A 144,179-nucleotide genomic window follows, 5' to 3' on the forward strand; every position below is an offset into this window, starting at 1 on the left:
AGGAACTGAGAGTTTTATTCCTTTTTAGTGTGTCTATCCTCAATTTTATTCCTTCTTTCATTTATGATCAGAGTGAACCTGTCGTTTTGTTAAAAAGCAAATTGCTTTCCTCCATTTTTTTCTATTCTGTATGTTTTAATATTTTAAGTCACCAAAATCAAGAGATTCTTGGGATTACCATCTCAACAATAAAATAATCACAATATGAAGAATGTTACATGGGTTAAATAATAATTGGCTAAAATAACAAAACAACCAATTAATGGAATAAAAATAGCTACCTTTATTGTATGGTCTCTTAAAATTACCATGGTTGATATATTTTCTTTGCTGTCTTTTTAAATATTCCAGCATTAATTGTACTAACTACAATTTTCTTTCACTCACTTGCTTTTTCTCTTAAGGCTGATCCACACAACCAGTGTGTGCTAGCATATGTATCTATCTGTACTGGGAAGACAATTGTCTTTCTGATTTGGGTGGGTTTGGTTCACTGTTCAGACAGTGCTGCAAAATTGTCTTGCTGTACTTCATTTCATTTTAGGCAAAGGCCTCTGTTCTAAATGTTTGGCGTACTTTAGCAGGAGTACCCCCATCCCTTTGGTCACTCATTGCTGCCCTCATGGACTTTTCATCCAGGGGTGCTGATCTGGGGATCGGCTGGACTTTCTTATTTTAATAGATTCACTGATGGACCAGTGAAAGGCTATGGTTTTTTTACCAGTGCATTTTTATTTAGTAAACCACATAAAGTAGATAGGAATGCCAGATTTCTGATTTGCCAGTGAAAGGAATAATAGTAAAACTATGGCATTTTCTTTTCTTTTCTTTTTTCTTTTTGCTGTTTGCTTTCATGGCATGGATGGCATGAGTAAAGAAGCAGGGGAATCTTTCAATCTTTGCACAGTCTAAAAAGAACTCCAGGCTATCACAATGGCCAGTTTAAGTATAGGTAGAAACTCGGCAAGGAATTTATTTATTTTCACCAGGTTTCTGCCCTGGAGACAAACAACTTGACAATCTGCAGCCCGGAGCTACCCTTCCCTGCCCTGAATCAGAAATATGTGACATGTTGTTAAGTGAATCACTGCTGTTGTTAACTTAGTAACCCAGTTGCTAATGAATCTGGCTTCCCCTTTGACTTTGATTGTTAGAAGGTTGCAAAAGGGGATCATATGACCTGGGACATTGCAACCATCGTAAATATGAGTCGGTTGCCAAGTGTCTGAATTTTGATGACATGACCATGGGAATGCTGTAATGGCCGTAAGTGTGAAAAGTGGTCTTAAGTCCCTTTTTTCAATGCTATTGTAAATTTGAATTGTCACTAAATGAACTGTTGTAAGTTGTGGACTACCTGTAATTATAAATATAAGCTTTAAAAGGGAACAATAACAACCAGAGAACTGCAGGAAATGAATTATGTAATATTTGAAACAATATCTTGTATATTATTATGCATACTTATACAATATTATGTATAAAACAATATTATGGATAATGTTATTATCCAGACTATGTGGCTGGAATTACAAAGTGGCTATTTTTCAGTTTGATCTCTCTAAACCTTTTGTCAAAGGAGTGCAGTCACAGCAAGAATTACACAATTACATTTTTTCACCCTAAAATAACTTTTCCACAATAGACTATGAAGTGGAACATAATCTGGGAAAGAAGTCAATTAGGAAATTAATAATAGACAAAAATTTGTAAAAGCATTACTACATCATCTTTACCTTCACTGCAAGGAGCATTATATTCAACAACAGTATTGTCACCTGAATAATAAAAAAAGGATAGAGAGTAAGGTCTTTATGTCATTTCTCAAATGAAGAAAGCACCCCTCTCAAAAAACACACGAGAAGTAAATTTTAAATAAACCATATCATTTATAAGAACATCTTTTTTTTCTAAAAGCAAAACACGCTCCCTCTCATATTACATGGTGCAAAAGTTTACTCAACTTGAGAGGGAGCTGCTGTTTTAATCAGCCAGTCCCCAAGACCAGTACCTGTTATAGCATAGTGGAGAGAATCAGGAACTTTCACTCCGATCAGGGATGTCAAACCCAATTTCATTGAGGGCCACATCAGGGCTGTGGTTGGCCTTGGGAGGGCTGGCAGATGTGGCCATCTGGGTGAGTGTGGCCAACTGGGTGGGCGTGGCCAGCTTGACTCCATTCCCCAAACTGCTGGCATGTTCAGGAACCAGGTATCCCCTTCTTGATTTCGGAATCCTGGAGGGCTTCTCACATAGATCTCTTCATCTAGGTCTGCATGTAGATAAGCTGTGTCCACATCAAATTGGAAAACTTCTAAACCAAGAATAGTTGCAGTGCTTAAAACAATTTTTACACTTTCAGTTCTGACTGTTGGTGAGTAAGTGTTTGTGTAGTCCTCAGGATAACGTTGAACGAAACCCTGAGCTACAAGTCTGGCTTTGTACAAAGACTCACCATTCGGTTTCTTCTTGATTCTGTAGACCCGTCGAGTGCCAATGACTTTCTTGTTTGCTGGAGGTTTTGCAGGTGTAAATACATTAAGTTTCTTTAAACTGTCCATTTCATCCTGCATTGCATCATACCATTTGTCTTGCTCTGAATCAGGAAGCTGTTTGATTTGTGTGAATGTCTCAGGAGGAAGAGTAACATTGCAAATCAAAGGCAATGGTGTTTTTCTCAGTTGCCACGAATATTGTTGTGGAGGGATTCCTTTTGTAACCCTCTTGGAACGTCTCGGAACAACAGTCCAGTCTTCTTCTTCTTCTTTGTCCTCGTCCTCACGTTCGTCGCTAGCATCAGCATCCGCAGCTTGCGAAGACGGAACATCAGGTTGTGAAGAACTGGTAGAAGGAATATCTGCCTGTAAATTGTCATCAGGCTGCGTGGCATCTGGAACATCATCTCTAGGAAAATAAACTCCAGGATCATTGGAATGAATCCTGGACCAGTCAATATCTTCCTCAAAATTAGCAGATTGTGAAATGACAATCACATGTTTAGGATCAATAAATTTGCACCATTTTGAGTTATCATCAATACCCATAAATCTCAGTCTCTTTGCTACTGGACCTCCCTTTCTTCTTTGAACTAAGGGAGTGTTTACCATAGTGTATGAACCAAAAATGTGGAGGTTCTTGAGATCAGGCTTGTAGCCATACAGCATGTAGAAAGGAGTTTGATTGATTACACTGCTCCAAGTACGGTTGACAATGTAATTTGCATATTTGATTGCTTCACCCCAGTATATACTACCAAGATTGGCATCTTCTAGGAGACAATGCATCATGGTTTGTAGAACCCCTTGTCTTCTTTCTACGACTCCGTTATGAGCTGGTGTATATGGAGCGGATGTCTGATGAAGAATTCCATTCTTACGCATCCAGTCCTGGAAACGCTGAGACATGAATTCTGCACCACGGTCACTCTGAATTCTGGTGATGCGAACTTGGTATTGTGTAGAAACAAAAGCTGCAAAGTCTTTAAAGATCTGAAAGGTCTCAGATTTCTCTCTCACAGGATATACAAATCCATATCTAGAATGATTATCTACAATAGTTAGAAAATACTTTCTACCACCAAATGATGGTGGGAAAGGACCCACTATGTCAGTGTGTACCAAATCAAAATGTATGTTGACAGGCGTGTAGCATGTTTGGGAATTGCAGCTGCCTTGGATTTAGCTTTCCTGAAAATTGCACAATCCAAAAACACCTTACACCCCTTTAGATCCAAACCTTTTGCGAACTCCAGCATCTTTCTAAGAACATGGAAACTGGCGTGCCTCAATCTTCTATGCCACTTGTGGATACACCTGGAATGCAAAGGTTTACCAGTTAGTGAATTTTCAACATTACCAGTTTCATGAGGAACGTCAGGTTTGCTCTGAGCAACCTGCTTCTGTTTTCTCTGTTTGTTGGCTTTAGGAGCCTTTGGCATAGCAACGGGTTCTCTCTCTGAACCAACTCTCTCTGGGCCCGTGCTGTCCCTTTTTGGAGCTTGCATACTTGCCTGTGCTTGCCCTTTAGGTTTTGGCTTTAAGTAATAAACACCACCAATCAGCATGGTTTCAGCAACAATATCTCCATCTTTAACTATGTAACTTGCTTTTTTGAGGTGGTGAACCTGGAACTTTAACTCTCTAGACAAGTGACTTTGACTAAGCAAATTACTGGTTGTTGAAGGTATGTAATAAACATCAGGGATGACTGTATCGAGCTCTTCAATGTAAACAGTTCCTTTTCCCATGACCTTGCAAGTGTGGTTGGAAAAGGTGTACAGTTCTCGATATTCGGGCGCTGGTTCGCCCATCTCTGTGAAAAGTTCCTTTCTGTGGGTAACGTGTACAGCTGCTCCACTATCTAAAGTCCATAAAAGACGTCTGTCGTACTTTGGATCAGGTTGTGGAACGTTGGTTATGGCCAATGTTGCGAGTGGAGCTTGTGGATCACGCCTTGGACCACGACGGCCTTGTCTTCCGCCTCTACCTCTGCCTCTGGAGTCTGTTCCTCTGGGCTGGTATGTGACGGGAGCTGGAACTCATTGGGGACAATCCCGGGTGTCATGTCCCATACGGTTACAGATGTAACATTTTGGCACCCTTGGAGCGTAGCCTCTTCCTCGGAAGGGACGTCTAGCTGGAGCTTTTGATGCTGGGGGTCGTTGCAGATGTGGCGTAGCTAATTTGATAGCTTCCTCCTCATCTAAAAGTCTGCAAATGTGGTTAACTGTGTGTTGGGCAATAGGCACGTAGTTAATCTTTGCAATGGCATCTTTCCATTCATAATTCAGTGAGTTAATGATGATGCTGATCATTTGGATATCATCAATTACATGGCCACTTTCTCTCAATTCACTTCTCATTCTTTTCAGTTTGGTCAAATGTCCACCAATTTGTTCACCAGGTTTCAACTTCAAACCATGGAACTCAGACATGAGCAAACATGAAGATTCAATTGAAATGGGCCTGTAGCAATCTTCCAAAATAGCCCAAATTTGTTGGGCTGTTGCATCAGGTGGAAAAATAACCTGCAGTTCAGTGTCCATGGACATCAGCAAAGTTGTGCAGGCCCTAGTCTCTAGGTCTCTTATTGCAGGAGTCCATGGTTGTGCAGGAGGATTAAAAACCATGCAGTGGGTACCTTCTCTGCGAAGCAAGAGTGCAGTCTCACTGACTCAGGCTTTATAATTCTCTCCTGACTCCTTTAATTTTGACTCACAAGTCAAAGGAGTGACAGAAAATGCCTGTTGAGGGATATGCATTTGAACAACTTGCTGTGCAGGTTGAAAAATTGGTTGTTGAGCCAGGGGGTGCTGTAATTGCACCATTGGTCTTTGTGTGGCAACATTAAATTGGTTTGCTTGAGGAGGTGGCATTTAGGGAAAATCCAACACCACCAGGGGGAGTTGAAGATTTAACCTTTGGAGGCATTGCAGCTTGGACATCTGGACGACTTATAGATAGGTCTGTCCAGGTTTGTTGCAATTTATTTAATTGTTGCTCTAATAAATGTTCGCCATGAGATGGCAGTGCAGCTTCACTCCTTGGCTGCAACAGACCTGCGTACGTGGCAGAATCTGAAGAACAAAGAAGATCACGTGACCTCGGTGACGTGTACATATCTCTCTGTTCTGATTTGCTTGACACTTTTTCCACCAGGGGGTGTGTCTTAGGTTGTGGAAGAGAAGGCAAGATGGCGTCCTCAGACATTTTGGAAGTGGGGAAACCCCTCCTACTTGCCTCTAGCCTTTCATAGTGTTTTTTAGCTTCTAAGACGTGTTTTTCAAAAAAGTCTATCTGGTCACGATAGCTTTTCATATCTTCCCCAGGGCCTGAGATGGATTCATAAGTTTCACTTTCTGCGTGGGGGTGTTTTTCCTCTGCCGGCAGTTGCTGCAAGGGCTTTGGCCAGACATCAATTGTTTCATAATCTCCAAAGGTTTGGGAGTGAGTTTGCTCTGGCAACGTGGAACGTTTTGGTTTTGCCCCGAGCATGCCATAATCTCTTGGAGATATTTGGGAACGTGCATAATCAGAAGTAAAAAGGACTGACCTCTGTCTTGGAGCAGTTTCCTCTTGTTGAAAAGTTGCCCCCACAGTTGGCCCGGCTGCTGAAGAAATCTGGTGCTTTGGAAGCAAGCTTGAAAAATCTTGCATCTCTGTGTCTGAGGGAATGGATCCCTCCGAGCACGCCTCATGTCTGTCTTTTTTCTTTTTCTTCCTTGGCATGGTTAATTAGCCTGGTCGCTTATCTCTTGAAGATAGCTTGGAAGGAACAGCCATAAATTATAACCATCCTCTGCTACCATTGTCAGGGGAAGATTTCACCCTGAACTAATGAGGTCTGGAATCGACGACTTTTCCAAACAGCATATCATCAAGAAGCGAAAAATAAAACCCAAGAACATGTTCTAATGAAAACAAACTTTAATACAAAAATAACAAAATAAGAAAATAAACAAATCTATCTAATTGTTACATTTTGGCAAGAACAAATGTTGTCCACCTTCTTGAAGACGAACAAAGATCAAAAGGGAAGAAGTCTCTGGAATGTGTGATGTATTAGAAAGCATGCACAGTAAATCATTGCTGATAAGGGCCTATGACCTGCGCAATAAGTCTTCAGCTCGGCTAGCAAACAATTTAACGCAGTGATACCCCTTCCCAGCAGATGGCGCCATCCCAGATGCACACTGGATAGCGGAGCTCCATGAAGAAGCAGCTCCTGAGTTAGATGATGTAACAGGGTTCATCCAACTGATATGTGCCCGATTTTACGATGTGGCCCAACATGTGGATGCTGAAGACCAGATCCAGGAATTACGACAGGGTGGTCGTCCCGTGAAAGAACTGGTTTGGGAGTTCCGGAGAATAGCTGGGAAACTATGATACTGGCCAGAAAGACTCTTGGTCTATACATTCAAAAAGGCCTTAGATCCCAAACTGAAAGAAGCTTGTGCCGTAAGGGGGACCCCAGATTGTCTCCAAGATTGGTACACCACTGCAATCATACTGGACCACGAAATTAACATCAGAACCCCTGCCAAAAAAAACTTGGGCCCATCGAACGCAGAGGCAGCAACCTGAAGAAACCCCACCAACCCCTCGTTTTGGGGACTCCAAAATAAAGTGCTACCGATGTGGTCAGCTTGGCCACTGGGCATCAAAATGCCGGGCTCCAGCCCCGGTTCCCCAACCGTGCCAACCACCTGCCAGAGCTATGAAAAAAAACTCCAGAAAACCACCAGAAAACAGTCATCTGGTACAACAGCCAATGGAGGTGGAGAGCAATGCCAATGAAAACGCCCCTGCCACCTTGGAAGAGGAGGAGGGAGGAAATCCCAAAGACAACCCAATGGTGAGTGCACCTATCCGCCCCTTCCAGATAAAAGCCAAACTCCTAATACCAAAAATGGGGGTAGAAGGGGAAGGTGGGGTGATTATAGATACCGGCTGCACTCGATGCTTAATCAGCATGTCAATAGTGGAGCAACTAGGTATACGCACAAAAACCCTAAAACATCCATTCCATTTGAGCAAGTAGATGGAACCCTAATTGGGGGAGCTCCAGCTACAAAGATCATTGAGTTAGTAAAACTGGTGATAGGCCACCACTATGAGTTCCTCAGATTCATCGTGGCCCCTGGAATGCAGGAGTCAATTATCCTGAGATTTGCATGGTTGGACAAGTGGGCACCTACTATAAAGTGGGAGGACGGCGTTAGAAAGTTGATTATTGGGTTTGGGCCGTTACCACCGGTGGAACCAAAAGGCTACCCAGGAACGATTGAACCCAACAGCCCAACCCATCCAGAACCTGCAGCAACCACAGCAAACACTAAACCTCCAGGAATCCAACGAGTCCCAAAGATCTATTGGGATCTGGCGGAGGTGTTCAGTGAGGAAGACGGAAACTACCTTCCACCTCATTGCCCCACAGACTGTGCAATAGACTTCAAACATGGGGCACCCTTACCAAAGCCTATAGGTACTCTATGACTCCCAAGGAGATGATAGAATTGAGGAACTACATCGACACCAATTTAAAAAGAGGTTTTATTGAACCAGCAAAATCGAAAGTAGCGGCCCCAGAGCTCTTCAGAGAAAAGAAAGATGGCCTTCCCCAACTAAGCCAAAAGCAAACCAACCATTAAACTGGACAATGGACTGTCAAAAGTCCTTTGAGAAATTAAAACGGCTCTTTGCCCAAGAACCCATATTGCAACACCCTGATCCAGAGCGACCATTCATAATCCAAACAGATGCCAGCAATGTCACGATAGCCGCTGTGCTACTGCAAAAGAGTAAAGAAGGCCACCTCTTGCCATGCGTTGACATCTCCAAGAAACTCACTGCTATGGAAAGAAGGTGGGCCATTTGGGAGAAAGAGGCATTTGCGATCAGGTGGAGCATGCTTACCTGGAGACATCTCCTGAAAGGGGGGGGGAATATACGGTTCGAGGTATGGACTGATCATAAAAACCTCGAAGCTCCCCTTGCCCATTGGAAGTTATCCCCCAAACAAGTTCGTTGGGCCCAATATTTCCAAAGGTTCAAATTTGAAATTAAACACATCCACGCAGGAAAGAATTTGTTAGCAGATGCGCTGTTGAGAAAACCCCAGTTTGACAGTAAGAAGGAAGAAGTTGTCCACCCCATCATATCTCCTTCTCACCAAAAGGCAGCTCAAGTCACCACTCAAAGCCAAGATAAGCTGAAAACCGAACTGAAAGCGGCCCTCCGGACAGACCCATGGTTCAACAACAACAAGGATATCCTAACAATGAATGATGGCGTAGCCTGGAAGGGATCCAAACTGCATGTCCCTGCAGAGATGAGACTGCAAGTGCTACCGCGGAGTCATGATGCTAGGAGGTCATTTCAGATTCCTGAAAACTCTCCACCTTGCCAGGCGTCAATTTTGGTGGCCAAAGATGAGATTGGAGGTGGAAGATTATGTAAAAATCTGTGCTACTTGTGCCACGATGAAAACCCAGCCGGTAAAGCCCCCTGGACTACTACAACAAGTGGCCAGCCCTAGCCGACCATGGGAAGAGATAGCAATGGATTTCATCGTCGAGCTTCCAGACAGCAGCGGTAATAGAGTAATCTGGACAGTTATTGATTTGTTTTCCAAGCAAGCGCATTTTATCGCTTGTTCAGGCCTGCCATCCACAAAGAAATTAGCGAACATGTTTGTAAAACACATTATCACCTGCATGGGGTGCCAAAAAGGATCATTTCAGATCGTAGAGTTCAGTTCACCGCCAAGTTCTGGAGAGAATTCCTTAAATCGATCGGGTCCACACAGGGACTCAGCTCAGCATTTCATCCCAGCACAAATGGGGCAGCAGAGAGGGCCAATGCAATGGTGGAACAATACATTCGGTGTTATGTGGACTATCAGCAAGACAACTGGTCGGACTTGCTACCATTCGCCGAAGTAGCATATAATAATGCGGTCCACAGCAGTACTGGATTAACTCCTTTCCAGATTACCAGTGGCATGGAATTTGTTCCCATGCCTGAACTACCTAAAGAACCCCCCTCCTCCATGTCTCTGAATGAATGCTGGAGACACTAAAGAAGGGATGGGAAAATACGAAAAAGGCCCTAGCAGATGCGGCAGAAGCCTACAAGAAGCAAGCTCATAAACATCGCTCCCTCCAACCCCCCTTTCGAGTGGGGGACAAAGTTTTTGTGTCTACTAAATACATAAGATTAAGGATGCCTACTAAGAAATTAGGTCCAAAATTTCTAGGTCTTTTCCCAATAGAAAAGATAATTAACCCAGTTACAGTTTGACTCAGTCTACCCAGACTCCTAGGGAAAATTTACCCGGTATTCCATTGTAGCTTATTGAAGCTAGTAATGGGGTCTACCATAAGGCCATCCACCCAAGCTCCCCCTCCTCCTGTAGTGGTAGAAGGGGAAACACATTATGAGGTGAAAAAATCTTAGATTCCAGGCTGTATAGAGGTCGCTTACAATATTTAGTGCATTGGAAGGGGTACCCTTTGTCTGAAGCTACGTGGGTGAAAAGTTGGGATCTGAAAGCGGATAACTTAGTGAAACAATTCCCTGATAAGCCAAAGGGTCCCCCTGGGGGAGGCAGAGGTGGTTAATTGTGTATAGTAATTTCTACTTTTACTTCTTTTGCAGAAAACGTGTTTTTTTTAAGAGAGGCCGCCTGCAGAGGTTCCTTTAAGAATTTTTGGCCTGCCACACTTTCTTATTATTTTCCTATGCTGTTTCATTAGTATAGTAGTTGGGAGGGGGGAATAGAAAGGAGTAGATTTGTGAATGTTTTGTTGTCATTCTTTCTAGAAGCCCAAGGTCATCTTTTGTCTCTGCACCTCGACACCTGACCGGAAGCAGAGGGGTGGAGTTGTCAGAGTGGAAGAAGAAGATTGGACCATGTGATGGATTTATAGGTGTGGGCATAAGATCATGAACTTTCAACTGGGTAGAATTCCAGGAAGCAAATCAGAGTTGGAATTCTACAGATGTGCCAACAAACCTCTATTATTAAATTGGAACTTTAAGGATGATTCTGCCTTGGACTTTGATTTATTCATGCATGGTATTTGGAACGCTGAAATTTCCGACAGCAAGAAGGGGATACCTGGTTTCTAAACAAAAGTCTTTATGGTCTGAAACAGTCAGGTTTAATGTGGTACTTATGTCTTACTGACAAACTAAATTCAATGGGCTTTATTAAGTCTGAAACTGATGAGTGCGTGTTCACAAAAAGATCCAACAATGCATATGAGATAATTTTTGTTTATGTTGATGATATTATTTATATTGGTCCAAATAAGAAAATGAGTGAGATTTTTGCTAAAGGTTTGCAGAGATACTTCACATTGAAATCTTTAGGTCATATTAGCACTTACTTAGGTGTTCAGATTGACAAAACACAGAAGAGGTTTAGTCTTTCACAAGAGGAGAAAATTGACCACATTTTGCATTATTGCAACATGAAGGATGCTAACACAACAAAGACACCCATGCAAACAGATTTCCACAACTTGACACATGAATCAAGTCCTGAATTCGAGGATCAAACACTTTATCGTTCAGTCATTGGGTCACTGTTGTACATTAGTAGTTGGACCAGACCCGACATTGCACTTAGTGTTAATCTTTTATCACGACACGTAGGTAAGGCAAAACAATTTCATTGGGCATGCATTAAGAAGTTGTTGAAATACCTGAAGCACACTAAACACATGAAGTTATTGCTAGAAGCAACACACACTGATCATGCAAGGTTATGTTGCTATGCAGATTCTGTTTGGGCAAGTGATAAGAAGTCACGCAAAAGCACTTCTGGTTACATGATGTTCCTAAATGGTTGTCCTGTTTACTGGCAAGTGAGAAAACAGAATTTTGTTTCTTGTTCATCTACTGAAGTTGAATATGCTTGTGTTTCAGATGCATGTAATTCTCTAACATGGTTTGATGCTTTGATCACAGATATTTGGACACGTCCGATTCGACCAATCACCGTGATGGAAGATAATGAATCGGTGGTTTATATTTCTGAGTCACATTTCACAGGTTCTAGGTCCAGATGCATTGACATTCGTTATCAAAACACAAAGCAATTAGTTAAACAAGGTTTTGTTAAATTGCAATATGTATCTACACATGATCAAATTGCTGATATGCTCAACAAACCGCTTCCAGCAGCTCAACATGAGTATCTGCGGAAGAAGATGTGCCTTATTTGAAGTCATTCACCCAACTGGCAAAAGAAGGGGTGTCACTGCGTTTATTTGGTTTGCCAGCTTTGCCTACATTCTGTGCAGCAATGAACTGTCTTCTTATCAGCAATGATTTACTGTGCAGGTCATTACACATTACTTTTCCTTCCTTCCTTTTGTCTGTATGCAGGCAGACAAAGGAGCTCTGCCAAGATGTGATTAATTTAGTTAGTAAGTTTGTATTTTTACTTTATTTTCATTAAAAAAAAATTAGATTATCCCTCGGGTTTATTTTCGCTTACTTCAAAGTTATGTTTTCAAGGAATGCCAAGATTCACACCTAGTTAATTCAGGACGGAATTCACACCCTGACATGTCCATATATTTGGTTCTATTCCTATTTCTTGTATATTAGTACTTAGTTCTGGTGTCATCAATGCCATGTCTATCCTTGACCAGGATTGATGGCTATTTGAGTAGTATGTATATTGGTTTTTCTCCGGAATTCTTTCTCGCCATGTTGAGAATGAATGAATGTTCATTTCCTCCACCAGTTTAAAAAAAGACTTTGGTAAGGTTTTCCTTGCCTTTTTGTTTGTTTTACTGCTTCTGTAGTCTAGCTTTACATCTGTGATTGCATTAAAGTCTCCCATTAGACAAATGTTTTCATAGTCCAATTCTGCAATTTTCTCCTGGAGTTTCCCATAAAAGTCTACTTGCTTATTGTTTGGTGCATATATTACTGTCAAGTGTATCTGTTTGTGGTTTATTGTTACTTCCATCATTAATATTCTCCTTTCTTCATCTGTATAGATAAGTTTAACTTTTATTGTTTCTTTGATGTATAAGACCATCACCCCTTTTCTTTCGTTGTGGCAGTGAAAAATATAGTTTCCCAATTTTGGGGTACTCTAAGAGTTTATTATACTGTCTTTTGACGTGTACTTCTTGTAAGCAAATTATGTCTAAGTCCTTTTTTTTTGCAGTTTCATAAAGAATCTTCTCTTCATGGGAGAATTTAATCCTTTTATGTTAATCAATAGTAAGTTTGTTTCTTCTTTCATTATGTCACTTGTAAGTGGACTTTGCTGTTCTATGTGCTCTTGTTTCTCTCTGCTCCTTTGTTTTTACTCCTTCTCATTCTGCTCCTCTCTTTTGTTCAACTTCACTTCCTTCTTGTTGCTTAGTTGTAGTTTCATCTGTCATTAATTCCTCTTGTCTTCTATTTTCAATGTTCCTCATTTCTTGTTTGTTGCTCCTGTGGCTTAAAGTAATAGTAGTAGAATTCACATGCACTATCTAGAGCAGTGATGGCGAACCTTTTTTGGCTCGCGTGCCACAAGTGGGGGGAGTGCAGGGGGGTTGTGTGCGTGCGTGCTGCACCCATAATGCAATGCGCGACCCCCCCCATTGCGCATGCGTGCACAAAAGGCGTGACCCCCCATTTTTACATGCTTTTTTCGCCCTCCCCAGGCTCCAGAGGCTTTATAGGAGCCTGGGGAGGGCGAAAAGAGCCCCCCGCCCCCCCGGAGGCCCTCCGGAGGCTTCATAGACCATCTGGAGGCTTCCCCAAAGCCTTCTGAATGCTTAAAACAACCATCCGAGCAAACCGGAAGTCACTTCCGGTTTGCTCGGAGGGTCGTTTTGAGTGCTCCGAAGGCGTCAGGGAAGCCTCCGGACGGTCCCTGAAGCCTTTGGAGCGCTTAAAACGACCCTCTGGGGAGGGTGAAAAATGGCTTTTAAAAATGGTGAACTCAGCTGGCCAGCGCCTCGCGTGCCCTGACAAATGGCTCCGTGTGCCACCTGTGGCACGTGTGCCATAGGTTCGCCATCACTGATCTAGAGAGTCCAGTCTATGTCTTCTTTCGTTCCAGGTAACCAAAATTCTCTCTGGTATCAGCCATCTAAAGTTTACTTGGTATTTGATTAACCAGTAATGCTCTTTCTCCCACAATTTCCCCCTCCCTTTCAATCCTCAATTAATTTCACTGTCTTTTAACTTTAATTTTAACTCTAAATTCCACACAATTGTATCTAAAATGTCTAAGTAGTCTCTTCAACATCCCTATTAATTCACTTATTCTTCTTCTAAGAAATGATATTTCTAATTTGCAAGGCCCACAAAAAAAACAATAGTTGCACATTACCTCTATTCAGCAGTTCAAAAAATTACCACTTGCTGGAAGTTTCAAGTTAAATTCAAATTTCATGCTGTCCAACGTATTTATAATCTACAAAGAGTCAAATGCTCTCAAGGACAAGCCTCTATGTCTTCCCCATCTATTTCTAAGTATCCAGTTTAAGCAGTTTGCAAGTGTTAATTTCACAGGACAGCACTCAATTAAGTTTATCAGCTCAGTTCAGTTCCAAGGAACCCAAGCCTTTTTGTATTGCATCAGACTGTTCAATTGTTCAAGGTTTTCTCCCTTTGCTTGACAGTTCCACCAGCAGGTGGCGTCCTTACTCCATTTCTCCACTTTCACCTAAATCCACTTCAAACTTTCACTTCTGCAAAATTCATTTTCCAGGATTACAATGTATACTATATATCAAAGAGTATCTTAAGTATCCATGAAGCTGGCAAAATATCCACAAGCAAGCCACCTGGAACTCCAACTCGTTAAAGGTCTATTTTTACCAAGCACTTTCTTCTCCTTTGCTTGGATCTTTCAGCAGTTCATGTATTTAGTTGCCACTGTTCTAGAGGCCTGAATAAAGACCATAAATCTTGTTTTCAGAAATGTTAATTTATGGGGTAAATTCCTCAACAGGAGTTGGAAATTAAGAATAGTTCACCCAGATCACACACACTGTTTACCGCGCATCTCCTTTATTGCTCTTTCCTTGGAGCTGTCCCAACTTCGGTCCGGCCAGCTTAATGGCCATCTTCACCCCGGGTCAGGATTTGGATTTTTCTGGGATCAAACCGTGAGTTTGCAGGCTCCCTGTGATCGCCAAAACTGCCCCTCTGCCTCTGCCACCACTCCAAGGAGGCTTGGGTCCAATTGAATCTAATTGGACCTCCTGTCAGGTAGAATATGGCGTCTTAACACGGAGCTCTGTGAAAGTTCGCCATTCTTGCCATGATGTTAACTCCACCCCTCTCAATGCTTAAACTTTCTGACCCCACCCTTGAACAGTACAATCACATCATCAACACAATTTTTGACAAAATGTACAAGACGTAAATGTGGCTTCTGATGAGATCATGGTCTCCTTTGATATAGTATTCCTATTTACATCCATTTTCCCCCGTGCCCTCTAATTGGCATATGAAGAAATAGATCAAAAACTTGGAGAAGACTATAATTCAGATCAGAACAACCTAACCGGGACCCAAATCATGAAGGTACTCCAATACTTCCAACATACCTTCTTCACATACAAAAGGGAAATGTATGAGCAAATAAAAGGGAAACCCATGAGATCAGCAGTATCAAGAACCATTGCAGCACGAACTAGAACACCATGCATTTCAAAACTACACACTTAACTTTTGGTGCTGCTAAGTGGATAACATGTTTGTCATCATCAGAAAAAAAATAGACTGAAATACTTTCATATGCTACTGAACTCCATCTTTCCATGCATACAATTCACAATTGAGGAAGAAGCAGATAAACAATTACCATTTTTAGATGTACTCGTCAACAGGCAGAAAATGAAAGCCTAGAAACCATAGCTTGTCATAAGGCCACCAACACTCCATGCACTCTTAGTTTCAACAGTAACCATCCACTGTCACACAAAATGGGCTGCATCAGAACACTATATGGCAGAGTGAGAACCCACCGTAGTACCTAACAAGCTAAAAAACTGGAGAGAAGGTACCTAGATGAACAATTCAAGCATAATGGGTATCCACAAGCATTTATTACTAGATGCCTGCACTACATGCAAAGGAGAGAAAGGAAGAAAGAAGAAACAAAACCAACTATATGGCACACTCTGCCATATATCAAAAACATTTGAAAAGCAGCAGAACACAGTTTCTGAGATCTGTAAGTGGGCACTGGACACTACCCAGAGGCTACCATATTATGCATTGTAAAGATCATTTGGAGGTGGGAGATACTTCCAATGTAATCTACCAGCCCCCCTGCATGAATTATTCCTGTGACTATGTAGGACAAATGGGAAGGAAGTTAAACACCAGATTGCAAGCACACAAACAAGTGGTCAGATGAGATGCCCAGAACACATTGGTAGCCTCACACTGCAATAAACAAGGAGACACGTTTAATTTCCCTACTACTAAGATCGTTGGCCATGCAGGTACAAAGATAGCCAGGGAAATGATTGAAGGCTGGGAAATGGGCCCCTTGTCAGTTATCTGGAGTGCTGATTTACCACCAGCTTATCAAATACTTAGGAGCCAAAGGCATCAACACACCAATCATCCAAAAGGAAGGCACCATATAAATACGACTCACAGAAAAGGCAGAGCACATATTCCAGTAGAGAGAAGTTCCCTGAAGATGGGTTCCAGCATGAATACAAAAGTTGGAAAGAGTAAATCTCTGGTCCCAGTGACTGACCGAAATTCGATCTCACAAGAAAGGAACCTTCAATGGAATGTTTTAATATCATTTCACACTGTAGATTATAAGATGACAGAGGTTTGAAAAAAACATTTCTACATATATTTAAAATGCATACAAGAGAGGATGAATGTGTGTGTGTGTGTGTGGAAGTTTGGCTTAGCATGTTAAATGCTATTTTGCAAAAATGGACATTGACTTCTTTGATTAGAGAAAGATATTATCTACATTTATTGGTCATTGGAAGCCTCTTACGGACATTTTGCATAAAAATAAAAAATGTGATTTATGATTTTGATAATTAGACAGGCTAGCTTATAGAGGAAGAAAAGTAATTGATGAAACTTTAGAGAAAGGTTAAATATATGTTTGCAAAATATAAAAATATAAAATATATTTGCAATCTGCCCAGTGTCAATGGAATTCAGGGGAAGAGTTTGGGTTTGCTGAGAGAAGCATTCCAATATTAGGCCATTGCTTGAAAATATCAGCAATGTGCGGAAAACACCAAACTACTTTCTGAATGAAGAGGGCATGATTTTGGACAACTGCAGTAATAACATGATTGTGGATTTTAACTTGGTTCCCTGGTGGCTTCTGAACCATATGCAATATTTATTGTCTTTATCAATTCTCATCTTTGATTTCTGTATGACAGAAAAAGTATTGCCCTTTTCCACTTAACAGACAGGCTCATATACGGACACAGGAGGAGACAGGATCATGAGCTCTCACGTAAGCATACTCAGCTGCACACACCCCTGCGAGAAATTCCAAAGCTCATCAACTGAAAAATCCCCGTATTTGCTCTGTTTCCCTCTGCAGGGCCTCTCCTTTAGCCTGGTGTTCCTGTTCTCCTTCTCTGCCTGATGTCATGTGGCTGAGGGAGGCAGGAGGTTTCTGAAAACCCTTCAATGTGCATATACAACAGCTCTCTAGTTGAATTGTTGATTCCTTGTTATTTTTACTATGGTTGTTCTCAGTTCTTATTTTTTATGTATTTTTCAGTAAAGGGTTTTGAAATTGTGCTTGAAGAGAACATTCAAATAGAAAGTGGTAATATTTGCTTCTTTGCAAATCCCACTCAATGAGAGAGAATTAAGAGAAAAGAGTGTTAAAGCTGTAATTTACTAATTGGCAGGTTCTCACAGCATATAAATGACTTTTTTAAATAAGAGATGAGGATGAGGATGATTGTATCATTTATCCCCACATTATAGAGGAAAAGGGAATAATAATCTTTGGTTTAATTATTTTACTAACCCTCTCTATCTTTAATTTTTGTTCCTGGGAGACAGCATACCTCTCTAGATATATTGTCCAGTCTACAAATTGCTGATTTCATTCCTCTGAATAGTGAGTCTCCTATCACCAAAACACAGTTTTTTTTCCTTGAGGAAGTCCTTTTTCTCCCTGTCACTGGCATACTTGACAATGTCTCTTCGCCAGGTGTCTGGAATTGAAAACAATTGCAAACTGTCCTCAAAGGATAGAAATGGTAACATTAGAGAAGTGCCCTGAGATGAGCTATTATGTTAAGGCTTGAATTGTTTACCCACTTTTCTATTGCTTTTCCAACTTGGTGTAGAAGTATGAGAAAATTTGTCTTATAATTAGCATGTTTGTCCAGGAGATGGATTTAATAAACATAAACATATTTCTGTGCCATGGCTTTAACCTTATATAGCCAACCTTTTGGGACATGGCAACCATTGAACATAAATAGAAGTAATGCTCACAAGTGTAGCGGATAAGCACAGCCCAAATGGTCTTCTCTCCCCTTCACTGTTTTGTTTGTGTTTGTTGTCATTTGGTTCTCTTCAGACAGTATGACTAGAAGCATCTGGTCCTGGTAGCTAATCACTGGGACAGCAGAACCTGCTTCCAAAGAGGTGGGGCGGGGGGGGGGGGACTCACCCATCACATCAAGCCCTATCCTAGCTGACTTAGTGGACTGGATCCACAATATATAAGATGTGCTAGTTTTACAGTGCTATAAAATTCTTTTGAAAATACTTAAAATGTTATGAGAACAAATAAATGTTATCTTAAGATCAGCAGCATAAGTATTTCATTGAGAAGTGAATTCCAGATATGAGGCACTGCTGCAGACATCCAATTCCTGCCCAATAAGCTTCCCAGAGGCGAACAGAAAGTATCCTGGACTTGGAATTCAGAATGCAGGAAGGGAGCATGTTACCTAGGCAACCATTTAATGGTTATTATAGATTGTACTATTGGGAGGTTGGTATGAGGAAGGAGGAGCACAATGGAATTTGCATTATCCCTGTTGGGAAGAAATATGTTGTATTGCTTATTGCCACAGTCTCTCAGCCTCATGTCTCTCTTTATATATAGTACATATTGTAAATCTTCTCACATATGTGTACAAGAATTAGGAAAACAACACTGTTTTGCTGCATATTAGATTTTGGAGAAAATCTAAGTATACTGAAAAGTATTGTTGGGTCCAAATGATGTATTCAAAAAAAGTGTTGGTGTGCGTTGTATTGTATTTCACAGCAATTCATGGAAGCTTTCCCTGATTTTTTTTTCCATTTACAACTGGCTTCAGTTCTTGTAATTCACAGCCACCATGCCCAAAAGAAGGTTGATATAGTGAACCGAGATCACAAAAGCTGGCATTCAAATTTAATTGAACATTACTCTTACATTTCTGTTTGCTGTTCCATGCATTGTTAAACTTTGTAGGTCACGCAAAGTTTATATACTTATTTTTTACAAGTGTGGATAAGAAAAAAAATATTTGCCTAATAACTGAACTGAAACTTCTGAAACTTCACACTTCTGTAATACATGACTAGACCTTGAGAGTTATGTGCATTTTTCAGTGCAATGTGTACCCAAGGGACTATACTTTTCACACAATGTCATTCTGGTGCCAACTTTCCCAATACCTTTCAAATTCCAGCAATGTCACTGGCTAGACATCTTACCAAGCTATTCTACTTTATTTTGCTATGTTTCATTTTGCTGGCTTTCAGAGCTTCCCTACTAATCAATGTGCAACGTGCTTCTTTATCAACCCGAAACTTAGCCAAAGTTATCTACATGAAAGTGATGATGTATCACACATCATACAGTACATATCACATCTGTCATGTAGAACAGAAGTAGATTGGCCAAGTGGGAAAGATCAAAGTGACTTTCTCTGGGTTGCAGTGGTCAATCACATACACTTTAACAGTCAAGAACAAAACAATGGAGAACAAATGATTTGCAAGCAGCTTGACATCAAAGGGTCTTTAGCCACTCTTAAACATTGACTAATAGACCATTTTCTAGAATTCTCACAAAACTCATTGTTTCTACTAGGATGGTTTGTAGAACAACAGCTCCTTTTGAAATTCTCATGGTGTATATGAAATCATAATGATCCCAACAGACTTATTTGCTTCATACATTTTCTCCTCTTCTGTTGCAAGTATGATCAGGGTAATATTTTTAATGGATTTACAGCAGCTTTTCCCTATGGAGATTACACTATTGTAGAAAGTTATATAAGTAATCGTGAATTACTGCCTTGTCATGGTGAATGGGCTTGCGTAGCTCAATAAAGCTATGAGCTATGCTGTGCAGGGCCACCCAAGATAGACCCAAAAGCTTTGTCAGAGCTCTCATAGCAGAGAGCTCTGACAAAACGTGATCCACTGGAGAAGGAAATGGCAACCCACTCCAGGATCTTTACCATGAAAACCCCATGGACAGTACCAAAAGGCAAAAAGATATGACACTGGAAGATGAGCCCCTCAAGTTGGAAGGTGTCCAATATGCTACTAGGGAAGAGCAGAGGGCTAGTACTAGTAGTGCCAGAAAGAGTGAAGCGGCTGGGCCAAAGCTGAAAGGACGCTCAGCTGTGGATGTATCTGGTGGTGAAAGGAAAGTCCGGTGCTGTAAAGATCTATACTTCATAGGAATCTGGAATGTAAGATCCATCAATCAAAGCAATCTGGATGTGGTCAAACATGAGATGACAAGACTGAACATCGACATTTTAGGAATAAGTGAACTAAAATGGACAGGAATGGCTGAATTTAATTCAGATGACCATCAGGTATATTACTGAGGCAAGAATCCCCCAGAAGAAAAGAGTAGGAAAAGCAATACTGGGATACAATCCCCAAAATGACAGAATGATCTCACTTTGAATCCAAGGCAAACCATTCAACATCACAGTAATTCAAGTCTATGTCCCAACCACTGGAGCTGAAGAGGATGAAATTGACTGCTTCTATGAAGCCCTACAGCACCTTATAGAATTAACACCAAAAATGATGTCCTTTTGTGTTGGAAGACCTGAAAGATCAGGTTAGGGACAGATTGTCATGAATAAAATGTATTTATGTAGTGGCTAATATCAACAGCAACATAATAAACTCATTCATCACTAAGTAGGGATTTTTGATGTATAAAGGGATAGACCTATCTTGTAGTTCGGCTACAATAAGCTCACATACTTGTCTTTCACCACTCCAAATGTATTTATTATATACTTGTGTCATCACATAAGAGGGCACTCACACTGGTATGCTTAGATAGACTGCACTTAGTGATAATGATAAGGTTTTATAATAACTCCTATAAAGTTTATGTATCTGCTCAGAAGTTGAAAATGAGATAATTGCACTAATACTTGTGAAATACTCTAATCTAAACCATTTGTTTAGTGACCATTCAAAGTTAGAATGACATTGAAAAAAAATGATTTGCAACCAGTCCTCACATTTCTGGCCCTTCAGCACCAGTCATATGATTAAAATTCAGACACTTGGCAACTAACATATATCTATTTGTAACAGTTGTAGCATTTGGTCACGTGATCACCATTTGTAACAGTTCCAGTTGGCTTCTGACAAGCAAAGTCAATGAGGGAAGTCAGATTCACTTAATGATGATGATTCATCTTAACAACTGCTGTGATTCGTTTAACAAACATGGCAAATAAGGTCATAACATTTTATTCTCAATTGTGGTTGTAAATTGAGGACTACCTACATTTACCATCTTTGGAGGATGAATTTTATTTATTTACTAAACTTGTAAATTGCCTGATTCTGTTAATAACTTCTATAATCACAAACTATCCAGACCAATGTCACAGGCAATTGTGTGCTTCTTATTAAATAATAAAGACCACAAAATTTCTAGGTAAAGGTAATGGTTTCCCTCGCACATATGTAGGGGAGGTGCTCATCTCCATTTCAAAGCCAAAGAGCCAGCACTGTCCCAAGATGTCTCCATGGTCATGTGCTGTGGCCCAGCAGGAGCCGTTGAAGTTGCCACCAGACTCCGACAGCAAGGGTCCCTCTGAATCAGCTCAGGAGGATGTGGAGGACCCTGGACAGGGTTCCGACTCTGAGCAGGGCGCAGAGGGGCTGGTTGGCCACCAGGGGGCGCCTGAGGCATGGAGCAGTGGTGAAAGCCAAAGGAAGGGGGCTCCTGATGTCATGCCTTGGAGCAGTGGGGAGGAGTCACAGGACAGTGTGTCAGACATCAGCAGTGAGCTATTAGATGCTCGTTACCGGCATGCTACCCGGCGTAAGGAGCAATTGAGCAGGAGGTAATTGCTCTCAGCTGCTGATCATTAGACTCCTCTCCAGACTATAAAGGGACTGCTTGTGGATACACCCTTTGCAGGAATCAACTGATCATTGGAGTTGGAGAAGCTCAGATCTGTGTCGTACTTTGGCAGGCTGGATTGCTGCCAAAGGGTTTTACCTGGATTGCTGCCAATCTGTTCCCTGGACCTTGGCAGGCAGGAGTGCTGCTAAGGTGATTATCTGGAGCTTGGTAGCTGGATTGCTGCCAAGGGGTGTTGCTGTAGCTGGATTGCTGCCCAGAGTGCTATCTTGACCTTGGCAGGCTGAATTGCTGCCAAGGTGGAAACTGTATGTCAATAAACATCTGGAAGAGACTTTGTGTCGGAGTGACTTGGTATACCAGAGCGAGGGGGGGTCAGAACAGTCATGTGGCTAGCATGACTAAGCGCACGGAAAGCTGTTACCTTCCCACCAAAGGTGGTTCCTAGTTTTCTACTTGCATTTTTATATGCTTTTGAACTGCTAGGTTGGTGGAAGGTAGGACAAGTAATGGGAGCTCATTCTGTTACACAATTCTAGAGATTTGAACCACCAAACTCCCTACCTTTCTGATTGACAAGCTCAGCATCTTAACCACTGAGCCACCACATCCCATAAAATATTTAGAAAAGTATCCAAATTATCACTTGAAGCAGATAGCGGACCCTGCGAGACTATAGCCTGGAGGACACTGCCAGCCCCCCAACTGGTACAAGACCTAATAGGCAATGGCATGGCTATGCTTGCTTTTGTGACAGCATCAGCTCCAGCACCATAGCCAGTATCTACCCCAGCAGCCCAAGCACCAACACTGGCTTTGGCTGCACCGCCTAGGACAGGGGTCTGCAACCTTAAACACTCAAAGAACCATTTGGACCTGTTTCCCACAGAAAACACCTGGAGCTACAAAACCTGGGTGGGCATGGCCAACTCGTCACTCCCACCTAGTCACATGACCCCACAGCCATGCCTACCCAGGTTTTGTGATTCCCATTGTTTCTGTGGGAAATGGCTCTCTCTCTCCTATCCCATTTCTGCTTTTCTTTCTTTTTCCTCTCCTCTCCCTTTCTTTCTTCCTCTCCCCCTTCTCTCTCTCATTTGTTTCCCTCTTTCTCTCCCTCGATCATTTTCTCATTTCTTTTTCTCCTTTTCTCTCATTTCTCTCTTTCTCTCCCTCTCATTTCTGTTTTTCTTTTTCCTCTCCCTCTTTCATTCTTTCTCTCCCCTTTTCTCTCATTTGTTTCCCTCTCTCATTCTCTCCCTCCAGCCCTCTCATTTCTCTCTCCCTCTTCCTTTCTCTCCTCCTTCTCTCTCTCATTTGTTTCTCTCTTTCCTCTCTCTCATTCTCTCCCTCCACTATCTGTTTCAAGTGCAGGAAAGAAGGGCTCTGAGCCGCTGACTGCAGAGCCATGGATCACATCCCAAAGGCCACCCCAGGGACCACCAAGAAACCAGCGAAACCAACACTGAGAGCTAGGAAAACAGCCCCGGAGGGAGTGGAACTCATTGAGTGACCACCCCATCATTCCACAATGGTGTGAGAACTCCGACTACATCAGTCTGGGGCCCGGTGGGTAGTGCCATTGACATGGATGATGACCCCTTGGTAAGTCACTCTGATCCCAGTGATTATCCCCTTAGAACTGGTGGGGCATTTCTCCAGCTGTAATGGGAGCCTGGCTGCCCTCCACGACTTGGGCTTTACTAGATGTCTGGTCAGCCCCAGCTTAGTCAAAAAGTGCCAGTGGCTTTCTGCCAATTTTATGAGTCAATAGCAGCTCCTGATGATGTTCATCACCAAACCAGTCAATATGAGGATAGGGGCCCAGATAGAGATGCTAAGCTTTATCATAGCACCAGGCATGGAATGACCCAATGTGCTGGTTTTTGATATGGAACCCTTACGAAATCTGGAGGAGGCGGTTAAAAATTTGGCAAAAAGCACTCAGGGAGAACTGAAAAGAAGGCTGCCTGCACCACGGTGATGAGATGAAGTGGGAATGGGAGCAATTCAGGAATGCCTCAAAACTGGTCCCAAATGCCAAAGGAATACTGGGACATGGGATGTTTTTAGCGAGAAGAGCTCAGACACACTTTCCCCTCACTACCCGACAGACTGTTCCATAGAAATACTGTTGGGGACCAAACTACCTAAACCCAAGTTATACTCTATGTCCCCGAGGGAGCTTGAGGACTTCCGGACATTCATAAACAAAAAACTGAAGCAGGGTTCATACAGCCAGCTAGATCCCGGGTGACGACCCTGGTGCTTTTCAGAGAAAAGATGGTTGGACATTTTCCCCTGGGTGGTGATTACCAGGAGCTTAATACAATCTGCATCAAAAATGTTTATCCGCTACTTCTGATGAACTTGCTGGCCCACCTGGCCAAAGATGTGCACTAAACTAGTCCTGCAAGATGCTTATACCAGGTTAAAAGAAAGGAGGGGGATGACTGAAAATTGCCAGTATTTAACTGCCACTTGGGTTGCTTCCAATTTTGGGTACTCTCTTTTGGACTACAGGATGTCCCTGCCGTCTTCATGCAACCAATTAATGAGTGCTGCATGAATACCTCTATAAAGAAGTTCTAGTTTACATAGATATTTTAATTTACACCCAAACCAGGGCTGAACACATGAAACTGATGAGAGCCATATTAAAAAACTCACTCAGCTATATGCTAAACTGTCCAAGTGTTAATTCCACCATAGTAAAATTGACTTTTTGAGGTACCACATTTCCCTTGAGGGGATAGAGATGGACCCTGAAAAGATATGGGCAGTGCTGGAATGGGCTCCGCCCTGCATGAGGAACAACTTGGAGCTTTCTGCGGTTTGTCAAATTTTACCACCAATTCATCATATCATTTGCAGAGATAGCATTGCCAATAACTAACCTATTAAAGACCAAAGTGGAAGGGAAGTCCAAGCTTAGCCAACCACCCCTAAAATGGTCCATGGAGTGCCAAGCAGCATTTGAAAAACTTAAGCACCTATTTGTGGCTGAATCAGTATTAAAGCACTCCAATCCAAATGCCCCTTTTATTATTCAAGCAGATGCCATGGGGGCTGTATTGTTCTTACATATAGGTGAAGATCTGAGCAGGGAAAACCCCCAATTTCTGGGAATCTCTGTCACATTTTACCCCCAGGGGCATTTACCCCTGGAGAGCTTTCCTCTCCAGCCATGGGCCCCTGGGTTGGCTGGGAAACATCGCCTGGGCTGGACTGGCAGGAGGCTGGATCCCTGGCACGGCTGCTGCTCCCCCGGCTTGGTCAGCTGCTTGGTCAGTCATGGCTGGATCAGAGGTGACTACTCGGGATCCTTCAGCTGCTGGATCACCCACTCTTCTCCATTGGCATCTTAGTTCACCTCGGGCATTGAGGTTTTGCAGGGCTTCCATCACGAGGCGGTTGTTGTGCTGCTTCAAACGATCATCCATTAGTGGTTCCCCAATCAGTTCCTCCTGATTGGAAAGGGCTTCGAGTTTCTTTTTTCACCTGTGTTTGCAGCTGCCGGAGGTGAGGGTCACCCCACTGGTTCTTCCATCCCACCTGTCCCTTTTTCCTACGCCGACAGACCATCAAGGGTTCGTGGAACTTTCAGACAGCTTTGATGTGTTCTATGGGACATATGGAGCCAGTGTCGGGTTGGGTAGTTGTTGTGGTTTCTCCCCATCACTCGGCTTCCCCTTGTTCGCTGCTGTTTGGACACTGTTGCAGGGTCCCCTCAGTAGAGTATATATGGAAGAGAGAGAAAATTCCACTCCGGGTTGACCATTATTGCAGAGCCTGCTTTATGAAAGGACCTGCCTCACACACACCCCTTTCAAAAAAGTACACTCTTGAAAACCTGGTATTTCAAATGGAATCTTTTATTGAAAAGAAATGAAAGCAAATCAATATTGTAAGTAGGCTCTGGGGCCCTCAGACTATATAGTTTATGACAAAGGGACTTAGGAAGCCCTCCCAATGTGGATTCCCACCAATCCACAGATGTAAAGATGCCTCTCTGAGACAGAAATAAGCAGGAATAATCAAGGATCATGTTCTTGAGTTTCAAACCACATGCCCCCCCCCTCCCACTTTGCATCTTCCAGGGGGTGATGATTTTCTGGACTTCTGAGGTGCCAGGCAATGGTTATAAATCGGGTGAGAGGTTATATAAACATGCAAGGCAAGACATACAAAGGAGAAAGAACAAAATGCATCAACTCCAACTCCCCCATCTTCGTCCACCAAATAATGGCAGATACACGAATCTGACATCACCTCCTGTTTTCCAGGCACTAAATGTGGCAGCCCTCAAGCTCCAACAAAAAAGATGGCCATTTAATGGTGAGGACTGGTCAAGGGGAGGGCCAGGAAAATGGAAAAAATGTATCATTTTGGGTGGGAATCTTCAGATCTAGCCTTTCTTTCACTGCAATCACTTAACCTTAATCAAATAGTTAAAGGTTTTTCTTTCCTAAGCTCCTGAGCTGGGCTTGTCTGACACTAATTTTTAACAGGGTTCAATCATTCTTGCTTCATTTTACATTCTATTTTTTTAATTTTAGTTTATTATTTTTATATGCTATTTTCATATTTTATTGTATACCACCAGGAGTCCCTCTCTGAGGGAGATGGGGGATTCAAAAATGTGAAAAATAAATAAGGAACCAAATGTTGAATATTTATAAAGTGTTCTGATTAGTAATGACCCAGGAAAGATCAGAAGATAAGCTACTGGAAGTGAGAGTGAAGTAAAACCTCTGCTGGTCTAATAATTGGAAAATCAACTTTCCTCAAAGCAAGCCAATATAATGTTTTAGTTTTTTTCAAGACTCAAAAGTATAGGTGAATGATAACTATAGAAACACATTTTCCTCATGATAATCTGGGCAAACTGTATAACAGGAGTACAAAAAGTGAAGCCTGATCTCACATAACCCTGTTTGAGGTTCCAGTGAGATGGCTTCCCAAGTTTTGTTATTTTTAATTTGCAAACATGGATCCATTAAGATACCCATTTACCCTCATACATTTCTATACCACCAAGCCTCTTCCCCGGTTCACTTTGGATCATGTTCCCATCAGTTTAGGTTTTAATTTTAATTGTAAGCCACCCAGAGTTGCTTTGCTGAGATGGGCAGCATATAGATTTAATAAACTATGGAAATTTAGCATGCCTGTGATCAAGTTTTTTATTTAGCATGGCTGAGCTAAAAAATTTTTGAACCCGATATACAGAAATGGCTGTGCCCTTTAAATCCAGAGTTCATCAGACAGTGGGCCCTATGTAACTTATTTAATTAATTTTCATAGAGATGGAGGGGAAAAAGATCATTCAATATTTTTAACAAAACAGTTCCATTATTCCTAATATTGCACTAAGAAATGAGAAAGGATCCAACCTATAAACCACCAACGTATCTAAACTACATCAAATGAACTTTCCACATCATGACCACATGCCTGTGTTGAACTTCAGAGTGAACAATGGTAGTTTTGGATTGCTCATGAAGCGTATAACTAAAAGCTCCATTATCATTCCTTATTTTCATCCTTCCCCCTTGAGCTCATCAGTCCTGGCCTTCTAACTTATGTATCTGAATGATAACATGGAGCAGTCTGACTCTAATAATGCACAGAGGAAGCATACTGACTCTATATAAATCAGAGATACTTCCAAGCTAGAAAAGCCCATGAATGTGAATTGGTGTAAGAAAAGTCCATCTTATTAGAATAAGGTTTTGCACAATTGCTTGGATTCCAGATAAAATAGGAGTAAAATGTTTAACATTAAGAAGACCTGACAGTTACTTTACTGCATGCATAGTAACACAAACATGCAGAAGTGATGAAACCATAGCAGGATCAGCCAATTCACTGATCTGAACAATTACACTATTTTTTAAAAGAGAATATACTTCTTGTCACAATATAAATTATATAACAATATAGATTTAAATGGTCTTTCCAACAAAGTTTTGGAAATAATACTGTGTTTCCCCGAAAATAAGACATCCCCTGCTAATAAGCCCAATTGGGCTTTTCAGAGCATGCGCCATAATAAGCCCTCCCCTGAAAATAAGCTCACCCCAACTATTTAAGCACATGCGCAACCGGTCCCCACCATTACCACTGTACCACCTACTGATACAGCTTGCGGGGCAAAAAGAGGGTCCGCCGCAAAAACAATGGCAGGCAAAGCAAAGTGCTTCCACCCCCACCCTTCCTTCCCGTGCAAAAAGAGCCCGCCGCAAAAAGAGCGGCAGGCCAGCAATGCAATCACCCCCTCCCACCGGTTCCTTTTCACACAATAAAACACCGCCCACCCCACTCCAATGGTAAAGGCAGCCTGCCTGGTTCCTTTCCCTGCTGCCCCTTTAGCGAGGGACGGGCAGGTGGGGAGGGAGAAGCGAGGCACACCTCTTACCTTTCCAGGTCCGTTGCGTTCCTTGCCCTTTTGTCCAGTGAATCCCCTTGTAAAAAAAAAAAACCTCATGAGTTCAACTCACAAGGTTTTTTTACAAGGGGCTTCACTGGATGAAAGGGCGAGGAATGCAACGGACTCGGAAAGGTAAGAGGCACGCCTCGCAGCCCAACACTGCCCACCGCCCCAATGATAAAGGCAACCTGCCTGGTTCCCTTCCCTGCCGTCCCTTTAGCGAGGGGTGGCAGGTGGCGGGGGGGCGGAGAAGCGAGACGTGTCCTAGCGCTACCAGAGACTGACAGCTCTGCTGTGTTCCTTGCCCTTTCGTCCATTGAAGTCCCTTGTAAAAAAAACCTCACGAGTTGAACTCATGAGATTCTTTTTACAAGGGGATTCACTGGACAAAAGGGCAAGGAACGCAACGGACCTGGAAAGGTAAGAGGCGTGCCTCGCTTCTCCCCCCCCCCCACCTGCCACCCCTCGCTAAAGGGACGGCGGGGAAGGGAACCAGGCAGGCTGCCTTTACCATTGGGGCGAAGTGGGTGGTGTTGGGCCGCGGGGTGCACCTCTTACCTTTCCAGGTCCGTAACGGTCCTCGCCATTGTGTCCAGGGAAGCCCCTGGTTAAAAAAAAAACACTTCTCGCCACTTCAAGAAGTTTGATTGAACTCATGAGAAAGGTTTTTTTTTTTAACCAGCGGCTTCCCTGAACACAATGGCGAGGAACATGACGGACCTGGAAAGGTAAAAGGCGGACCTCGCTTCTCACCTGCCCCAGAAAATAATAAGCCCCTCCCTATAATAAGCCCAAGGCTATATTTCGTGGGGCAAAAGAAACACGGTATTATTCTAAATAATATCAGGCAAACAGAAAATCAAGGTTTACACTGACATTCTGTTGTTTCATTAGATGATGTTATCAGTTCTGTTTATCAGTTGCATTATAAAGCTCACAGGAGAGGCACACTGCACACTCAAATTAAAAATTATTTTTTTATTGAATAACTTCCATTTTATCTATACATTAACACTGCTGTCATTTTTCCAGTTCCGGACATTGTGCCATCGCGATTCATTACTTTTAGAACTGAAGAAACAAAATGTCAAGGAACACAATTCTTAAAAGGGGAGGAAGGAATGATGCTTGATTCTTCATAAAGCCTATAGAAATAAGTCAGAAAGAGAAATGGTCAGGACAATATAACAGATAACTAAGGGAAAACTTAAAAGGGAAATGAAAATATAAACATCACTAAAACCATCCAAGAAGTTGGCTTCTTCATTGGTGGCCAATAGAGACTCATCAATTAGTCTTGAAGATTATTCTTTAATATTGGGGGGAAAGGCACGAGATTATGAGCAAAAACTGATGTAAGAGCATGCTGCTGCCACTGCTTCCTAGTCCTGCATTACCTGGGCCTCAGTACAAAAACTGCAGTCTCTGGCCTGCTGACTATAGCATCAAAGAGTCCTGTGAAAATATTTAATAGAAAAGAAAAATGTGCATAAGTGATTTCAGAACAAATTAATATTATGTGTTTCCCTGACATTCCCATAGTTCTTCTCAGAAATTGACAACTGAAGCAAAATAGAATTCCAAGAGAAGCAGTTTGCTTGCAAGACCTTCGGAAGCACATGGCAAATATGCTCATCTCTTTAATACTGTGTTTCCCTGAAAATAAGACCCACCCCAAAAATAAGAACTAGCCTGATTTTTGGGGTGGGCCTAATATGAGCCCGACCCCAAAAATAAGCCCGGGGATGGGCAAGGCCCAGTGGTGGGTTTCTACTTGTTACGACTGGTTTGGCTGAACTGGTAGTGGTCTAGCGGCCTGGGTCACTGGAACCGACAATGACCAACACCTGCCACGCCCCTGAACCGGTTCCCCAGTCGCCGCCACCTTGTTTTTTAGTTCTGCACATGCATAGAATAATTTTAATTGAACTGTGTATGTGCGCGCAGCGAGCGCAAACCAGGAATAAAACCGGGCAGAACCCATCCTTGGCGTGGCCAGCACTTGTGTTGTGGCCACGGGCAAGCAGATGGTGGGAGGGAGCGGGCAGGCAGCCGTAATATAATGCACCCCAGAAAAGAAGCCAAAGTGCTTATTTTGGGGCCCAAAAGAAAATAAGTCCATGTCTTATTTTTGGGGAAACATGGTAATATCAAAATACACTCAGCACAGTGCTAACTTCTGCTGCCCATGTGTGGGATAAATGCTTCTATGTGAAATCTTTTCTTGAAGATTTTCCTTGAAATGAAACAGATAAAAATGAATTCATCTTAGAAAACATTCTCATTTCTTTAAATAATGACTTCCAAATTGATGATACGATCAGGAATCTAACATTTCAAGAATGTATTACATGTGAATGAATACTTTTATTATACATGAAATTATCTTGCTATGTAGATTAAGGAAAATATGATTGAAATGCATTGAATTTAAGATGTAAATGAAGCATGTCAGCAAACCTAACCACTTATGCATTATTTCCTGAACTGAGATCATTTCTGTAACCATAGCTGAATTAAAAAACCTGTTTGAAGTAATAGAATGCAGATTAAAAAAACACTCCATTCCACTGGTACATATTTTAAAAATCCAGCAGTTTTCACCCTTCTGTTTAATATGTGAAGTTAGATAAATATATATGTCTATTCACTTCAAGAGAAAGGAAGAGTAAAAAATTAGATAAGAACTTAGAAAAAAGCTCAAGAAATAAGGGCATGAAAATAAAAAGACAGGATGATTGAAAAAAAGAAATGTTTGATCATTTATTTAATTATACTGATAAACCATTTTTCTTCAACAATGGATCTGAATATAATATACATAATATATCTGGGTGATCCTCTAGCAGCTAGCCAAATACCAATCAGCCACTGACATTCTCTCTGAATGACTATTACATTTTTTTACATGTAGGTTTTAAAAAAATTAATAAAGGAAACTTGATGGACAGAAAACATGGATCTAATACCAAAGGAAAGAGAGAGCAAACATGATAGAAAAATGTAAGAGCAATGAGAAAGATCTACCTATATTATATATGTCGAGAACATCATCAAGTATTCAACTACATATCTATGACACTCACTTTACATATTTATATACAGATAGAGGGGTGTGTGTGTGTGTGTGTATATGTTACGGTGAAAGACCGAAATCTGGTGAATGTCGACATTCACCGGTGAAAGACCGAATATTTCATTACATTGTTTTACATTCGGACCTTCACCGGTGAATGTCGACATTCACATAGTCGCTTGGTGTATGTCTGAAAATACCCTTATCCTTATCCTCTCGATACCCTTACCCTAATCCCCTTACCCTAATACCTCGGCTCCTCGCTTCCTTTTAAGCGTCTTCTTAAGGATCGCAGGTTTTTTTTTAAAAAAACTCTGCGAATAGAAGACGCTTAAAAGGAAGCGAGGAGCCGAGGTATTAGGGTAAGGGGATTAGGGTAAGGGTGTCGAGAGGATAAGGGTAATCCTCTCGACACCCTTACCCTAATCCCCTTACCCTAATACCTCGGCTCCTCGCTTCCTTTTAAGCGTCTTCTTAAGGATCGCAGGTTTTAAAAAAAAAAACTCCGCGAATAGAAGACGCTTAAAAGGAAGCGAGGAGCCGAGGTATTAGGGTAAGGGGATTAGGGTAAGGGTGTCGAGAGGATAAGGGTAATCCTCTCGACACCCTTACCCTAATCCCCTTACCCTAATACCTCGGCTCCTCACTTCCTTTTAAGCATCTTCTTAAGGATCGCAGGTTTAAAAAAAAAAACTCTGCGATTTTCGGACATACACCAAGCGACTATGTGAATGTCGACATTCACCGGTGAAGGTCCGAATGTAAAACAATGTAATGAAATATTCGGTCTTTCACCGGTGAACGTCGACATTCACCAGATTTCGGTCTTTCACCGTAACATATACACACACACACGTACACAGACAGACACATTCTCTCTCTCACACACACCCACATACCAATGACTTCATCTCTAAGGATCCTTCTGTCAAAGTACTTCGAAGATATACGTAACAGTCATTGGTCTCATTTGAGACAGTGATGAGTCTGCATATAGACAGAAGGTTGAACAATTGGCCCTGTGGTGCAGCAGGAACAACCTGGAGCTGAACTTGATTAAAAATTTAAGAGATGCAAGTGGATTTTAGGAAGAGCCCTTCTATTGTATCACTCTTACTATATTTGACAACACAGTATCATCAGTAGAATGCTTCAAGTTTCTGTTTTCTATAATGTTCCAAGCTTTGAAATGGACATCTAACATTAGAACCATCATTAAAAAGACACAACAAAGCATGTTCTTCCTGTGTCAACTTAGGAAGTTCAAATTGCCCCAGGAGCTGTTGATACAATTCTACAGAGGAATATTGAGTCTGTCATTTGTACTTCTATAACTGTCTCGTTTGGTACAGCAAATAAATAGGACAGGTACAGAGTCTAATGGATAGTTAGGACTGCAGAAAAAACAATTGCAACCAGCCTACCTTCCATAGATAATCTGTATACTGTGAGGGTCAGAAAGTCTGAGAAAATAACTACAGACCTCTCACATCCTGGGCATAAACTGTATTAACACCTTCCCTTGGGACACCACTATAGGGCATTACATGCCAAAACCATAGACACAGGGACATTTTTCCCTCGTGCCATCATTGTTCTGAATATCTAATCCTCATAGTAGTATAATGTCTAAATATATTTATCCATGTTGTATGGCTGAAATATTATTATTATCCTTCTCTTCTAGTACTCCTTCTTATTGATATCATTATTATGACTATTATTACTCTGTTGCTTTACATGTATACTGAGAGCTTCTGCACCAGAGATAAATTCCTTGTGTGACTAATCACACTTGGCCAAATAAAGTAGCCCATTCTATTTCCTATTGCTGTTTTAGATATAATTTCAAATATAAAGATGAGTCAAAAGATGTAATGTCCTTGGGTATCTTTATTCATTCTTCCCTTTAAAATAAAGATATGGAATGGCACACATTATTTTTGCTTGCAAAGTCATCCAGAGGTGAATACATTACTTTACAACAGAACTATAAATTTGATAGACCTGTGTCCTTCTCGAAAAGCTCCATAGCAAGGTCAGGAAGTTGTTTTTTGCGGTGGAGATCTGATGCTTATCTTCTTCTACTTCCTTTTCTACAGACCTGCAGGGGAAAATCTGTATTGGGAAACATCAAGGTAACTGATCATTTTACATATCACCTGCCACATACTCCACCTGGGACCCTTATTATGAAGCTTCTTCTTCTTCTTCGCTTTTAGACAGAAAAAAGGATATACCTGGATTTCAGAATTTACTTTTTAAAATGCTGCAAAGGCAACTGTTTTAAGTAATTATACATTTGTTCTTTTATGGCCAAAGGGCTATATAAAAATAAACAAATTGCATTATAAATTACCACAAATCTTCCTTTAAACTGCTTATGAAAAACAACATAATTCTTCGACCCAGATGAGGCTCATTCCAAAATGAATTTGGTAACTCAAGATAGATTCCTCTTGCATAATGCAGAAATGGTGGTACAAATATGTCATGCTTTGTATTCACCCACTTTTTGCTTCCTAATCATTCTTCTACTTACTATGCTGCAAATCATGCACTATGGCAACCAAGCTTAAATAAATTTTCAAGTTTTTAAATCAAATGCCATACTACAGAGCCAAAAGAGCAAGATTGGATTCAGTTTTGGACAAATCCATCCTCAAACTCAGATCATAATAATATACCAATTCAGAATAGCTGTTTGTTGTTCTACTTCTGGATCTTGAATGGGCAGATCAGAACACCCAACCTCTAGAGAGCTAAGGATATAAGCTTGTGTGGTTTGACATGAATAATACAGACAATCCTGCCCTCTGTTGAGAATGTCTAAGAAGGAGCTGTGTTCAGAAGCCTTAAAGAGAGGGAGGGTCTTTTTATTTCTTTTTCAAAAGGGCTAAGATATGCTGTCATTCTTTCTACTATATACACGTAACTTTTCACCTTATGACCACAATTAAGGCTAAAATTTCTGTTGTTAAGTGAGACATTTGTTAAAAGAGTTTTGCCCCATTTTACGAACCTTCTTGCCACACTTGTTAAGTAAATCTGTCTTCCCCACTGATTTTGCTTGTCAAAAGATTGCGAAAGGTGATCATATAACCTTGGGACACAGCAACAGTCATAAGTATGAACCAGTTGCCAAGCATGAGGATGCTACAAAGATTGTAAGTGTGAAAAATAGTCATGTCACTTTTTTTAGTGCTGTTGTAACTTTGAACATTCATTAAATGAACTGTTGTAAATCAAGGACTACCTGTTTACAGATTCCAACTATTCCCTCATGTAGGCATTTTTAATGCCACAAAAAGAATATTCCCACTAAAAAGATAAGTTAGTTTTTTGATACACAATAGAATTAGAAAATAAACTGAAACTACTCCAGGACAATTAACTACTACTACAATCTTGGGTCCAGTTCTCAGCCTCAGTCCAACATTGTTATTTTCCATGTCTTCTGTGATTTAAACTTTCCTTATGTTTGAAGCTAGAAAGTGCATTTCCGCTACTACAAAAGATGCAGATGCTTGTAATTATAGGAAGTGTAAGCTGAATTTCAGAAACTGTAAATCAGAATCACAGATCTTTTTGCTATTCGACATAATAAAAAAAATGTCCTGCTAATCTAATTCATTTCAGAATACTACCCAAATTTGCACAGGCTGAATGCTATCTTTCTGGTTAGCTTAAATTTGCCCCAAAGCACTTCATTTTAATTGAGCTTTTTTCCTCACCCATGACATTATTAGATTCTACATAATTCACGGTTTAATCTAAACTGAAAAAAAAATATCCCATCCATACATTTCCACTGCCAGTCTGCTCTATCATATATATGCCAGTTGGAACGGGCCCATGGACGCGTGCAGTGCACACATGCGTCATACCTGCCTGCAATGCCTCCGCAAGCCTCCCTGACACTCCAGCTGCTCAGCGGAACATCTCGCAGGTGCCGTATGCGCCATGTGCATGTGCATAATCGCCAAAGGATTAAAGGACAGGTAAAGAGCTCGTGTGGGTGGGCGGTGCCGTATGCACCATGTGCATGCGCATAATCGCCAAAGGATTAAAGAACAGGTAAAGAGCTCGTGTGGGTGGGCGGGCCGTACCAGGGTATACCGCCTGCAGCCCACCACTGATATATATGCGTGTGTATGTATCTATGTATGTATGCATGTGTATACATACACATACACACACACACACACACACTATATATAAATATAAATACGATACTTTAAAAGGTGGGAAATGAGATTGCTGGAACAAACACCCAATTAGCGAAAAAGTTTTGAGTGGACTTTATGCTGGCAAAAAGGTGTAGCTCTAGTTTATGTCTGGTTGAACCTAACCTATTATCTTCTTTCACTTAGATTAACAGTTGTTTTGCCATTCCATCACCAGCTGTGATGCTTTATTTATTATTAACCAATTAGTCTTATTTATTTGCTTTTATTCTCAAAGAAACACCATATATTTTGGGGTGTATTTTGTAAAAAGTAGAAAGAGAAAATGGGATTTTTCACAGAGTAAAAGAGAATGACAAATATTTGAAAATACCACACTTGCCAAATATAAAATTATCTTTAAACATAATTCTAATTCTACCTTTACCCAAACAATGACAGACTTGGGCCCCAAGCGAAAAACAATACTGTATATATCTAAATGTACAAACATAAGTTAAGAAAGTAAGGGAATTGAATTAAAAATTGAATCTAAATCAGCTAATCTTCTCCTATACGTATACTTATCCACTGCATTTCTTTATTTGCTACTTAACTATAACATTCAGGCTTTCCTTGTTTGTTAAACAGGTTTGGCAAAGGGCAATAATGTAAAATGATTACTACGTGAAGTTTATCTTTTACAAGAATATTTACAATTTATATATAATTTTTTCCTTAAAATGAAGCAGACTAGTGTTAGAATTAAAAATCATAGCACACTTTTCAGAGATACAGTAGGAATTCTAGCCAAATACAAATCAGATATGCAAAGAACATTAACAGAATAACAAAGTTGGGAGGGAGGTCTTCTAGTCCAAGCCCCTGTTCAAGCAGGAAACCCTATACCATTTCAGACAAATGGCTGTCCAGTCTCCTTTTAAAATCCTCCAGTGATGGAGCACCCACAACTCCTGAAGGCAAGCCATACCATTGATTGATTGTTCTTCCTGTCAGGAAATTTCTCCTTAGTTCCAGATTGCTTCTCTCCTTGGTTAGTTTCCAACCATTGCTTCTTGTCTTGCCTTCTGGTATTATAAAAAATAGGTGGACCTCCTCTTCTTTGTAGCAGCATCTCAACTATTGGAACATTGCTATAATGTCACCCTAGTCCCTTCTTTTCACTAAACTAGTTATACCCAGTTTCTGCAACTGTTCTTCACAGAATTGAACAACTCGCTCTAGCCAATTCGCCATGATCAACTTGCCATGGCCAATTCACGTGGCCAACTCACCATGGCCAATTCATGGTGGGACAACTCACCACAACAAATTCGCTGTGAGTCAACTCACTGTGGGACAATTCAACTATTCAATTATTTAAAATAATTTAAAAATCATTTTAATGTTTGTCATTCACATTTAGTTCCTCCTTTAGCATCCTTTCTCTAATGAATCTGTTTCACTATTTCTTTGATATTAATGTAACTCTTCTTCTGTGATGAATTGCCCCATAGCGAGTTGGCCATGGCGAGTTGACCACAGCGATTTGGCTGTGGCAAGTTGTCACAGACCCCATTCTTCATATGTTTTAGCTTCAGCCCCCAATCATCTTTGTTGCTCATCTCTGCACTCTTTCCAGAGCCTCAACATCTTTTTTATAGTGCGATAAGCAAAACTGGATGCAGCACTTCAGCGGTCTTACCAAAGCTTTATAAGTGGTACTAACACTTCACGTAATCTTGATTCTATCCCTCTGTTAATGCAGCCTAGGATTGCACACTGCTGACTCATATTTAAGTGATTGTCCACTAAGACTCCAAGATCCCTCTTGCAGTTACTGCTACTGAGCCAAGTTTCACCTAATCTGTACCTATACATTTGGTTTTTCTTGCCAAAGTGTAAAACCTTACTTTTTCTATATTGAATTTCATTTTGTTAGACAGGGCCTAGTGTTCAAGTCTGTTGAGATCCTTCTGGATCCTATCTTCTGGGGTGTTGGCTATTTCTGCCAGTTTAGTGTTGTCTGCAAATTTGATGAATTCCCCTTGTATTCCCTCATCTAAATATTTTATGAAGATATTGAAGAATACTGGGCAGGGATGATATTCACTTACTTTGCCTACTGATTCGCAAATGTGAGTGCTCTCATGTGCGCTTTGTTCACATGCGTCCCGTACACACATGCACTTGGCCTGTCACACATGCGCTTTGATCACGCGCAGCTTGCACACAAGCACACGGCTTAAAAACATGCCCAAATAGGACGGCATAGAGCCAGGGCGGGTGGACAGGCCCACCTGTGATTTCCACCTGTGAAATGGCTTAATATAACCTCTGCTACTGGGCCTAAGACATTTTAAAAAGGAAACTTCTACATTAGTAGCATTTAATACAATACAAATCTTTTATATTCGTTTGTGAGTCTTTCTTTCCTTCTTTCTTTCCATTTCCTATCCTCCATTTCTTTCCTTTACATTCCTCTTTTGCATATAATAAAATTCCGGAGATACTTTGTCAAACTGTATACCACATTCACATATATGGCACTACAAATAAATTGCTTCTCCTATGACATCTTTCCTACAAATGGAAGTACTGCTTAGATTCCAGTAATTCCTACAATTATCACAGTAATTCACCTGTGAGGAAATTATTGTTAATGTCACAGAAAGTTCTTCCAATTATGAGATACTGAATGATTTACATTGTGCTTAATAGACAACTCTGAAATTAAGCATGATATTCCTCTTACACTATTAACGACAGGTAAAATATTCACAATTTTGCAGTGCTACAACTAATTTCTAATAAGCCTCAAAAATTGGGAGGTTCAAAGCATGATTTTAAAAAGGCCAAAAAGAAAGTATTAGAGCCAAAGAAAATTAATTTTGATTTTTTTAGAGAACACATTTTTGTTTGACATTTATTTAGATGCTGAAATTTTCTTCTTAATTAAAACTATTCTTAGTTTTCTGTTTTACACAGTATATTACCTCTGGGCAAATAAGTGGAGATAAGTGTTCCTAAGAAATTGCTTCATTTTCTATTCTATTCACACTGTAAACATATTTCCCATCCTTAGTGACAGCGTCATCTCTATGTGCATGAACAGAATCAATGCAGGATAGAAGAAAGTGATAATTAATCTACAACATCACTTTTGTATATTTAACATAAGGATGTAGTTGTTAAAAGAAAAAAACTTGAGAATAATGGCCTTCAACTTGTTTTTAAGGAAGTGATAATGAAATTAAGAGAAATACCTAAACCTGTCAGCTCCCTTAGTCAGCATTCCAGATTAAACAGAAATGTGGACTTAAAATATCCGTTATGGTGAATAAGAACTGATCAAGGGTCAGACTCACCATGCAGAGTAACAAGTCAAGGAAGCTGTCTCTCATCTTTGCACGTTACATCAGCTAATATTTTGGAATCCATCTCTCCCCACATGGCAGCATTCTCTGTTCTCGGGTGCCATCTGTATAATCTCCTTCTTCTGCTGCCACCTATACCAGTTTTATTATTCTGTTGCAGCACAAGGGCATATAGAAGAAGTTCTTGTTCAGCTCACAGAAAAACCACACAATGGGGATCCTTTAAAGGCATGAAGTTCACTACAATCTTTCCTCCCATACCTCCCATCTCCTTCAGAACAATATTGGACAGAAGACCAAAATAATAAACTTTGCAGGTATCCTTACATATGGATACTACATGGCAGATTTAAAATACATCTGCCATCAGATGCTTCTGTTATGTTACCATCACATTTCAACACACAAGATTTTATGTTGCATTAAGCATACCTAGTTATTACCTTCCTCTTTCATAGTACCCTGTTTTTTCCCCAAGTATATTTCTAATCAAACTCTGCAATTCATAAACTTAATTGACATAGAACATTAAAAAGTAAAACAGCATTTCCTGAAAGCTGGAACTCTGGACAGTGCCAAATGTCTGTCTTATTGGATTGCCCTTTTAGTGCAAGCAAAGTGAAAATTTAATTTTGTTAAATAGCATACAAGGGTCCTATTGTTTTAATATCACTTTGCTTCTTCTCCCCAATTCCAGCAACTGCTAATTTGCATGAGCATTGACAATTATAAGGAACAATTTGCAGTATGATCCTTTCTCTTGTTTAGCTTTTTCAAGTCACAAGAGTTGCAGTAGGAATCGATTGTGTCAAAAAGCCTAAAATTGGCAAGAGAGAATGTTTTTCTCTCTATGCAATGCCTCTGGGTCAAAAATAACAGGGAAGACAATTTTATAAGACTTTTGCAGAGCAGCCATTTTTTGTTTCAAATAAATTTGCAAAAAAGTAAGCTACGTCTGAGAGAGATTAAGTATTCATGAAAAATAGAAGTTATAGAAATAGTAGTATAACAGTAAATCTTCCACATAAAAATACTGTTTTTAATCTATCTTAATCTATTTTAGCAAAATATCTTGGCACTTTTAAATTTCAAAGCAATATATTTAAGGTTAACCTGACAAAAGAAAACACTTTTCTTGTAATACGATATGTACACACTCTCATGCAAAATATTTGGGGGATGTCCATCTGGAACATTTTGTTCTTTCATATTAGCCATCATTTCTACCACTGGCTGTGTCACTGCTGTCATATGTTATGCAGATATTTGAATATTAAACCAAAAATAAAATATTAAGAAGTTATTCAGATTGTTCATTATTACCAATAAATAGCAGTATACTGAGCAACCCATATAGAAAATTCCTGAAATAAAATCCCCCTCTGAATTTTCGCAAGTAAGCAATGCCCCCCACCCAAGCCCTGATATAAGAAATAGAAAATTATATAAACTTTTTACTCCTATTTTCCGTACCTGTTAATTGATGCCGATTAGTTTTGTGCTGACTGTGACCCTGGAAAGCATCAAAGCCCTGTAAAACTTAAGCCAAGAACGTATATTGGGGGAAGGGGCAGCAAGAAGGGGTAGGTACATGGGAAGATCGAGATGGCAGAATCTGTGAAGTTACATACCACACCATCCCTTCTTTCTGTTACTGCACACTGCTTAAATTTTCTCTTGCTGTGATCGTACTTGAACACATGGATCACAATAAGCTTTAAAGTCTAATTCTGCTAAATATACACAAAATGAAGAACAAGAAAAGAAATACCATTTGCTTCCTAAAACTCATTCTTTTACAGCAATAATCATATTATGACTCAGGAAGAGAAAAAAGGAAAGCAGTGTTAGCTAATATGGGATGATCAAGAGCTGAAAGTTACCTGCCAAGGGGTTGGTATTGGATGCCACCGGGCTGCTGCGTTTATTGTTTTACCACAGGGGGGGGAAGTTTAGGGAGGAACATTCTCAAGGATTTTCACAAGCGCTCTCTCTCTCTCTCTCTCTTGTCACCAGAAAGGGGAGAAGGGAAGTTTTTCTCTGGATTGTTTGACTTTTTTTGGCTCCTGAAAAGTTTTGCAAAGAACAGTAAGAAAGTGTGAATTGTTAGAACATTCAAAAAAAAAAAAGTAGTATGAACTACACAGTGGTTCCTTAAGTGTTACAAATTCCCACCCAAAACATCAAGTAATTGACAATGCGCTAAACAAATAAAAGTCATCCAACTGAAAACTGTAACATGAGGGATACAGAAATTGTCAATGATGGTCCAAGCCATCATCAGAACATCCCAAAATTCTCCCTCCAATATCAAGACACTCAAATATATATTAAAAAGAAAAAGAAAAAGAAAGCAAAAAGATAACCTTTTGTCATAAATTCTATAATACTTTATAAATTCCTAGAACAGTGAAAAATTAAAAATGAAAGAGACAGTAGCAGCAGAGGTTACCTGTCTGAGCACCTACAATTCCATAGAGAGAACAGGAGTGGGTCGTGAGTCTCACACCAGCCAAATAGCTCATAAACCTTCTCAAAAAGAGTGAGCCATGAGAAAGAATTGTACATGTTGATACATCTTACATAGTTTAAACCCTTATACATTTAACCAACTTGAGCTCTGCTTTTATTAAATGGGAGGATTTGAAATTTAAAACAGCATTCATCAAGTCTGGTACATGTCCAATGCAGCACTTCTGAAACTGTCTTTTATTTTCCCCCCAAAATTTCACAGGTTCAAAACATTTTTCTTGGCATATCTTCTATGGTAAATTGTTGAACAAAGTCAGTGTAGTTAGATCCAACACGTTGAAAGTTTGGTCGAACACAACAACAACAAAAATAGTCCACAAAATATGCTGTCCTCCCAACATCTGTTATTAATGCTCTAACAAAGTGTTCCAGAATGAGAAGTTTTATCAACAATATAAAATCTGAGAAGATACAAAGCTACAAATACAACCTGTAATTCTATACAGTAGAAAAAGTATAAACATAGCATCTGTAAAATAAAAGCGCAAACAAAATATACAGTACTCATTAAACGCCATCATTATCACACAACCCCCAAACTTGGTTCCATTTGAATACTGACATTCGCTACAGCTTCTATTTTCCCAATTGTTCAATTCTGCTTTGCTAGTTGTTCATTTCAAATTATGATAAGTAATATTGGTAATCTTAATATACTTGTTAGTATTTTTTCCAGCAAAGTGTGATGTGTAGCACTACTCTCTACAGAACTTAAACTCTAGTTATTAGAAACTAAATTCATTTTCTTTACCAACAGTAATGTTTTTAAAGCTTCTTTTACAACATTTTTTTTAAAATGACATTATGTGAGGGAATTTTTTTCAAGCATAGAATTTCCTATGTGATTTTAAGATGTAATGCCAGTTTCTACTTCAACAATGTGTGAGACTTTTCTTTGCCCAAACGTTATTCAGTCTCTTTTCCATCTTTCCAATACAACCACAACACACACATGGCTATCACATGGCAAACACATAAACCGAAGTATAAAATCCCTTAATGTGCTCATTGTGTATGATTCAGAACAAAATGTATGTCATTCCATTGCATTTATAGTGGTGAAAATTGGGTCTATACATTTTGAAAAAAAAAATCATTATGAAAAACATTTGTCACAAACTGTTTTTCTCAAACAGTGGAGAAACTCAAATAGCCCAAATATAAGTATTAAAGCGTTGTCAAACTTCTTCTGGCATCAACTTTGTTTCCTGTGAATGTTGCAATATTTTTCTGCTAGTTTACAAAGGTTAATTCTTTGCTCATGTTTCTGAAAGTTGTGCAATCTTTTAAAGAAACCTGTATTTTAGAAGGCACATGTCTAGTTAACAAAGAGGTGAAGGGCCACAAGCAGAAGGAAAGAAAGCTACTTCGTGTTTTTCTTTTTCTGAGTTTTTTTAAATAGAAACCTTTGTATTTTTTTCAACCTACACACGCTAAAATATTGTTTCTGCTTCATCAGCTAATGTCAACAATCATCCTTCTTTTTTGCTTTTAACAATAACAATTAATTCTACAAAAATGTCATTATTGTATTTTAAAAATCTGTACAAGTAGGCATGATCAACCTTCATGAAAGCAAGCTAATACTTTTCTATTTATTCCTAGTATCTCTGTAAAGTGTTCACAAGTGGTGTTTGATACCGAAGTGAAAGTTAAAACAGCTGAGTGGTGAAATTGGCCAGTAGAATGAAGCTCAGAGCCCTGGAGGGTAAATTGTTGTTCTGAAGCACTGAGACAAAACAACCCTGCACACAGAAGCTGCCCATCCTCCAAAACCCTTTCATAAGCCAACTTGCTGTTACAAATATTCTACTGTGTCATGTTGTGGATGGCTGCTTTTAAAGTAACAGTATTTTATTTACATTTTTCTATAATTTCAATATGGTATATACCCAAAGTAAATAAATGAGTGAGAAATGGGTGAGGAGGAGGAAGATGAGGCCATTAAAACAGACCCAAAGCTGTTGTTTTGGTTATTTTATCAAATTTAATAAGAAAATGCACAGCCAGAAGTATCAGGGATGGACTGGGAGAGGAGATCATCAGGCATTCTGGAAAAAAGACTGACGAACTGGACAGACAAAAATTAATGACAAAAACAAAGCAAAATACAGACACATACAAAGGGGCCTGAGATCCACACGCTGGCGGCCTTAAATCATATTCCCATTCTGGCTGGGCCTTACTGGCAGTTTCCCAAAACCAAAACCTGCTAGTTTCTTTCAGAATTTATCCTTTGTAAATCGGGCCACTTTAGATTTTAATGCCTTCTATCAATAATAGTGACATATTAAATTTACAAAATGTAATTTTGAAATTTGCAACCATTTCAACCCTCCTCCACACCCCTCCCATATTTTCTACGCATCAGATTTTTTTTGTATAAGTTTGTTACTATTAGTGGTGATGTTGAGTAGTACAGAAATTTTTCAAATTGGGCCCCTGTTAAAGATGTAGGCATGGAGAAGGAAGTGTTGGACGAGCATGTATTAAAAATGAAACATTAACACAGCATATATCTTGCAAAAAGGACTAAAACACTAACAAATACAAGTCAATGCACATTTGTTTTAAACTAGTGTTATTCTTTTTCACATTGGATTAAACATTATTTTGTACACCAAAAGTTAACAGTGCTGTTTATCTCAGTTCTTGTGCAAAAGAAAACATGCCACTTCTGCCATCAATGGCCCAAACTGAATTTTACACACAACTTCTTCCCATCCTGACCTAAAGCAAGGTTTTAAAATTATTTTTTTTAAATCCAGATACATAGCAATTTTTTTCTCCCAAGGAAAATGAATTTGATTTTAAATCTAAGCATGTGGACACCTGTCAATACAGAAATGGCAGAAGTTGCAGGTTTATTTCAAAAGCTCATGCTGAAGTAATCAATGTTGCACCCTGTAAAACTGCTTAAAGGCTAGAATTTCATTGTGGACTGTTGTCAGGGATACAATTTTACAGATCTTATTGATAATAGATAGAAATGCTGATATTTAGAACCTTTGAATGAAATAAAAAAATGGCTGTTCTAATTTATCTCCACTCCTATAGGACATAAAGCAAAAGGTATATAATAACTAATAGGAATGAGCTCCAATGAGGTGAGGTGAGGGTTGGCAAATTATTAGTTCACAGGTGCTTCTGGGGCATTAACTTTTCAAATTACAAATAGCATAAATGAAGATGAATATTTTAATATGAGTTCAAATATAATGGCATCCCTATCAAAAACAGTTCTTATCCAGTTCTTTTCCTCCATTTCCCAATGCGGAGTATTAAACAAAGTATTATCAAATGAAAAATAGTTGTTAAAAATAACTAAACATATGTTCTGTAAGATTAATAGGAAAGCAGCATTCACAGAACATGCATGTTTTGATTCTGAGCCCCAAGTTAAAACCCTCACCTCACCTTTATAAGCTGCTTCCAATAAACAGCACTACAAGTTGGTTGTATTTTAAAAATTTTTACAAGAAAATTGGTCATAGTTATTTACATGTGGCATCACTCCACTAGGAGCTTAATCTCATTGGCTATTAGCTGGTTCATATTGAATATCCCCCCCGGGAGCTTGGTGAGCAACTCTCTCTCTGTGGTTTCAGGGTCGCTGTCGACAGAGCTGGAGCTAGCACTCATATTGTCGACAGTGGCACTAGCTGGAGGTCCCAGCTCTGGCTCGCTAGTCTCGCTAGCCGTGGATACCACAGAGAGCAAGGACATGCGTCGTGTCAAGCGACCGGGAGGAAGCAGTGAAGCGGCATAGTCCGCTATGATACCAGCTACATCTAGATTGCAAGCCTTGTCAAAGGCAATGAAACCTACATTTGCATTGGCCTCACAGACGCAGAACGAGCCATCATCCTTCATTAGGAGGTCGATGCCACAGATATCCATCCCCAAGATGTTAGAAACTTGGATTGCCAGTTGTTTCCCTTGTTCACTGAGTGAGCACATCATACCTATACCACCTAGTAACAGGAAGAAAGCTAAATCAGGGTACAATAGTATTCCAACTCAAATTCTCAATCAATAAACATATATGAGCCAGAGAGTGCTATGAGAGTTTAATGCTTATTATGGTATTGAGCTAGCATTTAAAAAATTTTGTGAGGATTTTCTATTTTAAATAAAAAAGGGATCTAGTTGCTTGTGTTAAAAATAAATGCGTTCTAGAAAAACTTTGTTGGGTAAATAAGAAGGTAACCAATACAGGCTGATATGTCTTCTTTATTTATCTTTATTTTCAATCATACCATTTATTTAACTAATTCACAATTACAGTTAGTCTTACCTGTGTTTGACCATGCATTTGTTCCCCATTCTCATCTCAAAGAGATGATATAAAGATTGAATGAAATAAAATAGGAATATAGAACGCTTATGAAAGCCGATGAAATAGTATTAACCTTGGAAACAACGTTCACAAAGAGGAGAATTGATTCAGAATATGGGCCATTTCAGAGTGTTACTTTCCAGATAGAAGAAATTACTAACCATTACTAGTACAAAGATAGTGTGGCATCCCCAGATACTAAGGGACTTGCACTACCCATATAAACCAATTTTTTAAAAAAACAGTTTTTAAAATTACTAATAGTAGAACTCTCATGAGGTTTCAATATGCCGTATTTCCCTGAAAATAAGACCAGGTCTTATTTTCTTTTGGGGTGAAAAATAAGCACTAGAGCTAATTTTCAGGGGGTATCTTATTTTTTCCCCCATGTATGGGAGGCCCACTTCTTCTGATTGTTCACAGTGACACAGGAGGCTGTGTGGTGCGCTAGTGCCACCACCGCAAAGCAGGGGGGTGCTGTCCCATAACCCCCCCACCGGTTTATCTCAGAGCCCCCACAGCCAGGCCACCCACACCCTTACATTTGCTTCAGCTCACGGCAGCAGCTCCAGCATGACCCTGCGTTGCTATCGGCCCACTTCTTCTGCTTGCTCACAGGCGCAACAGAGCAGGAGGTCGAGTGATTTGCCTGTGCCACATTCAAGAGGCAAGGTAGGAGAGTGTTGCTGTTCCATGTGCCCCACACTAGCCTACCTCAGGGCCACCACAGCCAGGCCATCCATACCCCAACACTTGCCTTGCCTTGAGGCAGCAACACCAACACACCACTTGGCCTCCTACTCTGTTGCGCCTGTGAGCAAGCAGAAATGGGCCAGTGGCCACGTGGGCTCCTGCTGCACATGGCTGCAAGGCAGGTTTCAGGGCGTGGATGACCTGGCTGGTTCTTAAACAAAATCTCATGATCGGGATAGAGAAAGTTAAATTTTTTGTAAGACCTTAAGGTGAGATTAATTTAATATTGTGGGATGTTGGGTATTAAAAAAGATTCTGGTGATTATACCATGTGAAATTGCATGATGTTGGCTCGGCACATAAAATGGCCTATCTATTCCTGCTACTTCTTAGCTGTAGTAAATGATTGGGAGAATGATCTAAAAGGAAACTGCAGAAGTAATGTAAATGTAAAGGAAATCTATACAAATACAAATATTATACAGCAATTACTTAATTTAGTGGATTTAAAATTTAATGGATAAATGGCTGCTCGATCTGAGTTTTGATCAACTTTCAGGACTTTGCCCCAAATAACAAATACAAATGTGTTGTTTGGTGAGACAGTTCATATAATAACCAATGGTTCTCATCAAAAGGTGTTTGATGTTATTAGTTTTATATGTAGAAGAAAATTTGCTATTTAGTGTATATGCAAGCTTAGGGTTAGATAGTGATTTCCCTTTTAGTCCATTAAATCGAAGTTTATTGTATTTGTTTCTTTAAAATAATCTCTACATTTAGGATAGCACTGTCTATGAAAAATGTATGCCTTAAAATTAGAATTTAAAAATTCAACACATATTGTAAATTCAAACACATCTTCATTCTTACCAAGTGAGCAATTGCTCTGCATTCTACCATCTGTTGAGCAACGCAGCATAGTGCCCACGACACGGCCTCCCACCACGATAACACGCACATCTTTGCCATGAGACTCCTCGACATATTTCTGGAATAGATATGGGGCTTCATGACGAATTAGATGGCTCAGGTCTGCCAGATGGTGTTTGTCTCTGGCTAGAAACACAGCTTTTCCTGCATCAAAAAAACACAGAAGATGAAAACTAGTCAGTGATTTTCCTGCCTGTATTTTAAAGAGCTGGAAAGGCATTGTGTCTATACATTCTCAACTTCTGTACTGGAAACATTATCCTGATAACTGGTGAATGAATATAAATAAAAATGGCAAAGCACTTATAAATTTGGTGCTACTAAAACAGCAAAATTTGGAAAATATTACCTTGAAGTACACTCACAATTTCCAGGGCTTATTCCAGTTCTCACTCCCTCAGTATAGCTCTCTCAGTATCCTTCAATCTTGGCCTGTACCATTCCGTGCTAGTCTAGTAGAACTAGGTTGCAAGAGTGTTTTGCAACAGGTTTGGGATTCTCTAGACACATAAAACAGAGGGCTGCACCAATCACAGTCTAAAGATGGCAGAGATTCCAAGGTGCTGTTCATGATTAATTGATGAATCAAAGCAAACCAGTTCTAATTAAATTGCAGTTGCCAATTAAAATAATTAGTATAGCAATGGAATATAAAACCTAGTTAAAATTCTTGCCAAATCATAATTCACCTTAAATATATTGATTCAAATGTTAAATTTATTGATAAATATCCTTTAGTTGAATACAACCATATTTAGGATAATATCATTAATAAATAAAACATATTTCATGCTATCTTAAGGAGGATTTTATAAATAATCATTTTTTTCAGTAACTAATATGAAAGATGTTGATTCTATTTAAAATTTCTTCATTAAAGAATCTAATTTACTCATGTGTATTCAAATCTACTTAAGTTTTGGGTTGTGAGCCTGTCATAGAATACAAAGCATATTCTAAAATAAACAACTAAACTAAATAAATACTAGCAATGAGAGAATACAAAACAAAATCCAGAAACTGAACTCTGTAAATAAGCGTAGGTTCCAATGCTTCGATGAAGCTCTAAGCAAAATAGTAGCAAATACACATTATTTACAAAAGTAGGTAAACTGCATACACTTCTGCTTTCATTCTCAAATAAAAGAATTTTAAAAAGTAATTCAGAGTAACATGAATTCACTCGCCATCTTCAGGCTGGGTTTTGGGCTTAAAGCGTGGTCAGAGCTGCCGTCTTTCTATAAATCTTGGTGGGGGTGTGTGGAGTGCTGGCTTTGTTTCAGTAAGTGGAATGATTGGTCATGTGGTTGTATCATGATTGGTAGATTGGTGCTTATTGATGCTGGCTGTGTGTCCGTTGTTGTTTCATGTTGTAACGACCTGGGTGGTGGGTGGGGTTCGTTTGTTGACTAGGGCTGGTGTCCAGATGTCTGGTAGGCAGGAGTTATCGTCACATTTATTCATGTTGTGGGGTGTTTCTCTATTTTGATAGCTTCCATAATTATTTTCTTGGTGAAGTGGTCAGATTTGGAGATTAACCTGGTTCCTTCAAAATTAATTTCATGTCCTGAGCTTTAAGGTGCTGGAAAAGGGAGGAAGTTTTTTATTTTTTTCTTATTGCATTCTTGTGTTCTGCGATGTGTGCATTTATTCTCCTGTTTGTTTGTCCTATGTATGTTGCAGGGCAGATTTTGCATGGTATTTCGTAGACTCCTTGGTTTCCTAGCTGGATTTTGTCTTCGGGGTTTCTTAAGATGTTGGCTATTTTTTGGTCAGTGTTGAAGGCATTTAAATGACATATGCCCTTCGGTTGCTTACTGGGAATGTAAACTGAGGCAAAACCTAGAGCGAAATCTGGCTATTACTCCTCTGAAGGATAGCTGCTGGGAGATTATTAGGCTTTCTTGTACAATTGGTTGGGTACTATGAGATCATTGATTAGATGGGGTACAGTCTGGCAGGGCACTGGTTGCATTTTTATGTTCCACTATGGATGACCATATTGCAGAGATATCATCAATTATTGCTATAGGTTGGACCTACTGCTGTAGCTAATGTAGCAATTTATTCCATTACCGCTGGGTTTGGAATTTTCTTTTCTTGTACTCTGCAAAATTTTGTCTCCTCATGCAGAAGTACTGCAGGGAATCTGTAGGTTTTCTATAATTCTACATTCTACTGAGCTGGGAAGATTTGAGGGTGATACAATAATACTTTCCTTTCCTTTCAGTGCCTGCATTTTCCTTTTCAAAGTGTGCTTTTAACAGACTTGGTTGAAGCTGAAATACACTCAAGTCCCTATCTGGGAATCTCTAAGATATAAGAGTTAAAGATTAATGCTGACTCATTCACGATGCTAATGGATCAGTGGTGTTCTTGCTTCTGCTAGGGTCGATTTTTGGTGAGACAACAGCAGTCCACCTTAATTTATACAACCCAGTGACATGATATGAGAACAAAATCATACAATAGGTCCATATGAATGATACAATTATTTTAGAATTGTATGTTAGTTTTTTATTTAGCTACTATTGCATTATTTATAACTTAAATTTCAAAATGTTCATATTACCTATTTTTTATGAAAAAGAATGGTTCCCCAAATGCAGTAATTTCATTTTGAAGTCATCCTCAAAAGCAACATTATATCTGAAACTGTACTGAAGAACACCAGGCACTTGAAGAACAGCAGAATTAAATTGAAGCCTCCTTCTGTAGACTTCTGCAATACCTGCAATATAATCATCTTACATTGCTCTTCCAGGAGTTCTCACTTAGTTATTCTCTTCAACTATTGTATTTTATGTGGATTTAAATAGAACCTTATCATTTGTTTGGGGGTGGGGAAATCAGATATAATTTCAAATTAACTTAAAGTAATTGTAATGTCACAAGATTGGATAGAATAAACTGTATCAGCAAACTGTATGAAAACAAAAAATACCACTGTAAGGCAAAAAATACCCCTCGGCCACAGCCCACTACCAGGCTATAGCCTATTCAAAACTGGGCCATGCAAGCAATGGGCCTCCATGCAGGGCTTAACTTATTCAAGCAGCAGGCCAGTGTGCACATATGCACAGCTCAACTCACACAAACAGTGGGCCGACATGCACACATGTGCATGCACTGGCCCTGGCTTGCTAAATTGAGTTGTGTGTGCATGTGTGTGCGCGTCAGCCCACCACTTGCACAGCCCAGTTCCCCCCCCCTTACTGGTCCCCCGAACTGGGCCGCCAAACTGCAATGGTTGGAGACCACTGCTGTAAGGAGTTACTTGTGAATAAAATGAAACAAATAACAAGTAGCATTTTTTTTTCAAAAACTCTCAGAGAAAGTGGAAGTACTGTATATTAAATAGTTATTTTCTTACAAGAAATATAGGCATTATAATATGTTGCTACATTTATCTAAACAGATGCAAATCATTAATCCTCAACAAAGTTTAATTAACGTAGGACTTTTAAATCCTCATGACTATCAAAATTTTAAAAGAAAGATTTTTATCCTATGATATTATCATGATAGTGGAGACATTCAAAGTGACTGTTTACTATGGTTTACTATAGTCAGCCAAATGTTTAGACTGGATTTGACATTTTTATCCGCTTAACCTAATGATGGTGGTGGCATGACGATGATAATACAGAACTGAGGTAGAATTGTGCCCAGATTTTATCTGCAGAAACTTAATTCTACTAACAGAAATATGACAGGGGATTCCACTACATTCCTGCAGCATTCAAAATATATGAAGCCAACCCAATAGCACACCTTCTCTATGATGCCAGACAATGCCCATTTCCAAATTTGCACCACTAGAGCTTGTTCTGAACAGATTCCTAAGATTGACCCTTCAAGTCCTAAAATGTCTCTCTAATACCACCTTGAGTCTAGAGACAGGCCTGGTGAAAGTGGAGGCTAGAATGTAGGCAACCATAATCAATTACTGGCCTAGATTATTCTTTTTCCTTTTTGGCTTCCACCCACTTACTATAGGAATGATTTTCAGTTTACAAAGAATTAAAATCTAAAATATAGTGACAACTAAAATTTCATCCTTGGGGTCCTTGGGATCTTCTCCAGCATAAGATATGATTAGGCTGAAGTTCTCATTCAACCCTGTAACAGACACAGAGCACCAACCTGACCTATCCAGGTTCTCATCTTCTTTCTCCAGTTAACCGAACAGGTTCTCTGCTTCCCTTAGGGCCATGATGGCGAACCTAACACACGTAAACCAGAGCCTCTCAACGGGCATGCGAGCTGTCATCCCAGCTCAGCTCCACCGTGCATGCGTGCGTGTGTGCCTCCTGCCGGCCAGTTGACTTTCGGGTCTCTATTGCATACACGGGAGATATGCGTGCATGGCGGGAGGTGGGTCACACACGTATATGCATGGGGGGTGCAGTGTGGCGGGTGCATCCCCCTGCACCCTGTTTTGGTTGCAGGTGGCTTCAGGGAGGCCTGTTAGGCCCAAAACAGGGGGGGTGCACTGGGGGGTTGCACATGTATGCGCAGGGGAGCACAGGGGGTCACACGTGCATGTGCAGGGGCGGGGCACACAGGAGTGGTGTCGTGCATACATTGCATTATGGGTGTGGGCATGGGCCTGCGTGATGTCACATGCGCGTAGTTTCAGCATGCAGTGACAAAAAGGTTAACCATCACTGCCTTGGGCATAATTAACAAATCTTGATATACTGATCCAAATGGCCTTTACTTTGGCACAATGTCACACCCTCCCCTCAGCTATCCTTGAAGACTGATACAGGAAGACTCCTTACCCAGAGAGACCTTGTGACTCTAGACCAGGGGTCTGCAACCTTAAACACTCTAAGAGCCATTTGGACCCATTTCCCACAGAAAACATCGGGAGTCACAAAACCTGGGTGGGATGGCCAACTCAACGTCACTCCTTCCCAGTCACATGACAACCCCCACCAGCCATGCCTACCCAGGTTTTGTGGCTCCCGGTGTCTTCTGTGGGAAATGTTCTGTCTGTCTGTCTGTCTCTCCCTCCCTCCCATTTGTTTTTCTCTTTTTTCTTCTTTCTTTCTTTCTCTCTCCCCCTTCTCTCACTTCTCTTTTCCCTCTCTCATTCTCTCCCTCCGTCATTTTCTCATTTCTCTCTCCCCCTCTCATTTGTTTTTCTCTTTTCCTCTCCCTCTTTCTCTCCCCCTTCTTTCTCATTTCTCTCTCCCTCTTTTCCCTCTTCTCTCTCTCTCTCTTTTGTTTCTCTCTTTCTCCCTCCATCATTTTTTCATTTCTCTCTCTCTGTTTTTGTCCCCTTCCCTCCCTCTCTCTCTCCATGTCTGTCTGTCAGTGTGTCTCTTCTCTCTCTCTCAAAAGCCAAAGCCGGCGAGCTCTCCTTGGGGATCCTTCCTACTCCTTTTCTTTCTTCTTGGCAACTTTTCGGAAATCCCGGCTGGCTGAGGAGTGAGCACGATCCACCACGGCAGCTTCACCAAAGACAACCCTCCTCCTCTTCCCACGCTGTTAGCAAGGTTGGTGTCGGCCACAGATGGTTTGGGCCAGTGTCTCAGGGTGGAGAACAAGTCATGCAATTGGGTTGGCAGGGAGCCACAGGAGAGGGGTGAAAGAGCTGCATGTGGTTTGGGAAGTTGCTGACACCCGCTCTACACATATTTTTATTTATTTATTTTATTTATTGGAATTTGTCAAACAAAAACGAGAACAAGAATAAGAGAATAAAAATACAAAGACAGGGACGATAGGCACATTAGGGCACTTATGCATGTCCCCTCTACTATATAAAAACAATGAAATATGTACTTCTCCAGTTCCTACACTACAGACACATTTGTACTATCCTCAACTAAGCATTACTATATGAATACCCAAGGGCGCACAAGACAATTTTATACTTCCCTGCTGCTTTCAGATACCATCCCTGCTACAACACAGTGTTGCAAGTTTTTGCACATTTTTGCACAGCAGCACTTTGAATAACCTGTGCCACAAATCAGCTTTAATGAAACACCTTGGTGATAATTATAGTGTTTTGTAATAGATTTAGTTTAGATTTTTAATGCTCATTTATTGCTTTTTCTTTTTAGGCTTTTTAGATTTTAATGTAATTGTTATTTTTGTATTTTCTAAGTTTTTAGTTTATATCATACCCTCCTTATGATGTTCTTTGACCATAAAATAGCTTGTTTGATTCCTATCTGTTAATAAGTTCCGTTTTATTTTGGAGAAGAGCCATCTTTTACTCATTTTATAAAATGACATTTTAAAATACAATATATTACTAATACAGTAGGGCAGAGTGAGGAGTTGAAAAATATGTGAGAAGGCGGCAATTATAAACCACTTCTGTGCTTTTTCACGAAAAACCCTACATGAATACCTCCATGAAGTTACCAAAAGTTATGTTCAACTCATGGGCATTTTCAAGAAGAATGCTTCACTAATTTATATGCAGAATCAAACAGCCCCAAAAGTTTCTCAAACTTAACAATATTTTTTTTTTAAAAAAAATTGAACTGTTGGGCCAAGTTTATCAATGAATTATGTTTTGTGGTAGTTGAAAGAAAAAAATATAATTTTTTATTATTATATCATTAAAGATGCAATATAGTAGTGTAGCTATATGACTTGTATAATTAGACAAAAATGTACCTAATGTTGATAAATGAATACAAATAAGTTAGGAAATGTAGATACAGTATATTCAATGTATTCTGAAAGCAGGTTGTTAATATTATGTCATTTTAACAACCTTTGTATTTATGATTAAGAGCACTTTGTACTATTTTGCAGCTAAACATTTTCGACAAAACAGCTCTCACTTAACACTATGACAATCATATAAGACTCTCACACCCACCTCTATGACCTCGTGTGTTCTTCACGACCATGGGGAACTCCAACACTTCTGCTTCATCAATCATTTTGGCAAAGTTTTCATGACCCCCTAGAAAAAAAATAGTCAAAGCTGTAAAAAGGGATACACACAAATGTGAGTTTTGGATATTTTCTTGTGGTTACAATGCAAAATTCTGTGATTCTAGACCAATGGTGTCAAACTGGCGGCCTGAATATTCTCAGGGTACTTTCTAATATTTTCAAAAGTTTATATTAAGGGGTAAACAGGGGTGAAATCTACACATGAATTATGGCATAGTTTTAATTGTGTCCTGGATAAAAATAATTTCCTATAAGTATAAAATTAGTAAAGGTAAAGGTCCCCCTCGCACATAGGTTCTGGTCGGTCCCAACTCTAGGGGACAGTGGTCATCTCTGTTTCAAAGCCAAAGAGCCAGTTACTAGTCGTCTCCATGGTCATGTGGCGACATGAATAAATGCTGAATGCACACGGAACGCTGTTACCTTCCCACCAAAGTTGGTTCCTATTTTTCTACTTGCATTTTTACGTGTTTTCAAAATGCTAGGTTGGCAGAAGCTGGGACAAGTAACGGGAGCTCACTCCGTTACATGGTACTAGGAATTCAAACCACCAAACTGCCAACCTTTCTGATCGACAAGCTCAGCATCTTAGCCACTGAGATGTCCCTGTAAATATAAAATTAGCTTACATTGTATTGGTACAAGTTATAGCTTTTCTACTTGCAAATTAGCTCTGCCTAAGAACAGAGCTAAAATGAGTGTAGGACCATTAGAAGATGATCCCGTAGTTATTATAGAGAGGATATATTTACATCTGAATGAATTTGGGAAATATAGTGGATTACAAATAAATTAGGAAAAATCAGGAGTGATGTTTATATAACCATAGTAAAGAAGAAGTGGATGTATTGAAAGGAAAATATAAATTAAAATTAGTAGATAGTATTAAATATTTAGGTATTGACATTCAAAAAAATATTCAAGAGTTTAAAAAATAAATTATGAAAAGTTAAAGAAAGATATAAAAGATAAAATAGATAAATATAAGAAAGTAAAATTATCATGGTTTGGAAGAATTGCAATGATAAAAATTACTAAATTTACTAAAAATTAACTTTTTGTTTTGGATGATCCCAATTAAATTTTCGGATCAAGAATTAAAGCAAATGCAGAGGTTGCTGGAGATGTATTGTAATGGAGGTAAGAGAGCTAGAATAAGTAAAGCATTATCGTATGAACCCTTAAAAAAGGGTCGGCTGGGTCTTCCAAATGTTATAAATTATTGGGTAGTTAATCAATTAAAGGTAGTCCTAGATATTATAGCACCACCTAGAGATTTAATATGGAGGAATATAGAATTGAAAGAATTAAGAAGAATATGTGATCCAATAGAAACATATTGATTTAAAAATGATATTTAAAAAATTGCTAAGAGGATTCAAAATCCCTTTTTAAACTTTTTGATAGAACTATAGAATAAATGGAGATACTGGTTAATGCCAGGAATTTCTCCTTTAACACTGGTGGTGGAAATAGAGAAATTCCCTAATTGAATTGAAAGAATTGATTAGCAAATTAAAAGAAAATCAGATATATAAATGGGAAGACTGGAAGAACAAGAGAAAGAATATAATACAACTAAAGAATGTTTTGTTGAGAGTATACTCCTAGTGTTGGGTAGGCAACATATATCTATATACAATAACAAATGGCTGTTGTTGCTTTAAATGGGTGAATGTACTTATCAGCTGTAATTAACTCTACAATAAGAGGGAGTCAGGAGAGCTCACTCTCTCTCTCTTCTTGTCCTAGGCTTGATAACTACTTGCTTGCTTGATGACTGGAGTGGGAACTTCGACTATAAGTAATTGTTTGTTCTTTGAATTGTGTTTGGACATATATCTACTATCACTGCTTGTGAAGCAATTATTGGTAGTAAAGCTACTTGCTTTTTACTAGCAGAGTCTGAAACTCTATTCATGTGTTTTTTCTACTAGCAACGTTCTTTCTCTCTAGCTGTACATTCCACTGTGCTATTTTCTGTCTCCCAATGGAGATACCCCTAACACTGGTTATGGGCCCAGTATACCCAGTGTACCCATTGTATCCATAGTGCCAGCTGCAGCGTTAAGAGAGTGGAGTTGCTACACACGTTATAGTTTTGCATATATCTGGTTAGTCAGATATATCTGGGAAGATGGCACAAGGCCAAACTCTGAATTTATCGTTGGTCACCCGGCTGGATGGCACAAACTACATATCCTGGTCTGCAAAATATAGTTTGCTATTGCGTAGTGAAGGGCTATGGGATGTAGTACAGACCCCACCGGATATCACTGTCTAGGATGCAAATGATGATGATGATGCAAAGAAGATTGCAGAGTTCCAGAGGAGGAATGATCGGGTGTTATGCATTATCGGTCTCACACTGGCTGACCAACAACTGAGTCATATACGAGGTGAAAATTCTGCTGCTAAATGTTGGGACAATTGAAAAAAACTGTATGTTCGAGACTGTGGGTGCCCATATTAATATTACAAGAAAACTCTTTAGAACACAACTCACCAAGGGTGGTAACATGTTGGCACATCTGAACTACATGAAACAGATGTTTCATGTAGTTCAGAGCTACATGAAAAAGAGTTAATTTTTTCAGAGCAGCACCAAGTTTATATTATTCTCTCATCACTTGATGAAAGCTACGATTTTGTAACATCTTTTGAAGTTCTATCTCAACAGGACATTACATTGAGCTCCACTACCTCAAGACTGCTAGAAGAGTCTAGAAGAAGAGAAGATAGAAAACAGTTAAGAGAGAGGATGCCAGAGAGCAGTGATTTACCTAGTTATGTATATACTGTAAAATGTTGTTATAATTGTGGTAAGAAGGGTCACATTGCCAGGTTTTGCAAAAAACCAAAACCACATAAACCTCTACAATCTAGAAAACATGAGATTAATGTGACTATAGCTAATAATGCATCATTTAACCACAATTTGTGGATTATCGACAGTGGGGCATCGGTGTGCATTACTAAAGATAGAAAAAACTTTGTAAAGTTGGTCACAAGTAAACAACACGTTTCTTTAGCGAATGGGTGGAGGCTAGAGCAGTGATGGCGAACCTTTTTTGGCTCACGTGCCACAAGTGGGGGGAGCGCAGGGGGGTCGAGTGCCGGCGTGCCGCACCCATAATGCAACGCGTGACCCCCCCCAGTGCGCATGCGCGCACAACACGCGACCCCCCCATTTTTACATGCTTTTTTCACCCTCCCCAGGCTCCAGGGGCTTTATAGGAGCCTGGGGAGGGCGAAAAGAGCCTCCCCCGCCCCCCCCGGAGGCCCTCCGGAGGCTTCCCTGAAGCCTTCGGAGCGCTTAAAACCACCCTCCGAGCAAACTGGAAGTGACTTCCGGATTGCTCGGAGGGTCGTTTTAAGCGCTCCGAAGGCATCAGGGAAGGCTCTGGACGGTCTCTGAAGCCTTCGGAACACTTAAAACGACTCTCCGAGCAACCCGGAAGTCACTTCCGGTTTGCTCGGAGGGTGGTTTTAAGCATTCCGAAGGCTTCAGGGACAGTCCCTGAAGCCTCCGCGGGGGCAGGGGAGGCTCTTTTCGCCCTCCCCAGGCTCCTATAAAGCCTCTGGAGCCTGGGGAAGGCAAAAAATAGCTTTTAAAAAGGTGAACTCAGCTGGCCAGCACGCGCATGCGCGCTGGCCAGCTGACAGGGCAGTGCCTCGCGTGCCCTGACAAATGGCTCTGCGTGCCACTTGTGGCACACGTGCCATAGGTTCGCCATCACTGGGCTAGAGGTATCGGCTGAAGGTATTGCTAAATGTCCATGTATTGCTGAAACATTGCCTATGTTATATGTACCAGAAATTAGGTTTAATTTGCTTTCAGTTAGAGTTTTGGTTAATCATGGCTACATTGTAACATTTAAAGGGGATAATTGTTTTATTGAAAAAGGGGTATTAGGGTTACTGCTAAGCTACAAGATGGGTTATACGTAATGTCTGATTCCTATGTTGTTAATTCTCTGTGTTCGAATGTTAAATCCCACAATGAGTGTATTCACTTAATGCATAGGCGAATGGGACATATCAGTTTCAAAATGTTGCAAGAAACAGTGAAGTTAGTTGATGGAGTGAAGATAAAGCCATTTAGCCAGTATATAAATGGTAATGTTTGTAATGAACAGAAGAGTAGAGCTACTCCAGCTAATAGGTTAAACGGGTTTAAGACCAAGAAACCATTAGAAGTGGTATTTGCAGACTTAATAGGGCTAATGAAACCTAGTTTGGGGGTGCCTGTTATGTATTAAGCATTTTAGACCACTATTCAAGATATGGTTTTTGTTTTTTGTTTTAAAAAGTCCGGTAATAAGTCCTGAGTTACCAAGGCGTTCTACATGAGGAACTAAGCCACCTGATAGGTATCAGGCAACTATGGCTTATCAGATTAACAAAGTTCCTGCAACATACCATGAATTGACCACATTTCCTCTAGAAGATCAAAAGGAATGGAGAACTGCAATGACTAAAGAACTTAAGTCTTTGGAGAATATGAAAGTATTTGAAAACACTGATTTACCTCCAGGTAAAAGAACTGTTGGTAGTAAGTGGATATATAAAATAAAAACTGGAGTAGACGGAGCCATAACATATAAGGCTATACTAGTGGCTCAGGGTTTTGACCAGCCACAGATTACGATGAAGTGTTCGCACCTAGTCTAAAATCCACTACACTTAGAACCGTTTTAGTTTGGGCTGCAAAAAAAAAGTATTTGATTAAACACTTAGATGTAGAAACAGCTTATCTACATCCACCATTACAACACACAGTCTATATGAAAAAACCAGCAGGAATCAAAGACAATGACACGTCTGAATGTTGGCTTCTGAAGAAGAGTCTTTATGGCTTAAAACAGTCTGGTTATGAGTGGAACCAGTGTGTAGTCAACGCTTTAACTAGCATCGGATTTAAAGCTGGTTTAGCTGTTCCATGTCTGTTTAGGATGGAAAGGGATGGAGAAGTTTCATTACTTCTTTTATTTACCGATGATATAGCATTGTTAACTAAGACAGAACAAGAGGCTATTCACATAATTGAACAGTTAAAGAAACATTTCACTATAAAAGATCTAGGTGAAATACGTCAGTATTTAGGATTAAGGATTGATAAAACCAGGGGAGGGTTTAAAATATCACAGATGGATAAAATAAACAATTTATTGAAACAGTTCAAGATGGAACTATGTAAACCATCAAAGAATCCTATGAGTCAGGATTTCAACAATAGCAATGAACAGAGTGCTATGTTTGATAAGGGGTTGTACTAATCACTAATCGGAAGTCTGTCATATCTAAGCAATTGGCCAAGGCCTGATATTGCATATAGCACAAACCAATTAGCTAGGCATAATTCAGACCCAACTGAGAGGCATTGGAAGGCTGTAAAAAGGATTTTAAGGTATTTGAAGCAAACGATGCACTATGCGCTGTACCTTGAACCTAATGAGGAGCTAAAGTTGACCGCATATGCTGATGCAAGTTTTGCAACAGATATAGACGCAAGAAAGTCAACGTCTGGAATAGCTGTATTCTTGGGTAAGGCATTGGTTGGATGGTGATACATTAGGCAGAAATATCTGAGTCTGTCTACTATGGAAGCAGAATTTTCACGTCTATCACTACTATGTACTGTTATAATATGTTACAAACAGTTACTGATAGATCTAGGAATAGAAGTAAATGATTCTATTACCGTCTACGAGGACAACCAAGCAGCTATTCAAATGGCTACTAATTTGGCAGTTACAACTAGAACGAAACATACAGATCTGCGTTATTTGAATGTACGGGAGAGTATTAAAAATAAGCTAGTGGAGTTAACATACTGTATGTCAAAAGATAATATAGCCAACCATTTCACAAAGGCTCAGGGTGCAATTAAACATAAATAAAGTTGTGAACGATATGGACTGAAATTGTGAATATATATTGGCTACCCAAAGGGGAGAATGTTGGGAGTATACTCCTAGTGTTGGGTAGGCAACATATATCTATATACAATAACAAATGGCTGTTGTTGCTTTAAATGGGTGAATGTACTTATCAGCTGTAATTATCTCTACAATAAGAGGGAGTCAGGAGAGCTCACTCTCTCTCTCTTCTTGTCCTATGCTTGATAACTACTTGCTTGCTTGATGACTGGAGTGGGAACTTCGACTGTAAATAATTGTTTGTTCTTTGAATTGTGTTTGGACATATATCTACTATCACTGCTTGTGAAGCAATTATTGGTAGTAAAGCTACTTGTTTTTTACTAGCAGTGTCTGAAACTATTCATGTGTTTTTTCTACTAGCAACATTCTTTCCCTCTAGCTGTACATTCCGCTATGCTATTTTCTGTCTCCCAACGGAAATACCCCTAATATGTTTTATCAGATATTAAATTAAATTAGTTGAATTTAATACAATTAGAGAAATAGATAAAAATGGAAGAAAGATTTGAAAAGAGCTAACAAAATCTGATTTGAAATAATTATAAAAGAATGTGAAGTGAGTGAAGAATATATACGTAAAGGAAGAATTGGGAAAATATATAGAATATTAACTGAATTAAAAGATCAGCAATAAGTCTAAAATTAATTTGTGAGTCAGATTTAGGAAAAATAAATGATAATGATTGGAAAAATATTTGGAATAGAATACATAAGAGTATGTCAGAGTTAAGGAAAATGGATATAAAATGATATGGAGGTGGAATCTAACACTACGTAAATTAAATCAAATAGATGTTAAATATACAAACATATGTTGGAGGTGTGAGAAAAAGGTTGGAACATATAAACATGTCATGGAATTGTGATAGTGCATAAAAATATGGGACATGTTTAGGGAAATTAGAGCACTTTTGAATGTAAATTTAGATATGCCACTGAGGATTGCATTCCTGTTGATAGTGGAAAAACAGGATATACCATATTTTTTGGAGTATAAGACACATCTTTTTCCCTCCTAAAAGAGGGTGAAAATTTGAGTGCGTCTTATACACTAAATGTAGCCCCCACCACCCATTGGCCCCCATCCTTTGGCCTCTGTCTACCAGCAATTTACCTCCTTGCAGCAAATGGGAAAATGGGGCTTGTGGGGAGGCAATAGGTTATGGCAATCCCTACAGCCTGAAACGGCTGATCATCGGGAAGCCGGTGCTGAAACTGAAACAGACTGTTTGCTGCATGCTGGGAGGCAGAGGTAGATTTGTTTTCCCTTGTTTTCCTCCCAAAAGCTAGGTGCATCTTATATTTTGGAGCGTCTTATACTCCGACAAATACAGTAAATGAAACAAAAAAGGAATTGATTGTAAATTTTATAATGGCAGCTAGATTAGTGATGTCTAAATATTGGGGATGAAATTGGGAAATTCAAAGAAATGAATGGTATAATGAAATATGGAGTATGGCAACAAATGAGAAATTAACAATAGAAATTACATTTTAAAAAGAGATGATTAAAGTAAACAATTATAATGACATTTGGGGGGATTTTATAAAAACAGTGTTAGTGGAAGGCAAAGGGAATAAACCTATTCAAGAATGTATGTTGCTTTGGAGGGGATAAGGGCACAATTGGAATATATTGTATATATTTTAGTTGATATAGAAGAAGAAATGTAAGTAATAAAAATGGTCTGCTGGGGGTGCATGCAGTGTAATATTTGCATTTTTTTGTATTTGAATTTATACATATTATGTTTGTATTATTTGTATTAAAAAAGAAAAAAGAAACCTGAGGTATGCTCTCCCCTGAGACCAACACCTCCCCCTGTTCCTGAGCCATTTATGGTGGAAGGTGAACAATATTTTGAAGTTAAGGAAATCTTGGACTCCCGTACACATAGATACCTGGTGATGTGGAAAGATTTTCTAGCCACCCAAAACAAATGGGTTAATCACCACCACGTTAGAACTCTAAATTAATCAAATGGTTTCACAACCAATATCCTAATAAACCTGAATGAGACAAAATGGTTCCTTTTTCTTTCCTGTTTATTATGTTATATAAGCCATCCTTCTTTTGGGAGGGCAGCATGTCAGATCCCCTGCTGGGACGCTGCCATTCTAATGCAGGAGGAGGCTATTGAGGTTGCAGTCTCTGCATGCTTTCATTTTTTTCTTGTAACTGTGTGGGATTTAGGGAGGGGGGCTATCCTGAAGACAGATGGGCTTCATCCCAGCTGGTCCTAGCCTGACAGCAAGTCATGCAAAAGAGAATACGTGACTCGCCCTATAATTCTTAGAATGAGTCTTAAATGGAGTCTCTTCCAAAGCGAGCCTCACAATGGCATATTTCCTACAAACTGAAGCCTATCTTCATAGTTATTTTAATGCTGACTGAATGACTGTTGGCTTACCTGAACAGTCATTCTCTGGGCGCTGCGGGAGAGTCCAAGCATGGGTTAAATTCAGTCTATCTGCCCTAGGACGGAGTAGATTTTTCTTTAAACACGCCTCCCTTTGCCTCGTTGAGGTCAGTTTAAAAACGAAGGTTTTATCCATTGCAGGATGCCTGTCTGATATTCTTGTTCGAAATAAAGAGTCCTGGACATCTTGTTAGACATCTTGGGCGGGTTTGGACTTTCCTGCAGCGCCCAGAGAATGACCGTTCAGGTAAGCCAACGGTCATTCTCCTGTGCACTGCTTGGAGAGTCCAAGCATGGGACATACCCAAGCTATTGTGTCCCAGGGAGGGAAGAGTTCGTGTCGAGAGTATCTGTAGCCAAGGCTACCCGCTGCAAAGCACGTCTGCCAAAGGAGGCTTCAGCAGAGACAAAGGTGTCAATTTTGTAATTCCTGATGAACGCTGTGGGGGACGCCCACATAGCCGCTCTGCAAATGTCAATGATGGACGCTTGGGTTGCCCACGCTGTTGTAGTGGCAGCACTCCTTGTGGAGTCTGCAGTTCACCCTACCTGGCATGGGCCTACCCTGGTGTTCAAAGGCCATTTTAATGCAGGCCCGCAGCCAATGTCCAATGGTCAAGGAGACCTTTCGGCCCAATGAAACAAAGAATAACTTCGAGCGTCTGAATTCCTTGGTCCTTTTAACATATATGCGTACAGCTCACTGAATGTCTAATTTATGCCAAGAGCGCTCCTTAGGGTGCTTAGGTCTGGGGCAAAAGTTGGGAAGTATCACCTCCTGGGCCCTGTGGAAGTGAGTGTTCATTTTTGGAATAAAGGTGGGATCGAGTCGCAGAATGACCCGATCATTGTGAATTATACACAGTTCCTCCCTGACTGAGAGAACTGCAAGCTCTGACACCCTCCTAGCGGAAGTAATTGGCACTAGGAAGGCAGCTTTGAGAGTCAAATGACGAAGACTGGCAGTTCGAATGGGTTCGAAAGGCGCGTTTCTCAAGGCTCGCAAAACATACAGTAAATTCCAGGAAGGATATCTGTGTATAGTCTTAGGACGTATGTTGGATGCACCCTTCAGAAAACTTTTGACCTGAGGGTGTTGACTCAGGGACTGGGAGGAGTTCCTCGCCAGGATAGTAGACAAGGCGACGGTGAGTGTTGGGCGCCAGCCCCTTGTCCAACCCATCCTGAAGGAAGTCCAGAAGTTGAGGTATGGATGCTGATACGTCTTCAATACCACGCTCCTTGCACCAGACGGAAAAGGCGACCCAGGTCATGTCGTATATGTGTGTCGTGGATGGCCTTCTGGATGCCTGGATGACCTTGTCAGAAAGATTTTGCTTCCTCAGGAGCTCCCCCTCAAGTGCCAGACGGTCAAGTGCAACCACTGGGGACCCAGTTGACTGACGGCCCCCTGGCTGAGGGAGATCTGCTCCTGAGGAATTATCCACGGTCTCTGAAGGGAGAGGCTGACAAGGTCCACATACCAGGACCTCCTGGGCCAATGCGGGACAACGAGGATCTCCGCCTCCTCCGCTAGAAGCTTGGTGATACCTGCAGAATGAGTGGGAGGGGCGGGAATACGTAGAGTAGTCCTTAGGGCAACTCGCACCTCAGCACATCCGTCCCCTCCACCTGGGGCGAGTGGTAACGCAAATAGAACCTGGGCAGGTGTGTGTTGACCTGAGTGGCGAATAGATCAACTTGCGGTTGGCCGAACCTCCGAACTATCCGTTGGAACAGAGCTGGATGTAGACGCCACTCAAAGTTGTCGATCGTCTGACGGCTCAGCCAGTCTGCCCTCACGTTGCTTCTCCCGGATATGTGATCCGCTCTGATGGATGCTAGATGACGTTCTGCCCACCTTCCCAGAGATTCCGCTTCTGTCATGAGCCTCCTGGAGTGGGTGCCGCCCTGTCGGTTTATGTGGGCCTTTGTTGCAATGTTGTCTGTAAGTAACAGTACATGGCGACCCACAATCTGCGCCAAAAATCATTGTAGGGCGAGCCTAGCCACTCTCAGCTCCAGCCAATTTATGCTTTGAGCTGCATCCCTCTGTGACCATCTGCCTTGTGTCAGCTGCCCCTGGCAGTGCGCTCCCCATCCATAGAGACTGGCATCTGATGTGACCACGACTCTTTCTTGAACTGGCACCCTTTCGCGACTGCTGTCGAGTGCCACCATCTGAGGAAACAAAGCACCTTCTGAGAATTGCTGTCTTTTGACTGCTGCATTAGCAGGAGGAACCACTGTAGTTTCCTGGCATGAAGCCGCGCCCAGGGAACAATCTTCAGGCAAGAAATCATGATGCCAAGAAGCTGTGACAGTTTGACAATGGGTACTGATCTGGTCTGCCTGCACAAACAAATTCCAGGTGTATCGGATGCCCGCGGAGATGAGTCGCTATTGCTGCCAGAAGCTTTGTGAAGGTCCTGGGCGCTGACGAGAGGCCGAAGGGGAGTGCCCTGTACTGGTAGTGCCTCCCATCGTAATGGAATCGCAGGAACCTTCTGTGCAACTCATGGATGGGTACCTGCAGGTAAGCTTCTTTTAAGTCTATGGAGGTTGGCAGGTCTCCCTGCCTTATGCAGTCCAGGGTGGACTGGAGGGACTGCATCTTGAAGCGCTTGTTGGCCAGATGCTGATTTAAGTGCTTCAGGTCCAAGATGGCCCTCCACCCCCCTGAGTTCTTGGGGACCAGGAAGAGAATAGAATAGAATCCCCTCCCTTCCTGGTCTGTCAGAACTGCTTCTATGGTCCTTATTTGCAGAAGATGACGAATCTTTGCCTGCATGAGGGACCTTTTGAGGGGGTTTTTGGGGAGTGGGCAGTGGATGAATGTCCACGGTGGGAATCTGAGAAAATCTAGGACTAGACCCCTCCTGATGGCATTGAGGATCCACGAGTCCGTGGTGATTTCCTCCCATCAGTTGGCATAAAGTTGTAGCCGGCCACCTATGGGTCACTTTGGTGGTCATTTGCTGTGTCTAAATTGGCAGTTATTCGAACCACCGCGAAAGGGCTTTCGAAAGGAGCCCTGTTGCTGCCGACCCCAGGACCCAAAGGAGTTCCTGTCCTGATTCCTGTGGCTAGGCTGGGGGTAGGACCTCTGGTAGGACTAGGAGGAAGATACCTGTGAATTGTTTTGAGCACGAAATGGCCACTTCCTGGGCCCCTTATGGTAATTCTTTTTGAGCGTGGATGGACTTTTAGTTTGTCCTTCGCCTCTATCAATAGTTTGTCCAAGGAGTCTCCAAAGAGTTGCCCTCCCTTGAATGGAAGCCAGCTTCCATTTGGCCTTCATATCCACCTGCCAGTGACGGAGCCACAGCAGATGGGGTGAAGTAACATTGGAGGCCAGTGCTCGAGAGGTAAACTTTGCTACATTCAAAGACGTGTCTACGGAATATTCCACCGCAGTTATGATTTTGTTAAGGTCATGGCGCCACTGAGACCCCTCAGAGGGAGGTTTAGATCTCAACTGGCGTCACCAGAGTAGGGATGCCCTCGTGAAGGACATAGAAGTGGATGCTTTGATGGCCCAGACGGCTGCCTGGTGCGTCTTATGGCAGGCTCTTTCCGCCCTTTTGTCCTCTGCCTTGAGACTGTCTAGGAGATCTGCCGGCAGGACCAAATTGGACGTTAGTAAGACCACCGGGGCATCAATCTCTGGTAACTTCAAGATGTCTTCCATCCTAGCTTCCAGAGAATGTAAGTTTTTGTCCCTCCCACTGGGGTTAGCCAATGTACCAGGCTGCACCCATTGGCACTGACAACATCCATGAACAAGTCAGGGACTGGAATCAGCTCCTGAGCTGGAGCATTTTCCTTGAAGAGTCCCTGCTTGGGGTCCTGGGAGGTGGAAGGTACAGCCGTACCCTTAGAAGTAGTTGGACTGAGTTCAGTGGAAGCCCTGGCCTTGTGCAAGATGTCTTTAAATAGAGAGAGCTTGAAGAGACCTGTGAAGCCGGGCTTATCGAGAGGCAAATCCTCGTCCTCCGATAAGTCTTGGGAGGCCTACTAACCTTGGATTCCTTTTGGCAAATCCCCTCAGCAATCCCCTGGGATATCGCCTGGGTGATGACATCCCACATCTCAGCTGACAAGGCTGGGCCTTTGTCCTCAGTAGGCCTAGACTTGGATGAACCCCGGCGCCCTTCGTGTTTGGCAGGGACCAAGGTATCCTCCTCAGGGAGGAGACACTGAAAGGGCTCCAATTCCTCTCCCATGGAAGAACTGGGTAAGTCTGGATAACCCAAGGAGGCCTCCGGTGAGCCTTCCTGAGACTCCCTGTCACTCTAGGATGGGGACCGATCCTCCTGATGAAATGGATCTCCCCCTTCCCCAGATCTGGCAGGAGAGGAGCCTGTTAAGGCTATTTGGTGCTCAGGTGATCTGTCCCGGCTCTGGGGCCTATCGCATGTCCCCACTAAGGTCTCATGGCTCCTAGTCGCCTGTTCCTTGGAGCACGTGCTCCCTGAGGAACCATGGGACTTATCTCCCTCAGTGTTCTTCCCCCCTTTGGGTGGAGGATCTGGCCTACTGTGCTTCGAAGAGGGCCCAGCCAGCTCCTCCGGTGCCTCCAAGCCACCGTCTGCCATCCCTGCTGGTGATGATAACAGATGCAGGTAATCACAAGTTGAATGGTGAATGTAGAGGCGAAGCTGCAGTATTGGAATGGCACCAGACGCGAGTCAGCTGGCTCAGCAGCATCTGCAGATCCACTTGTGCACTGGAGGATGGCCTGGTGGCTAAAGAACTCCAATGCCACCCTCCCGGTGTTAGTGGAGAGTTGCTATGGGGGAGGAAGGTCCTGCTGGCACCCTAGACAGAACCAAGCTCTTCCTGGCTGCGATCTGAGGCTGAGGAGTGTAGGCGTGAAGCTTCAGAAGGTTTTGAGGCTTTCTGGTGAAAACTCAAGCCCAAGGACACTTAAAATGGCCGCTGGTGTTAACGTCCTCCAATGATTGTCAGCATCTCACTTTGCAGCAAGGGAAAAGCGTGCAAAAAACACTTCCTAAAATGGCCGCCGCACTTGCCAGGGGAAACACCGCCGCGCTCAAACGGAGTTTGAAAGAACCTCCGGAGCCTCACAATCAATTTGATGGCTGGAAAGCAGCAGGAAGCCTCCTGCCGCCCCCGCACTTGCCGGCAGCTGCTGGGCAAGCAATTTCAACCACTCCGACCACTGCGTGCGACTGGCAGCAGATCGGATCCCCGACAGTCTCCTCAGCTATTTTAAAAGGCAAGCCAAATTTCTGTATTACCTTTCACTGACTTAACCTAACTTAAAACTACAGAAATAAAAGGAAAAATAATGTAATCTACTGTGAGTTGTCAGGAGAGTCCCAGTCTATCTGCACAGAACTGAAGAGCTCCCCAAATTTAGTCCTGACAGGCGGACTGAGTTTTTAAACTGACCTCAACGAGGCAAAGAAAGGTGTGGTTAAAGAAAAATCTACTCAGTCTTAGGGAAGATAGGCTGAATTTAACCCATGCTTGGACTTTCCCGCAGTGCCCAGAGAATGACTGTTCAGGAAACCAACAGTCATTCAGTCAGCAATAAAATAACTATGAAGATAGGCTTCAGTTTGTAGGAAATATGCCATTGTGAGGGCATCATAACCTAAAGATTATTATTGTTGTTGATCTATAAGAAACCCCAGCCAAGCAGCGCACAGGAGAATATCTTGTTTCAATATCTTGCTTGCCCAAGATTACTGATTTTAATATGTGGATTTTGTGTTTTCTTCATTCTTGGTGTGAAAAGCATTATTTACAAAATGAAGTTTTTTTTTAATATGTTCCAATAAATAAATAGTATAGCAATTGCACTGTGTATTTACTCAGTGTTCTAGGACTGTGGTCACTAACTGGTGGTCCGCGAGAAAAATTTGGTGGTCCGCAGAAAAATTATTTGCATTTTTATATTGAACTAAATACTATCTTTTTATCTTTTTAAAAAAATCATATTAGTGGTCCGCGGGATTTAAAATTATGAATTTAGTGGTCCCTGAAGTCTGAAAGATCAGGAGATCATGTTCTAGGAGATTTTTTAAGTACTGCTTTTCCTGTTTAAGAAAGGTTATAGTTAGAGAACTTCTGTTTGTCGTCGGGGCTTCCGGTTGACATCACAGTGAGAACGGTTGGAAAATAGCCGGCTCCACCGAGTCTTGCGAAATCCAGCCAATAACCGCTGTTGGTAGACACGATCATAGCCACCGTGTAGAGGGGGTGAAGGAAGGAGAGGTGCTTTGCTGACCACGAGGAACTCACAATTTCCTCATTAGGTCCGAAGCAAGCTCTCCCGAATGGCAGCAGGGACGATGGCCATTTTTGGCAGTCACAAAGCTGGGACAACCGTGACTGCAAGATTTGTGCTGGAGAGATTCATGGACAGAGCATTGAAACTGGGTGAGATAATTACCAACTTTTGCTTTAAAAACCTGATTTAAGTACATGAATTCTAAAAGAGAACTTCCAAGCCTAAGTAAGCGGCGATTAAATACACGGAAAGGAAAAAACCAACTGAAAATCAAGAGGCGAAAGAAGCCCAAGGAAAGCTTTCAAACACAGAAAGCCTGGAAAAAGCTTAAAACAATTTGAAAGGTGATTTCGGGAGAAATTGGTGTTTATTTGTATTTTTAAACCCCCTGGATTTATCAGATAATCAGCTTTTTTTTACAGATTGTTTAACGTTGGATTTGGGTATAAGAGAGCCAACTACTGGAAGAAGAGAAGTACCACACACTATAGCCACAGTATACCCAGGGAAAGTGAACTCAATACAGGAGAACAGGTCTATTACAGTCCAAATCACTGTGTTTTCCCCACTTTTTGGCAACTCTACTATAAAGTCCATTGCCATCTCCTCCCACGGCCTCGTTGGCTCTACTACTGGCTGCAGCAGTCGGGGGGGGGGGGGGGGGTTCCCGGTCGTCTCTTCATTGTGGCACAGATGGTTCAACTTTTCACATAAATATCCACACCTTTCTTTATGCCAGGCCACCAGAATTGCCTCTGGGCTAAGTCTAAAGTCTTTAGAAACCCAAATCGGCCTGTCGGTTTGGCATCGTGACTCTTCTGGAGAATTAGGATACATAGAGATTCTGCAACGTGGAGTTTCGTCCCCTTCCATGCAAGGTCATCTCTTTTCATCAAGATGTGTTGGTTGTTTTGGAACCAGGGGTCTGCTAGCACTTCAGTTTTGAGTCTCTGGTTAGGTCGCTTGCGGGTTGGTCTTGCTGGTCACGGCGTTGCCACCTACTTGGCAGCTGTCTGAATAGAGGGAATGATGGTGTCCACTACATGCTCCCATTCGCATTTGTACTGAGGCATGCGGGAGAGGGCGTCAGCTAGAAAGTTCCTCCCGCCTGGAATGTGCTTTAAGACAAAATCAAAATGGTTGAAGTATTGAGCCCATCGGACTCATTTGGGTGATAGTTTCCGTGGGGTCCTAAGCACCTCCAGATTTTTGTGGTCGGTCCAGACTTCGAACGGTTTCTAGGTCCCTTCCAACAGGTGTCTTCAGGTTAGCAGTGCCCATCTCACTGCGAAAGTCTCCTTTTCCCATGCAGCCCATCGTCTCTCTGTGTCTGTGAGTTTGCGGGAGGTGTAGGCGCAGGGTTGTAAGTTTCCTTGGTTGTTTCTTTGGAGTAGCACCACTCCCACTGCCATGTCGCTGGCATCTGCCTGGATCACGAAGGGTTGTTCGGGGTCAGGATGCTTCAGCACTGGCTCTGTGAAGTTCCCAAGAGATGACCTAATTAATTTACGTGCCTCGAGACAAAGTTCAAACAAAAAACATTCATTTATTAGGATCAACATCTTGGCTTGACCTTCTGTGGAGCCTAAACTGGCTTTTGCTTAATTGTGTTTGAACTTTATTCCTCTATCTCCTCCCTTCTGTCATACGTCATACATCATGTTTACGAAGTAGGTTGTAGAAATATGAGATCCAACTCTGGCCGAAGGTATGCATGGAATCCTCCCTTGAATGCCAACCTGATAATAGTCATGGCAACGCTTTAGAAGTTGACAGGAGGTTTAAAAAGCTTTGTTATTAAATATAACCAATTTTTATTTAGAACATGTTATAAAGATGTAATGTTATTGGATGATTTTAGGAGGATTTTATAGAATGCCATTATATAGTTTTCCTTTAAATTTAGAATATTTATATAAATGGATGTAAAAACAATTATAGTCAATGAAGGTTGAGGTACAATAACAGTAATATATATAAATATATTTGATTTAAAAATATGTGATTTGATATGAATTGTTAAGTGATGACTATGGAAGGGACGCACAGAAATTTTGTAACCAACTGACACACTTTCTATAATTTGTAATGGTAAATGGTTTTACGTTTTTTTGTTTTTTGTTCTGTTTGTGTTTGTTTAAAAATAAAAAATATTTTTTTAAAAATAAAATAAAATTTGGACAATTGAGAAGATATATAATTGCAAAACTATAAAGCTGTAAATTAATAAATTTTAATTACTAAATTTTAAAGATTATAAATTTATGGGGTTTGGAGGCATAATTATGGGATTAATAAAATTTTATTAAACAGGAGTTTTAAAATATTGAGACGTTGGAACCATAGAAATATACTGAGTAATTCTTATTAAATTATTATACAATGAATTTACAGGGGACAATAGAGGCATATGAAGAAACATTCTTGATGTTAAAAAGTGTGCATGAATCTATAAAGAACAATAAGGAGACAAGTCAGGAAATAGATGAGAAATTAGAAGAAGCAGTGGAAGGGAAAAATCAAAATGAGATGCAAGAATAAAGAAGTGAAAGGATTAATAAGTAGGAATCAATTAGATAACTCCTTAAAGGTTATAATAAACCAGAAGGGAATGTTCAGTAGGCATAAATATATTAAAAAGGGCTACAAGATTCCAAGAGAGAGATATAAAAGGCTGACTGAAGTCAATAATTGATGGAATTTTAAAAAGGTTGAGGGATGAGAAAATATAAAATGGAAAAATACAAATAGGGAAAATAGTAGTATGTATGCATGTATGTATGTATGCATGTATGTGTGTATATATATGTGTGTGTATGTATACACACACACACACACACACACACACTGTATATATATATTTGTTTTCGTAGATTTTCACGGCGTTTCAGTGAGGTCCCACTCGCCATTTTCAGACTGGTGTTTTTTTTTGTGTTGTAATGACCTGGGTGGTGGGTGGGGTTTGTTTGTTGACTAGGGCTGGTTTCCAGATGTCTGGTAGGCGGGAGGTATTGTCACATTTGTTCATGTTGTGGGGGTGTTTCTCTATTTCGATGGCTTCCATAATTATTCTCTTGTTGAAGTGTTCTCTTTTGGAGATTAATTCGGTTCCTTCAAAATCAATTTCATGTCCTGTTGCTTTAAGGTGCTGGAAAAGGGTGGAAGTTTTTTCTTTTTTTCTGACTGCGTTTTTGTGTTCTGTGATGCGTGCATTTATTCTCCTATTAGTTTATTCAATGTATGTGGCAAGGCAGATTTTTCATGGTATTTCGTAGACTCCTTGGTTTTCCAGCTGGATCTTGTCTTTGGGGTTTCTTTAAGATGTTGGCTATTTTTTGGTCAGTACTGAAGGCTGTCTCGATATTGTGAGGCTGGTGATTGGAGCTGCTGGCTACAGGGGGGGCGGGGAGCCAGAGAGATAAAGAGGACTAGGTAGTGGCCCTTTAACTCCATTTCATTTGAACTTCACTGAGGCTGGTGATTGGAGCTGTTTTCTATAAGTGGGGAATCAGAGAGACAAAGGTAGTGGCCCTTTAACTCCATTTTATTTGAACATTCCTGAGGCTGGTGATTGGAGCTGCTGGCTACAAGGGCCGAGTCAGAGAGACAAAGAGGACTAGGTAATGGCCCTACCTAGTATACATATATACCAAAAATTAAAATTAGCAATCTGTATAATATAAATTGGGAATAGTATAAAATACATATGTTACACCCATACATCTATACACGTATATTCGTAAATAGAACAATAAAATTGTCCAAAAGGATTTTAAGAATTATTAACTTCCCTTACCAATCCTTACAATCTTGTCAAATTTGAGAAAAATGCAGTACAATAGCTGATATAGCTTATTCATCCCAAAAGAGAGGTTATAGATAGCATGCCATTGTTAATTGATAAGACAATGCATGCAGAGGCTGTCACTAAATGTTAAGCAAATTGCTGTACTGTATAAGCCTATGGATGTAATGTTAGGTATTTTATATCCATTTTCCTTAACTCTGACACACTCTTATATATTCTATTCCAAATATTTTTCCAATCATTATTATTTATTTCTCCTAAATCTGACTCACAAATTGATATTAGACCTTTTGCCTGATCTTTTCATTCAGTTAATATTCTTTTTTTATAAAGATTTTTTTAATTTTAATTAAACAAAAACACAAAAACAGAATCATCCTTAAATACATCTTGTAGAAAGCGATTGGTTACAAATAACTTTCGTGCATGTCTTCCATAGTCATTACTTGTAGTTCATAACAGATTATACACTTTAAATCAAAAATCTTTACATATCTTTACTTTACTTTACTTTATTTCGTATTTCTAGACCGCCCCCTCTCCCAAAAGGGACTCGGGGCGGTGTACAGTCAAGCTAAAACACAAGTAAGATACATAACAATAAATACATAAATACATAAATAGAGGAGGCTATATACAACTGTGTCAGGGAAAAAAAATGCCCTGGGAAATCTGAGATCAATGGACCGTGGCTGATTCCCTTCCGCATATCTTTTGAGATATTGAGAAAAAATAAAAGTCTTTTAAAATATTCTAATTAATAAACAAACTTTAATACGAAAATAATAAAAGTAAATGAAACAGAAAATAACTAATTGTTACATTTTGATAATGAAAGCTACGTCTGCCAAAGTTGGCTGCCGAACAAAGAAGAAAGGAATTTTGGAATGTGTAACGCGTGCGCAATAAATCACTTTCAGATAACATTTTGTTTTATGACCTGCGCAATAAAGCTTTCTTAGTTTAACTCTTGAATGTCAGTTTAGGCAGTTCAGGCCTAGCAAACTTTTTAACATCGTGACACCCCTTCTTTTGCTAGTCTGGGCTGACGTCATCAAATCATCAATTAAGGCACATCTTCTTTCGCAGATACTCGTGTTGATTTGCGGCGAGTGGTTTGTTAAGCATGTCTGCAATCTGATCATGTGTAGAAACATATTGCAATTTAACAAAACCTTGCTTAACTAATTGCTTTGTGTTTTGATAACGAATGTCAATGTGTCTGGACCTAGAACCTGTAAAATGTGACTCAGAAATATAAACAACAGATACATTATCTTCCATCACGGTGATTGGTCGAATCGGACGTGTCCAGATATCTGTGATCAAAGCATCAAACCACGTTAGAGAATTACAAGCATCTGAAACACAAGCATATTCAGCTTCAGTAGATGAACATGAAACAAAACTCTGTTTTCTCACTTGCCAGTAAACAGGACAACCATTTAGGAACATCATGTAACCAGAAGTGCTTTTGCGTGACTTCTTGTCGCTCGCCCAGTCGGAATCAACAAAACAAATCAACTTTGGTTGATCAGTGTGTGTTGGTTCTAGCAATAACTTCATGTGCTTAGTGTGTTTCAGGTATTTCAACAACTTCTTAATGCATGACCAATGAAATTGTGTTGCCTTACCTACGTGTCGTGATAAAAGATTAACACTAAGTGCGATGTCAGGTCTGGTCCAACTACTAATGTATAATAGTGAACCAATGACTGAACGATAGAGTGTTTGATCCTCGAACTCAGGACTTGGTTCATGTGTTAAGTTGTGAAAATCTGTTTGCATGGGTGTCTTTGTTGTGCTAGCATCTTTCATGTTGCAATGATGTAGAATGTGGTCAATTTTCTCCTCTTGTGAAAGACTAAACCCCTTCTGTGTCTTTTCAATTTGAACACCTAAATAAGTGCTAATGTGTCCTAAAGATTTTAGTGTGAAGTATCTCTGCAAACTTTTGGCAAAAATCTCACTCATTTTCTTATTTGGACCAATATAAACAATATCATCAACATAAACAAGAATTATCTCATATGCATTGTTAGATCTTTTTGTGAACACGCATTCATCAGTTTCGGACTTAATAAAGCCCATTGAATTTAGTTTGTCAGTAAGACATAAATACCACATTAAACCTGACTGTTTCAGACCATAAAGACTTTTGTTCAGGAACCAGGTATCCCCTTCTTGCTTTCGGAATCCTGGAGGGCTTCTCACGTAGATCTCTTCATCTAGGTCTGCATGTAGATAAGCTGTGTCCACATCAAATTGAAAAACTTCTAAACCAAGAATAGTTGCAGTGGTTAAAGCAATTTTTACACTTTCGGTTCTGACTGTTGGTGAGTAAGTGTTTGTGTAGTCCTCAGGATAACGTTGAGCGAAACCCTGAGCTACAAGTCTGGCTTTGTATAAAGACTCACCATTCGGTTTCTTCTTGATTCTGTAGACCCATCGGGTGCCAATGACTTTCTTATTTGCTGGAGGTTTTGCAGGTGTGAATACATTAAGTTTCTTTAAACTGTCCATTTTATCCTGCATTGCATCATACCATTTGTCTTGTTCTGAATCAGGAAGCTGTTTGATTTGTGTGAATGTCTCTGGAGGAAGAGTAACGTTGCAAATCAAAGGTAATGGTGTTTTTGTCAGTTGCCATGAATAACGTTGTGGAGGGATTCCTTTTGTGGCCCTCTTGGAGCGTCTAGGAACATCAGTCCAGTCTTCTTCTTCTTCATCATCATCATCCTCGTCCTCACGTTCGTCGCTAGCATCAGCATCCGCGGCTTGCGAAGACGGAACATCAGGTTGTGAAGAACTGGTAGAAGGAACATCTGCCTGCAAATTGTCATCAGGCTGCGTGGCATCTGGAACACCATCTCTAGGAAAATAAACTTCAGGATCATTGGAATGAATCCTGGACCAGTCAATGTCTTCCTCAAAATTAGCAGATTGTGAAATGACAATCACATGTTTAGTATCAATGAATTTATACCATTTTGAATTATCATCAATACCCATAAATCTTAGTCTCTTTGGTCCTTGAGTTATAGGAGTGTTCACCATAGCATATGAACCAAAAATATGGAGGTTCTTGAGATTAGGCTTGTAGCCATACAGCATGTAGAAAGGAGTTTGATTGATTACACTGCTCCAAGTACGGTTGACAATGTAATTTGCATATTTGATTGCTTCACCCCAGTATGCGTTACTGAGATTGGCATCTTCTAGAAGACAACGCATCATGGTTTGTAGAACCCCTTGTCTTCTTTCTACGACTCCGTTATGAGCCAGTGTATATGGAGCAGATGTCTGATGAAGAATTTCATTCTTACGCATCCAGTCCTGGAAACGCTGAGACATGAATTCTGCACCACGGTCACTCTGGATTCTGGCGATGCGAACTTGGTATTGTGTAGAAACAAACGCTGCAAAGTCTTTAAAGATCTGAAAGGTCTCAGATTTCTCTCTCATAGGATATACAAATCCATATCTAGAATGATTATCTACAATTGTTAAAAAATACTTTCTGCCACCAAGTGTTGGTGGGAAAGGACCCACTATGTCAGTGTGTACCAAATCAAAAATGCGTGTTGACAGGCGTGTAGCGTGTTTGGGAATTGCAGCCGCCTTGGATTTAGCCTTTTTGCAAACCGCACAATCCAAAAACACCTTACACCCCTTTAGATCCAAACCTTTTGCGAACTCCGGCATCTTTCTAAGAACACGGAAACTGGCATGCCCCAATCTTCTGTGCCACTTGTGAATACACCTGGAATGCAAAGGTTTACCAGTTAGTGAATTCTCAACATTAACAGTTTCATGAGGACCCTCAGGCTTGCTCTGAGCAATCTGTTTTTGTTTTCTTTGTTTGTTGGCTTTAGGAGCCTTTGGCACAGTAACGCTTTCTCTCTCTGGGACAACTCTCTCTGGGTTTGCGTTGTGCCTTTTTGGAGTTTGCATACTTGCCTGTGCTTGCCCTTTAGGCTTTGGCTTTAAGTAATAAACACCACCAATCAGCATAGTTTCAGCAACAATATCACCATCTTTAACTAAGTAACTTGCTTTTTCGAGGTGGTGAACCTGGAACTTTAAATCTCTAGACAAGTGACTTTGACTAAGCAAATTACTGGTTGCTGAAGGTATGTAATAAACATCACGGATGTGTGTATCGAGTTCTTCAATGTAAACAGTTCCTTTTCCCATGACCTTGCAAGTGTGGTTGGTGAAGGAATACAGTTCTCGATACTCGGGCTCTGGTTCGCCCATCTCTGTGAAAAGTTCCCTTCTGTGGGTAACGTGCACAGCTGCTCCACTATCTAAAGTCCACAAAAGACGTCTGTCGAAGTTTGGATCAGGTTGTGGAACGTTGGTTATGTCCAGTGTCACAAGTGGAGCTTGTGAATCACGCCTTGGACCACGACGACCTTGTCTTCCGCCTCTACCTCTGCCTCTGGAATCTGTTCCTCTGGGCTGGTACGTGGCGGGAGCTGGAACTCGTTGGGGACAATCCCGGGTGTCATGTCCCACACGGTTGCAGGTGTAGCATTTTGGCATCCTTGGAGCGTAGCCTCTTCCTCGGAAGGGACGTCTGGCTGGAGCCTTTGACGCTGGAGGTCGTTGCAGATGTGGGGTAGCTAACCTGATAGCTTCGTCTTCCACTAAAAGTCTGCAAACGTGGTTAACTGTGCGTTGAGCAATAGGCACGTAGTTAATCTTTGCAACAGCATCTTTCCATTCATAATTCAATGAGTTAATGATGATGCTAATCATTTGGATATCATCGATTACATGGCCATTTTGTCTCAATTCACTTCTCATTCTTTTCAGTTTGGTCAAATGTCCACCAATTCGTTCACCAGGTTTCAACTTCGAACCATGGAACTCGGACATGAGCAAACATGAAGATTCAATTGAAACGGGCCTGTAGCAATCTTCCAAAATAGCCCATATTTCTTGGGCAGTTGCATCAGGTGGAAAGATACCTTGGATCTCAATTTCCATTGACATGAGTAAAGTCGTGATTGCTCTGTTTTCGAGGTCTCTTATTGCAGGCGTCCACGGTGGAGGAGGAGGATTAAAAACCATGGAATATGTGCCTTCTCTTCGAAGCAAGAGCACAATTTCACTGACCCAGGCTTTATAATTCTCTCCTGACTCCTTTAATTTGGACTCACCAGTCAAGGGGGTGACTGTGAATACCTGCTGAGGAACAATTTGTTGCTCTGGTTGCAAAGCTGGTTGTTGAACCAGGGGATGCTGGGGTTGCATCATTGGCCTTTGCGTGGCAACATCAAATTGGCTTCCTCGAATTCGCCTTTCGCTTTGCCTTTTTCCATCTAGGGAGGATTCGACACCGCCAGGGGGTGGGGGCAAAGTTTGGGCTTCTGTAAAACTCATAGACAGATCTCTAAAAATCTGGTCCAATTGCTTCATCTTTTGCTGTAATAATTTTTCTCCGCCAGCAGATGGCAGTGCAGCTTCACTTTTTGGCTGCCTCTCCTTTCTATACGTATGCGGAAGTTCAGTTGACTCAAAGGGACCATGTGACCTCGGTGACGTGTACATGTCTCTTTGTTCTAATTGACCAATGAACTCTGTGGGGTGTGTCTTAGGCTGTTGTTTTGAAGGCAAGATGGCGTCCTCAGACATTTTGGGAGTGGGGGAGCTTCTCCTACTTCGCCTTATCTCTTCAAAACACGCTCTCGCCTCCCAAGCATATTTTTCAAACAGCTTTATTTGATCAAGATAGCTTTGCATTTCTTGCTCATCATCTGGGGAGATTTCATAAACTTTGCTTTCTGCGTGGGAGGATTTTTTTTGTGCCGGCAGTTGCCATTCATCAATCGTTTGATAATCTGCGAGGGTCTGGGAATGGAGTGGCTCTGGCAGAGTGGGAAGTTTTGGCTTGGCCCCCAAAAATTCATAATCTCCTGGAGATATTTTAGAAGGAGGAACCACTGACCTCGTTTCGTGGATGTCGCGTCCTGTAGCTCCTTCCCCCATATTTGGCTCGGCACTTTGTTGCTCCTGGAGTACGTTTGAAGGTTTTTGCTTCTCTGTGTCCGAGGAAGCCTCCTCGTCAGAGGAAGCTGATTCATCTGTGCTCGCCCCATCTTTCCTTTTCTTTGACATGGCTAATTAGCCTTAGTCGGTTATCTTTAGATAGCATGAAGGGAAAATACAGCCATAAATTGTAGCCATCTCAGCTTGTATCATCGGACCAACTCTGCTACCAAGTTGTCAGGGAAAAAAAATGCCCTGGGAAATCTGAGATCAATGGACCGTGGCTGATTCCCTTCCGCATATCTTTTGAGATATTGAGAAAAAATAAAAGTCTTTTAAAATATTCTAATTAATAAACAAACTTTAATACGAAAATAATAAAAGTAACAGAAAATAACTAATTGTTACATTTTGATAATGAAAGCTACGTCTGCCAAAGTTGGCTGCCGAACAAAGAAGAAAGGAATTTTGGAATGTGTAACGCGTGCGCAATAAATCACTTTCAGATAACATTTTGTTTTATGACCTGCGCAATAAAGCTTTCTTAGTTTAACTCTTGAATGTCAGTTTAGGCAGTTCAGGCCTAGCAAACTTTTTAACATCGTGACAAACTGTACCATCAAGTAAAGTATTAAGAGCAAATTTAAAAACAACCCCTAAAAATACCCCAAAATTGAATTTAAAATAATTACCCATAAAATTCCCAAGTAAAATATCTGCCAGGAGGTAAGATAAAACTATGCGTGGGCCAGGCCGGCTAATCGAAACAGGTGAGACTTTAGTTTTTGTCGGAAGGAGCGGAAGTCGGTGGTGGTTCTAATGTCGGGGGGAGGTCATTCCAGAGGGTTGGGCCCATCACAGAGAAGGCTCTACTCCTAGGCGCCGCCCGTTGACATTGCTTGGTGGACGGCACCTGGAGGAGCCCCTCCCTGTGAGAGCGAATTGGTCGCAGGGATGTGTGCGGTAGGATGCGATCCCGCAGGTAGCTAGGTCATATCTTACCATCAATATATCACAATTCTCATTTGACTACAATTATTTGAACGTGCTTCTGCCTGAACTTATTCATACTTAAAAACACAACCACATAATGGCACTTGTTAACTATTTCAAAAATCCTCCAATAACATTACACTTTTATGACATATTCTAAGTAAAAATCAGTTAATAAAGTTTCTAAGCTTTTTTCCCCGCTGTTTAGAATATTATATCCAAGTTGCTTTTACCAATACCAGAGCATGTATATATTATTAAACAATATCCATTAACAATTCCTTGTTATTATAATTAGCTAAAAGTCATTTACTCTTTATATCCCAACTCCTCTCGTCACACACCCCAAAAAATAAAAAAATAAAACATTACACCTTTATGACAAAACCTAAATAGAAGTTTGTTAGTAAAATTTAGAGGTCTTTTTCCCAGGTCACAATTTGCAATCTATATCCAAATGTCTTTTACTAGTTTAACAATACATAGTATATATCATTAAGTTGTATCCATTATCATTCCATGATTGTTAATTATAGTTACTTAATTGTTAATGAATAAACATTTAATAACAATCTAAAACAATTAAAAATTACTGAATTCCTACTTATTGCTCAACCAAGATTAATTATTTTTTTATTAAGAACTTTCATTGTCAACCTGTATCTTTCCAATAACAAAAAAGTCTTATCTCTCTTGCCAATTGTGATAGTCTTCTTTTTATCTCTTTTATAAGGTTTTTATAGATTTATCTCCGCACTTTGTTGCTTAAAGGATCTCTCAGGTAATCTTGTTGCCCTCCAATTATTTTTAAGATTAGCTTGTTTTTTGGTTATCAACCGTGTTTCTGAAAGAGTTTCTCTTCTTAAATCCATCATCATTACCCCTTTTTCCTCTTCTGTATCTTGAAATCTGGGGTAGAGCTCCAATTCGTCGAAATCACTCTTCCGTGTTCCCTTCATTCCACTTTCATCAACATTTGCTCCATTAATAAATTCATCAGTTGTCTTGTCTTTATCTTCTATATCTTCATTCTCCCCTTTAATTTTTGGGGCTCCAGCCCCTTCATCTTTTGATGTGAGGAATACTAGTTTTTCCAACTTTTTCTCAATTCTCCCGTATCCTTCCAATAAATTTTGAATCCCAGCCAAAATATTTTGAAATTTTAAGGTTTCCTCCTCAGAATATTGATCCATGTTTCCAAAGAAGAAAGAAAAAAAAGAACTAATAGCCACTGTCTTCCAAGCCTCTTTTATTTTTTAATTTTAGGTTAATTTCAGCACACGTTTTTTTTTGTGCTCTTCAAAAGAGAAGGATTCTATTTTCTTTTGTTTTCCCCCTTTCTCTCCCGTGAGAAATAGTTCTCACAGGCACCTGCAAAAACAATTCGTGCCCTTGGCTCTTTATCAGTTTGTATAAACAATTTACAAACCCTTCTGCTGCAAAGTCAGTGCAAACAAAGAGAAAAAAATGAGAGATACATTGTTCCAAAAACTCCACCTTCCGACTTCCGAGTGGCTATGTTGTTACTTTCCACTTTCACTATCTCAGGCTTAAATGAAATAAAATTCTTTAATGAAATTTAATAACAAGTACTAGGAAGAATTGTTAAAAACAAAAAGGAAGGTTTTAGTCCAGAAATCAAAAAATAAAGTAACAAAGAGCAGAAGAAAAAAAAGATTGATCCATTCACTTTAACAGAAGAAACAATCAACGTTACGAGCATTTCAATCCACAAAATATGGTTACAAAGAAAAAAAGCTTTCCAATGCAATCCAGTATTAATTAATTTCGCAGCTTAATTCTTGCTTGAGGATCTAATTTGGCTTTGTTTTTTAAAAAAGGTTTCTTTGGGCAGTTTTTCCAAAATAGAAATAAAGTCTCACCAGATGGACTCACTTTCTCTTTTCACTTCCTCCTTCCAAAGTGTCCCGACTTCATCAGCCTGGGGGATGCCTGTTTACCGCCGGCTTGAAGAACTTCCCTTGGGTCAATCAGGGACTTTGCAATGTCCCTGAGACCAGCAAGGCTTTGTCTTCCTGATCACCCTCTCTACGGGACGGTTTAGGTCCAGCTGGACCATCCAGCGACAAAAGTGCCAATGGCGGTCTCGGAGTGTCGAGACCGCATATTGTGTCATCACGACTTGGCTCCTCCTTGCTGAATTCAGTTAATATTCTATATATTTTCCCAATTCTTCCTTTACCTATATATTCTTCACTCACCTCACATTCTTTTATAATCATTTCAAATCAAATTTTGTTAGGTATCTATCTTTCTTTTCAAATCTTTCTTCCATTTTTATCCATTTCTCTAATTGTATTAAATTCAACTAATTTAATTTAATATCTGATAAAACATTCTTTAGTTGTATTATATTCTTTCTCTTGTTCTTCCAGTCTTCCCATTTATATATCTGATTTTCTTTTAATTTGCTAATCAATTCTTTAAATTCAATCTTAGGAAATTTCTCTATTTCCATCAAATTCCTTTCCATATTCCCATTTTTTTGCTTTCAACCTCCACAAATCAAATCATCAGTTTTCTTATCTTTGTATTCAGTTTTCTCTTCAATTTTTGGTGCTCCATCTCCATCATTTTTTTTCTAGTAAAAACTCTATCTTCCTCTCAATTCTCCGAGTTACCTCCAGTAAATTTTAAATTCCATCCCAAATATTTTGCAAAATTAAAGTTTCCTCTTCTGAAAATTGATCCATATTTCCAAATTGTAAATTGCTGCCACTCTAGCTTTCCAGATTTTTTTAAATATTTAACTTAAACACAAGATCATTTGTAATCTTCACAAGAAAGGGGTTCCATTTCCCCCCCCTCTCCCAGTGCCGATAAAGCTCTCAAAGGACACCTGTGTAAACACTTCGTGCCCTTGGCTCTTATCACTTTTAATTACGGAACTTTGAAGTACAGAAACAGTAAGATCAAAGGAGAAACAGGAGAAAATGCATAGTTTCAGAAACTCTAGCCTCTAGCCTCCAAGCGGCAGTATTGCTTCCTTTTTCTCTCTAATGTTATCTCAGGCTTAAGGGAAACAAAGTTCTTAAATGGAATTTAATAGCAAATAGTAGAAGCTTTTGTTAAAAGAGAAGGAGATTTTAATCCTTAAATTAAAAAGCAACAAAAAATAGAAAAAAACCCAGTCCGTTCACTTTAAAAAGAGGAGAAAAAAAGTTGTGAGTGCTTCAATCCACAAAGTATAATTACCAAAGAAAAAGAAAAATATATACTATCCAAAACAATCCAATGCAGGTTGATTTTGCCGCTTACTTCTTCTGCTTAAGGATTTAATTTAGCTTAAAAAGAGAAATTTTGGGGGGCAGTCTTTTTCAAAACAGAAAGGATTCCTCACCAAATGGACACACTTTCTCTTTCCGCTTTCCTTCCATTCCAGAGCCGTCCCAACTTCATCAGCCTAGGCTGCCTTTTGTCGCCAGCTTGAAAACCTTCTCTTGGATCGATCAGGGACTTTGTAGGGTCCCTGAGATCAGCAAGACGTAGTCTTCCAGTTCACCATCTCTTCAGGACAGTTTAGGTCCGATTGGCCCACCCAGTGGCAAAAGTATCAGCAACAGTCTTGGAGCATTGAGACCACACGTCTGTTCCATCGCGACATTGGCTCCTCCTCTCCGGGTGTTATATTTTTAAAATTCATTCTCTGCGATGGCCCGGAAGAGGCAGAAATTCAACGTTTGTCATCCATTCCGGCTAGCTCTGCTCCCGACACATCAGGTTACAACAAACTACAATGAAAGATGGGGTGGACTTTATGAAGTAGCTTGGGCAGGTCTAACTCTACTGTAACAGGGTTAATGATGCATTTAATCAGGAAAGGTCCAACAAACTTGGGTCCCAACTTCTTAGAAGGTTGCAATGACCGAAGATAGTGTGTGGATAGGTAACTTTGATCCCCCATGTTAAACTTCTTTGGCTCAATTCTTTTCTTGTCCATTTGACATTTATAAGCCTCTCTAGTATCAGTAAGTGCTTTACGTACAACTGTTTTGTAACTGGCCAATCCAGTCTTTCAGTGAGGAGATCACTGGATCCTTGGTAGGTAACTCGGGCATAGGCTTGAAGTCCTCACTGGCTGCAACTCGGAAAAGGGTTAAATTAGTACCACTATAAACAGACTTGTTTTAAGCCACTTCTGCAAACTGTAAAAGATCTGTCCAGTTGTCTTGTTGATAGTTGAAGGACTACGGTACTGTTCACTTGTTCACATCACCCATTCATTTCCAGATGGTGACTAGAACTAGGTCAGTACCTAATCAATCCAAAAAGGCCCTCCAGAGCCTTTTTCAATTCAGAGGTAAATTGAACCCTCTATCTGATATATGATACATTGGGGTGCTCCATGTAGCCAGTAGATGTGATGTAAAAACAGCTTAGTGAGTCCCTGCACCGTGGCTATTTTTTGGCATGGGGCAAAGTGCACTTGTTTTGAAAATAGGTCTGTCACCACCCAGATTACTGTATTCCCCTGTATGTTGTATGCTTTTGGGGAGTTCTATGATAAAGTCCATAGAGATCTCTCTTCAGGGTGCTGACGGCTCAGCTACAATCTGAAGCAGTCTCTGTGCTTTACCCTTTCTCTGCTTAGCAGATGCACACACGGGGCAACTGGACACCGTCAACCCTGGAGCCACCTTTGAACATCTTCAGGGTTGCCACAGCAAGGGATGGAGAGACTTGATTGGGGTATGTAATGGTTGAGTGCGATGGGGGGGGGGAGAGATCTTTGGATTTTGAACTGGGTGGGGAAAACCTGGGGGACTTCAGATTCGGGTTTTCATCAGCTATGCCAATATGACATGACTAATAAATCTATACATTGAGGAACCCTGCCTTGCAGTTTTGATTTCCTATGGGCTGTTACCGGGAACCCTGACAGACACAGAGCTTTCAATATATTTTTTAAAGGAGGGCCACCAGAATTGTCATTTTATCAGATGCAATGTCTTTACAAATTCAAAATGTCTGCCATTTTTGAATCATGGCATGTCTTCATAATCAGGAGCCTTTGTCTAGTTGGCACATGCAGTTTTGCTCCCACCCAAGCCAGTGGCAGGGGCTCAGTGGCTAAGACACTGAGCTTGTCGATCAGAAGGTCGGCAGTTCAGCGATTTGAATCCCTAGCGCCACGTAACGGAGTGAGTTCCCGTTACTTGTCCCAGCTTCTGTCAACCTAGCAGTTCGAAAGCATGTAAAATGCAAGTAGAAAAATAGGGGCCACCTTTGGTGATAAGGTAACAACGTTCCGTGAGCCTTCGGTGTTTAGTCATGCCGACCACATGACCACAGAGATGTCTTCAGGCAGCGCTGGCTCTTCAGCTTTCAAACGGAGATGAGCACTGCGCCCTAGAGTTGGGAACGACTAGCACATATGTACGAGGGGAACCTTTACCTTTATCTTTAAGCCAGTTCATCCTGAATGGAGCAGATATTACCATGGTTACAGAACCATTCATCATCTGTTAGCACTGTTTTTTAGGGCAGAGGCCTCATCGCTGCTAACTGGTACCTTTCTTTCTGCTGTGCTCTGGTGGTTACTTGGGATGCCAGTGACACAACGGGAGCACTGGTTAGAATATTTCTGTTTTGGAGCAATTGTATTGTGGCATCCATGATAGGGCATCAGCTACAAAATCCTGAAAGTGCTGCGCCCAACATGCTTGTTTAGGAGAAAGATTATGAGAAGTTTTCAACGATTCCAGGTTTTCATGATCAGTCCATACCTGGTAAGGGATTTTGCTTCCTTCTAAAAAGTGTTTCTAGGAAAGGAGTGTCCATCTTACAGCATAGGCCTCCTTCTCCCATACAGCCCAGTGCTGCTCAGTTTCCAACAGTTTCTTCCCAATTCAAACCTCCCCCTCCTTCAAGTCCACCGGCAGCCAATACAATGCTGTCTAAGTGTTTTGAGAACTCTGAGGAGTTAGCTTGAAGGCAGTGTATCCCCAGGATGCAGTAACCTTGGTGTCAGTCTAGAACCTGCTGGAAGGAAGCCCATCTGTCTTCAGGATAGCCCAACCTCCCTAAATGCCATGTGGTTACAGTAAAAGCAAAAGCATGCAGAGAATGCAATCCCAATTGCCTCCTCCAACAGAATGGCAGAGTCCTAGCAGAGGACTGGTCAAGAACTTAAAATGTTCTCATTGTCAAGAAATTTCTGCTTAGTTTATTGGATTTCTTTTTAAGGAGTGTCACATGCTTCTTTTCCTACTCTCAGGTGCTTTGACAGTCCTCTGTGACAGTCATTCAATTTCTTGAAAACAGGTATCACCCCTAATCCTTCTCTTTGTTAGGCTAGACCAGAGGTGTCAAAATCAATTTCATTGAGGGCCACATCAGGGTTGTGTTTGAACTTGGGGGTATGGGGTGGCTATGGCTAGTTCAATGTCACTCGTGTCGGGGCACCTGTTGTGGCCTGAGCTCTCTTCCAGTGAAAACGGGCTCCCGAGCTGTTTTCGGTTGTGACTGCCTCCTGCAACCCTCTGCCTGTGAAAACGGAGCTCACGAGTACTGCCCATGGCCTTCGCTAGCTCCATTTCAGCTGCAATGACCTCCTGCAATCCTCTGCCAATGAAAACGGAGCTTGGGAGGGCCGCACGTGCTTTACCATTTCCAGGGTAGCTCTGTGGGCCACATCTAAGCACCCCATGGGCCAGATCAGGCTCCTGGGCCTTGAGTTTGACACCCCTGGGCTAGACATATCCAGTTCCCTTAACCGTTCATTTCATGATTTCGCTTTGTAGCCGTTCTCTGAACTCTTTCTATGGTTTTAACATCTTTTTTTGTATCTTATGGTTAGAATTGGATGCAGTATTCCAAGTGTGGCCTCACTAGTGCAGTATAAAGTGGTGGTATCATTTCTCATGATTTTGATGCTATCTCGCTGCTGATGCAGCCTTGGTCATTTTTTGCAGCTGCAACCCATTGCTGGCTCATACTAGATTCCTCTCAGTTATATATAACACATATATTCGCTCTTCAACAATTCCATAATTCTGTATCACAGGCACAACATTAGAGAAAAATGCTTACTGTGTTAAAGAACACAACTTCTAGATTGCTATCTACTATTATGTCACTTGAGTTTATAGATGTACAGTTTTTTCAGCTGTTAACATAAAATTGGAGATATTACACTTGATCTTAGTCAAAAGGCTGAGGAATTATATGGGAGAAGAGATAGCACTTTTTCACGGGCAACAACAGAAAATAGGAAAACAATAAGTTGATATGGGTTAAGCTCACTGGCTAAAGGAGAAGGAATGAGAAGGCTAGAAAAGCATTTCCAGCAGAACATGGCTCCTTCCTTGTAGCTTATCTTTTGGTCTGCTATAGATTCTTCACAGTTTTATACTTGGAATGCTTTCTAAGTCAGAAGAAACTTCCCTGGGAAAGGGGAAGCTCTGGAAATCAACCCTTCTGCACCCCTGGATAGCTGGACAATCTCAGAGTGCTTCTTCAAGAAGAAGTAATCCGATGATTCTCTGGCTGGGGGCGGGGTAACCATGAAGCAAGTTCACTGTGGAAGAACCAGCTGTTTAAAACAGACAATAAAGTGTGCCACCAGTTCTTAGACACTATCTTTTTGCATATTTCCCTTTCCTGTCAAAAGAGGCTTCCTCTGACTGCAGACTGCTTTTTCCTTTTTGTTGAACGATCATCATTTTGAAGCTCTGTGACTTTAAGATGGCAAGGAAGGGAGGAGTTGGTGTATCCGAGGCAAAATAAAAAAAGCTGTAAATCACTGTGGAAACTACTCTTGAAATTTTTGGATTTAAATGTTTTAGAGGACTTTATATCTTTAATTGACTCTGCTGAATGTTTTTTTAAAAGAAGGACTGTTTAAATCATGTTTTGATATTGATATGAGGAGGGGGAGAAACAGTTCCGATTTTGTTTGCTTTTGATTGAACTAGTTGTGTGAGGCAGAGATTAAATTCTTTTTTTGCACCTTATAATACAGTGGTGTTGTTTGACCACAAGAGGGAGCCAAGAGACTGCAGTATTGGTAATCCTTTTTAACTTTTCAGTAGCATCATATAACCCATTGATTTCAGGTTATAAATTTACAAGTCTAAAACTCTTAACTTTAAAATCTAAGCTTTAGTTACACTGTGATGGCATGGCTACATGTTAGACAATGGAGAAAATGGGAAAAAATACCATCAGAAAATACAGAATTTTAAAGACACTCTGGCTGATTACACAGCTAAAATACATGAATTAATTCAGGCAATGAGAACAAAGCTTGAATCTAAACTTGATACACCTTTAAATGAACTCTGAGAGCTGATCCAACATTTAACTGGAGATAACAAATAGGTGAAGGATAGAGTGGATTTTATGGAGCACTAACTGGAGAAGAAAGGCATTTTGTATGAAGATGACATACAAAACAGCCAGATTAAGGAACTACAATTAAGATTCCGAGCAATTCCTGAGCGGTCTGGAGAGGATATCAGATTAAGAATAATAAAGCTTTCCCAGTTAATTAATTGGGAAGGAAAGATCTTTGATCTTGAAATAGACAAAATAAACTCCAGATTTGCTACTACGAGAAAATTACCAAGGAATGTCTTAGTTTCACTTTTCACTTCATGAGAGATCATGTTCTAGATTGCCATTTCAAATCCAAATTTAAGAATGAAAAATGAGTATATAATTGTTGTGAAGGAAATTCCTGTTAGAATTTTGAGAAACAGGAAATCCTGTTCTTTCCTTGATATTCTGAAGAAGAGAAAAATTCCCTTCCCCTGGGATAACCTTGAAGGAGTGATACTTATGAAGAGCAAAGTTTCAGATAGAATTCCATAAAAAAGCCAAGGACTTCTTGATTAGAAATAAAGTAATGTTGGACCCAGCTGAAGAAATGGACACAGAAAAGAAATCAGAGGTAAAACAACTTCGAAAAGTTGATACCAAAGAAAAACATGCAGGTAAGATGTCAGTTGACATAGAAACTTGACATTTTTTTCTAAAGATGGAGACTAAGACTATTACATGGAATATTAATGGAGTAAATGCCCCATCTAAGCATAAAAAACTATTTCATTACCTGAGGAAACTGTTGCTATAACTTGCTGTCAGGAAACAAGACAGTGGTGGGTTCCTCCCGGATCGCACCGGATCGCGCGCGCTCCCTTTCAGCGCTCCACCTGGCTTGCGCGCTCCCTTTCAGCGCTCCACCTGGCTTGCGCGCTCCCTTTCAGCGCTCCACCTGGCTTGCGCGCTCCCTTTCAGCGCTCCACCTGGCTCTCGCGCTCCCTTCCGGCGCTGAAACCGGAAGTACAGTTTTGCCCGGCCCTGGCGAAGCAACGACGCCTGTCTGCGCTCCACCAGCTCGGCTGGGAACGGAGATGTTTCCTCAGCGGAGCGGAGCGCTCCGCTCCGCTGAGGAAACATCTCCGTTCCCAGCCGAGCTGGTGGAGCGCAGGCAGGCGTCGTTGCTTCGCCAGGGCCGGGCAAAACTGTACTTCCGGTTTCAGCGCCGGAAGGGAGCGCGAGAGCCAGGTGGAGCGCTGAAAGGGAGCGCGCAAGCCAGGTGGAGCGCTGAAAGGGAGCGCACAAGCCAGGTGGAGCGCTGAAAGGGAGCGCGCGCGATCCGGTGCGATCCAACAGGAACCCACCACTGAAACAAGATAATACTTAATAAATAAATGATATGGGGAGGAAACTATCTGCTGGTTTAAAAAAGATCAATAGAGTTGTCATATATAAAACCCCAATTTAAACCTAAGTTATTTTTATTAGGTGACTATGGTAGATTTGTAGTAGTGGAAATTGAACATTGTTGGAGTTAGCAAAGATGGCTAAATTGATTGTTTTGATCAAATACAAGAACATACCGTATTTTTGGAGTATAAGACGCATCCCCCCCCCAAAAAAGATGATAAAAATCTGGGTGTTCCTTATAGACTGAATACAGCATTTTTGGCCTATCGAAACCCTGCCCCCTTTGCAAAAATGGATGTGCAGAGGGTTTGGGAGGCTTGCAAAGAGCTTCTGGGAGCTGGGGAGGGCAAAAACGAGCAAAAAACTGGCCTTTTTTGCTCGTTTTGCCACCCCCACCCCCCCAGGAGCACTTTACAAGCATCCCAAAGCCTCTGCATGACCATTTTTTGCAAAAAACAGGCCGTTTGTTTGCTCATTTTTGCCCCCCCCAACCCGCCAGGAGCACTCTATAAGCCTCCCAAAGCTCTACATGCCCCCCCCTTTTTTTTGCAAAAAAACAAGGCATGCAGAGAGTTTGGGAGGCCTGCAGAGTGCAAAAACTGTTTTTTTTAAATTTACCTCTTCAAAATCATGGTGCATCCTATACTCCGGTGTGATTTATAGTCCAAAAAAATGTGATAAGAACTTTTGTTTCTACTTGGAAACTGCTTCTAGACTGTACTTGAGGTGAAAAAAAATGAAACTTTGATTTTGGGTTTTACTAATTAGATACATCTGTTGTTATAGAAATGGCTAGTATATAGTATGTAAAAGTAAAACGTTGAGGTTTGTAATTTCTTATTCCACTACACCAAAGGGAATCAGAAATCAATGCCTTTTTTCTTTTTTTCTTCTTCTTGACACTTTTCTCTTCCCTTTTTCCTCCCCTACTTTTCCTATTATTTGCTTTTGTATTTTAGTGTTTTATATTATAAACCAGTAAAAAAGCAAAGATGAGAATTCTAGAAAAGAATGTGGTAACTGGAGAACCAAGATGGATTATAGGCAGCACTGGCTGCTAAAGCCTTGTTAGTTCCAGAAGAAACTAGGGTCAAGACAAGAAATAGAAGCAGATGAAATCAGAAAATTGCCAAAGAAGGAATGGAAAGGAGACAAAAAGAGACGTATCTTCCTCATGTGATGGCTATCATGAGGCTAGAGAAAACTATATCTTACCAATGTATGAGAGATTGCTAGCCAATATAAATGAACACAGAGCATAGAATAACAAACTTAGAACAGACTTTGGAGGTCTTCTAATCCAACCCTATGCATATTTAATGCTATTCCTTGGATTTAAATGGAGGGAATATATGTACACACACACACACACACACAAACACATGACAAACTCTCAGTTGCAGGAAGCTGCTTGTGCTAAAACTAAATTACTAGGGATCTGTATGTTGGGTTATTTCCTGTCAACACAAAATCTGATGATGCACTTAATATTAGTTTCAGTTAATATTTCACAAATGCATAATAATTGTGGAGTTTTTCTTGGCTTACCATAAGAAAAGGTGTCTGGAAGAGGTACACCGTGACCAGCCAATTCTTGGAATGTCCAGAACTTGTTGACACAATTAAGTATGGCTTGTGGACGGTTCATTAGCCGGCAGCCCATCTTCTCCAGATGGCGAAGGACTGTAATATCACTATCACTCTGCACCCATGGGGTTGGTACACGAACCACTACTACTTGCGGGTAAGCAGTGATGAGTTCCCCACTGACCCGAAGACCTGCAGAAAAGAGTAACAAAAAGATGCAAATTTGATTAAAATCATAGTTAATAAAGAAAAAGCACTATATTTAATCTATTAGAATGGTATATCCAGCTCCTTTAACTTTTGGAAAATGACACATAGCTGTTACACTATATCATGCCCCATTGTATTAGGTTTTACATGATTTTCACACAAACACCAAAGGACTTGCTCGCCTGCCATTTATGCAGCCCAGTTCCTAACAGGCCATGGACCAATACTGGTACCAGGGATTGGGGACCCCGTAGTATTTATTGCACTTAAAATATATACATACACACACACTATATCCTCTGTGTGTCTTGAATGAATTAAAACACTAACAAGCCAGTTATGGACACTGGGACTCTTAAAAAAACATAACTTAGAACTGCTGTTTTCTTCCAAGCTCAGAACAACATTTTCAAGTACAGTGTGTTCTTTTCTGAGTTTGGTGTCTTTGAAATGGCAATTTTCAATTTTGAACATTGTGAACTTTGAACTATCTGCATACTGATATTTGGGGAAATTTCTGTTACTCAGTAGTAAATATCTAGCTCCATTGTATCTGAACATGAACTCCTGACTTTTTATTACTTCTTTTCCTTTTTAAGAAATTGTATTTTGTTGAATTGTGTTGTGCAGTCCTTGGTGCTCTCTGAACTTTACAGTTTGCTTTCATTACTCAACCATGTAACATCTTCAGCACTCAACTGAATTTTATTGTATTCTTCAATTGCTGTATTATGGTTAAGGCGGTCATACACTCCAGACCTTTTTTTTGCCTTTTTTAAGTTTGAATACTAGCTTAATATTTTATACATTTCCCTTAATATGTAGACAATTAAATCTGTGAAAGTTATGCGTCAATAGTCTTTCCAATTACACTGCTTATTTTTGTTTTTACAAAGCTCTATGCAAGGTCAAGAACGAACATTTTTTTTGTCTTGCACAAAATTTAGTTTAAAACTTCTTATTCACCAGCCTTCTTATAAAAAGTAAAGGGTGAAGAAAGGGGATAATTATAGATTTCATTCTTCTTTCATGCACCCAAATGAAAGTTCAATTCCCTGCCCAGCACCCACATGTCCATCACGTGGTCTAATCAGGCCCTGTCCCAACTGGAGATGCCTCCCAGTCACACCACTCCCGGTGCAGGGCAAGATGTCCTTGACTTTGAGAAAGGAATGTCATTTTGACTATATCTATCACACTCCATATGAATCCCCCCTCCCAATTTCCCACAGTATTAAATGTGGCAGGTCTGAAGGCCCAATGCAAAAGATGGTTCCGAGGCCTGACATTTGAGTTATTTGGGGGAGGGGCAGTGAAGAAAAGATTGAGAACCACTGAAGAATAGAGAACATTGCTCCATTCTACCGGGCCAAACTGATAGAATCCCACCTCTGATCTGGCCCCATTGAGTGCAGATGGTTAGCCAGATGCAAATCCATCTGGTGGTGATGCTGTTTATTCCACATTTTTTCTAAATACTTTGTTACTTATTATTTATACTGCTGTTTTAAAAATTCTGTTTTCTGTCTAGTGTCACCTTGGTGAGTTTTATAAATTTGAAAAAATTAAATTACGTATTTTTCTCCTGTTTTCTGTAAAAGTAAAGATTTATGTTCATTTGAAAAATAAAAGCAGAAGATTAACAATGTCTTTTTTAAAAAGATATTTTGAGAGTGAGTCAATATATTGCAGCAGTCCTGTTGCTAACAGGGCAATTCTAGGAAGCCCTTTTCCTTGGTATCCTAACAACTGAACATGTCTTACAAAGGAGGTGATGAGATTTTTCTTCAAGCACTAAGCCAGAAGCATACTTCCTAGTTTCTCCAGTTATCAACATAACCCACATACATTTCAAAGTTCACTCTATAGTAAATATAAAAGGCTATAATTATACACAGCTTATACCGTAATTCTTTTTGCTCTGCCTATCTAGACATTTTTTCATATCGATGCTTAAAAAACACAAAAACCAAACCAATTCATTCATCGTCCTTCTTTTAATCCTGATTTTTCAAAATGTTACAGAAAGAACATAACTGTAAAGGGCAGATTTTGCTACAAGATATTTCATTAGCTGCAACGCAAGCACTACTGCATTGCTGCTGAGTTGCGCTTAGATGTTTATTGCATAGAGTTGCACTAATTTCAAGGAAAGTTTAACTTAATAAAGCGACACCAAACCAAACAAGAATCTTTATAGCTAAACTAGAAGGCTATTATCCTATACATACTAAAGGTCAGTTCTAATTTGGCATGCAGATAATTTGATACTGTCAATGTGGCTAGTTATCCACCATATGTACAAATGCAAACACAGCACTGCAAGTATGGCAGTTATGTACTGTATATAAGGACCTTGTGAGGGTAGAAAGAAAGATTCTGGACCACAGCCTATATTTTGACTGAAATGCTTTTAAAGATGTTTTAATATTATGCTAGCTGAACTACTATGAACAATTGGTTTCCAAAAACCAACAATACACATATAGACTGGGTGAAACCAGGTTTCATAGCAGTAACTGTGAGAGGGATCTTGGAGTCTCAGTGGACAACCAATTAAATATGAGTTAACAGTGTGCTGCAGCCGCCAAAAAATGCCAATGCAATCCTAAATTGTATTAACAGAGGGATACAATCATACTATTTTCCCAATCTCTACCTTCTACCTCTATTTTCCAATCCTTCATGAAGCAATTACCATATTAATAAGTATTATATATCTAACCATCATCTATTGCCCTGTTTAGTATTTCAACTCTTATTGACTTTTGGACAAGTCTCCCATGCTTCTCCCTTGGGATTTTCTAAAATATCAATAAATTCATTAGGATAGTTAAAGTTCAATTAGACTTTAATGTCATTATATATTTCAAACAGCTAGTTTAATTTGAAATTGGGATAGTTATAAACATAGGAGTAAGTTGTATTATTGTATTATCTTAAATAGCTGGCATTGTTATTTTTAATTGATTCTACATGATGCTTTATGGAGACTGTTACAATCTCCACTTTTTGTTTTCTCCTATTTTATATTTGTCTAAACACTTTTTTATTTTCCCAAGTAAAATTGTGGATGAGGAATTGTGTTGTTTCACACCAAAGCACCATTCTTATTAAAAATAATTGGTACATTTCACCCAGGAACATCCTGAGGTTGGGAGCCAAGTGTAAGAAAAACTTATACGTAGGTAAAATCATTATTTTCCTTTTCTACAATTCTGTTTTTAGAATTTGTGATGCTATGATATACATGACGGACTACGCTTACAAAGACTGTTATCTCTAATTTACTCAGTGAAATATAATTAAACAAAAACAAAAAGTACATGTATACTTGCACAATGAGGATTTTCAAGACTCCATACTACCATCCTTGCTTTTGGACTTCTGTATGATGATACTGGATTGTACAGCTGTGATAATTCTTGAAAAAAATATCCTGGTCATAGTGATTCCTGCACTGACAAGCTATTTATTAGTTATTACAATGCACTAATATATCTTTTAAGAAAGCTCTGATCATTCTTCTAGTGAAGAATGACACTTCAAAGAAGTTCAGTTTTGAAAGGTATTTGCTTTTTGCTCTAATTTAAAAAGTTACATATTTTAAAAACATGAATGAGAGTGAAATAAAAACAAATGTTTCTTCCAATATTTCCGCATACCTGAAATCAGCTGATAATGGCAATATCCCAAATATGGAACATACACCTTGGCAAAAAATAATTCATTTGGCAACAATGCCAAGAGGAGCAGGTAACTAAAGCAGAATACCAGCCCAAATCTGCAGAGGGAGTTAAGAAAACTAAGGTCCAGAATGAACTAAGACTTGCAACAAATGCCAAAAATAACAACAAAAATCAATATGTAAAGTTGTTCCTTACATTAGAAAGTCAAGGAAGGTCCACTAATGGAAGCGGATGGCAAGAAAGTGATAGGCAGCAGGAAGATAGCACATCAGTTTGCCTTTGGATTATGGATTTCCTGTCTTGCCACTCTCAGAGGGTCAGATTAGGTAATCATATCTCTTCAGCCCTTATTCTTAACACTGGTACACCAGAGTTGCGTGTTGAGTCCCTTACTCTACACTTTTTATGTGCATGACTGCATTCCCACTCACGCTAGTAATACTATTACTAAATTTGCCGATGATACAACAGTGGTGGGACTCATCTCTGGGTGCGTGTGTGTGTCTGAGTCTGCCTATCGAGATGATGAAGACAGGTTGCTTTCGTGATGTGGAGACAATAACTTGATCCTTAAGGCGAAGGACCTTATACTGGACTATAGAAGGAACAGATCAGGCACCCCGCCCTGGCTTATCAATGGAGAACAAGTGGAGCAAGTGGCCAGTTTTAAGTTTCTGGGTGTTATCATAAGAGGACCTGACCAGGGGCACACACATTGCAGCGCTGGTCAAAAGTGCCCAGCAGAGATTATACTACCTGAGACTTCCCAGGAAACAACTGAATGAAAAACTGCTGTTGACTTTCTACTGCTGCACCATAGAGAATATTTTAACTTACTGCACCTGTGGGCTTGCCAATTGTACAGTGGCAGATAGGACAGCACTCCAGAGGGTTAACGTAATTGCCCAGAGGATCATTGGTTGCCCTCTCCCCTCTTTGGAAGAGCTTTATAGATCCCGCTGCCTTAAGAAAGTTCAAAGCATTCTTGAAGATCAACTCATCCTGGGCACCCTTTTTTTACCATCTGGCAGATGGTCCAGGATAATAAAAACAAGGACAAATAGGCTAAAAAACAGTTTCTATCCCAGGGCAGTAACTATATTGAATTCTACTGTATAGTGTAATATTAATCAGGTTTTCAATTCAGTTGTATAGAATGTGAAGGATGTGTGTTTGTGTTTTATTTTTTTAGTTATAATGTAGACTGAAGATGGCATTTAATTTCGTTGTACGAGGTGCAATGACAATAAACTAAAAAAAACCTAAATTAATTCCTTCTTTGCATCTGTCTTTATGCAAAGGAAGAAATAGCCCAATATATTAAAAGCAAGCACCGAGAGAGAATTGCAAGTCAAAATAGGCAAGGAATTGGTAAGAGATCACCTGGATCAGATGGTTTATATCCCAGTGTTCCAAGGGAGCTGGCAAACGAGATCTCGGAACCATGGAACACATTTCAAAGCTCCTGTAGCATAGGAGAACTATCAGAAGACTGGAAAAGAGCTTTTGTAGTTCCAATCTATTAAAAAGGGGAAATGGGCCCAGGAAATTGCAGGCTAATCAGCTTGATATCAATATCTGGAAAAATCTGGAAAAGATAATTAAGCACCAGATTTGTGAGCACAAAATTGTTTGTTTAAGCATCTCCTAGTCTGAAAAATTGGCACATGCATGACCAAGCTCCTTGAAGGAAACTTTATTTTAAGTCCACCTTAGAATCATAGTCTCCACCTTATAATCATAGTAAAATGAAAATAGGAAGAAAAGTTAATACATTAAAAAGGGTTAAAGTTTCCTAGAAGAAAATAACTAAACAAAAGTGTTGTCTCAAACCATCTAAATGTGTGCATAAAGAGGAAGGGAAATAAAATTAAATGCTAATTTCCTGTCTAGAAGTGCATTAGAACGCCATCAAAATAAGGGAGATGAGTGGAGCCTCCCAGTGACCAGTCACAGAGAATGGTCACCTCCGTTCCTATGCAGGTTTTCTCCCTGTTTGTGGGCTCCAGAAGGAGCCAAAGCTGCCCTGTAGGGGCAGTGAAGCTAAGGAGGAGTGATCTGTGAGGTCGCAGGAGAGATTGCAATCTCCTGTTGAGCCCCAGAGCTTTTTCCCTTTATGCCACATCGGGAAAAAGAGGCAGTTTAAGATGGCTGCCACAAAGGTGGAAGAGAAGACGACTATCTAAACACAGTGCAGGGGCAGACTTTGTTATAAACTGGAGCATAAACTGGGTGAGAATTCTTTTTATTTCAGTCTTAACCCCAAAAGAATATCCAGGAAAAGAGAGGTTCACAACTATTTTTAATAGCAGAGACCTAGCACTTCTGAAACGCTGGAGCTACCCACTTAAAAATCAATTATTCGACTGAGGACTCGAAAGATTGGAGAAAACACAGTGGATTAATTTGAACTGGACTACTAATATTATTTGACAGAACACCAAACGAGGTTAGAAAAGAAAAGGGATTGAAGAAAAGAGAAAAGAAGGAAAATTAAACAAAACTTTAAAATCGGGAAAACAGATAATTGAAAAATTAAAAGACTATAAAATACCAAAGAATTTTAAAAATTATAAACTTAGGGGACAGGGAGACATAACTATGAGAATGATTAAGTTTTACTAATAACTGGTTCTGTAGGAGTGTTTAAATATTGAGTCATTTGAATCACAGAGGTATGTTGAGTAATTTTTACAGAATTGTAATAAAATGGATTACCAGATGATAAGAGAGGGATATGAAGAAATAATTTTGATGCTTAAAAATATGCATGAAACTATAAAGAACAATAAGGAGCAAGGCGAGTGCCTAAGGCCAAAAAAATGAGTGCCCGCAACAATTGGAGGAGGAAGATGAACAAGATATTTAGGAAATAGATGGAAAATTAGAAGAAGCAGTGGAAGGGAAAAAATCAAAATAAGATGCAAGAAAATAAAGATAATGGAGAGAAAGGACTGATAAGTAGGAATCAAGTTGATAATATTTTAAAAGTTTATAAAAGAATAGAGAAAAAAAAGGAATATAGAAAAAAAAGGAAAATCTCTTCACAAAAAGAAAAGCCCAGAGGGGGGGAAAAAACAAAATCTCTTCAAAAAAAGAACTAGGGGTGATGCAGCAGAAAGAGCTAAAGGGTTATGGTTAGGGCAACATGAAAGGGCAATTTGAAAGGAAAATTTAGTGGATATAAAAACACTACAAAAAACTATAAATTTCCAAGAGAGAGAAAGAAAAGAGGGATTAAAAAGTTAACATATGATGGAACTCCAAAAAGACTACCCTGTTTCCCCGAAAATAATAGGGAAAATAATAGTATATATACTAACAGAGAAGTAGAATTAATTATATTTAAAAATAAGCTAATGGTCAAAGGTAGAAGTTCAGGATTAGGAAATTTAAATGTATTATTAATATTAACAGTGTGTTAAAATATATTGTGAATGTCAAACTTCAAGGACTAGAAACTGTGGGGAGTTGGAGATATAATCCCAAAATCAATTGAATACTATTCATAATTGGATTGATTAGTAGTTTTGGATATTTGGGATATTGAAAGCACAGTGGCAAAATGAGTAATTTTAAAAATATTAAATATAAGACAGGGGATAATAAATAATGGTGAAAAGAAATGTTACTTATGTTTAAATGAACTAATGGGAAAAATAAGAAAGAATAGATATAGAAATAAGAGGGGAAGGGGAACAACAATATACATATTTTAATATAACAAGATATATGTAATAATGAGGTTTAGAAATTGAATGGTGGTGGCATTAGATATGTTTAAAACACATAAAACAAGAAAAAAGAATTGTAATAACTATGAGTAGCAACATTATGTTTATCTGTACTAAATGTATGGTACCCAGGTGTCGCGCTGTTCACACACTGATACGTATGTATCAACAATATAAAATAAAAAACTTGACATAAAAATGAAGTTACACAAACATAATTGTTAACTGATGGAAAAAAATCATCTTAATATAAAGACATTACCATGGGATATTCCACAAGAAATGAACAAAAAGACATTTATTTCAACAGTTATAATTTTTCTTTCCCCATTCATTTGCTTACAAATGGCAACTGAAAGCCACATTTCTAGTCCAAATACCTGTGAAACAAGCATACCTCTAGCACAGCGATGGCGAACCTTTTTTGGCTCGCGTGCCACAAGTGGGGGAAGCGCAGGGGGGTCGTGTACAGGCGTGCCGCACCCATAATGCAATGCGTGACTCCCCCAGTGCGCATGCGCGCAAAATGCGAGACCCCCCCATTTTTACATGCTTTTTTCGCCCTCCCCAGGCTCCAGAGGCTTTATAGGAGCCTGGGGAGGGTGAAAAGAGCCTCCCCCGCCCCCCCGGAGGCCCTCCGGAGGCTTCAGGGACCGTCTGCGCTTAAAACCACCCTCCGAGCAAACCAGAAGTCACATCTGGTTTGCTCGGAGGGTCGTTTTAAGTGCTCCGAAGGCTACAGGGAAGCCTCCGGACGGTCCCTGAAGCCTCTGGGAGGGGCGGGGGGGGGCTCTTTTTGCCCTCCCCAAGCTCCTATAAAGCCTCTGGAGCCTGGGGAAGGCAAAAAATAGTTTTTAAAAGGGTGAACTCACCTGGCCAGCGCGCGCATGCGCGCTGGCCAGCTTACTGGACAGCACCTCGCATGCCCTGACAAATGGCACCGCGTGCCACTTGTGGCACGCGTGCCATAGGTTCGCCATCACTGCTCTAGCAGTATCTCTTAGCTTTGTACCTGAATAGATATGACAGAATTTTTTTAAAGTCTCACTATTTTGACATCTTCCTATTTTCAGTAACAATCCAGAGTGCAACTAGCTGACAGAATGAAAAACTTTTCTTTTGGCAAGATTTTAAGAGTCATAAGCATACTTGAGACACAGAGAACATGTACAGATATATGAACAAGTCTGTTTATACTATTCTGCACGCCCCCTCCCCCCAATATTTTGTCTTTAGTTTAAAGAAGCAGTTGACACAGTTGATAATTAATAGGAGACCTGCAGTTCCGTCAAACTGTTTAAAGTTAAACAATGAATCTCTTTCATGGGATTAGATTAGATTAACAGAGCTGGAAGGGATTTTGTAAATCAGCAGTCACCAATTGGTGGTCCGTGGACCTGTGAGAAAATGTTGGTGGTCCAAGAAATCCCATGGCCCGCGAGAAAATGTTGGTGGTCCACAGAAAAATTATTTGCATTTTTTACATTGCACTAAATCAGGAGTCCTCAAACTACAGCCCCTGAGTCGGATACATGCAATGAACATTTGTGTTGTTGCAGAGTGTCTTATCCTTTGGGGACTTTTTGTGTGGGTTGGAGGGGGGGGCAGAAATTCCAACTTGGGGTCTGCTTCAGCCTCCTGGTGTGGGGTTTTGGGCGAAGGCTGGAGGGAAGTGCTGCTGGTGGCAAAGAGCTGGAGGGTCTTGTTGCAGTGGAACTGCATCATGGCCTGGAACTGGCTGACCACCTCAGCCTGCTGAGCCTCCAGGCGCCGGTATCTGGCCTTGCACTCCCGCAGGTCTTCCCTCTGCTTGGAAAGCCTATGCTGGTAGTCCTCAGTGAGGTGCTTCTGCTGAGCCTCCTTCTTGGTCAGAATTTGAACTGAGCCAGTTGTTTTGGCAACTCTTTCTCATGGTAGCTGCTTAGCTCCAACAACTCTAAGGAGCCTTGGCAGGCAGGCGAGGAGTGGCTGGGAGGGGATGTGTGAGTAGAGGCTGTCAAGCAGTGACGTACAGTCAGGGGAGGCAGAGCCTCACCACTCTCATCATGAAAATAAAAAAAAAATTACTCCGGGAAGCCGTGAAAGTGGCTGGGAGAGGCGCGCGGCTTGGTTTAGCCTCCCTGGACATTGCAGCAGCAGCCCCAAGTGCGCCAATCTCACCATTTTTTGCATTGGGCGAGCCCGGGATCCTTGCAAGGGGAATGGGACCACGTGTGCAGGAGGCTCCTCAGCGCCAGCATCAGATCAGCGCAGCCACGGTCCCCTTCATGTTGGCTCAGGAAGGAGGGGAATGGGGCCACGTGTGCAGGGAAGGGGACCACAGCTCACGCTGATCTGAGGCTGGTGCTGAGGAGCCTCCTGCACACGTGGTCCCATTCCCCTTGCAAGGATCCCGGGCTCGTCCAATGCAAAAAATGCCTAGGTAACATCATCAGTGCTAGAAGGAAGTTGGGGGGGGGGGGGGGGGAGGAGGAGAAAGGAGAAGTTTCTCTTCTCAGAAATGTCTACTCAGTGGAGCTGTGGCAGCCTGCCTGTCCCTTTCAGGAGCTCCACTTAGAAGATATTTCTGAGAAGAGAAACTTCTCCGGTTGGGCTGCGCCCGTGCGATCGGAGCAACCACGCGGTTTAATGACGTCACCAGCCTCACCAGCCATGAACCTCACCGCACGTCACTGCTGTCAAGGCACCCCTCAACGTAAGTGACATCGAATTGGTCATGCCCACCCAGTCACATGACCACCTAGCCATGCCTACCCAGCCAGTCATTAGGCAGATCATATTAGTGGGCCGCAGGATTTAAAATTATGAATTTAGTGATCCCTGAGGTTCGAAAGGTTGGTGATCCCTGTTGTAAGTTATCTAGTCCAACCCTCCGCCCAAGCAGGAGACCCTACACCATTTCTGACAAATGGCAGTCCAATCTCTTCTTGAAAACCTCCAGTGATGAAGTTCCCACAACTTCCGAAGGAATAATAATAATAATAATAATAATAATAATAATAATAATACTTTATTTACAGTCATAGACCAAAACACGAACAGTACAAAAGAGACACAGCAGCCAGTCACCAAAAGCCCAAATAAAGGAGGTTACAGCTCTCTCCTCTAATGGTCACCGCTCTCAAGAAAAACCTGGAAACCTGAGAGGTGATGTACGAGGAGACATCCCCAAGGCAATGCACAAACAAATCACAGCCATCAGGACCAGAAGGGACGATTTCAGGAAGAGACAGTAACCTAGATCTGTCAGCGCTATACATAGGGCAAAATAGAAGGACATGCTCCGCTGTCTCAACCTCGGCTCTGTCACAAGGGCACAGCCGCTTATTAATCGGGAGCCTCTTGTAGCGACCATCCAGAAGTGCTGAGGGCAAGACATTGAAGCGAGCTAGGGAAAAAGCTCTTCTATACTTGGGAATGGTTAGGGTATAAAAATAGGAAGCCATCCTCAATCCATAGTTATTAACTTGGTTGAGAGTCAGGGGGGAGCAAGTTTTATTGGCTCTGGCTCATAGATATTGTAAATCAATGTCCACGAGCCATTGGACTATCCTAAATTGGGCATCCTTGAGGTCATAGTTTCCCAAGGCATCCTCCGTGAAACCTAGCAGATGAAGTTTCTTCAGCAGCTCTTTCTCCCAGCGAGAAATATGGGAGTCCGTGAACACCAGGGAGAGGTAGCTGCCAGGAACTGCCAGAAAGAGCACCCGAAACCACAATTTAAAGGTGTTTATCCAGGCCATACATTCCACCGATCGAATGCCTAGTTCCAGGTATATCGGGGCAAAACCAACACAAGGAGGAAGACCCAGAAGTTTTCTAAGGAAAGCAGCCTGGGTTCTTTCAATGCAGTCCTTGAAGCCCCGTATCCATATGGGAATGCAGTAAAGAGTTTGGGTCAGTGTTTTGGCTTTGTTAATACGTAGGACTGAAGGAATGAACTGGCCACCCTGGGTATAAAAGAAACTTAAAATCTGCTGGTGACTACAGGAGGCCGAGTTCAGCACCTGGGTTCAATGTCTAGTCCAGGCACCAGTGTTCTGAAATTGGATACCTAGATACTTAAAATGGAAAACCTGCTTAACAGCATTGCCACTGATATCCCAGTTATACAAAGGCAAGCTGTCCATTGATTGATTGTTCTCAGAAAAAATTATCCTTATGTCTAGGTTGAATCTCCCCTTGATCAGTTTCCATCCATTATTCCTTATCTGGCCTTCAGGTGCTTTGGAAAATAGTTTGACCCCTTCCTTTCTGTGGCAGCCCCTCAAATATTGGAACACTGTTATTATGTCTCCCCTGGTCCTTCTCTTCACTAGTCATGCCCAATTCCTGTAACCATTCTTCATATGTTTTCGGCTCCAGTCCCCTAATCATCCTGGTTGCTCTCCTCTGCGCTTTTTCTAGAGTCTCAACATCTTTTTTTATAGTGTGGTGACCAAAATTGGATGCAGTATTTTAGGTGTAGCCTTACTAAAGCTTTATAGAGTGGTATTAGTACCTCACTTGATCTTGATTGTATCCCCCTGTTAATGCAGTTTAGGATTGCATTGGCTTTTTTGACAGCCGCTGCACATTGCTGGCTCATATTTAGCTGGTTGTCCATTAAGACTCCAAGATCCCTCTCACAGTCCCTGCTATTACGCCTGGTTTCACCCAGTCTACATGTGTACTTTTGGTTTTTCTTGCCCAAGTGTAAGACTTTACTTTTCTCTACATTGAATTTCATTTTGTTAGATATGGCCCAGTGTTCAAGTCTGTCAAAATCCATCTGGATCTTGAGCCTATCTTCTAGGGTGTTGGCTATTCCTGCCAGCTTAATATCATCTGTAAATTTGATAAGTTCTCCTTCTATTCCCTCATCTAAGTCATTTATGAAGATAAAGAGTACTGGGCCTAAAAAGGATTAATGGAGTATATCTTTGGTAATGTGGAGGAAAAAACATAATGGATCCATTTTCAGAATTCTTTCCAATTTGATTTTAAATTTGGAACCACTGAACAAAATATTTCAAGGATTCTAGAGCATGGCACAATTACTAGAAGATTGGAAAAGAGCTGACATGATTCTAATCTTCAAAACAGGAAAAAAAAGTGGAACCAGGAAACTACAGACCAATCAGTTTGACTTTAATATCTGGGAAAATCCTGGAAAAGATAAAACACCACTTTTGTAAGAATCTAGAAATACACAAAGAGATTTCCAGAGGTTTAAGAAACGTGAGTTTCTTAAAAATAGATCATGCCAGACAAACCTTGTTGCCTTTTTTCATAGTGACTAAATTAGTGGGTCAGTAAAATGATGTGGATATACAGGTGGTCTTCAACAACCACAATTGAGCCCAAAATTTCTATTGCAAAGTGAGATATTTGTTAAGTGAGTTTTGCCCCATTTTATGACATTTCTTGCCACAGTTGTTAAGTGAATCACTGCCATTATTAAGATAGTAACATGGTTATTAACTGAATCTGGTTTCCCCATTGACTTTGCTTGTCAGAAGGTTGCACAGTGATCGCATGACCCCGAGGCACTGCAACCATCATAAATATAAGTCAGTTCCCAAGCACCTGAGTTTTTAATCACATGATCATGGGGACGCTGCAATGGTCATAAGAGTGAAAATTGGTCATGAGTCACTTTTTTCAGTGCTTTTGTAACTTTGAACAGTCACTAAATGAACTGTTGTAAATCGAGGACTACCTGTAGTATACTTAAGCTACAGTTAAGGCATTTAATAAAATAGACCACAGCCTACTTCTTCATAAGATGGAACGATGTTGGACAGACAGTACTACTACTTGATGAATTCACAATTAGCTGACTAATTGCAGTGTGTAGCCCTTAACAAAACTGCATGTACATGGAGGGATACATGCAGTGGGATACCTCAAAGTTCTGTCCTGGTCAGTGCTCTTCAACTTCTTCATAAAAGATCTAGATAAAAGGGGGACTCATCAAATTTGCAGGTGACACCAAGTTGGGGGGAATTGCTAACACTTTGGAAGATTGACTCAAGGTTCAGAAGGATCTTGACAAACTTCAGCATTGGGCCCTATTCAACAAGATGTATTTCAGTGATGAGAAAAATAAGATCCTACACTTAGGCAAGAGAAATCAAATGCACAGGTATAGAATAGGCAATAGTTGGCTCAACAGTAGTAACTGAGAGGTGTTCTAGTGGACCACCATTTAAGTACTGAGTTAGCAGAGTGTTGCAGCTGCCAAAGAAAGCCAATACAGCCCTAGGTTGCATCAATAGAGGAACAGCATCAAAACCAGAAGTTATAGTATCGCTTTATACTGCACTAGCAAGAGCACACTTGGAATACTGCCTTCAGGTCTGGTTGCCATGATACAAAAAAGACCCTGAGACCCTAAAAAGAGTATGAAGAAGAGCAACAAAGATGATGAGTGTTCTGGAGGCTAAACCATACCATGAATGTCTAAAGTATGTATGTGGAACCAATCAAAGAGAAGGATTAGGGGTGACATGATAGTGGTCTCTCCTTGCTTGATGGACAGTCAGAGAAGAGGGGGTCAATTTTTTCTCCAAAGCCCCAGAAGCCCCATAAGCAGCAATGGGTAAAAACTCATTAAAGAGAGATCCAACCTAGAACTAGGGAAAGATTACCTGACAATGAGAAAATTAATCAACGGAACATCTTGCTTCCTGAAGATGTGGGTGCTCCCATCACTGGAAATTTTCAAGAAAAGATTGGGCACAATACCCGTTTTTCAGAATAGGGGGTTGACTTATTGTCCAATTCTTCAGAAGCCCCCGTCTGTGCAGGACTTCCAGAGGCTTCCAAATTTGTGTGTGACTTCTGTTGACTTCTGAAGTCAAGTGGGATTTCCTGAAGCTTCTGAAGAACAGAACTTGTTTGCACATGACTTCAGAAGATCCATGAGTTCAGAAGCCTCTGGAAGCCCTGCATGATTCAGAAGCCTCCGAAAGTTCAAGAAAAGAGCCTATTTATATGGTGCTTCCAGAGACTTCTAAAGTCATGCAGGGCTTCCAGAGGCTTCCAAAGTCAAACGGGGCTTCCAGAAGTTTCCAAAGAATGGGCTCTATTCATGCAGGGCTTATGGGGGTTTCCAAAGTCATGAGTGAAAAGGCTCCAAGAGCTGCCTCAGATAGGTCATTGCAAGCCACTTAACAGCAAGAGAAAAACACATGAAGGTAGACAGAACAAAGCAAAACTTCATGAGTATTGGGCAGTAAGGGCAATTGTGCCATTCACCAAAGCACGCGCACCTTGGAGAATACACTGGTGGCATTTGAGTGGCAGTAGCAGGCTAGGGCTGATATAGAGGGCTGCCTACTGCTGCTGTGCAGGACAACCTAGATCTGGAAGACATAGACATGTGGAGAATTGGAGCACCCCTGCAGTCGTAAGTGCTTGACTTTTTATTATGTGACCATGAGTGCAACAACAGCTGTAACTTCGAACAAGGACATTAATTTATTCAGCAAGGTTTTGATTTCAAACAGTTGCTAATGACCATTAGAAAACTACATGTATTGTTTCTAATGAAGACTGAAGTACACCATTAATATTCTATTATTTTTGCTGCTTGAATATTTTCTGAAATTTATTTTCTTTTATTGTGGGCATACATTAGTATATATTTATAATAATTTTAAACTATTTTATTCTTAACATGAGTGGTTTATTTGTATTATGTTCTTGTAAAATCTGTCAACCAGCTGATTATAATGGATACAAATTACATAAATGAAATAAATCCACATTAATAACTTTTTGATGGGTATTAATATATGTACACTTAGATATTACCTCTCTGCAAATTTCTTGTGGAACATTGACTCAGAAATCAATTCACTTTCTTCAGGATGAACATTTTGAAGATGACATAACTTTCATTTGGGGGGAAAAATGAAATTCAAAAATAATCATTTCATTTAATTGAGCTACTCCCAGCCATTCCAACCAATACTGAGAATTCTGGGAATTAGTCCAAAAATCAGGTGGGCTCAGAGTAGGGAAAACTGTAGTAGGAAGTTTTTCACTGCAGTTGAAATATACTGATGGTACAGCACAATAGAAATATGCCTTGTAATACGGAAAAATGTCCAATGCCAGGACAGAGCTGGTAACACATTTATATTACATAGCACTGTAGGTTGATACCCCACCCCTTGAGGCTTTTATAATCCCCCTTGGGTTCTGATGTGGCTACCATTTTAATTATTAATCTGCTTTATTTTCCAAAAGAACAAGAGACAATGCCAGGCTGACCAAATACAATCATTTCTGAGATTTCCATACTCAGACTAGCATTGATGATGTTACCTAGTTTGGGTAATGAAACATCTGCATGAAAACAAGCAAGCTCAGAGAGCACCAAGGACCCCTCATTTCAACCCTGAGCTATAAATATTCTCCTCCATACTCTACTAACAGTCATCAATTCATATCTTCTATATAGTATTCTTACCCAGATTTCCTTGCTCAATGGTCAAGACCACTTCATCCATCAGCAAAGCTCGGAAGTCTAGATCCTCTTCACAACATTTGGCTTTAAGTGCCCTTAGAATTTCCTGCTGAGGATAATCTTCTCGGATACGTCGATCTGTTAAAAACCAGAGCCTGGGAATAACAGAACTACACATCTTGAAGTACTTCTGCAGACTTTAGGTATCCTTTGAAAGGAAGATCTAAAAAATATAAGTAAGAAACTTAGCTCGCGCTTACATATAAACCATTCCAAATGACAATTCATTTTCTTGTAAAATTTGGTAAAAGCTAATGTTCCACCTGTTTCTTGCTCAAATTGGAGCTGAGTAGAAGGAACAAAGAAAAAAATATTTTAATTAAAATTATGGAAACCATTTAATATTTTAGGGTTTTTATTTTTTGGTTCAGTTTTATAGAAATCAGGATAACAGGATTACCTGTTTAAGAAAAATTTAAAAATAAGGAACAAGAAAAGTACTTGAATCTTAAGGAAAATTGTTATTGAGATTCAAAAATGACATCTCTGCCCATCCAAAAGAATTTCTTTTGGAGTAGAATTAATACAGATCTGTGGGCCTAGGGTACATGGTTCAGCACATATCTTGATTATGCTGATTGTGTGTTTTACCTTGCCTCCTATCTTTATTATTTAGTGTTTTGCTATATTTTTATCTATTTATTTCTTATTAGTGCCCCAAGCCATAGGTTTAAGATAGAGGATTTCCAGGGGAGATAATGGCAAACCGAAAACAGCTCTGCAAATGACCACAAAAAAGACCAAAAAACTGGTGAGTCAACTCTGGTTTCTTGGAACTTTTCTGGATTAGGATGAGACAGCACCTATATGTTCCAGATGGCTGCTTCATACAAGGAACAGTGTTTTTTTGTGTGTCTCAGTGCTGGGAAATGAAGGGATCAGCATTCTTGATTGCAACATTGGCAGAGTTTTTAAAGATACTAACTTCACAACTTCATTTTCTAATCACTTTTGAAAATTGTCCCACACTTTAGACTTTTGGCTGATGACTTGACTGAAAAGTTGATGTTTTGTGGATAAGGGATAGGATATATTTCCTTGTAGCCTTGATAGAAGTGGAAAGCCACTACATTTGTTTATACGTGTGATGAATATTGGAAATCATATATATAGTATGCACATATGTTCTTTTTCTTTATTATATTCCCACTTTGATTTTTCTTCACTTTATTCTTCCTTCCTCTTTAAATTTAAATTTGCATTATATTTTACTACTATTATCAATATTTTAAATATGTATAAAATATTATTAAAAATAATATGCGTGTGTATAAAGTGGTGGGTGACTGCATACATTCAATACATATTTAGTATACTTCTAAAGTTATCAATTCAGCTCTTATTTTCATCAACTATGCATTTATGGAGACAAGTAATGGAATCTGCATACTCCTCATGCAGGATAGAAAAATCAAGGCAAGTGACAAAGCTTTCATTTTTTTCTTGGTTTACTCATAGACAAAGTACTCTCCCATTTGTTCTGCCACTATTCTATTTATGCCACCTGAATTTTTTTACAAACATCTCTGATCTAGCAACTGATCCACATCAGTTGCTAGACCTTATTATTTATATACTCCATATCGCAACTTTGCTGGGTGCTATTTTTACTTCCTTGTGATATCTTCTTTGAATCTGTACTGTTAAAATCAATTTATTTGTTTTGAAGTTTATGGTAACAGGCTAAATTCGGGGATTCAGATTTAGCCTACCTTTTGGGGGGAAAGAGAACTATACAAAAGTGGATAATCTTTGAGTGAATAGGGACTACATTTTTTATTTAAAACATTTTTAAGTAATCTGATGCAGTGTGCAGTTTGGAAGTTAATAATGCCATTAAGAATTAGATTGGCAAAATCTTCTTAGTTGCTTTGGGCAGTTTCACTTTTCTAGATGTGCTAAGCTTGCCAAAAGAATACCACATTTTTTTTATTTTTCACCAAATGTTGGTGGAAAGTCATTTAGTTGTTTATGTTTAAAATCTGGCATTATGTCTTCAGAGATATTTTTCAGTGTGGGAGAATATAAATAAGAGGTTCAGGGACACATACAAAGTATGTTTGGAGTTACCATCTCTAGTATGCTTGCTGCACTATATGAAAAACATATACAGAAAAAGTGTTAACTGTCACATTAAAAATTAATGACAGTCACAATCTAGGCACCTACATTTCACAAAATCTGTTTTGTGTAGAATAAGATTTCAAATTTTTAATTTTAAAAATGCAAAACAAAACATGTTTCATTTGTGAGTATTGTTCACTTGACATTGCACTAAATTATGATAGGGCCCCTTTAAAGATTGCCAATGCACGAAACAAAGGTTTTAATATCTTAAAATATGAAATATAAATAAGAATAAAATTGATGTTACTTTTGCCATGTTTCCAAGCCTGCAGGAATGGGCTCCTGTTACTCAATGACTTTCAAATATTAATATTGTGCTAATTCCTATACAGATAATCTTCGATGTATGATCCATCATGACAGAACAGAATTCTGTCCTATATTTGTCAGTGTTACTTACATATATAGTTGTGGGAGTTAAAATCTAGACTGATGGTCTTAAATCAAGAATTTAGATTATAAAGATGTAATCAAGCATATATAGTATAAATTCTGTGCATAGTACAATAATAATTTGGAACATGGATCCAATATTAAGTTCCTCAAAATTCAGATGACCAGTACTTTTTGCACAGTATCATATATGATTAATCCATTAAAAGAAACCTACCTGTTTAAATGTTACATTTTTAAAGCTATTTTATATGTAAGATATAGTTATATTGCATTTGTTCATTTTTATTTTCCCCTTATTATTTTTATAAATAACTCAAAGCAGCAACCTATCTAATACTTCTTCCTATTTTTCCCACCACAACAAGAAGCATGGTATCTTGATACAGTCAAACACTATATAAAAATAATGTTTCTTTGCAGTTAGTTTCCCTGGGAATAATTTAATCAACTGAAATATTTATGTCCTGGGAAAAAGTGAGATAATCCCTTTATCATATGACAGGATGAACATATTTTATTTAATTTGAGAGAACCACGTTTGGAGAAAGAGAATAGAGAATTCCAAATATTATCTGTGGTATAGTAGTTTAAAATCCTAATCTGTTGTTTATAAACACTTATTTTAAAAAACTACATTTAAAACATGTAACATTAAAAATCAATAGGTGAAAAGAATCAATACAGATTTGGTGCAAACTATATAAAACATATTTATTGAAAATGTTGTTTTATATAAGAAATATTCAGAATTTGCAAAATAAAAATCTAGTTGAACTAAAAATATTAATTCCAATTTTGCATTAATTTGTCTTTTATATGTATGCACTGATGTAAGTTTTAAATTAAATATCATTACAAAAAAGGTAACATAAACATTAGCCAGTCATCAACTGCTACTCCTTTTAGAGAAATATCCACAGGAACCAGGTGATCAAACATGCTTTTTGACTGCATCAATCTACTTATATGCCTCCTCTAACTTCTTTTATTTGCAAAGGACGCCACATCCTGGTGTAGAGGGAATATTTCTCCTGCACTGTTCAGCCAACTGTGACATCTTTTTTTGAACTTTTTCTTCTCACTTGTCCATAAGGGAAAACCTAGCCAATTATTTTCAGCTACTTATGAAGCTAATTACCCTTTAAATTATTTCCCATAATTCCACACATCAGAAAGAACAACTCAATTTTTACTTTCTTTAGGATTGTAGGAAGTTCCTCTGCATTCTGTGTTTCTTCTTTTTGTTGAGAGGTCTATTCAGGACACAAGCTATTTGAACATCTACACTGCATAACCGAATGCCAAATTATTGTATAAGACCATGCTCAATACTCCTCCCCTTTTCCTTTCCTTCCCTTTCTTAATCTAGCACTGTTTCCTAAAACAGGAGTAGGGTGGAGGAAAAAATCAGAGTATAACTTACCAGACAAAGGTGGGAAAAACAGTAATGCTTATGAATTGTTGCTTCTGCTCTCCTTTCTGAGAAGAGGTATTTCTGGAACTTTCTTTTTTTCCTCTCCCTTTTACCACCCCCTTGGAGGATAATCAAGTCCTTTCAATGCCTTTTGACTCTTCAAGAATGATTTGGTCATTGAACCTCCAAAAAAAGAAAGGTGTCATGGGAATTGTTTTTGCCTGACACTCTGATGGTCCACACCTAACCGTTGTTCTGATGACTAAAGTAATTTGGTTGGGAGGTTTAATCCTCAAATTACATCCATGGAAAGGAGAATAAACAAAGGAAAAAAGAATATTAAGCTTAGAAGACTAAGCAGTCAAAGCACATAAATGCCTTGTTTGGATCTTCCTCAGAACAGGGCCCTTACAAAGACTGTACATCACCAGTATCTGGAAAACAAGAAAAAAAAGAGAATTCAGGTTAGCTTTCTACATTTAAGGCCTTATTGGAAAAAAAGTGATTTTAAATGTATAATCTAAAATTAGGTTTGATTAAGATCCTAAGGCAGCATTCAAACTGGACAAAATGAAACTAGCTACTCATGAAAATGTGATATGACTCTAATGAGATAAAAATCTTTTGAATCATTTAGCAAAAACATACCTTCAAAACCCTCTTATAAGTACAAAAAAATTAAATTGAAAGAAAAAAAAGGCAAATTGACCATGAGTAAAACTGCAAGCCTGAAGGGGCAATTCGTGGTTTAACAGAATACTTATTTCATTACAAACGTATTTTAAAACAGCACAGTTCAAGAAAGTATTTTCTATGCAGCAGACTATCTTCTTCTATCCAAAGATAAGTACAACAGAAGAGGCTTTGTTGTAATATAAAACTAGCAAGAAATATTTTTCACACAGCTACGATTGCATGTCACCATTAACACTTAAGCATCAGTACTCAGACAAAGAATTCTAAAATAACATACGTATGCACATTTCCCTTCCTGAACACAGAAAGAAGATGAGGCAATTTCTAGTCGAAAGGCTTTCGACAAGTCATCACTAACCTGGTTGCTCTTTCCGTCGTCTCCTCCTCCTCCTGGACAGGACTCTGGATTTTAGGAAGATTAGGCGGGGAATCCAACACCTCCCCTCGAATATTATAAATGGGTGCCAATAAAATAAATGTGGGGAGACATAAAAGGACTGGGAAAATGGACACGCTTCAGCAAAGACTAAAGACTCGATGAATCCCGCAAATGTGGCACTATTCAAATCTCGGTCGGTAGTATCAGAATTATTTCCCGACAATATGATAATGATCTAAATTGGAAAAACGAAAAAAGGGGGGAGGTGCCGAAATCGGCCTCTCCAGCCCCGTGCGCTCTCCCCCACCAAGATCGTGAGCAAGAGGCTGATGATGGAAGGGGGAGCTGACGTGCCCAACCTTGGTATTATAGACGAACCAGCGAAATTAATTTCTTCCCCACGACTAAGGGGAGAGAGGCAGCGCCTCTGCCCACCCGTAGGGCTCCCGCGGTCGCCTGAATCGCGCTCGCAGTCCCCCAGAAACCGCCACCTCCGATATCGGCTGCCCGCCCTACTTGCCTAGCTGCTTGCCTAGCCTGCTAGGGTCGGAGGGAGGGATCGGAAGACGCCGCTAGCGCGCGCACGGCAAAAGGAGGGGGCGCGGTCGGCACACGCAGCGTATTCGAGGACGCCCCATTTCGCGCGCGCCCGTTAGATGAAAGCCCCCTCCCCTTCCTCCAACCAATCCCGCGCAGGGAGCGGTAAAGCGCAGAGATCTTTCCCCTCCCCCGCCCCAGTTGGGTGCTGTCTCCTCAGAAGCAGCTGTAGTCGTTAAAGGGAGGAGGGGAGCACGCGTACGTGAGGCACAAGGGGAGTCGAGCTAGTGTGGCAGTCAAGTTGTCCTTTTCTTCTCTGCTGCCAGTTTTCACTGGGCTTATTCTCTTTAAGAATTTGTGGCCGTTTCCCAGTCGACCACACCCACTTTGCAGACTTGTGTGGAAATATCATGGTATTCGCCCACGCCCGACAGTGTGAATTGCACCCATCTCGTTAGCCAGCTTCGTTGAAAGAGAGCGTTCGCTCTTTGCCAGCTCAGCAGCAAACTCGATGAAACCTGACTGCAGATACGGACCCTCCGCATGGGCTGCTTAGGAGAGGGGAATCGGGATTTGTGACCCAGAATATAGAAAGTCCTTTTCCTGTAGCCTTTGACAGCTAGCTGAAGGCTGCATACAGTCACTTAATGCACCCTTAAGATAACATCCCAATTAATAAATTCCCCACCTTATCCTGTCATTTAAATACTAAAAGAATTAAAGAGGAATCCCTCATTACTGACAGAGGAACCATAGAGTGGCATTGTAAGATGCCAGTTAGGCTGCTTAAATTTAGCTGGTGATTGATTATTACCTTAGTAAACTCTCACTAGCTTTTGATACTGTCATAGTATCTGCCTTGACTGATTTTGCAGGATGAGTTGCTGGATTAGTTCCACTTTTAACCAGCAGAATGGTTTTCACCTTGAGTGTGTGTGTGTGGGGGGGGGGGGGGAACTTTGCTGTGAAAAGGGACCTTATTATTGAACATTTCTAATTTTAGCAGAAAACAAGCAGTTGTGAGCAGGACTCTGGAGGAAAGAAGAAATCTTATTATTCTGTTTCTCTTAATTACCTTTCTCAGAATCATTGGAAAGTGAACAGGAAGAAATAAGGGGCATTTGCATATGATGCCTCTGGCTATCTAATCTAATAGCCTGTGTGACCCTCAACACAGACACTTTTTTATGCTTGCAATGTAATGTCATACATGGGGGACAAACTTTACCTCATGATGTCCTAATGCATTCATCATTTTGATGAAATCTTTATTTTGTTATGGCCCTCAAAGTTAGAAAAGTTGCCTTACTTTGTGGCTGATATTTCGTCAGTAATGTCCCTATACTGGATAGAGACAGAACTTCCAAATTAGTTGTTATAGGGTTGCCTTTGCTTGTCAGAAGGTCGCAAAAAATGATCACATGACCCCAGGACACTGCAACTATCATAAATATGAGTCAGTTGCCAAGTATCTGAATTTTGATCACATGACAATGGGGACACTACAATAGTCATAAGTGTGAAAAATGGTAATAAGTCATTTTTTTCAGTTCTGTTGAAACTTTGAACAATCATTAAACAAACTGTTGTAAGTTGAGGACTACCTGTATTATTTTCAGTCTTTTTCCATGGATTAGAATAGGGGTCCTCAAACTACAGCCCCCGGGCCGGATACGGCCCACTGAAGCAATTTATCCGGCCCGCGCTCCTCTAATCGCCCCCCTGACCCCTCCAACAAGTGACGTTGGTGCAGCAAAACCCCAGGGCAGCTCAGTGGGAATGGTTGAAGCTCCTAAACAGACCGCCAAGCTAAGTGCCTGAAGGACCCTATCAGCGGACAGTGGACGAGGCCTCGGCTGGGCTCCTCAGCAGATGAGGGCTTCACAGGGCCTATCAAGCAGTCGGAGCCGGCTCTGCCTGAAGGAGGCCAGTTGGGGCTCCTGCAAAGGGGGGAGGGTCAAGCCCGGTCCCCACGCGGTGTCGCCATGATCTGCTGCTGGCACTGCGCAGCTATCCAGGCAGGTGGGTGCAGCCTCAGCCCTCCCTCCACATGCCCAGCCCAGCACCCTTCCTCCTCTTCCTCCTCCTCCTCCCCTGCAAGTGTCCCCAGAGCCACCACTGTTCCTGCAGCTGAGTGAGGCCACCCTCCTGGCCTGCGTTTGCTGCCTGGGCACACACTATGTCCACCAGCCCGAATTCATCGAACAATTTACTGAGCACACCCAGCCACTGCTGCCACCACCCACCATCCCGTTGCAAGTACCAGGCCTGTGTGATGGACTGTGATACCAGGTGAGCTCAGAGACAGAGGGATGAATGGGTGACTGGGCGCATGACTGACACTTGGCTTCCAGTGCCAGAGAGGGCAGGGAAGGACTGGGCTGCCACTGCCTTTATTGGGGCATGTGCAGCAAGATGGGGCTCCTGTTGCCATCTCTTCTCCCCCCCTCACTGGGCATGGCAGGGCTTCTTGCCCCTCACTTATCCCCCCCACCTCCCTTTCTCAATGCAATTTTGGGGTGGCAAGTGAGGAGGGGTGGCAAGGGGGAGAAAGGTTATTCCTGACACCCAGGCTGATTGGCTTCTTCCGGGCAGCTCTTTCTCTGCCTTTAGGCATCAGCCGTCAAAGAAGAGATTTTTGTGGGCAGAAGAGCTTGTCCCACCCACCACCACTCAGATGCCCTTGCTTCCCCCAAGCATTTATTTGTCTCCCTGATTTACAGCTCCATCACATTTCTCGCTGTCGTGTGCAGAGCAACAAAAGTTTGTGGGACTAAAAACAAAAGTTCAATCAATGAATTCCAACTTCTCATGAAAAAAAAAATCTCACATTGGAACTGACTGATTGAATTTTTTGTAATCCCATAAACTTTTGTTTCCCTGCACATGATGGCCAGAAATGCAACATACAAATGCAACGAAGCTGGAAATCAGGTAGGCAAAGAAATGCTTGGGGTAAGCTAGGGTACCTGGGCGGTGGTGGGTGGGGCAAGCTCTGCGGTGCTGTGCTGCAATGGAGAAATAGGCAATGGAGCGGGTAGCACTAGGGAAGGAGGAGGACATTTTCCCTGTCTTCTCCCTCCTCCTCCTCCTTCCCTCGTGCTGGCTGCTTCGTTGCCCGTTTCTCCATTGCAGTGCAGCATCCAGGATGCACTTTGATAGGGTGTGTGTGTGTGTGTAATAAATTTGTCTGGCCAAACTAACCCCACAGTTTCCCCTACATTGGGCCCAGCTTTGATTGTGCTGCCAACTTAATTCCTCGCCCCTCTCACTTTTGCCCATAAACTGACCAACATATCCTGCATGCAGCTCCACGGGGAGGAGGGGAACCCTTCCACATCCCCCCAATCCTTCACTTTCCCCCACAAGCTCTCAGGAGCATCAATTCATTGTCTCTATGGTAACTCCCCCCCCCCTTGTTCCTCGGAAATCTTGCCTCTTAAAGTAACCGTGTCCAGAAGGCTGAAACAGCCACAAGACCAATGTGCAGACAAGCATCCTTGGAAACAGCCTTTCAAACTATAGTCCAGCCTCCCAACAGTCTGAGGGACTGTTTAAAAAAAATGAGGATCCCTGGATTAGAAGGAGGGATGTGAATCCTGGACACTTCAGAATCACAAACCTTCTTCATACATTTTCTGTGATTACCATTAATCATAGAAATATCCATTAATAGGTATATCCATTAATCTCTCCCCACATATATTTGTTTGATGTTATTTTTCTAGGACTGCTGAGGGTTATCTTGTTGGTCAAGGTTTGTATTTTATTTTTTAGGGAAGTGGACAAAGGAAAGGAAAGGGATGCTTAAAGGGGGAAGGAATAGAACCAAAGGAGGGGTTGCTGGTACTTTGTTTCCCATGACCCATGGAGCCAATGTGCTGAAAATACATCTCAATTTGAATGCAAGAGAAGAAAATAAAGTTCTTACCTGGATAAACTCTGATCTTTAGATTATTGCTGATATTTATTCCATTATAATTTTCTACTCTTTTGATTTGGTTATTTTTTAAGGAATTCAGTTTGTATTTTACTTACATCTGTGGAAGTGCCTATGAAGTCATAATATTCCATTTCAAATTTGACAATTAAAATAATCCTAATACACTCATTATAACTCATCATTTTTTATTTGCTGAAAGCCATTATTAGACTGAAAAAAATGTATATACTTTTTTTTTTCTAAATAACTATTCTGAGATTGCAGAATATGGAACAATTCCCATTTGCTTGCACTAACAAACTTGCTTAAATGATTTTAGGAAATAATGTTTCCTAAAAAATTTATGGTCATCTATTTATCTGTCATCTGCCATCTTCAGCTTCTATGTTTTGCTGGCATCCTGATATAAAATGCTGGGGGTGGAGTGGGGTGGGCAATAGGATGTAGAGAGTAGAGATAGGGGGGAAGGAGGGGTGACAGCCTTGACAGAAACCAGAACCATGAGAACCAGCATGTGCCAGTCTTCAAGGACACCTGGCTTGGGAAAAGAAGGTGAAACTGCACCAAGTGGCATCAAACATCAAAGCTGTTCCCAAAACATCTAAAAGGCATGCCATTGGACAGAGATGGACTGGTCAAGGAGGAAGGATCAGGAAAAGGGGGGAAATGTAACATTTTTGTAGGAATCTTCTGATCTAGTCTTTCTTTCTCTGCAACCACTTAACCTTAGTAAAAGAACCTATCACTTCAACCAAATGGAGTTGAGGGTCTTTCTTTCCTAACATCATTAGCTGGGGCAGACCTGATATTAGGCTAGATCTGAAATAGTAGTCAACCCATAGAGAAGCCTCTACCACGGGGAGCATGCAGACGATGTCAACTCACAAGAGCACCAGGAGGAAAATGAAGTATGGGGAGAAGCTGCAGTGAGACCTCACAGTGGCGGGGATCTTCTGGAATGGGTGGGGGAGGCAGAAGTCTGCAAAGACCAGCGGAGACCTAGATGGTCATTGGGGGTTGGAAAGAAGAATGAGTGGGGAGATAAGTCCTCCAGAGTGACATTCATATGGGGAAGCTGAGGGAGCCATCAGAGAGAACTGTGCACAGAGATCGAGGAGGAAGCAGCCCTGGGAGAGATGAACAGTGACTGCATGCTAATGCAGCAAATCATTGAATTCCTGACAGGCACTTTCAACAACCTTAGAGCAACCAAGGCCATAGTCTAGATCAGTGCTTCTCAATTATTTTCTGTCATGCCCCCCCTAGGAAGAAGAAAACATTTCGCGCCCCCCCCCCCCGCGCGACTGTAAATAGTATTATTTGTCTATAAAATTGTTATAAGTACACCTCTGCATAACATAGCACACCGGTCTTTCCTCGTCTCCCACCATAGTCACATGCTTTCTTTCCTCTTTCCCTCTTACTTGTCTATCCTTCCTTCCACCCTCCCTTCCTCCTTCCCTTCCTTCCTGCCTCCCTTCCAGTTCCCTCCTTCCTCTTTCCCCCTGCCTGCCTGCCTTCTTTCCTCTTTCCCTATCCTCCTATCCTTCCTTTCTCCCTCCCTCCTTCCCTGCCTCCCTTCCAGTTCCATTCTTCCCTCCTTCCTTCTGCCTCTTTCCTGCCTGCTTGCCTTCTTTCCTCTTTCCCTCTTGCTTGTCTATCCTTCCTTCCACCCTCCCTTCCTCCTTCCCTTCCTTCCTGCCTCCCTTCCAGTTCCCTCCTTCCTCTTTCCCCCTGCCTGCCTGCCTTCTTTCCTCTTTCCCTATCCTCCTATCCTTCCTTTCTCCCTCCCTCCTTCCCTGCCTCCCTTCCAGTTCCATTCTTCCCTCCTTCCTTCTGCCTCCTTCCTGCCTGCTTGCCTTCTTTCCTCTTTCCCTCTTGCTTGTCTATCCTTCCTTCCACCCTCCCTTCCTCCTTCCCTTCCTTCCTGCCTCCCTTCCAGTTCCCTCCTTCCTCTTTCCCCCTGCCTGCCTGCCTTCTTTCCTCTTTCCCTATCCTCCTATCCTTCCTTTCTCCCTCCCTCCTTCCCTGCCTCCCTTCCAGTTCCATTCTTCCCTCCTTCCTTCTGCCTCCTTCCTGCCTGCTTGCCTTCTTTCCTCTTTCCCTCTTGCTTGTCTATCCTTACTCCCTCCTCCCTTTCTTCCCTCCCTCCCTGCCAGCAGCTCCTCCAGCATCCCAGCTGGAAGCAGCAGCACAACAGTCGCCGTTACCAGGGGCGAAGGGGTGGCGGTGGCAAGATCGGGCGACCGTCGCCCCTTTGTCCCTTCCCCAACAGCGACTGTTGCGCTTCCGCTCCCAGACGGAATGTTGGCGGTGGAGCTGCTGGCGGGGAGGCGAGCTACCTGCATAAAGACGCCGCCGAGGGCATGGCAGAATATATCCCAGCTTGAAGTGGCAGCGCTGGGGACTGCTCAGAGACTCATCAGAGCCGCGGGCTGGAGCTGTGCAAAAAGTCTGCTTGGGCTGAGGGGGGGGGGGAGGGAGGGAAGCCTGGGACAGCCATGCTTCCCTCCCTCCCACCCCCGCCCGAGCAGGCTTCTTGCACAGCTCCAGCCCGCGGCTCTGATGAGTCTCTGAGCAGTCCCCAGCGCTGCCACTTCAAGCCGGGATATATTATGCCTCGCCCACGCCGCCGCCGTTGCACCCAGATGGAAAGGGAGCCTTCGCGCCCCCCTTTACGGAGCCTCGCGCCCCCCCAGGGGGGCGCGCCCCACTATTTGAGAACCGCTGGTCTAGATGGTACTGCTAGGCACCCAACCAGTACAAGATCTGACGGGAGATGGCGTGGCTGTGCATGCCACCACAGCTGCTCCAGAACCACTTCCTTGGCACTGGCACTGGCTCCAGTACCACAGCAAGCAGCCCAATCACCACCAGTAGCTTGGGCTGCACCACCCAGGAGGAGAAATAGTAGACCGTCTGACCCCAAAGTGAGGTTTGGGGAAGTTCCAAAGCAATTGGGATTCTTCCTACCCCAAGTCTGGACCTACTTGCAAAAAATGGTCCAGACCTGCCAGAGTGAGGCCAGAGTGCAGTGTGTGACCATGGCACTGGAGAGAACTGTGGTGGAATGGATGGTCACTCTCTATGATGACACCCCGGAGCTGTGTGACTTTGACTGCTTCTTTGACATGCTAATAGAATCCTTCCAGGATGGGCTGAATGATGATGTCTACAACACCTGCATCGCCAGGGATGCAATGCGCAGTCCTGGCTGAAGAAATTGAGATTGACCTGGACTGATCCTGCAATTGCCCAGCTGTGGGTGGCACAATCCCTTCCAACTGAAAAGGAGGCCTCAAAACAAGCCGGACATGAACAGTCTAGTGATTTTGTCCTGGCTCTTCCAAATGCAGAAAAGAAGAGCCATCAACTGCTTGAACCACATGTCCAGTCCAAAAGGCCACTCCAGGGCCCACTAAGAAACTGGTGAAACCAACACCAAGAGTCAGGGACCTCCTGGAGGTCATGGAGGTCATCAAGTTCACTTCATCATTCAAAGATAGTGCAAGAATTCTAACTACTTTGGTACAGGACCAGATGAGAAGCAACACTGACATGGATGATGACACCTTGATAAGTCACCATATGATTGTTAGGTACTGGTGCGATTAAGCACTAGCAATGAACCCCAGGTCGAGGTTATAACAGAGCAACCCTGTAAAGTATACGCAGCGTGCGATAGATAAAGCAACCACACTGAATAATGGATAGTAAAGTAACAAAATAAACTTTACTTTTTGAAGAATATAGCAAAATCCATAAACACAGCCAAAAAGTCATACACAGAAAGAAAAACAGTCCAATACTACCAAGATAACTTGGATACAAGTAGCAAATAACTTACACACAGTAAGTAGTAGCAACAGTAGTAACGGTTAGACAGCAGTTATCATACATCAATCAAGAGAGAGAGAGAGAGAGCAACAACATCAGCTGCAATTTAAATGCTGTAATCTACTAATTAGCAGAGCTCCTCTCTTACATAACATGCCTTGTGCAATATATTGTCTACCCAACTTGTTGGTTACACCCTAACAATGATCCCAATGACTATCCCCATAGAACAGGTAGTGCATTCCTTGGAGTATAAGAGGAGCTTGGTTAACCTCCCAGAATCAGGCTGCACCAGATGTCTGGTCAGCCCTGGCTTAGTCAAACAGTTAGGTCTATGACTCAGAGAACTCATAGTGCCAGTGGCTTTCTGCCAACTGGATGGGTCAATAGCAAGAGGGGCCTAGCAACATTCATCTCTGAACCAGTAGGAATGATGATGGGGGCCCATACAGAGACCCTAAGATTTATCATGGCATCAAGCATGGAATGACCCATAGTGCTTGGTTTGGTGTGGTTTTTAAAATGCAATCCCTATGAAAATTGGAGAAGGAGGCTGTTAAAAATTGGGCAAAAGGTGACCAAGGGAGAACCCAAAGGAGGCTGTCTGCACCATTGAGTAATGAGGCAAAGAGGAAAGTAGGAGCGACAATGTGAGAATGGCTCAAAACTGATCCCTGAATACCTAAGGAGTTGGGATGACTTGGAAGCAACCCAGCCAAAGTGAAGGCTTAATTCCATGGGTGAAATCCTCCTGGTTCGGCCCGGTTCAGCTGAACTGGTAGGGACCATTGTTCCTGGTTCTATGAACCAGTAGTAAAAAAAAAAAAGAGCTTCAGAGGATCACACAGCTCAGCTGTAAGCTGCATGATCGTGGGAAGCTTTTTTTTTTTGCTTTTTAAAAAATTTTTTCCTGCCGGTTCGGGTGAACATGCAGGAAAAAAATGCTTTAAAAAGTGGGGAAAATAACTTCCGATGATCACATGGCTCACAGCTCATCTGCATAATCGTTGGAAACTCTTTTTTTCACTTTTTAAAGCATTTTTCCAGCCTATTCGCCCGAACCAGCAGGAAAAAATGCTTTTAAAAGTAAAAAAAAGTTGGCCACGCCCACCCAGTCACATAACCCCAGCACCACCAAGCCACGCCCACAGAACTGGTGGCAAAAAAATAATTAGATTTCACCACTGCTTAATTCCCTTTTATTACTCCAACCTTTCCCCCAAATCCCCGCAGTTTACTGCAAATTCAAGAGCAGAGTTCTAAACACGCACACACGCTTCTAATAGGTCTTGGCTGCTATATGTCCAGAGTAGCAGCTCAGTCTTGGGAGCAGAAGCAGTACAGAAAACCTGATCACGGGGTGTCCTCATTCCTCAGAAATTTCACTGGGGCTGTAGTAAAAACCCGGAGCAGAATGGTGTTGCTGTGTACTCATACACAGCAAGGCTAGGCAAGGTAAGGCAAGTTGAAGCAAAGCAAGGCAAGACAAAACAAAGCAAGATAGCAAGATGTTGGTAATCGCAAGTGTGGCTGGAAGAATGCAACACTTGTTCCCAACAAATGCCTCCCCACAGCCTCTCCTTAAATCCTATTCCCCAGGTGAGCCTGGTGACAAGGGGCAGGGCGCCATGCTCCCAAGTTGTCAAGTTACCCTGTGCTAATCCTGCCTCCTCCCCATTCTCCATGCTCGGGGATCAGGTGGGGGAGGCAGTTGCTCTTTTCTGGAGCTCTGTCACTCCTCTGCTCTGCTGCCTGTCCTTTCCATATCCTCCCACTTTGCTTGGTTGTCCTGCACACTCTCTTCCTCTCTGATGACTCTTCCCAGGTCTGAGGGACCTGGGGCTCATCCTGCTCCTCCGGTCACTCCTCTGGGGCCAGAGAGGCTGCACCATCTTCCTATGCTGGCCCCATTGCCTCCTCCTTGGCCCCCACCTTTGATGGGGCCATGACAGGGGTACTGGGACTTACAGGGCATTTTTAGTGGGAAGAACTCAGATGCATTCCCCCCCCCACTGCCCCACAGATTGTTCCATAGAATTACTACTAGGGGCCAAAGTTCAAGCTATACTACTTGACCCTGAGGGCGCTCGAGGAGCTCTGAACATTCATTGACAAAAACCTGAAGTGGTGATTCATACAGCCAGCTAGACCCAGCTGACCACCCTGGTGCTTTTCAGGAAAAAAATAGATGGGTACTTTTCCCTGTGCATTGATTACCACATTTTTAATGCAGTCTGCATCAAAAATGTTTACTCGCTATCTTTGATGAAGGACATGCTGGCTGACCTGACCAAAGAGAAGCTTTTCACTAAACTTGTCTCGTGAGAGGTGTACTACTGGGTTAGAATCAAGGAGGGGATGAGTGGAAAATTACCTTTAATTGCCCCTTTGGATTCTTCCAATTTTGGGTATTCCCCTTTGGACTACAGGGTGCCTCTGCTGTCTTCATTGAACTGATTAATGAGGTGCTGCATGAACACCTGTATAAAGAAGTCCTAGTTTACCTAGATAATATTTTAATTTACACTAAAACCAGGGCTGAACACGTGAAGCTCATCAGAACCATACTTAAAAAGCTTCAAGCCACTCAGCTGTATGCTAAACTGTCCAAGTGTGAATTCCACCCTGCCTGTTCTAACCGGTTTGGTAGAAGAGGTTTCACCAGTGGACCCAGAAGTAAGTTCTGGAATGCTTGCTCCAGCCCTGTCGCTCGCTCGCCCTGCCCGTTCCGTCGCAGCTCGCTTGCTCCCCTGTCCATCTGCAGTAAACTAGCCCAGCCTGCTGCTCACTGATTAACTGGAGTCCAGCCAATCAGTGAGAAGGCTGGAGTCAACCCGCCCACCTCTAATACCCATTTAAAAGCATGGCGCCAATGGCCAACATCCTGAGCAACTGTCACATCACGCTTGTTGATCAGGTCCTCCCTTCGCTTCGCTTTGCCTTCCAGCGGCTTGCTGCTTCCCTCAGGTAAGCAACTAAGTGCGAGGAGGGGGTGGTGGCAGCGGGAGGCTAGCATACGCCAGCTCGTGGCTTTCTCCTGAAGGCCTTCCCATGCAAAAATTGCAGGCTGGCGTACGCCGCATGGCCAATCCAAATGACCTCTTTTATTATTCACATGGATGCTAGTGATTTAGCCATGGGAGCCATATTATTACAGAAAAAATGAACAGGGGGTCCTGCAATCATGGGCTTACACCTCTAAAAAAACTCACTGAGAATGAGCACAGGTGGGTAGTGTGGGTGAAAGAGGCGTATCCGGTGCGTTGGGTGCTCCTGACTTGGAAGCACTTCCTAGAAGGGAACAAAGCCCCATTTGAAGTGTGGACAGACCGTAAAAATTTGGAGGCCCTGAAAATCCAGGAGGCTGCCTCCTAAGCAAGTCTGCTGAGCTGGTTCAATTTTATGTTGTGCCACATTCCAGGAGAAAATAATTTTTTAGCTGATACTCTCTCAAGGTTACCAGAATATAATAGCTCCAATCCTGAAATCATCAGGCCAGTTATCCCATCTTGGCAGCTGGCAGCCCCAGTCATCACTAGAGCTCAGAGGAAACTCAAGTCCCAGGTAGCAGATGACTTACTCAGCATGGCAGCATTAGAGAGAGATGAGTGGTTTCAAACCTACCAGACTGAGTGCACATTACATGATGTCTTAGCATTGGTAGAGGCTAAACTCAGAAAGTCAACAAACTGATCATCCAAAAAAGCAATGACTCAAAAACAGTGGAACATTTTGGCTTCATAAAACCCTATGTCTTGTAAAACTCCAATTTTGTTGGCCATTGATCAAAAATGATATAAAATGTTATGTAGCCAGATGCCCCCTTTATGCATCTACAAAAGGGCACCAGGAAAAAACACCAGGATTCCTCCAGTCAATCTTGTTCCAGAGCTCCAAAGAGCTCCAAAGAACAAGATTTAAGTGGATTTTATAGTAGAGTTATCAGAAAGTTTGGGGAAACACAGTAATTTGGGTGATAACCGACCTTTTTTCTAAGCAAATACACTTCATGCCATGTCAAAAAATTCCCTTGGGTTTTACATTAGCTAGACTGTTTGTGCAACAAATATACAGATTCTATGGGGCGCTGGAAAGAATCATATCAGATTGCAGTGTTCAGTTCACTTCATGTTTTTGGCAAGAGTTTCTAAAACTATTGGGGATCATCCAGGGAATTAATTCCTATGGACACCAATTGGGGGTTGTGTATGAACATATAAATGAGGTTCTAGAATAATACCCAAGGTGCTATATTAAGTACCAATAGAACAATTGAACAGATCTCCCTCCTTTTGCTGAAATGGCGCATAATAATGCCATGCACAGCTGCACAGGGTTTACTCCTTTTAAAGTGGTAACAGGGCAGGACTTTGTATCTATTCCTGAATTGTCCCAAACCACTCCATTAAATGCCACCCTGACAGAATGGGTTGTGCAACTTCAAAACACCTGGCCAATAGTGCTTGAGAAAGTGCAGAAGTCATATAAAAAGCAAAACAACAAAAGATGCTCTAAACCAAAAGAGTTCAAAATTGGTGATAAAGGCTATCTATTCACCAAGTACCTGCAATTCAGACAATCTTCTAAAAAGCTGGGTCTGAAATACACTGGCCCTTTCCCTGTCAGAAAAATCATTAACCCAGTAACAGTTCAACTTGAGTTACCAAAAACTCTTAGCCGCATCCATCCAGTATTCCACTGTAGTTTACTAAAACTGGCAACCACTTCTCCCCTACACCTGGCAATGAAGCCACCACCATCAATCATATTGATACCATAGGTTCCCTGTTGAAAGTATGGTTAAGTCTATCCATGTATTGTGAGATTAAAGAGTTTTCATCATGTCATTTGACTGCTACTTGGTATTCATGGATGTGTTCTATTAATCTTCTACCTGTTTGTCCTGTTGCAATCTTTACATTGTATATTGTATGTTAAGTAATTAAGCTCCCCATTGGGAGAGCGAGTATGCAGAGAAGCGTAATGAGAGTGATATGGAAGAACACGCACAAACCAGCATACAGAGACACTGAATAGTATAAAAATATAGTAGTTTACTATGTAGAAATATAGAGGTATTCAGAGTCCGGTTAACAGTCCAAGTCATACACAGTTCAGTAATTCAGTTATCAAATAGTCTCAGTTTAACACACAAAGTAGATAACAGTTGCAAACCACAATACCTCAAAATACACCTGATCAGCTTCTAACAAAACAGAGAGAGAGATCTAACAACCATTCTGGCTCCCTCTTATAGCTGCATGAGGTAACAAACCAGTTACACCTCTTAAGCATTTAAAGCAACAGTAAAATAATCATAGCTTATATACATTGGAAAGCCAAGCCTAGGGTTACATCCTTAACATTGTAGATGACTGGGTCTTTTGGTTTACTTAGGATGTTTTGGAAGAGTTTAATTGGTTTGTGTACTATGCCAATTCCATGTGGTTGTAATAGTCTGTTCATGTTTTTTAGATGTTTTTGATGTATCGCAGTATTATCCTTTTTAGCTTGTGTTGTGGGGTTATATTGGGTTGAGTGGGCAGGTACTTTTTGATGAAGTTTCATTAATATCCATTTTGTTGGAAGAACCATTCCAACAAAAAATAATGTAAGCTAAATGTGTATACTTCAGACATGTGCATGCCACTATACACATGTGTGTGGCAGTACATGTCAGACCTACCCAAATCTGATCCCTTAGGAAAGAAAGACCCTCAACATTAGAGTGAAGCAAAATGTTATTTTACTTGGTTGCAGTTACATCAGGCTAGCTCTAAGGTTTTCCTACACAAAAAAGATACAGAAAAGCTTTCCATCTCCCCTCCCCTGTGACCAGTCCGTGTTTTGCCAATCGGAGCTTGTTAAGATGTTATGAGAATACTGAGATATTATGGGCAATTCACATTCCTTTCTCAGGGTGCATGGCCTTGGTGCCTGTGGTACAAACGAATTCTAGAGTTCTCTGGTCTTCATTACCTATCATTCCCTCCTCCCTATTTCCTATCATGTATACACAATTATATTGCCCATTTGTCCTCTACCACCCCTCCAGCCTTTGATGGCAGGAACTGACAGGAACTAGCAGGACCTGACATTCTGCCCCCCTGGACAGGGAGATTAGTTCTACAAAGGAAGAGAAGAGGGGAGGGAGAGACACAGAATGTTTCATCATTAGTAAATGGTTCAATGGGGTTTATCTAGGTAAGGTTCATGGAACTTCCTAAGCAGTCTGGAAGCTTTAATATGTTGGAATCAACCTATTCAGTCTCCGAGGGAGGAAAATATTTCCATGACATCAGTCCAAAATATCTCTGACTTCAAAGTGTTGTTCTCTGTCAATCATGATAGGATCAGGAGGTGGTTGCAACTTTGAATGCAGGGAAGAAGTGGTTTCCAATTTAATAGATTGCAATGAAATACCGGGTATACATGTTTGAGTGTTTTTATAGTTCAAATTCCAGAGTTACTGGATTAATAATTCTTTTTATGGGGAAAGGTCCAATGTATTTTGGGCCCAAATTTTAGAAAGGTTGTCTGACTGGATGAATTTAGTAGACAGATACACCTTATCCCCCAGTTTAAAGTCCTTAAACTTTTTATCAGCTTGCAATTTGTAAAATTTTCTGGTTTCCTCCAAAGCCTTTCTCACCACTGCCCAGATGGTTTGTAATTGGGTCACCCATTCCTGGAGTGATGCAATCAATTGGGTGGCCTGAGGCGATTCAGGGATAGATACAAAGTCTTGTCTCATGGCCACTTTAAATGGAGTGAACCTGGTACTACTGCGTACTGAATTATTATAAGCAATCTCTAAGAAAGGGAGAAGGTCCATCCAACTGGTAATTAATATAGCATCTGAGGCAGTGGTGAAATTCAATTTTTTCCCCTACCCGTTCTGGGGGTGTGGTTTGGTGGGTGTGGCTTGGTGATGGGGATCATGTGACTGAGTGGGTGTGGCCAACTTTATGTCACTGACAGCAACCCACCAAGCCATGCCCACAGAACTGACAGAAAAGTTAGGCTGGCCAAGTCTTCTAGCGTTCAACCTGGCTGCTTCTTGCCTTCTTGCTCATGTTTGCTCTGTGTGTATGACCCTGAGAAGGAGGAGAGAAGTGGCCACATTGAATGCTGCGTCAGAGAGAAGCTGAACTTTTCTCCCTCCCTTCACAGTGGAGCTGCTCAGAAGGCAGTTGCTGGCTGCAGTCTGTCCCCTTATGGTTCCACCTCCCTCCCAGGATCGTACTTTGAGGACTGCGGCCAGCGGCTGCTTTTGGAGCAGCTCTGCTGCGATGCCATCCCTCTGGCTGCTGCTGTTCTCCTGCCCGGGTCCGGCCACTCATGGCACTGGCAGGCAATGGGGGGTGTGTGCATAGCCACTGTGCAGGTGCACCCCATTGCCTGCCGGTGCTGCTAAGGCAACATATATAGGGTGAGTTGGTGGGGGGGCAAACAACTGGAACAGGTGAGCAAGTGGCTGGAAAGGGTGAGCAAGTGGCCAGAAGGGATGAGTGGCAAATGGGCGGGCGTGGGCGGGGCCAACTAGGGGGGGTTACCAGTTCAGTGATCCAATTCAAATCATCCCAACTGGTGCACCCGAACCAGTCTGAACCAGTCAAATTTCACCACTGGTTTGAGGTACTGCTCCAAGATCCCATTGTCTTGTTCATGGCCACCATTAGTAGCAGATGAGGGATAGAGCTGAGCCCCTGAGTGGTCCCCAAAAGTTTCAGAAACTCCTGTCAAAATAGTGAAGTGAATTGGACTCTGCGATCTAAGATTATCCACCCTGGAGCACCATGTAATGGATAAATATGCTGCACAAATAATGTAGCCTAAGTGTGAGCAGAGGGAATTTGTTTCAGCCATGAACAAAATGTACCTGTTTGGAAAACAAGTCAGTTATTACCCAAATTACTGTGTTCCCTGAACTTTCATGCTGTTCCATTGGTATCTCTTTTCATGGAGCTTTTGGTTCTGCTACGGATTGGAGGAACTCTGGTGTCTTCCCTTGTCTCCATTTAGCAGAGGCACAGGTAGGACAGCTGGCTACATAGCTTTCTATGTCCTTTTTGAGGGACAGCTATCAAAATTGCCACTTGACTAGGTGCAGGGTTTTTAGAAACCCAAAATGCCCCACCATTTTTTAATTTGACCAACAGCCAATCACTTTTTGGGTCAAACAGTTTGGCCCCCACCCAAACTAGACCATTCTTCAGTGCACATTCATTCTTATTCATCTGGTACCATTTGTCCAGTGGTGGGTTTCCATTTATTTTACTACCGGTTTGTTCATGTGCATGTGCAGAAGCATCCGGGTGGGTGGGCCAAGCCTCCGGGCTGAACCGGCAGAAATCTACCTCTGCATTTGTCTCTCCAGAAGGCTGCTCTTAGGGTGCTTTTCAGATTATCAGTTAGTTGGGTTTTCGCTTTTGCTGCACTCAAGTGGTGACTGTGGCCACTATTTGCCTGGAGAAGATGACTGTCAATTGCCTCCAGCTTTGAACTATTATATTGCAGCAGTGTGGATTGAGCATCTGCTGGCAAGTACTTTCCCCCTGGGAGATATAGTAATCAGAGGTGGCATTCAACCAGTTCAGACCGGTTCAGGCGAACCGATAGCAGAAATGCTAACTAATTCGGAGAACCGGCAAATATCACCTCTAGCTGGCCCTGCTCCTGCCTGCCCAGTTGCTGATTGCCATTCACCCCCTCCTGCCCACTTGCCCCGCCCAACTTGCCCCCCTGCCTGCTTGCCTCTTTGCTCCTCGACCAGACACTCCTCATCTCACCCGCTCGCTCGCCATTGCTGTCTGCCTTCCATTGTGGCCCTGATTTCCCTGGGTGAGTGAGCCTGTAAGCAAGACCTGGTTGAGTCGACTCCTGTGCTGGCCTAGGCTGCTGCAAGCCGCGGTTGAGTCAACTCTTGGCCTGGCCTACCTGCTGCCACCACAAGCCCCAGTTGAGTGCCAACTCTTGGGGCAGCCTAGGCCACCACCTCAGGGTGGACACAGTGTGAAGTTACCTAATTAATTTACGAGCCTTGAGACAAAGTTAAAAAAAAACCATTCATTTATTACAACTAAGATCTTGGCACGGACTTCTGTGGAGCTGAAACTAAATCCTACTTAATGGTGTCTGAACTTTACCCCTGTGTCCCCTCCCCTCTGCCTGAAGTCATCAATCACATTCTCCAACAGGATGTTATGGCAAGGTTCTGGACATGTTCATTCGCATCCCAGTACAGAAATATGAGACTTTTTACTCTGGCCAAAAGTATGCATGGCATTTTCCCCCCTTCTCAAGTTGATAGTAGTCATGGAAACGCTTTAGACTTTGACATCCATCTCCCCTCACTTCCTGAAAGTGACCTGTGTAAAACAAAGCAATTTGAGTACAGATGTATAATTTAGGGATGTGTCCCTCCCCCAGGCTTGCTTGGATTTTCTGCATGGAATTTTGCTATAAGGCGATCAGCCTGGATATTTCTACTTTTCACCCAAGATGCTTCTGATAAGGGGTAGCCCTTCCACTTGATTAAGTATTGGAGTTGTCTCCTGTGCCACCTTGAATCAAGGATACATTGAACTTCATAATGGGTTTGGCCCCCTATGACCATAGGGCCCGGGGGCTCCTGGGGTAGTGGTCTCAAAGTGGATCCAATCATGGGTTTTAAGAGGCTACTATGAAATGCTGCGTGTATCTTCCCCAACAATCGAGGCAGTTTCAATTGCACTGTGACTGTTTGGAGAACAGGTCTATTACAGTCCAAATCACCATGTTTCCCCCACTTTTTGGCATCTCTACTATGAAGTCCATTGTGATCTCCTCCCACGGCCTTGTTGGTTCTGCTACTGTTTGCAGTAGTCTGGGGGGGTTTCCTGGTTGTCTCTTCATTATGGCGCAGATGGTACAACTTTTCACGTAACTATCTACATCTTTCTTCATGCCAGGCCACCAGAATTGCCTCCGGGCTAAGTGTAAAGTCTTTAGGAAGCCAAAGTGGCCTGCCAGTTTGGCATCATGACTCCTCTGGAGAATTAGGGTACATAGGGATTCTAGGACGTAGAGTTTCATCCCCTTCCATGCAAGGTCATCTCTTTTTGTCAAGATGTATTGGTTGTTTTGGAACCAGGGGTCTGCTAGCAGTTCAGTTTTGAGTCTCGTAGTTAGTCTTGCGGGTTGGTCTTGCCAGTCACGGCATTGCCGCCTGGTGGTTACTTGGACAGCTGTTTGAGTAGAGGGAATGATGGCATCCACTACGTGCTCCCATTCGCATTTGTACTGAGGCATGTGGGAGAGGGCATCAGGAGGTCTGTTAGGGGTTTGGCAATTTTTGCAAAGGACGGGATGAATTGCCTGTAGAAGTTCGCGAAACCTAGGAAATTTTGTAGTTGTCTGCGGGTGCAAGGGGGTTGCCAGCTTAAGACAGCTTGCACTTTAACTGGATCCATCTCTATTCCCTCATTTGACACTCGGTAACCCAGGTAGTCTAACTGTGCACGGTGGAATTCACATTTTGATACCTTGATGTACAGATTGGCTGCCAGACTTTTTCCAGTACTTGGCGGACCAGGGGTACATGGTCATCCATGGTCTCAGTGTAGATAAGGGTGTCATCTAAGTAGACGAGGACCCCCTTGTAGAGGTGCTTGTGCAACACCTTGTTTATTAACTGCATGAATACTGCTGGGGGTCCCTGCACTCTGAAAGCCATCACTTTGAATTGAAAGCTCCCTAGGGGGCAGTTGAACACTGTTTTCCATTCACCTCCCTCTCTGATACGTACTCGGTAGTATGCTTCTCTGAGGTCTAGTTTGGTGAAGACTTTTTCCTTGGCCAGATGAGATAGCATGTCCTTCATGAAGGGGAGGGGGTATAGGTTGTGTACGCACACCCCATTTATCCCTTGAAAGTCCACACACAACCTCATAGTTCCATTTTTTTTAAAAGAGGACTGGCACTGCAACCCATGGCTTGGCTGGCTCAATGAACCCCCTTGCTAGGTTTTTGTCTATGTATTTGCGCATCTCTTGCATTTCCTAGAGTTTCATGACGTACAGTTTGGGCTTGGGTAGTTTTGCCCCGGGGATGATTTCGATGGCACAGTCTGTCTCCCGGTAGGGAGGCAGAACATCGCATTCTGCCTCGCTGAATACTTCTGCGAGGTCCTAATATTCCATCGGAATCAGTTCGGCCTCTGGGGTTTTGTCGGATGTGGTTGCCAGTTGTTCTTGTGGGCTGTTTTGGGGGGTTACCAACATGGGTGGTGTTTCTGCTTGCTGGTGTGGGAGGGGTTGGGGCCCCTTGATATCCTAAGTCTGCAGGTACTGCCTTGCCACCAGATGGTCGATCCCCAGTTGTCTACCCAGGAAAGTCCCAGTATGACTGTGTCTGTCATTTTGGGGGCTATTATGAATCAAATTACTTCCCAGTGATCCGCTAGCTCTAGCCTCACTGGTTCAGTCAGGTGGGTGGCATAGGCTCCTCCCATTAGGGACCCGTCAACCTGCTCAAACCGGATCGGGTGGGCCAGTCTTTTTGCTCTCATTCCCAGTTTCAGGACTGTGGTTAGGTTGATCAAGCACATTGTGCAGCCTGAGTCTATTAGGGCTTGAAAATGCCCCTGGTTTCCTGTTTTTTGGGCTGTGAGGCATATTAGAAAAAGGAAAGGGTGAATTGGTTCTCTCACCATTGGGTCATTTTCTCCTTCGTCTTTGCTGTCATATGGTTCGGGCATCTGGTTGTCGTTCCACCACTTTCGCCTGGGGAGGAAGGGGCATCTGCATCCTGGAGGGCTTTCCTGGACATGTTGGTGGTCCTTTTGAGGTCTTGTTCTGGTCGTGCCCTGGGCGGTGGGTCTGGCCTTGGTTTTGGGGCTGGGGTTGGGCATGCAGCTGCAATGTGGCCCATCCCCCTGCATCTGTAGCATTTCAGCGGACTTCAAGGGAGGGCTGATCTCACGGCCTGCTGTGGTGCTGTGGTTCCCTGCCGGCTGGGTGGTTTCAGGTTAGGTTGACCTCTCTCTTTTTGTCCAGTTGCTTTCTCATGTCGTTAACACACAGCCCACTGTTGACTTTTGTTGTTACCCGGAACCACTCAGAGAGTTGATTTGGGATGTCGCGGTATGCGGTTACATGGGCAATTTGTTTCTCCAGGCTTGTTCTGAAGAAATGCACCAGCAGTCGCTCTGGTAAAGAGAGTAGCCTTCCTATCACCCTCCTAAATTCACGGATGTGCTCTTTGATGGGGTGGCCCCTCTGCTTTAGTTTGCTGAGTTCCTCTTCCGCATATGGGTCCTCCTCCTTCCCCTCCCCAAACCTGGCCTCTAGCAGTCACAGGAAGGCATCTATGTCTTGCAGTTGGGGGCTCTCCTCTTGTGGAGGGCTGCTAGCCATTCCCTTGTTTCTCCCTCTAGACCCTCTGTGATGGCATTCACCATGGTTCTGGGGGATGGGTAGAGGTGCCCATAGCATTCTAGGTGGATATCAGCTGAATAGGGCTAGCTGGTCTGAGTCTCCATCAAACTTTTCCCTGACTTGGGGCGGGTCATTCAGCCCTACTCCTCCAACCTCCTGTCAGTCTCTGTATGCTTGCGCCTGATATGGCTGGCCGTCTTCACCCCTAGTTCGGAGAGAGGGAGGGGGTTGCCTGCTCTTGGCAGCCTGCCTGCTGCGTGGGAGAGGCACTGGTTTCCATTTTGGACTCCTTCTCCTTCTATCAGGAGGGGGGCTGCACTCCACTCTGCATCTCCTCCCCTCAACAGGATCAGATATCCCTCCCCTCTCTTTTGGGCAGCTTGATGGCCCCTCATCAGCAAGAATGGCCCGGTCAAGATCCTCCTTCAGTTGCTCTATTGCACACCCTAGGGATTCCATCTGGGGCTTTTCCAGTCCCACCTCCAGTCCACCCTTGCCAGATTGCTTGAGAACCTTCCCTGTATCTGGGGACTAGGGCAAGGCAATTCTACCTCAGCTGATTTAGGGGTTGATTTCCAAAAGTACTCATCTTTTCTTGCTTCTGCTGCTGGGGAAGACATCACTTTTTGGCATTGCCGCATACCTCCAGCTGTAATCAGTCTTTTTCTTCAGCCTCCTGTTGCCTGATTTTCCCTCCAAGCACCCAAAATATTGGGGGAGTGCTCGGAGAGCCTAGGATTCAGGAAACCCAGAAAACTTAATAGATTTTTAAAAGTCAGTTTTGGCTCTCTGTGAAGTTTCCAAGAGCTGACCTAATTAATTTATGAGTCTCGAGACAAAGTTAAAAATAAACCCATTCATTTATTAGGACTAACATCTTGGCATAGACTTCTGTGGAGCCGAAACTAAATCCTACTTAATGGTGTCTGAACTTTACCCCTGTGTCCCCTCCCCTCTGCCTGAAGTCATCAATCACATTCTCCAACAGGACGTTACAGCAGGGTTCTGGACAAGCGCATTCACATCCCAGTTACAGAAATATGAGACTTTTTACTCTGGCCAAAAGTATGCATGGCATTTTCCCCCCTTCTTAAGTTGATAGTAGTCATGGAAACGCTTTAGATGTTGACACACAGTGCAGCTCAGCCACCTTTTTGACCAGGCTCTCACCATCTTTCCACTCACATGCCACCGCCTGCTCGCCTTCCGCCTCAGGTCAGGGGACGTGCCAGTTCCTGGCTCTGGCCTTCCCCAGGGCATCCGCCCGCATGCTGCCCACTTACCCTCTGCTTCAGGTCAGGGCACTTGCCAGTCCCTGGCTCTGGCCTACCCTAGGGCTTCTGTCTGCATGCCGCCCACTCACCTTCTGCCTCACTCACCTTCTGAAGGACCGCTTTGGTGGCAGGGGACACCCTGAGGCTTGGCCGCCTTTCTCGAGAACCCTCCAGGCACCGGTAGTTTTCAGTACAAGAAGCCTCCAGTTGCCACTGCAAGCTCAGTTCCGGCTGGCAAAGAGGTGACAGCAGGAGGCTTCTCTCACCAAAAAAGAGGTAGTGGCTGCAGGCTTTTTGCACCAAAAACTACCTAAAACTACAGGTTCTGTTCTTTGCACCACTCGTGGCCAGACCTGGCCAGGAGAATGGTCTGCTGCACTGGAGGGACTTCCCCACACACCATCTCCTTGCAGAAGGTCCTGGCACCATCAGGTGTGTGCATGTTTGCTGTGTGTATGTTTGAGGCTGAGAAGGAGAAGACTTGGCCAAACCTTTCTGCCTCCCTTTGCAGCAGAGCTGCTTGGAAAGCAGCATATATGGGGAATATAAATTAATATATTAAATTAAATATTAACATATTATTAATAGACATCTAAATATAAAAGCTTTTGGGATGTGTATATTTAGAATGAAGGATTGCAAGAAATTAAATGGATAGAGCAGTGGTGGGATTCAATTTTTTTTACTACCAGTTCTGTGGGGCATGGCTTGCTTGGTGGGTGTGGCTTGGTGATCATATAACTGGGTGGGCGTGGCTTGGTGGTCATGTGACTTGGTGGGCATGGCCAATTTGACGTCACTCAAGTCAAGTTGCCTGGTCTCTCCTCACTTCAACAAGATACAATTTCCCTGTTTATTTACTACTACTGAACATCCAAACTATACTATTTAATCCTATGTATATGTATGTCATATGTGTACACACATATTACATAGTATGGAGTGTATATCGGGGTGAAATCCTCCTTTACCTATCGTAGGGACGACAGGCCATGGTTTTCCGAACCTGGGGTAAAAATCCCTTGTGGCCTTGCCTTGTCCCTTCCTGGCCTGGCTAAGCTGCCTGGCTAACCACCAATTTTCCCCCCAGCCTCCAGTTTGCTTACCTTTGCTCTTTGGACCAAATCCTGGTCGCAGAACGCCTGCCTTGCTGTTCGCCTGCTGCTTCTGAAATCCCTCGGCTGCATCCTGCAATCCATATCATCGTCTAGCAACTGAATCTCCCTGCCTGCCTGCCTGCCTTATGTCTTCGATTGGGTAAGGAAGTGTTTTTTTTCTTTTTAAAAAAGGTTACTTGCGGGGTTTTTTTAAGGATTTTTTAAAGGAAATAATAGCCATTTAAAATTTATAAAGCTTTAGCTGCATTTATATTTTTAGTTTAATTCTGAGATTTTGTGTGTGTCTATAGTGTTTCACACTCACTACACAAACACACAAAATGTATGTATGTGACATTTTGTGCTTGTGATAGTTAGTTTTGTGAGTTCTCCGTGACTGTGAGTTTCCTGCTTGTTATTGCAGGGGACATTTTGTGTGCTTTTCCATTGTGTTAAATCAGGATAAAAATGTAAATTAAAATATAAGAGTAAGATGTTGCAAAAGGAAGAGATAAAAGCCTGATTGTAAGTCGTGTAGAAAAACAGGAAGATGTTGGGGAGAATGAGGCAGACGTCGCGACGACACAACGTGCAGTCTTGATAGTCCGAGGCCGCCGTTGATTCTTTTACCAGCTGCACGGTCCATATGTCCCGGAGAGACGGTGACAGGGAGACAAATCCTTGCTGGTCTCAGGGACACTGCAAAGTCCCTGATCGACCCAAGGGACGTTCTCCAAGCCGGTGGTAAACAGACAACCCCTAGGCTGACAAAGTCAGAGACAGCTCCGGAAAGAAGGCAGTGAAAGTGAGTCCAGCTGGTGAGATTTTTTTCTTTGAGGATGATTGCCCAAAGAAATTTTTTTTAAAGATAAATTAGTCCTTTAAGCAAAAGAATAAAGAGGCAAAATTTATCTTCATTGGACTGCCTTAGAAAGTTTTTTTTTCTTGCTTTTCTATGTAACAGCATTTTGTGGATTGAAGTGATTGGAACGCTTCACATTTCTCCTCCTAAGTGAATGAATTGATTTTTTCTCCTACTCTGTGCTGCCTTTATTTTTTGATTGATCTAAAACTTTTTTTACTTTAATAATCCTTCCTCTTACTGTTTATTAAATTTTATTAAAAACACTTAGAGATTTTTGTTTTTCTTAAGTTTGATACAAATAAGAGAAAGTTGAATCTGCCATTCGGAAGCCAGAACTTGTTTTTTTTTTTTTGAACAAAGTATCCTTTGCTCTATTCTCTCTGAGTCTGTTGACATTGTAACTAGAGGGTTTGCAGCTTGTCTGTAGAGACTGATAAGGACTCAAGGACAAGGACCGTTTTCTTGCAGGTATCTTTGTGGAATATTTTGGACAAGGGAAAGGAAAGAAAAGAAAAGATAGAACCTTCACTTTTTTGAAAAAATTAAAAGGATCTTATGTTTAAGCAAATTCAAAACAAAAATATTTTTATACATAAAAGAGACGTTGAAGGTGATAGTGGCAGTGGAATTTAAGCTTTTTCTTTTCTTCTGGGAAATATGCATTTATATACAGATGAAGAAACCCTAAGTTACCAGGATTTTTTGGATGGAATTTTAAAGATATTGGAAGGATTTGAGAGGTTTGATAAGAAGTTGGATAGATTATTGTCTGGCTCAATAAAAGATGAAGGGACTGGAGCCTCAAAAATTAAAGAAGAGAGTGAAGATATAGAAAATAAAGACAAGATAACAGATGAACCTAATAATGGAGCACCTATGAGTGAAAGTGGAAAGGAGGGAACATGGAAAAGTGAATCTGATTATTATTATATACTTGATGATCTGGAGCTCTACCCCTCCTGTCAAGATATGGATTTGACGATGGAATTAAGAAGAGAAACAGCTTTAGAAAGACATCTGATAATCAAAGACATGTTAATTTTAATACCAGTTCAAGGGCAACAAGACTATATGAGAGATCTCTCAAGCAAAAAAGCGCAGAGAGAAGTTTTTAAAAACTTTATAAAGAAGTTTATAAGAGAATTGACGCAACAACTGGCTAAAGAGATAAGACTGTTTTGTTACTGGAAAGACACAGGCTGATAATGAAGGTTGATAACTCAAAACTTAGTTAACCTTTGGTGATTAATAAGTAGGATTTCTTAGACACTTTTAGAATGTTTTCTTTAATATGTTTATTTGTTAATTAATAACTCATTATGATAATAATAATGAAATAATAATCTCAATTAGTAAAAATAATTTGGATATAAACTGTAAATTGGGACCTGGGGAAAAGATTTATCAATTTCACTAATACATTTTTTGTTTAGATTTTATAATAATGATGTAATTTCTCTTGGGCACTTATAAACTTTACTAACAAACTTTTGTTTAGATATTATTATAAAGGTGTAATTTTTCTTGGGACGGAGGGGAGGAGATGTGATATAAATGACAATTTTTTTAAAGATAATTATAATAACAATAAGGAAATGTTAATGGATAATGTTTAATGATTTTTATATGTCTTGGCATTGGTAAAAGCAATTAGATATAAGCCTTAAATAGTGAGTTGGGAAAAAAAGGGAATATGCTATAAAAGGGTAATTATTGGAGGTTTATAGGAATAGCTAATGAATGCCAGTAGGTGGTTGTGTCTTTAAATACAAATGATTCTAGATAAAAGCATGTTTAAATAATTATAGCTAAATGAGAATGATGGTACATTAATGGCAAAATACATAAAGATTTCCGATTTTAAAATGTAAATTAAAAATATGAAGGATGTATAGTAACGCACGAAATTTATTTGTAACCAATCGACATGCTTTCTACAAGATGTAATGAAGAATTTTGTGTGTGTTTTTGTTTAATTAAAACAATTAAAAAAAAAAAACAGGAAGATGTCATAAGCCCTAAACCACAGAAGTCCAGTAAAGGTTCCAGTAAAAGTCCTTATGTCAAAAGCCCAAAACCACAGGGTTCAGCTAAAGTTCATACAAAGACATGTCGTCGGTACCTATGGCCCAAGACAAAAGGAGAAGTAAGACAATATCTACTTATAAGGCTTCTTTCCTTAAGATAACCAATAAGAAATGAGTTAAGTGTTTCCGTGTTGTGCTGCTTTTGAGAATGTATAAGAATTTGTGCTTCGATGATGAAGGTTGTTCAGAACTTGCAATACTAGCCTTTGACTAGTTTTCTGAACCTGGCTGCCAATAAACTTCTCCTTGAATCCCAAGGCGTCTAAGCCCTGTCATTTTCTGCAACAGTGTGAGAGTTGAACAATGGCATTTTGTTTTTGTTAAGTGTGAAAGTTGGTTTTTGAGCTCTTAGTGGCTCTGTGAGTTTCCTGCTTGTGGCAGGGGCCGTTTTGTGTGCTTTTGCAATTCTGCTTGGGCTAGATGACCTGCAAGGTCTCTTCCAACTCTGTTAATCTGTTAAATCTGTTAAGTCTGTTGCAGGGGCCAGTTTCTGTGTTGTACAGCTGCTTTTGCATTGTGTGTAAGTTGCACAATGTTGCATTGTGAATTCAACAATATTGTGAGTTAGTTGTGCTGTTTTTGTGTAAAGTGTGAAAGTTGTTTTTTGAGCTCTTTGTGGCTCTGTGAGTTTCCTGCTTCTGGCAGGGGCCCTTTTGTGTGAGGTGCAGCTGCTTCTGCATTGTGTTGCTTTTGTGTTGTTTTTGTGTTTAAACTGGTGTTTTGTGTTTTTGTGTTTTGTGTGCTTTTGCATTGCTCCCGTCACTGGTCCTCAGCTAACAAAGCTCTTTTATTTCCTTTTGCCAGCAAGGATGAAAAGGCAACAAACTTTGGTTGGTTTCTTGGCCAAGAAACCAAAACAGTCACAACAACCATCAGATAATTCATTCATCATTCACACCAAGTCCACTTTCTACCACACATTTAACTATAACCTCTGTACATTAGAACATTACACACACCTTCAGATGTTCTTCCCTAGTTTTTACATGACTGTTAGATCCAGGAGACGTCATGGATTGAGTAAAATGTGGTGAAACTCACTTAACAATGTTCTTGCTTAGCAACTAAATTTTGGGCTCAATTGTGGTCATAAGTCAAGGACTATTTCTGCCTTTCTCTGCATGGAAGCCTTGTCCTAGTAAACCTCTTCTCCTTTCTAGCAATTTTCCTCTCTGTTAGAGGCACCAAAATATTCCGGATGATATAAGGTTTCCTGCTGGAACAGGGGGTTGGACTAAATTACCTTTGAGATCCCTTCCAGCCCTAGTTTGCTGTGCTGTTTTAAAGTGTCTTGCGTTGGATGAAGCCAGGGCTACAGAGTCCTTGACCAAGTCGACGGAAACACTGCAAAGGCATGGCAGCCTAAAAAGCATGTGCAGAACTGCTGACAAGACCATCGAGCGAGAGCTATCTGACAGCGAGGACAAGGTTTACCACATGTGCATGGAGAGGTAAAAAACGGTGTGAGATTTTGAAAGCTGTTTCCCGCCTTGCGCCGGCTGTGGGGGTAATCACCAGAGATCTGCCTGCTGTTTCCAAGACGCTATATGCCAATGCTGCAATTGGAGGGACATCTCGCCAGGGTCTGCAGAAGTGAATTCCTGGCTTCACCACCACTGAAACCATCGACCAACCAGAACACAAGACCAAAATTGCCCAGGCGAGAGGCATGGAAGCCCCAACAAAGGCACGAAAAGTCAGACTACAATGATGCATTCCAGATGAAGATTGGGTAAATCAGCACTCCACAGAACAAGAAGCTGTGGGTCACCATCCTCATAGAAGGGTTGTCATGCAGCATGGAGATTGACCCGGGGTCATCTCTAACCATCATTTCCTGGGCCACACTGAAAAAGGCCTTTCCAAGCATCCGGAATCACAAGCCTTCACATCAGGAACTGTGCCTCAGCAACTACCAGGGGAACTGAATCCCTGTTTTGGGATGAGGCACCTTCCATGTCCAATTTAAAAACTTTGTCAAGTTGCTTCCGGTGACAGTTGTCAGCAGATCCTTGCCAAGCCTCCTTGGCTTAGACTGGTTTGAGTCTCTGGGCATGGGGGTGACCGGCATCAATGCCATACGTGATGACAGCGCCAAAGATCTGCTGAGAAAGTTCGAGGACGTCTTCAGCGACAGTCTTCACAAGTATGTGGGGACCGCAATATCATTCAACTTTGACCCCAATGTTGCCCCCATTCAGCTAAAGCCCCGAAGGGTCCCTTTTGCCCTCCGACCAAGAATTGGACAAACTAATTGGCCAGGGGATTCTGGAGCCAGTCGATCATGCCCGCTGGGAAACCCCTATTGTGACCCCGGTCAAGCCTGACAGGTCTGTCTGCATGGAGTATAAGTGCACTTTGAACAAGGCTCTCCAACAGAGCACTTATCAGTGCCCATTGTCCAGCATCCTACATTCCTTAAGCCCGGGAAAAGTATTTGCAAAATTAAACTTGGTGCAGGCGTACTAGCAATTGCCAGTAGATGGCACCACAGCAGAGGCCCAGACCATTATGACACATAGGGGTGCTTTGAAATGCACCCGGCTTCAATTCGGCATTGGTATTGCCCCTGGACTGTTCCAAAGCGTCATGGAACAGATTTTGCAGTGGATTCCAGGAGTTGCCCCTATTTTGATGACATCTTGGTATCTGCTGCAAATAAGAAGCAACTTTTCAAATGATTGCAAATAGTTTGGCCAGAATTAGAGACAAGGGCCTCCGCTTGAAAAAAGAAAAATGTAATAATTGCCATACCAAGGGTAGAATTCCTGGGGTATTTGATTGATGGCTCCGGAATTCACCCAACAAATAAAAAAATTAAAGCAATCCAGGACATCCTCACACCTCGCAATCAGACCAAGCTGCAGGCATTCCTCACACTTCTCAATTTTTACAGTGGGTTTCTGAGACAGAAAGCAACTTTAGCTGAGCCCTTGCACCGGCTCTTCAGCAAGAATGCCAAATGGACTTGGGGCAGAGTCCCAAGTCAAGAGGCTGTTGTCAGTGGACATGTTCCTGGTCCAATATAACCAGACTCTGCCACTTGTCCTGACTTGTGATGCGTCGCTCTTCGGCATTGGAGCAGTCCTCAGCCATCACATGTCCAATGGGACTGAAGCCCCCATCGCGTAGTATTCTAGGACCCTGTCAGTTGCCAATTACAATTACAATTACAGCCAATTGGACCATGAAAGCCAATTGGCTTTGGTGGCTGGGGTCAAGAGGTTTCATGAATACCTGTATGGCCATGACTTTGAAATCATCAGAGACCATAAACCTCCGCTTGGGCTCTTGGCTGGGGACCGACCAACTCTGGCATCACTATCTCCATGAATGACCCGGTGGACTATTTTCCTCGCAGCCTACAGCTACCACCTTATTCACCGACTGGGTAAGACTCTGGGCCATGCTGACGCCCTCAGCAGATGCCCGCTACCAGAACCTTTGGATGATCCTACCCCAATCCCCCGGTTTTGTTAATAGACTGCCCGGTGTCATCGAACAAGGTCGCCCGTCAGCGAGAGACAAGACTATCTCTTAAGTTTTGAACTGGGTATGGAGAGGGTGGCCCAAGGGACCGGTTGGGGTTGAGTTCAAACCTTTTATAAAAAAGCAAAACAAATTGTCTGTATTATGGGGGTGTCTCCTGTGGGGGGGACTGGGTGATTGTTCCACCTAAACTGCGAGTTGCAGCATTAGAAGCCTTGCATGTAGGACATTTGGGAATTGTCCAGATGAAATCTTTGGTAAGGAGTTACATGTGGTGGCCTAACATGGATGAGGAGATAGAAGAGTGGGTGACAACCGGCACACTGTGCCAGGAATCCAGACCAGCTCCCCCAGAGGCACCCCCTCATGAATGGGAACAGCCTCAGGCACCTTGGTCCAGGGTTCACATTGACTTTGCTGCCCCCATGCATGGCCAAGTATTTATGGTTGATGTGGACGCCTACTTGAAGTGGCTAGAGGTAGTCCTAATGACAACCACCATGGCAGAGGTATCAGGGTGCTACAGAGACTTTTCTCCACACACGGCCTGCTCAACATCCTAGTCTCAGACAACGTAGGGGATCGAGTTTACGACCACAGCTATGCCAGGGGGGCTTCTGGATTTCTGCCACGATTGCAAAGATCACTGGACCTCGCTCTTACAAATTGGAGCTCGAGGATGGGAGAATTTGGAGGCGCACATTGACCAACTCCAAGGCCGGCTAGACTAGCGAAGGCAAACCTTTTTTGGCTCATGTGCCTTAAGTGGGGGGAGCACATGCCACACCCATAATGCAATGCGTGACCCCCCAGTGCGCATGCACGCATGACAGGCGCACCTCCATTTTTTGCATGCTGTTTTCACCCTCGCCAGGCTCCAGAGGCTTTATAGGAGCCTGGGGAGGGCGAAAACAGCCCCCCGCCATCCCGGAGCCCCCCCCGGAGGCTTCAGGAGCTTCCCTGAAGCCTCCTGAGCGCAAAAAAACAGCCTTATGGGCAAACCGGAAGTTCAGGAACGGACTTCCAGTTTGCTCGTAGGGCCATTTTTAGTCCTCCGGAGCCTTCAGGGACCTTCAGGGCAGCCTCCTGAAGGCTCCGGAGGGCTTAAACCAGCCCTACAAGCAAACTGGAAGTCCGTTCCCGAACTTCTGGTATGCCCATTGGGCCGTTTTCTTGCACTCCTGAGGCTTCAGGGAAGCTCCTGAAGCCTCCAGAGGGCCTCGGAGGGGGGGCTGTTTTTGCCCTCCCCAGGCTCCTATAAAGCCTCTGGAGCCTGGGGAGGGCAAAAAATGGCTTTAAAAAGGCTGAATTCAGCTGGCCAGTGCATGCATGTGCGCTGGCCAGCTGACAGGGCAACGCCTTGCATGCCCTGACAAATGGCTCCGCGTGCCACCTGCTGCATGCATGCCATAGGTTCACCATCCCGGGCCTAGACCATTCCAGCCTTAGGCAACCAGAGGTAACTCCTGCATGAGTTAGCCAAAACCCTACCCAAAAGGAGTAAACATTCACTCCTTTCACAGACCACTCAAGCCCGAAGGTACTGGAGTACTTATCTGAAAAGGTTGAGGGCCCGCAGCAAGTTCCGAGTGAACTGGCTTGAGGAACTCCAGCCACCCCCTGGGAGAAGTTCCAGGAATTTCCACCAGGCGAAGCCAGAGGGGCAACAGGTCTGTCCGACCTGACCGAAGTCCCAGCGACAACTGAACTGTGCAGGTCAGAGAGAGTCTCTAAAAGACCCACCTATCTGTGTGATTACGTTACCAGCCAGATCAGTCCATCTAAGAGGGGAGGGGTGTTACATATTGACAGCCAGTATGGTAGGTTCCACCAGGATCCTCTGATTTGGCGGGAAAATATTGAATGATGATTGGCCAAGCCATTTGACAGCTCCCTATAAAAGGGCTGCTGTCAAACAGAGTGGCGCTGGATTGTATATAGTTCATTTTAATAAAGAGCTGTTGTTTGTTGCTATGCCTGAGTCTGCCTCATCCATTCACCTGATCTAACACTTTCTTTTTCTTTTTCTTTCTTTCTTTCTTTCCTTCTTTGTCTCTTTCTTTCTTGTCTCTCTCTTCCTTCTGCTTTCTTTTTTCTCCTTTCTTTCTCTTTCTTTCTTTCTTTCTTTCTTTCTTTCTTGTATCTCTCTCTTCTTTCCACTTTCTTTTTTCTCTTTCTTTCTTTCTTTCTTTCTTTCTTTCTTTCTTTCTTTCTTGTCTCTTTCTCTCCCTTCCTCTTTCTTTCTTCCTCTTTCTTTCTCTTTCTTTCTCTTTCTTTCTTTGTCTCTCTTTTTCTTTCCTTCTTGTCTTTTTCTTTCTTTCTCTTTCTTTCTTTGTCTCTTTTTTTATTTCTTTAGTTCTCTCTCTTTCTTCTCTCTCTCTCTCTTTCCTCCTCTCTCTTTCTCACACACACTTTAGGAATCACATCTAAAG

At 41.5% G+C, this 144,179-nt stretch overlaps 1 protein-coding gene across 6 annotated transcripts; it reads right to left on the reverse strand.

Annotated features, from left to right (window-relative positions):
* Positions 1-29,240: 29,240 nt before the first annotated feature.
* Positions 29,241-112,791, reverse strand: RIMKLB (ribosomal modification protein rimK like family member B). Of its 6 annotated transcripts, XM_081941805.1 has the most exons (12): positions 112,179-112,791; positions 111,134-111,558; positions 107,131-107,350; positions 90,998-91,228; positions 54,252-54,338; positions 47,339-47,542; positions 41,354-45,407; positions 40,785-40,967; positions 33,366-33,462; positions 32,258-32,540; positions 29,680-29,737; positions 29,241-29,427 (listed from the first exon to the last, which is right to left on the reverse strand). In XM_081941805.1, the coding sequence occupies exons 3-7, from the start codon at positions 107,303-107,305 to the stop codon at positions 44,944-44,946; spliced, it is 1,161 nt and encodes a 386-aa protein (XP_081797931.1). In that variant the 5' UTR covers positions 107,306-107,350; positions 111,134-111,558; positions 112,179-112,791; the 3' UTR covers positions 29,241-29,427; positions 29,680-29,737; positions 32,258-32,540; positions 33,366-33,462; positions 40,785-40,967; positions 41,354-44,943. The 6 variants fall into 6 exon arrangements, with proteins under 6 accessions (XP_081797931.1, XP_081797933.1, XP_081797932.1 ...); XM_081941807.1 differs by having other exon boundaries at positions 32,258-32,345; positions 40,785-45,407; XM_081941806.1 differs by having other exon boundaries at positions 32,258-32,409; positions 40,785-45,407.
* Positions 112,792-144,179: the final 31,388 nt, after the last annotated feature.

The sequence above is a fragment of the Natrix helvetica genome (assembly GCF_964273705.1).
Source record: "Natrix helvetica genome assembly, chromosome: 2".
NCBI classification, from domain to species: Eukaryota; Metazoa; Chordata; class Lepidosauria; order Squamata; family Natricidae; genus Natrix; species Natrix helvetica.

What these genes read in the sequence shown, in the direction of transcription:
- RIMKLB (XM_081941805.1), bottom strand. Translation starts at nt 107,305, where the DNA reads ATGTGTAGTTCTGTTATTCCCAGGCTCTGGTTTTTAACAGATCGACGT. An exon ending in CATTGAGCAAGGAAATCTGG is followed by an intron (nt 91,229 to 107,130) that starts GTAAGAATACTA and finishes TCTTTTCTGCAG; the next exon opens with GTCTTCGGGTCAGTGGGGAA. An exon ending in GAACACACGAGGTCATAGAG is followed by an intron (nt 47,543 to 54,251) that starts GTGGGTGTGAGA and finishes TTTTTGATGCAG; the next exon opens with GAAAAGCTGTGTTTCTAGCC.